At 41.6% G+C, this 144,179-nt stretch overlaps 5 protein-coding genes across 20 annotated transcripts in view; 2 read left to right on the forward strand and 3 right to left on the reverse strand.

Moving 5' to 3' along the window:
- Window positions 1-1,611: 1,611 nt before the first annotated feature.
- Window positions 1,612-74,518, reverse strand: tjp1b (tight junction protein 1b). Of its 15 annotated transcripts, none has more exons than XM_078167816.1 (29): window positions 74,229-74,518; window positions 62,519-62,660; window positions 27,973-28,029; window positions 27,301-27,425; window positions 27,077-27,179; window positions 26,584-26,899; window positions 26,113-26,219; window positions 25,044-25,212; window positions 24,796-24,940; window positions 19,847-19,980; window positions 18,474-18,579; window positions 18,013-18,163; window positions 16,775-16,883; window positions 16,463-16,682; window positions 16,020-16,204; window positions 15,830-15,925; window positions 15,636-15,718; window positions 15,326-15,536; window positions 15,126-15,226; window positions 14,675-15,025; window positions 14,106-14,336; window positions 12,174-13,022; window positions 10,325-10,416; window positions 8,261-8,476; window positions 8,020-8,156; window positions 5,725-6,196; window positions 5,318-5,535; window positions 4,647-4,730; window positions 1,612-2,208 (listed from the first exon to the last, which is right to left on the reverse strand). In XM_078167816.1, exons 1-29 carry the CDS (start codon window positions 74,378-74,380, stop codon window positions 2,114-2,116), a joined length of 5,457 nt encoding a protein of 1,818 aa, XP_078023942.1. In that variant the 5' UTR covers window positions 74,381-74,518; the 3' UTR covers window positions 1,612-2,113. The 15 variants fall into 15 exon arrangements, with proteins under 15 accessions (XP_078023942.1, XP_078023941.1, XP_033491740.2 ...); XM_078167815.1 differs by having other exon boundaries at window positions 4,626-4,730; XM_033635849.2 differs by having other exon boundaries at window positions 4,587-4,730.
- A 27,491-nt stretch (window positions 74,519-102,009) lies between these two features.
- duox (dual oxidase) lies at window positions 102,010-119,176 on the reverse strand. The gene is made up of 33 exons (XM_078168365.1): window positions 119,110-119,176; window positions 118,924-119,007; window positions 118,673-118,837; window positions 118,149-118,336; window positions 117,803-118,004; window positions 116,574-116,740; window positions 115,868-115,928; window positions 115,401-115,497; window positions 115,172-115,262; window positions 113,989-114,091; window positions 113,663-113,835; window positions 113,401-113,576; window positions 113,174-113,292; window positions 112,927-113,064; window positions 112,698-112,811; window positions 111,617-111,819; window positions 111,219-111,404; window positions 110,746-110,971; window positions 109,313-109,406; window positions 109,047-109,222; window positions 108,891-108,960; window positions 108,696-108,740; window positions 106,136-106,314; window positions 105,819-106,049; window positions 105,627-105,726; window positions 105,497-105,546; window positions 105,267-105,394; window positions 105,005-105,158; window positions 104,399-104,631; window positions 104,148-104,306; window positions 103,903-104,058; window positions 102,590-102,718; window positions 102,010-102,503 (listed from the first exon to the last, which is right to left on the reverse strand). Exons 1-33 carry the CDS (start codon window positions 119,174-119,176, stop codon window positions 102,381-102,383), a joined length of 4,587 nt encoding a protein of 1,528 aa, XP_078024491.1. The 3' UTR covers window positions 102,010-102,380.
- A 531-nt stretch (window positions 119,177-119,707) lies between these two features.
- duoxa (dual oxidase maturation factor) lies at window positions 119,708-122,210 on the forward strand. Its single transcript, XM_033636096.2, has 8 exons — window positions 119,708-119,820; window positions 120,201-120,366; window positions 120,477-120,534; window positions 120,628-120,762; window positions 120,935-121,142; window positions 121,235-121,449; window positions 121,540-121,730; window positions 122,054-122,210. Exons 1-8 carry the CDS (start codon window positions 119,750-119,752, stop codon window positions 122,063-122,065), a joined length of 1,056 nt encoding a protein of 351 aa, XP_033491987.1. The 5' UTR covers window positions 119,708-119,749; the 3' UTR covers window positions 122,066-122,210.
- An 889-nt stretch (window positions 122,211-123,099) lies between these two features.
- apba2a (amyloid beta (A4) precursor protein-binding, family A, member 2a) lies at window positions 123,100-136,011 on the reverse strand. 2 transcript variants are annotated; one of them, XM_033633969.2, is made up of 12 exons: window positions 135,848-136,011; window positions 130,980-132,234; window positions 130,648-130,752; window positions 130,458-130,497; window positions 130,223-130,368; window positions 129,576-129,662; window positions 129,309-129,491; window positions 128,952-129,131; window positions 128,578-128,790; window positions 126,923-127,042; window positions 126,622-126,762; window positions 123,100-123,888 (listed from the first exon to the last, which is right to left on the reverse strand). In XM_033633969.2, exons 2-12 carry the CDS (start codon window positions 132,201-132,203, stop codon window positions 123,817-123,819), a joined length of 2,511 nt encoding a protein of 836 aa, XP_033489860.2. In that variant the 5' UTR covers window positions 132,204-132,234; window positions 135,848-136,011; the 3' UTR covers window positions 123,100-123,816. The 2 variants fall into 2 exon arrangements, with proteins under 2 accessions (XP_033489860.2, XP_078023954.1); XM_078167828.1 differs by lacking the exon at window positions 135,848-136,011 and adding an exon at window positions 135,625-135,714.
- Window positions 136,012-136,348: 337 nt separating this feature from the next.
- Window positions 136,349-144,179, forward strand: part of fan1 (FANCD2 and FANCI associated nuclease 1) — a 9,144-nt gene continuing 1,313 nt past the window's right edge. The window contains exons 1-12 of the mRNA XM_033633991.2: window positions 136,349-137,845; window positions 137,927-138,067; window positions 138,707-138,908; window positions 138,986-139,219; window positions 139,303-139,434; window positions 139,528-139,636; window positions 142,055-142,174; window positions 142,303-142,467; window positions 143,070-143,232; window positions 143,316-143,419; window positions 143,512-143,706; window positions 144,160-144,179. The exon at window positions 144,160-144,179 is cut by the window's right edge and continues 109 nt beyond it. Of these exons, the coding sequence (XP_033489882.2) occupies window positions 136,660-137,845; window positions 137,927-138,067; window positions 138,707-138,908; window positions 138,986-139,219; window positions 139,303-139,434; window positions 139,528-139,636; window positions 142,055-142,174; window positions 142,303-142,467; window positions 143,070-143,232; window positions 143,316-143,419; window positions 143,512-143,706; window positions 144,160-144,179 (2,771 nt within the window). The 5' untranslated portion in view covers window positions 136,349-136,659. The remainder of the gene's footprint in view (window positions 137,846-137,926; window positions 138,068-138,706; window positions 138,909-138,985; window positions 139,220-139,302; window positions 139,435-139,527; window positions 139,637-142,054; window positions 142,175-142,302; window positions 142,468-143,069; window positions 143,233-143,315; window positions 143,420-143,511; window positions 143,707-144,159) is intronic.

The raw sequence follows: 144,179 nt of genomic DNA on the forward strand, positions 1-144,179 counted from the left end.
TTGGCCACTGAGTGTTCTGTCATTAAACATGTCTGTTTAGAGAAAAGGGAACTTATTTCTGATTTAAAAACAGACGGTGAACCAGAAACAACAGCAGGAAATTCATTTTTAAGGAACATAAATGCTGTTGTGGTTACAAACTAACGGGATGCACGCCACTGACTCCATTAATCTTTAAACGATGACTGTCAGCGCTGGATTTATATCAGCATACGCAGAAAAGTCCACCTGATGACTCGGTTCACTGAGTTTACATGTGGAATAAATTGGGAAGCAGCGTCGCACACTGCTAATACAATCGCCAACTTCACAAACCACAAAGGACTCCTCTGAGCCGTTTGGCGGAGAAACAGCCTGGGTGTGGCAATGTGTAAAACATCTGGAAGTTTAGATCAACACAACACACTGATACGAGCAGCAGTTACTTTAAAAATGAATTTATTTATTAATACAGTGGTATACTTAGAAATGTGTCGCAAAGGAAAAAAAAAAGAAGTTGAACCGAAGAGAAATCAAAATAAATAAAAATAATGTCAGCCACACGGGAAAATAAACTAGTGTTGGGTTGAAGCAGTGTTATCATATCAAAAGAAAATAGTACTGATGTGCCATAATAAATTGTCTATTAGTACAAAAATACATTTCAGGGCACACAATACAGCATCCAGTATCACAAATAAAGGAAGGGACCACTCTTCACAGCAGACCCCCTCAAGTACATCTTTTAAAATCATTTAAACCAAGCACTTCTCTAGTTTGTAAATAAGAATAAAAAGTTTTTCTGACTGTTAAAAATGCCTTAAGTAGAGTGTGTGTGTATATGTTGGTAGAAAAGTCAGACTTATTACTGCTTATGTCAGTTCCAAGGCTCAGGGGTATAACCAGAATACAAACATAACCAATGTAACCGCTTTCTCTTTTTTAACAAATGTTTTCTCTTTTATACAAAATAACAAAGATGTACAAAAGTTAATTTACAGAGAACCAAGGCCATATACTAGCAATATGTACAGCCACAATTTAAACATCTTCTAGCTTTTTGTATTTCCTCAGACTTCATATGCATAGCAGTAAAAGAAAGCATACCTTTTCATCAGCCTCGATTATTCTCGTGTGCTAAAATCCAAGTTCACTGTTTATGAGAAAATGCAGAGACAACTTTTTCTTTCCGTCGTGATCGCTATAACTGAAGGATCCGATGTTTTTAAAGTTTCACTGAAAAGTTAATATGCAGATAAGGCATCACTGCTTGCAGTGTACGATGGGATTTTCATGTGTTGAACTTAGTAGTAGCAGGCTTCTGGACCTGAGTCATAGCACATGCATAGATCTCTAGACAGCAGGAGTTGTAAAATCAAGTCAGTATATTTATCTACGGTAAAACATTGCTACAAAACATCAGTTTTAAACAGAGTGAGCCCCGTCGCAACAGACGGGCGTCTGATACTAATACTTAACCTTCATTCTTATTATTATTTTTTCATCTCTCTTCCTTCGTGAGTCAGGCTCGGCATTTCTCAAGTCCTCAGAGATCCTTCATGAGTGAAACGCATGACCACAGGACTCACAAACAAAAGTTTTGCATATACCAACTTTGCTGTTTGTGAGTGTTTTATTTTTTTTTATATTATTTTGTTTTTTTTACAGTACGCAAAAATCCCATTGCAATATTAAATGAGTTTCCAAAATTCTCCTTTTTTTTTATGTTTCTCTCGCACCGCTCTGACCTTTTACAAAATTAGCTAAAAATGTCAAAATGAGATTATTCAGTCTGTGGCACTGGTCATGCATTCCAACTTCAGTTCCTTTTGTTTAAATAACTTGTTTTAATCTTTATTTTTTGCAAGCCTTGAAAGCACCGAAAAAAAATGAAAGAAAAGAACAAGAGTACAGCGTGTGGGGATGCTGGACTCCTCCAACTCTCCTTGTGTGTGTGGGGTTTTTTTTTTTTTGTTGTTGTTTTTTTTATTTTTGGGCACAGTAAACAACGTGAGAGTGTCAGGTTCATACTTCATCGAGCAGTGTGCGCCCCGTCGCGGCGGTGGGAGTGCGGCAGGGGAAACTGAGGTCCCCTGATTTATCACATTCAGTAACAGGCCAGCTGTTGCCCTCTTCAGAAGTGGTCAATGAGCACAGACACACAGTTTGCACCCACCAGGTAGTTTGGGTCTCCAGGGAGAGATTTGTTCTGCCAGGTTTTGGGATCACCTGCAGGAAATAGAGACATGATGTCAGCTGCTGCAGCGTCTCCCTTCTTCTTAAGAAAAATCACAGCAGATACTTAAACCAAAAGAGATTATTCTGACATATCATCATAAATAAAACAAGTCTTAATAAGATCATGTATGACTGATGATGAGTTAATGCATAAATAAAGCAGGAAATGAATTCCCGTTGCTCAGCGTGAGTGTGTGATTAGTTCATGTATCATTTAAATCTAATGAATATAAACTCAGTTACTTCATCCATGAATTTATGTGCCACCAAATTAACTGCAATCCAGAAACAGAAAAGAGCATTTCAGACACAGGCATGTGATCGGCCTATGAAAGCACAACGCAGCTGTGTTTGGTGGTCGGAGTGGTCGGAGTCAAATAAAGGTATTCTGATTCTGATTCTGATTCTGAACATCTACATGACACAACGGTCTTTGTTTACATTTATGAGGCTGGTGGCTTGACATTGTGGCTAGATGGTTACTCTGGATTTGCGAAGGTCTGGTGAGCCACAAGCTTTTATCTTGCTGTTTTATGGTGTGACAATGCTGTGGTTGAGGTCTGGTTAGGTTTTGGCACAAAAAGCACTTTGTTAGAGAAACATCACGAAACACGGAACATGAAATCTTGTGGGAGTTTTTACAAATCTGGGGTTACCATCTAGACACAACTGTGGCTTGAGGCTGCCTAAACTGCTACTAGCTTAAGGTTACTTGAGTTGCATTCTGGGTAATGTAGGCACCAGGTATTGACAAGAAACAAGAATGTGTGGAAGAGACAGAAAATGTTATCTCTGGTTCTGCTGCATCAGAGTGCAGTGCTAAATCTGTGGAGTCTTCTTATTGCATCACACGAGATCACCTTTAAGGGCTCTTTTATTTTAAGCGTTAGCTACAGAGATGGACGGAGCCTTCTGTCTGTACTTTGCGTTCCTTTTGTCCGTATTTCTGCATGTTATCTGAAAGCTTACGGATACATACAAAACGGAGCAGTACCACCGCAGATCACGGAGGCAGAGTAGTTTAGTCTAAGTAAGATACGACCATGGAGACAACGAAGAAATTTAAATATCAAATCATGCACCTGACATGGCCTTTTTTACGTGACTACTTCCAGCTTATCTTCTGAGTAACTCTGAGTTAACATTTATTGACTGATGATTTACTAATCACGTAAACTGTAAACAGCGACCTGATCATCTTACTGTATGTCATGTGTTACTTAAGCAGATGTCCTGTGACCTTACTATAAACTGCCATCTTGACTCAGTAAATTAAAATTGCAGTCGCAGTACAGACCACATTATAAACAGGTATAAGTGAAGCTCTTTTTTTTAAATACAAAAACAGAATCATTTTCTAAAAATTCGAAGACATTGCATGCTTTCTGTAACATCATGGAACATAAGAGACCACGACAGATTTAATTCCTGGACTTAATCATGTCATCCCTGACAATGTCATGTACAGCTTTATTTTTTTACTGCTGTATTTGCATTCTTGTCAACTAAACTAAATTAAACATGATGTTGCTGTTTAAAATACTTGACTGTCATATTACACAACAGTGATGTAAAAGAGATTTAAGGTGGCAACTATCAATTGTTTTCATTACTGACTGATTAATTGTGATTAACACATTAATTGTTTATAAAAAGGTCAGAAAATAGCGAGTCACGAGTAGAGCTGCAACAACTTGTCAATGAGCTGATCGACAGAAAATTAATTACCAGCTATTCTGATCATTAAATAATTCTTTTAGTCATTTTCTATGCAAAAAAGTCAAACATTTGTGTTTTTTGTTTGATAAAACAAACCATTTGGGGGCTCTGGAAATCTGGCCATGTTTCACTATTTTTTTTTAACATTTTATTGATAAAACAATTAATTGAGAAAATAACAGGCAGATTAATCAATAAGAAGAATAATAGTTAGTGTCAGCTGTGGTCACAAGTCACTTAAAATTGCCTGTTTTTTCCAATCAGCAGTAAAAAAACTGAAGGACTTTAAGTTTACTGTCATAGAAGACTAAGAAAAGTATTAACAATGCATTTTTACTTGAAAAGGGTCTTAATTAGTTCTTCAAATAGGTGACATTGTTCTATGAACTGCCTCAAACCACTGCACTGTAGTGTTTTTCCACTGTAACTGTATGGAAGCACATGATTTGAATAAACAAGGCTCCTCAGTTCAAATTAAGCATGACAATAAGGAAACAACTAAAATCTCCAAACAGCACATGCATGAAGAGGAAGTGAGGAGAATATGGAGACCAGATGAAATGATTAAAATGAGTCAGACACCAAAGAAACTCTCCTCTCTAATCACTAAAGCCAGCCCAAAGACCCCAGAAGGACAGAGGACAGCGTACCCGACGAGGAGTCGGAGGATTTTAGAGCAAAAGACCAACCATCAGGGGTCATAGACGCACAGTGAGGTAAGCGCAGCTCCACGGGCTTCTGGAACTTGAGTCCATGCGGGCCACACATCACCAGCGGACTTAGCAGCGTTTCTCCTGTGCGGACACAACAACAACATTTAAATTCCACAATTTAAACATGCAGGAGTTAATCAGCATGAGGGGTTATTTATTACCCAATCAGGAGGCAGAGCAGAGTCTGTTGCCAGGCCTTCATGGTGAATGAGAATTAACTGTTAACTGACTCGCCAGGTTAATTAAATTACCGCACTCCCCTGGTGCTTAATGTAAATTAAGAAATATTCTAATTATAACTGCTGGCATGGATGTTACTTCATTTAAGAGCATATTTCTAACTACATAACTGTTTCCCTGAAATCAGCTGTTTATTTAGTCCCATCTCTTTAGGGCTTTTGTTTTCTCATAAAGTAGCGACGTTATTTGCTTTTGTCTTATAGTACAACAGCATCAGTTGGAAGTGTAAATTGTAGTTAGTCACAAATGCAAAAAAATATTACAAAATGTAGGCATCAAAAATTCAACTATCCAAAAAAGAGACTGGTAAAACATCCTGATGGAGCAGTTCATTAAAAAAACTCAAGTACTTGACTATTTTTCCTCTCAGACGCAGTACCTGTTTGTTCCTTGACACATTCAGGATATAAAGAATCTCAAGGACTGACCTTTCTCCTTGTCGAGGGGGGGCAGGATACTGTTGTCCCGGCACACCTTGAAGTAAATCTCCTGCTCCACGCTCTCGGGGATGGCACCCTGTGGGATGATGATGCTGACGCCCGTCTCAATGGAGCTCAGGACTCCTCCGTTACAGTTGAAGATCCCCCGAGCAGTTGCCACCACCGTGTGTCCTTCGTCTTCGTCATCATCGTCCAGCGTGCTGGGGCTGAGGGACGGAGGCGCAGAAGTCAGCATCATCAGTCAAAACATCGCAGGCAGAGAGTAATGCTCAGCAGAGGACACGAGAACAAATCCCTGTGAACAAACACGTCTCTTTCTGTCTTTCAGCAGCACAGTGGTTACCCTCAGAGAACTTCCTGTCGCTACTGGATGTAATAATTTATGAGTTTCTCACCTTACAGGGATGGCCTTGGGGATGGCGTTGATGTTATTGTGCTGGTATTTGGGCCTGTTGTCCATAGTGCGCGTGAAGGTGTCCAGGCCACTGTCGTGGTCCAGGGGCTGTGGCGACAGCTGAGGCTTCCCACCGCTGTTGCTCACCACACTGGGCTTGCCGAGCAGGTCCGTCTTCACCTGTGTGTCGTTGGGCAGCAGATTGTGGTTGAACTTGGGGCTCTCAAACTTGCGCTCAAAGGGCCGGGCTGAGCTGGTGTACGGCTTGGGGACGTAGCGGTTATAGCTAGTTGGAGCGGGAACGCCCAGCGTCTTTGGGGGTGCTGTTTCAGTGCCGTTGACGGGGGATTTGTCGGGAACGCCCCTCGGGGGCAGGTAGCCAACTGGTGTGGGTTCGTCTCTGCTGGCCGGCCTGAGAGCTGGCAGCTCGGGTTTAGGATTGGGTGAACTCAACGGCTCGGGTATGGAGTTCCCTGGAAACGTATGAGGGAAGATACAATCAGTTAAATACAGTCTTTGTCAAACTATTTTATCCTCACACTTTATTTGGGTAAGGCTTTCATTGCATTTACATTCAGCACAATAAAACTGTATTTTTAGATTGACACTATGTAAACTAGGGTTGCAACTGATAATTATTTGATGATTATTTTATGATCATTATTTTTTATGAATCCAACAGTTATTTTCCCAGTTAATCAAGTAATTATTTGGTTTATAAAATGTCATAAAATAGTGAAACATGTCCATCACAATTTCCTAAAGCCCAAGATGACGGTCTAACAGTACAAAACTCTGTGCTATTCACTTTACAGTGATATGACACAGACAAAAGCAGCAAATCCTCACACTGAAGAGGCTGGGACCATAGAGTGTTTGACCATTAAAAAAATTTAAAGATTCGTTTTTTTGCCTTTATTTCACAGGACAGCTTCAGAGAGAAGGGAGGAGATAGAGAGAGGGGACGACGTGCTGCAGGTTAGAACTGAACCCTTGGCCGCTGCAGCAAGGACACAGCCTTAGTACATGAGGCACCTGCTTGACAAGGTCAGCAAGTGGGCACCCTTTGTTTGACAATTTAGCTGACGAAATGTAGTGATCCCTTAATTATCAGAACAGCTGCAGACCAATTATCTATCAACTGAATTATCGATTGACTAGATGTTTCAGCTCTAATATACGTAACAACAGAGCTGAAACAACTAGTTGATGAACTTGTTAACTGATAGAATATCAATCTTCAATTATTTTGATCGGCGATTAATCGTAAAGTTATTTTTCAAGCAAAAATGGCAACATTTCTTAGTTCTGCTGCATTTATTCATCTTATGTGACGGTAAACTGAATATCTTTGGGTTTGTATAGATGCTCAGTCGTATGAAGCAATTTAAAGGTGTCACCAAGCTTTAGAAATCTTTTTTTGAAGAACACTGTGTTGACTCAGGAACTTGACTAAGAATTTATGAAGTCAAATTTGATTTGTCAAGTCTTGTCTACTGTCGAATGTGAGCTGAATCTTTTTTTCTCTCCCTCAACTCATATTTTCATCTGCAACATTATTTTTTTTGGACATGGTATAAGAGTTTATTTTATAATAAGATGTGTTCCATCCAGGGCTGTTTATTGTGTTTCCCAAGTGGGTGTGTAGGTTTGTGTATGTACATGTATGCGTGAATGTGCAACAGTGGCGCTGTCCTCAGTACTGAAAGGCAGTGGACGATATCACAAGGTAGACAGAAAGACAGACAGAACACGTCACTTAGTTCTGTCCCTTCTTGCTTTCTGTGGTTGTAAGTGAAACTTTTGACTTTCTCTTAGAGAGAGAAATGCAAGCCGCACACAGCAGTTCATACGTGCCTCTCCCTGCTAAATTGTTACAGCGCTTACTAGTGCTATGTTCTTTTGTGTGTACACCAAAATAGACTATATATCATGATTTTTTGAGGAAAAACAAGCAATTCTATGTAAAATCATACATTCAGCACTCCCACACAGCCTGAATGGAATAATGCTTTGTTTCATAACCACATTGTCAGACACAACTCTGATTCGACTTGAGATTGGCAGTCCAGCCAGGCTCCTTAGATCGAATCATCAACTATTCCGGGTCATTTCTAGTATAAACCCAAAAATAAATCAATCAGTTGACAAATAAATGAGTAGAATTGATAATAAAAATACTCCTTAGTTGCAGCCCTGAACAATGGAAGTGATTCATCTCTGTACCTCTACAATTTTTTATGTTCAGTAGATAAGTTAATTTTGAGAATCGTGTAAGAGAAGTTTTATAGCTTACCGTCACCAGGGCTGAGCTTGGGCAGTGTGTTGGGTGGGATGGCGGACGTGGGGGGGCCGTACTGTGATGACGGGCTGATTTGGGGCAGGGGTTCATATCTTTTCTCCACTGGACTCACCTTCTCCACAGACTCAACTCTGCAGCAGGTAGACAGAAACAAAAACAACAGCTATGATTCTGCACTGACTGAAGGAGTGTTGTACGTCAGCCAACAGCACTGGCGTGAGGCGTGTTGCTCTACCTGTTGTATGGGTAGGACAGTTGAGCTGGTTTGGGCAGATCGTGGAAGCGGTTGATGCCAGGACTGGGTTGGCCCATGGCCTTGCTGTCAAAGCTACGGCGATCAAAGTAGGACAACTGCTTCCTGTAGTACTCCTCATCCTCGTCTTGGTCATAGTGGTTGGAACGCACTACATCCTCCAGGGGTTTAGTGTGAGGCTTCTGTGGCTCGGGGGCCCTGCACAGGAAGCAGAGAGAAACAAGTGAAACAGCTGCAGAGGGTTACACAGCAGGATTGGCCTGAAGCCCACTGAACAACGTTTAGATAGAATACATCAAATATGTCCTGACTGTCATTTTAGTCTTGATTTTAGAAACAGTGCAGTTATTTCAAAATGAATCAATGACACATGAAAACAATCTGGACATCCTGAACAAGGTGAGGAGTGAAGGACAGCAACGAGGCTCAAAGGGAAGTGAGGTTCCTCATGAGCCTGCTAACATGCAGAACTAGCAGTGTTGAAGTTTAGTACCGGGGTCTACTTTTGAAGGAACTACAAGGTTATCTGTGTTTCCACCGCGGTCTTAAGACCCGTGACGATAACCCAAATTAGTCCGCCAATGTATAAGAGGCAACATGAGTTGGAAGGCCGACAGCAAAGCCTAACTTTACTTATAATGTTATCAAACAAGAGAAATGTCTTTGCCTTGTCCTGAAATGGTCCTAATTTGATACTAGTAGGGCTGCACAATTTATCAGATATTAATCCGGATCATGCTTTTGACCTTCCAGTAAATGAACATGATCAAATGCGATATTCACATTTAAAATTTGTGCTCTGCTCATGGAAAACTCTGCTACATATCAAATCAAGCGCTTCCTAACCTAACAACCAGCCTCCACTTTTGCAGAGCTGTCATGATGCTATGTGCACTGTGAAAAAGTTTCCTGAATTATGCGGCTCTAGACGGACAAAACAAAAATCATTCGTTCATCAACCATTATCAGTTGTTTTCAGATTTAGGGGAGAGCAAATTATATGCAAAGGTTGCATGAGACTTGTGTCTGCACCGCAAAGCAACACAACTAACCACACAAAAAAAACACCACAATCAGCAGAATGATGAACGCATGAAGGCCAAGAAGAATAACGTCGCTAATATCATCCCACTGAATCCGTCTTTGTCCAACGTCAACTCACACATCCATTAACAGTGTCTGTACATCATGTCACTGTGAGAGCTGCAAAAATAAATATTAAAAAATACAATGGTGGATATATATCCATCCAACCAACTTTTAAAGACAGACTGAAATAACCAATGTAACTGCAACATTTGGCCAAAGATAGGTGCCCAAAAAACACCTTTATTTTATTATTATTTTTGAGCACAATTTTATCTATAGCACTGAATTCAGGTGAAGATGAGCCTTATTGTTCGTTTTATTTTGTGCAAAGCTTTGTTAATAAGCATGGATGTAGCACAACATCAAAGTGAAAACAGTGCTCTGTTGATTTAAATGTGAAAGTAGAATAAAAATCTGTCTACCTACTATCAGTGATTAACCGTGATAAATAATAGTGATCTTACTATTGATCAAAATAGCAGTGATTATCATTTTGGCCAAAATCATGCAGCCCTAAATACTAGTGTACTTTTTATGAATGAAGAGCTGCATGAGTTGAAGCATCAGTGCTGTGTATTTGGCCAATCTGCAAACCAAGTTCCTGTACTTTCAGAAAATACTATTCCACCGATCAGGGACTTTATGGGGGTGAAATAATGTCCCAGGAGCTTAATTCAGACTCTGGCCCCTGTGCCCAAAACACAGTGAGCTCCTCAAAAAGATTTCTAATTCTTGGGGAAGGTTCCTGCACACAAAAAGGGCTCTGTTAGACACATCACCTTTGCCTTCTGTGTCTCTGCACACCACACCAGTCGTGTTTGCTGCACAGTGACTTTTGTCCACTAGGTGGAGCTCAAGCAACAATAAATGAACTCTAAGACGCCTTAGCAAGGATCTCAGAGTTGTCCTTCACCCACCTTCTCCGCAGCCTGGGGTGCTGTAACGAGGACTACATACCTATAGGTGGATTTCTCCTGCTCCAGGTTGCTCAGGGAATTGGCTTTGAGGACTGGGCCAGGTGCACTCACAGGTTTAGGAACATCTGCAGGCTGAAAAGCAAAGGGAGGGTGTCTCTTCAGCGCTTCTTGCATCTGATCCAGATTTTTGTTCACATGAATGGATTGCATGCACATGGATATGTAGCACTGTGCCTGGCATCTCACGGGCCAGACGATTACAAAATAGACTATCGTTTCACAAAAACAAGCTTGCACTTTCAAGTCTTGCTGTTCTGCAGTTTTCTGACTGATGCATCTGAGGTTTGGGGAAAAGATAATCAGGCCTCCGTGGAGCTTTTTTGGTTATCTCGTGCTGCTTTGAAATAATTGCATATCCAAGTACTAATTGTTAAACCTCTAATAGCTAACAAAGGCTCCCATCTGACATTCAACCTAACATGATCCCCTTTGTACCAGACACTACTATTGTATATATTTAAAGTACACATATTTAGTTTTAGTTGAGTTTCTCTTTAAGATTTTAGAACTCCTTTACTTGTGAAACAAACTTATGCTGGATGAACTGTAAAACAAGCTGGTGATCTTTTTGGGACCGTCCAAAATTAAAGTCATACTGGGAAGGGATTTATACAGAAATACCTGCCATCTTAAATATCGATTTACCACTAGACCCATTTTTTTATGTTACAGGAGCAACCCCTGATGAAACAGAGAAAGGCTTACTCGCTGCACATCCTTTATTGGTGGCAAAATAATACTAATTTTATCGTAGCTCAAACCACTGCACCCATCCTACATGAATGGCAAGATGGGTTAATGAAAGCGTAGCCTGATTAATGGAAAAATAACGGCAAAACTCCACATAAAGACAGAAAAGTTATTAAACCAACTGGCTCTTGTAATTACTTTTTAAGATGACCAATGTGATAGCGTGCTGTACCGAGTTAACTGTGACTTTTACCCAAACTAACATCTCATATTTTTGGAGACTAGTCTCTTTGTGGATGTACATGATGCCACGATTCATATTTTTTATGTTTGTTTGCCGACCGCTGAACAGTTCTTCTCTTTTTAATTTTCTGACAAAGCAGATTTTAGTTATTTATGTTTTTGTTACTTTAGTTTCCTATCTACCTCTTTGAGTGTGTGACTTGGCCCTGGAGAGAAAGAAAGTTCACATTGCCAGTCCAAATCTTTTTTGGCATATACAGATTGTATCCAGATTGACTTTTGGAAGTGTGGACAGCAAAAAATAAATACAAATCTAATCCAAACTATATCTGGAGGTGGTTTGAAATATTTTCCAATCTGAGTTCTACAGATGTGTCATAGTACGGCCCCTCTGGATGCTCAAATCGGGTTTCAAATTGTCTTTGAACACAACACAAAATGATGACGTCGAATCCAAAGTGACAGACGTGCTGAGCAGGTTCATGGTGCTTCGAGCGTAGCATTAAAAAACAACATGAGGAACAACAGACGGTGGACAGATACCAAAATACACTGAGTGGAGGGTGAAAAGATGGACCTCTATTTCTCAATGAAAAGCCTCATCTCCAGCATTGCCTACATTGTTACCACAGCAACCCATGCAGATAGGATGGTGATGTCTGGACACACAAATCTGTTCTGATGACTTGTAAATAACAGTCTGTCTTAACGATCTGATTTAAGAAACAAATCTGATTTGCCTTCAGTCTGAACGTAGCCTCATTACGGTATCTTTCTGTGTTAGCCATGTTTAGAACTGTGATGAAATTACTTTAGAGCTCAAGATGTAGAGTTGTCAGCACACTCACACCCATAGAATACATGGCCTATGTTTAACACCTCTCTGAGGAACTTACCCTGACTGCTGATTCTCCTCCTTCTTTCGCCCTGTCCATAGAAACAGACCGTTTATTCTCAAACATCTTGACTCTGTTCAGCACCGACTGTGGTTTCATGGCCGGGTCCTCATCCAGGTCTTCCCGTGGCGGAGGAGGGAGGGGTTTGGAGCCTGGAGTGATCGCTGGCTCACCTGGAGAGGGCAGGGTCTCTGGTTTGGGAGGGGGAATTGTGGGTTCGGAGTTCATCATAGGGTCATGCATCCCAGGCTTAAAGCCCCGGTTTGGAGGCCCAGGAATGAAGGTGGGCCTCAGACCAGAGTCACTGTAATACTGCTTTGGGGGCTCCGGCGATCGAGGTGAATTAATGGGGAAGCCGTGAGGTTCTGCCTCATATGGGGAGCGGGCATCATAGCCAGCTGGGGGCGGGGGTGGGGGCTCATCATAGCGAACGGGCCCAGGTTTACTGAGGCGTCGTCTGCCATCGTAGGGGGCCTCATCGTAGCGTGGCTGAGGGGGGCTGTAGTCCCTCCCTGGTCCGTCGTCGTAGGGGGACCGGGGGTTGTAGCCCATGGGTTGCTGGTGGCCCGGCTGGTACCCTGCGGGCTGGGAGGACGAGGTCTGCTGGTCATAGGGGGGCCACTGTTCGTTGTAATGAGGCACACGGTTGTCGTAGTGCAGGTGAGAGTCAGTGTTGTGAGGCTTTGGTTCTGTGTAGCCGCCTCCATCGTATCCGTAAGGCGGGTGGTCGTATTCGCGGTATGGCTGTTTGTCCTGGTACGGCGGCTGGTGACTGTAGCTCAAAGACTGCTTCAGGCCATGGTTGATTCGCACAGGGTCCTCCATATTGTACAGATCTTTCTTGTACATCTGTAAAGAAACAACACTAAATGAATACATCCATTACATCATCATCAGTTTGAGTTTAAAACACTCACCATGTTGGAGGACAGAGAGCAGTCAGGGGAAAATGCTTTCCCAACACCAGATTTATAATAATGTCAAGATTAAATTCAATACTGGGATATGAACTGAAACCTTGAGGAACTAAACATGTGTAACATTAACCAAATCATTATAAAATAAATCCATCTGCTATTTAATTAAACAAACATCAATTCAAAGTGCATTTAAACAAGCAAACCTTTGTCTATTATTCAAGAACAGTTCTGAATGCCTGTTTGACAAGATGCCTCTCAAGAATGATAATAATCCATATGGACACGACTGGGATTTACACATTAACGCATTTCATAAATAATGAACTAACAAGCAATTTGCACATTTCTGAAAGGCCTCATTTCAAACATATGATGTGTAGCCTGTAGACAGCAAATATAGTTACAGTACTTCCTATGGAAGAAGGTTGATTTGTTGGCATCTACTCAGAACAAAACTACTCAACAGAAGACACAATGCAGTGTGCTGATGTCAGTTTGGTTTTCCATAGGGAGAATTGCTTGATGGGAATCATTACCAAAGAGTACTGTCTGCAGGTTAGCTTTCATCATGCAACCAACATTCAGTTTGCATCTAATGCAACGTCAAACTACTGGCACTACAACAGACGACACATCTACCACTACGATGCCACTGTAAGTGCTACTATCGTTCATCTACAGAAGAGAGTTAAAGCTGAAAGGAACCCAAAAACATTAGGAGCCATGCAAAGGAAGTAAGAGGCAACAGTTAGGGCTGGTTGTGGATGTCTTCACCCTGGTCAAAGACTCAGATGTACCAGTCCTTCTGGTCTCCCAGCCCACTGTGGTGCATGTGGACTTGTCTGTCGCACATTTTCTCTGGGAGCCAGAGGCACACAGTGGGCTCAGTGAGTCACACAGTGTGGGCATGTCATGCAGAGAGCGAGTGGAAAGCATGTGCGAGAAGACAGGCAGTTAAAACAGCAGGCTGGGGCCCAGGCCCGGTCCGAGTGGCTGGTGAAACAGCGGGTACCTTTGGTTCTGGACCAGGCGGTCCAGACGGGTGGGGTTCATGTGGTGGTGGTGGGGGCTGAATAAGCTCAGGGGCAGGGCTGGGGCTGCTAAGTGAGTCAGCCTGAGGAGCTGCGGCTGCAGCAGGCGGCTCCTCTAGGTGCATACCCTCAAGCTGTACAGGCTGCTCAACAGCAGGGGGCGCTACCACCGGCGGAGGCAACGAGGGCATGGGCAGTGCAGCCTCATCTTGCTGTGAAGTATTGTTAAGAGACATTTATAACACAGCCTGCCAAGGGCACACAAAGTACAGCTCACCCCAACACCATGATCTTCTTCCTTACACTGAATAACTTTTACACCAGCCACAGAATGCACTTGCAAAAAATGTGGTTAGAATAGATAACGTACCAGTAGCTTCTAAGACATGTTTATTACTTAGCAAAGGGCATTTAACCTTAACACACGTCAAGACACAACACTGAAGACAAAGGCGCTATTCCTCAGCTCTGCAGTACTTTTAGTCATACATCCATCTCTAACGGGTGCAGCCTGCAGCGGCCTGCCTGCAGAGCTACATGTGAACTTTACCTGTTGCGGAGCGGCCATCTTGAACCCAGCAGGGTCTATGCGACTGGCTGGGTCCGGCTGCACAGGGTGCTGGTATCCAGGGTAACCAGGGGTGTCCTGAATTACAGGTGGGTCTTCTCGCACAGGCTCGGAGGAGCGGGTGATGGCGGGCTCCGTGGGCAGACCCACCTCGTCGTTCAACGTCTCGTCCAGTTCCTGGTCTGTGTACGCTCCACCCTCCGTGTCTGTGTCCTCGTAGTCAGAAGTGTGGCGGCTGTCCGTGCTGTACATGGAGTATTCGCTACCTGGCGCAGACAGGTAGGACAGACGGTCGTCGTGGATGTCCAAGTCATCCTCAGTAGTGCCATCCGCCTGAGCAGAGCAGAAAAATGATCATCTCATGTGTCGCTCAGTCAGACAGGAATCAAAAAACTAATGTTCGGTGAAATGAAATAACAAAGCTGTCTCTCACCTTGCCCTCTGACACCCACACCAACTGGTTCTGCTGCTGCTGGATTGTTTCTTTCAGAGCTCCGTACCAGCCGTCATTCATGTTGTTCAGGTTAATGGTGGCTAAAAGACATTATTATTGGTTCACAATCACTTCATCAAGACTAAAACATGTAAGAGATGATATACATTTTAAATTAACTACACTCTCTGCACACTCACTGGTGAACAGGTGGTGATTATTCTTCCTCAGTTTGATGGCTCTCTCATAGAGCTTCCTGGCGCTCTTCCTGGACTCTGGACACAGTCTGGTCCTCATGTTCTTCACACCCTGCTTATTATCGGGATTTAGGAAGACTACAATCGGGTACCACTGAGCATAGTTCAGCCTGTCCACAGCGTTCGGGGTGATGTCCAGGACAGCATGTTTGTCCTTCATGAGATAAAGACAGGAAAGAGGAGGGATGAAAAATATATCAACGATAAAATAAACCTTCACTGCTGTTTATGTGATGCAAGGAGGCGTGCTCACTCTGTCAATGATCTGCTTGATGGTGTGAAGACGAATGATTCCTGAACTTCGCTGGTCTGTTCCTGCATCTCTCGGTTCACTCTCTGGAAACAAGGTTAGAGGGATTCATAAAGAAAGCAATTTTGAGTACTAAAATGTTTATTGCCAGTTGTTTTATATGATATATTAGAGCAGTATAATGCATACAAACATACTTGCAAGCTCAAAAAGATCCGGCTCTTCTCTGGCGAGTTTTTCTCGAGCAACATCAGCGATCGGCCCAAATATCACCACAGGTCTCAGGAAACCAGCTGCACAATAAAAAATATAAATATTAACATATTTAGAAAGCAGCTTCAGTCTCATTTCGACATACAGGCTCGCAGACACGGTCAGACTCCTTACCCTCTCTCAGCACAACTCTTTCATAAGCTGGGAACTTTGTTTGCACCGGCTGGGAGGAGAGGTCCTCTCTGCTCTTCCTTAGGTTCCTCTTTGAGCTGCGAAGACCACGAAACCTCCAGAAGTCAGCCCTGTCGCCCCCTGCTGTTTTGGGGAGAGTGTATTGCACGCTGGACAGCTGCTCCGCTCTGTTGACAAATGGCAGAAAGGCAGAGACGGTTCTTAATTTAAAACAAGTTAATGGATGTGTCATAAATTTGGCGCTGCTAACCACAACACTGGCAATACCTAAGGACACTACATGGCAATGATATTCATAACAAATTTGATATAAAAGGACAAATGACTGTCCACTGTTGTGGCAAACATTTATCCAACATGTCTGTCTTTGAGATTACGTAAGATTCAAGCCAAGCAAACACACACGTCTGTCTGGATGCCGTCACCTGTTTTTGTTGGGGATGATGCCCCTCTCCACCTCTTGGTGGTTCTTGCCGATGCGAATAGCCAGCCAGGAGCCCAGCTTCCCGTTGTAGAGGGTGTCCACCACACGGAACACCTCGCCCTTGTTAAAGCTTAACCCGTACGGAGATTCCTTCTCATACTCAAAGTGTGTCCGGATGTAGAATGAGTCACCGACATCCGACTCCACGATCCTCCGATACACTGAACAGCGAAGAGAGTGAGTCAGAAACATCGAGCATATGCGACCAACAGAAAGTAATCTCTTGTCTCCTCTCCTTACTCACTTCACTTACCATCTTTCTTCTTCTGGGCCAGAATGGTGACCTCTTCACCCTTAGGAAGGTCAAGGAGGAACAGCACCGCCTCCTCTCGGATTATGTTTGCAAAATCTACATTATTTACCTGGAAGTGGGGATTTGGGAACACAAAGGTTACTGTTTTACGCTCTCCACAGAATAACATCACTGTTGTCAAGTACTTTTAAGTTTAAGTTAAAGGTATACTATGCAGGGTTTTCCTAAAAAAAAAAAAAAACAATGTATAGACTCATACAAACGTAATCCCTCTCAATCATCATGACCCACTAGGAGTGTGTGGTGGTGTATTTATCTGCAGAGACTCTGTCTTCTGTCTGTATTTTCTTATTATCTTGCTGTAATCGGGATGGTCCTGGTCACATTACACTGGTGAGGTGGAGGACTTTATAAAAAGTTGGGGATCATGTAGTACAGTAGCAGCATCTGAATGGAAGCTACAAAAATTGTGGACACAGTGCCGCACTGAAGGAGGATAAAGAGTAATGCAAAGTTGGCCTGTTTGCTGTTGGACAGGTAGGTAGGTGCTGGCAGTTAGCTTGCCAAAGTATCGGCTTTCACATTACAAAAAAATGGAATATTCCTACAATGGTGCAGTAGCTTGCAGTGTAAGGATGAGGTGTTTACAAACAGTGAGTGACAATTCCTGCATGTTGTACTTCTAGGATCAGGTTTCATTGTTCATAGAGAGTGTGACAGAAAGTGTGAATCTCTATTTAGATAAAGGTTTACAAAGCTCTTCCTGCATTGCCCGGGTAACGGCAGGTTTTACTGCACTGCAAGAACTCAAGCCATTCCTCTTTAGATTTGAAGAAAGGAGGAGGAGGAGGTACAAACAGCGAGATATATGGCTTTGAGGAAATGGGACAAACACAGCAAGAGGAAACACAGTTTTTTTGTATGTGCTCCCTCGGGGCCATTGCTAAGAGACCAGCCTGGAGGTACAGGAATTTTGGAGCAGCCAGTGTGTAAAACCATGAATAAAAAAAAGGGGAAAAGCTTGAGGACGCATACCCCATAAAACATGTCTGTTTACAGACACTATCAGGTCCCATTGTTAAAACGAGGAGAAGATAAAAAGCGATCCTTTGTGACACAGAATAACAGCAAGTTTTGGGGATGTTGCAAACTCATTTTTACAACTTAAAGTCAAAAACAACTACTTGATTTCAGCTGTCAGTTTACACTCTTGCTTTGTTTAAAATTAAGTGTCGCACCCTGAGAATTTGGTCGCCCTCCTCCAGGCCCTCCTTAGCAGCTGGGCTATCCTCCAGCACTCCGGCTACGAAGATGCCCACGTCATTCCCCCCAGCCAGCCGCAGCCCCACACTCTCCCCCTTCTTGAACTTCACCAGCTTCATGCTTGGCCTGGGGATGAGAAATAAAAACAATAGTTGCACTGATTTTCTTTGACACGACACCATTTGATGCCATTTCCCTCTTTCCAATGCAAACATCAATTTATGAATAGCTGAGTGACTCTTGGATGCCAGCCAGGTTTCTCTTTTGTTCAGACTGTTATGTGAGCTTACAAAAGCAAAGATGTAAAATTGTTCGGTAGAAAGAGAGAGAAACAGTCCTACAGAACATCTGAATGCATTTCAATCGTTTTTTAAAAGACAAAAACAACCAGAGTAAACTTATTTAATGGTATGACATATTATGTTGTTGATATTACCGTAGGATGCTATCGTCATGGGCAGCACTTGGCACAGGGGCATCAGAGGGACTGACTGGCAGGTCTACATCTGGCTGTCCAGGCTGAGCATACACCGGCTTGGGCTCTGCACAAAAACACAAACTCACCTTAATAATGAAGAAAGCTGAACATGTAAAACAGCACTTGACATGTTAAAAACACAAAGGACTGCTCCCTCAAACAAAGTCACAACTTAACAGCACCAGATACATGTGTTAAACTGAGAACAATTACAATAATGAAACAACACAACTGTTCAAATCTGCACATAGACAAAGTGCTATCACACTAACACACACACTCAAGGCACAGAGTGTCCTGAGCAGGGAGGTCAAACAGAAAGGCATCATCAGAGCACTGCAGGCTGGGGAGGAACGTCAGACTCGATCAACTCATATGGTTTATTTTCACTTGGCTCCGGGCAAACTCAGCCAGGCTCAGCAGGCGTCTGGAGCTAACTTTTTGCGTAGTGTTGTTTTTAAAAAGGGCAAAAATGACTGGTTCAGACAAGATTTCATTTTACTGTCATGAAATTATTCAATGCCTGAGATGGACTGGGAAACCCACGCTAACATGATGTACTCGCTCACAGGTACAGGACACAAATTATGGGTTTACCAACACGTCTATGTGTTCACTACTGATTTACATATGTTAAGTCTTACATGTACACACAATGATCTGGTTTAATAAACTGGGTATGAATGGAAAGCTGGGACTCCTGTGGATTCAATGAGCCCAATTTTATTCACATGTGATGTTAGCGCCCATAGTAGCCATTTCATTGTAGCAAGACTGTTTTTTTAAACGGACAACACTGTATAAAATGACCTATTGTGACTTCTTGACTAAATCACAGCCGAATGAAACTTTACAAAGACAAACTACAGAACTGAACTATTCAGAGGATGTATGGCTTTTATAGGCATATTTATAATAAAGGGGTTTCTCAGTAGTTTCTAGAACACAAGTGCTTGCCATTCTTAAAGAAATCTCTCAATGTCATGTGTTTCTGATATCAAACCATGGCATGGATTTTTCTGTGATAGTCCTCAAGGTCTTGGTGACTTAATGTGGTATTTTGGAGGGATTTTTGACGATTTTAATCAGTTCTCAAAGTTTGAATAGGCACCTAAACAAAACACACTGTTTATTGCACATTTATGACTAGAACAAAATGACACACAATGCTGAGCTCCATCAAATTAATCTCCAGACTCCCAGCTTTCAGATGATGTATACCACTTCTATGTGGCAAATACTGTTGACCTGCTATCTCCCCCTAAAGGTCCCCTGTGCCCCCTAAAAAAAGACCAAAAAAACCCCCTATTATAGTAACTATTATCACTGACCTGGGAGTGGTGGGAGCTGTTTCTCTTCTCTAGCAATAGCTGCCTCCTTCGGTTTGGGCAGAGGAACCTCCTCTGGTAGCTTCGCCGGTGTTGAAGCCGGCTTCGAGATCCGTTCGTCATCACGACTTCTGTGACTGCAGACAAAAATAGATGTTTTTGTATGATTCATCTTTATAAAGGAAAACATGAGATTATAAATAGTGTATTGAGGAGATGTAGAGCTCGGAGGCAAATGAGCTTTAAGGCTACATCTTGACTACAGGCAACAACACCACTACACAACTCAACACAAACCCTGGACTGTGTGAAATGTTCTCCTGACTGCAGTGGACACGCACTGGCTCTGAGAGGAGAAACAGAGGGAAAGAACGACCCGAGTCGGAGGCATCTTAGTCTTGAAGGTCACCACTTTGTCTTTCCAGTCTTTTGTGCTCTATTTTTAGAGCAACTTATCTAAAGTGTCAGAGTGGATTCTGTCCTCCAGGTGAATTTCACTGCGTGACTCTGGCTGTGGACCAGCAAAGGTTTGACTTCCATGCCAGTTTTAAAACAGTTGGGCTGCGTAAACTGATACATGGTGACCCTGGCCAATTGCAAGTCAGTAAACGATGACAGAATTTCCCTGTGTTTTGATAAATGCTGACATTTCCGATGTGTTTGAAATCAGAGGGGAGCAGGAGTAAGCAAATGGCTCTGACTCCAGCTTCCCGGTCACATGGCTGCTCACTGGCACCACTTAACTGGAAAAATACTGTTTTATTCACAGGCGGAGTGACAAAGTAACCATGCAGGACCCTGTTTGAACTGGCTGCAGAGAAACAAACTTCTTTTTTGAGCATCCAGAGGGAGGCCCTACTTTTAACTGCCAACTTCCTGAAGTGAGAGAAAAAGGGTACAGGTTCAGATAAACAATAACATCCTGTCCCAGCATCTCCTTCCTCTTAATAAAACACCTCAATGAATTAAGTGCTCCAGTAGCCTAGATGTGTCGTAAATAAATTATTACAATACATTGTTGGTTTTGGCATCTCAACTTAAAGTGATAGTTTGGACGTTTGGAAGTGGGGTTGTAAGAGGTGTTTATCCATAGTCAGTGTATTACATGCAGTAGATGGCAGTCAGTGCAAGCCCAGTTTGGAGCTGCAAGCAGGAGGACGGGGACGGGGGCAGCAGTAAAACATTTTTAGCCACCTTAAAAAATCCGTAACAGTTCAAGTGTACACTACATTGATAATATTTTCACTGCTTTAACAGAGGCTGTTAACTATGCGCTCTTCAATGCCAGACTGTTCACAGGAGCTGTTGATCTACCACTGCCTCAATCAGTTACTTAATTAGTGTGAGTGTGTGACTTCAGTTAATCCGAACTGACCATTTTACATGCCAAAGTTTCACAATAACACAAACAAACTAACTGATCGAGGCAGCGTTAGACCAGCAACTCCTGTGTTTGGTGATGTGTGGCTTCAAGAGAGCATGGATAACTGCTTCTTCCTTATCTGCTGTGAAGATCCAGGGACAGAGGGACCTCTGAGGCAAATTGTGATTTATGATATTGTACTTTTTAGATAAAAGGGAAACTGTAATTGAATTGAAATTATCATCGGTACAGCCCTTTGAGGCATGCTTTGTGATTGGGCTATAAGGAACCTTGACTTGATGTGACAAATCTTTGGGTTGCCTTTGGGTATGAAATGTGCTGTGTACGTCAATAAAATATGTTTTGCTGCTGCCCCTGTCCACAGCTGCACATTGCCTAGCTTCCATGGCAGTGCTCCTGTCTGTTTCTCCAAACTCAGGGCATGCCGACTGACATCTACTGTAGGTAATTCACTGACTATGAATATATAACTCAAACAGCCTCACTTCAAAAGATCCAAACTATCCCTTTAATACACATAGAGCTGTGAATATTGTCCCAAAAATACCATCTATTCAACTATAACAGAGCAAAACCAAGACAGACATCCACAGATTTAAAGAAGGATCTCACAAAAGCTCAGCCACATGTAAAAGAGGAGGCAGCTGACACTGATAGTTGGTGACGGCCTTTTGTTCCTCCATTGTTGAGAGCCATATTGTCCTTGTGCCAAATTTGTGGTTTGCCCACCCAAACATTCAGGAGGCACAAGGATCCTGTGACACTTTCACTGGACTCTGTCATCTCAAGTCAAAACAAGACGTGCTGCTGAATAATTGATGCTGTATACCATCCCTTCAGCAATATTCCATCTGCTAAAAACACTGATTTTTCTGACACAATTTCTTCAAAGATGACTGCGACTTCAGTGCTGTTTGTAAACTACGACCTACTTCTCTGTTAATCTACATTAAATCTACACAGGATTTACTACCACTACTATTAGTCACTACTCATATGGTGACAAACTTACGGTATTCTCCAGCTGTTGGCGTATAAAGGGAATAAAAAGGGCAGACAAATGTCATTAAGTGAGTGTTGGAGAGACTGTACTCGCAAGTATGGTGCTTTTGCTAATGCAGTCTTCCTGTATTTGGCATATGGCATCATCTTTAAGACTTTTTCTGTTGCCACATTACATAAATTAGCAGTTTTTGAAACTGGTGTATAAACAAATGTTTTGTTCCACACACAGTAATACAGGTTGAGCACCGAGTTTTTCCACTAAGCAGAGCAGAGTTTTGACCCCAATTTTGACCACGACTGTCTCTTTTGCTTAACTGGTGACTTTTATTTTCCACGGGTCAATAAGCAGTGTGAAAGGGGAACAACTCTGGTGCTCTATTGAGTTGAAATGAAGAATTAATGAGGTACTTCCAAACAAGGTTACAGTCACAGAAGTGCTGAATGGGCTGACGGCTGGTATTAACCCAAACATAAAATCGAAAGTCCTTCACAACCAAAAACAAAGCAGGTCTGTCTTAATAAACACTGACAGAGAGGCGCACATTATGACAAAATCAGTTACAAAACAGCTTTTTTTAATATAAATACAGGGCTGAAACTAATCATTTGTGACCACTAATTAATCTGCTGATTATTTGCTTAATTAATCATCTTGTTTCAAAAAGATCACAGGATAGTAAACACCATTTCTAAAAGTCTACAGTGATGTCATCAAATTACTAACTAAAAACCCCCCAAAACAATCAAATTACTGTTGAATAAAAGAACGTACTGAGAAGTTGGAATAAGAGAATGTGCAGCATTTATGCTTAAAATGTACTTAAACTAAGGATGCACCGAAACGAAAATTTGTAGCCGAAGCCGAAGCCGAATAAAATTAAACGCTTGGCCGAATACCGATGTTTAGTTTTTCATTAGTTTTTGCAGACGAACCCCCTTTAGATTAGTGTTGTCACGGTACCAAAATTGGGACCCACGGTACGATACCAGTGAAAATATCATGGTTCTGAGTAGTATCACGATACCACAGCAAAAATGAGGCAGATGTGTCTTTTGTCATTGATAAAATGATAAATCAATTTTCTATAATACATCAATGATATTTCAATGGAATAAATTACTTATTGACTTATTCATACTTGAAAAACAGCATCAATAAGTGATGAACATAGGGGGGATCAAAATAAAATAAATAAATAAAATAAAAATCAACCAGCCAAATCGCCACACTGCCGACATTTCACTCCGTCCGTCACTGCAAGCTGTTTGATTACGTTATCAAAACACCCCGTTATTATTTGGCCTTGCTTTTCACTTATTCCACCGAATACCGAATGTGTGTGTTTTTTTGCAATATTCGGCCGAATATTCGGTGCATCCCTAACTTAAACAATTAGACTATAATCAAAACAGATGCAGATTTTTGTGTGTGTTGAATGAGTAATTGTTTTAGCTCGAAAATGGTTCCCTTTTAATAACAACAATATCACGATAAAGGAATTCTGCAATAATTCATATATTGCAAGACGATACAGAAATAACACCGTCTATAACAGTGGTTTACAAACTTTTTGTGTCCAAGGCAGATCTCAAGGTACACCTGTACTTATATCCGTAATAAATATAAAAAATATTTAGCTAGCGTTTGCCTCTTGATTGGGAAATGGGTGCACACAACATACTGATACAGTTACAAAATTAATTCATGACCTTTTGTATAGATCCAGTTCAATCTTGCCGTAATAATGTGTGGTTATCATCAGAGAACCACTGCTCTAAGATACATTACGACGTCTGTGTAACTGCAGAAGAAAAAAATAGTCCTGAACAGGCAAATTGTATGACTGCACCGTTGTCAGTTTCACAGAATTTGACAACAGAGATTAAGTGTACAAAATAAAATGCAGAGTCTTAGCTTAGTGCCTTTAACACATTCACACTGTATTCCTTGTCGGCTGACTTAGAGTTGTGGTAGCATTTTCTCCATGACGAGATAAGGATGACAAATAAGGTGGCTTTGCATGTTCATTGCGTTTCCTGTGTACTTTACTTTCACGAGACAGCTTTTGCATATTGTGTGGTCTTTATCAATTTTTGTTTGTCCCATCTGTGTTGTAAAAGCCATGGCAGTCCACACTGTCTGCCATTTTCACCCTGCGAATTTCTTCTACACCATAAGTTGGTACACTTCCATTCACTTCACAATCATTCAGGAGTCATGAAGTAGTAGTCAAACTGGCAGGGGAATATGTTTGCGTGTTTTGCTAAAAATATCAATATTTGGCGCCTGTGTATCAATATCATGTCGCAAGAGGAAGTAAAATGATATATTCCCTTTTGATATTTTGTCCAACCCCTCAAAAAAGTCCCTGCTGTGGTGTTTCTGATCCGTTTGCAGTCAAATAAAGTGGAAATAATTTGAAATCTTGAGAGAGAGAGAGAAAGAAGCAGAAATAAAGCAGCAAAACTGAGTCTATATAAAATGATTATAACTTCAGACTGTTGCATTTCTTTCATGATAGCTGAAGCCCACAGTATAATTTTATGGATGAATGGTCTTTACCTGCCATTGCTGATTTGTGGGGGCGAGTGTCTGGAGTGGTCTGAGGGTTCAGATCTTCTGTCTGGAGAGCGTGAGCGGCTGCTACGATGTCTGTCATGCGATCGATTGGAATGGTCGGATGCCAGAGAATGGATATCTGAAATGTCTGATCAAACAAGAGCCACTGTTCAACGACTGCCATCTGAAACACACACTGACAAGTCTGGCTTTCCATTTCAGCCAAATCCAACACTTAACACTGCTCTCACCATCTCTGTCGGAGGCGTTGGCTGAAGGAATGCTGTCATCGAGGTCAGGGATGTTCAGCAGGGTCGCCCTGTCATCCCGCTGAACAACCATTTTTAGCTTGCCCTTTGACCTTTCTATCAGCTTCTTGGCGTCTATCAAGGAGAGGTTCTCTGTCACTGTGCCATTGATCTGGGAGAAACCGAGAGAGAAGATATTAGCCATGACATCAATGAGAACAGACAATTAATTTCAATAAAACAGAAGTGAAATCGAATAAAGAAGTCTTTGTTTCACATTAAGTGCAATAAAATGTTGATTTGAGAGGCTAACGTCAGGGTACAAATAGGGCTGTCACGGTGAGGGAGTTTCCTCTGAAGTGATTAAGGCGTGACGGTTGGTCTTTGTGGTAGCTATTTGGCCCGTCCCTCAATTGCTTTGATTGTATGGCTGGGTAAAAAGTGTCAGTGACCAGCGCTGCAGCATTTTACCCAAAGTTGAGTATTTCTCAAACATACAGCACTCAGCGCAGAATAGATGCTCAGCGCTTCGTCACAATACTGGTGTTTGTAGCATCGTGTAAATACATGAAACTTGCTTGCCACCCCCTGCGGTTGGCTTGTCAATAGTGCGGTACTTCAACACTGCAATCATTGTGACAGCCCTAGCTACAAGTGCATGTTTTAAGGGCATGAGATCAGACTCAAATTAACTGCAACACTGATTATGTTCTTCAGGGTCAAATCAATTTTCAAGTTCTTAAGTGCTGGCATTCAAAGAAAGTAACATGACGTGTCTGAGTAGGCCGGATGTGGGAAATTGATTCAGAACAGTTGCAGTTCAAAAAGCTCCTGTTGTGCACAAAAAGCTACTTTTATCTTCTCCGAAATGTGACAGAGAGCTACATCAAGCAAATCAAGCTGAAACTGTGAGTGCTGTTATGCAACATGAGTAGAATAAAAAGTACGACTACTTCTTCTCTCCGTCTCCATCAAAAAAAAGAAAGACAGAAAATAATGTAACATCTTCATTAGTGTCTTTCATGTTGATGTATACATATCAAATGTTGACCAGGTTTCTTGTCTTGCTCACCTTCAGTACAACATCCCCTTCCTGGATGTTGCCGTCCCTGGCTGCCAGGCTCTCAGGGGAAATGTCCTTGACAAAGATGTGGCTGGCCAGGCGCAGGCCATATTCTGCTTACAAAGTGAACGACAGCAACAAAGACCATGTTAGCACAGAGTTCACGTGACCATCCCGCACTGACCGCGCTCTGCTGTCAAGCTGCTGCTCCCACTGGGATTAACAGTACTGATTAAAGAAGATTAATTGCTCTTTTACTTAGATTTACTTGAGTTAACTTGGATTCTGCTGCGGCTGGCAACTTTTGTTTACTCTGGCAGTTGACCAATGCTGATTTGGAGGTCTTATTCTCTCCTTAAAGTCTGGCTGTCTGGTAATAGTTGGGGAAATAAAATGGCAGGTGATTTCCCTGGATTATCACTTTCTTTGTGCCCTTCCTTCTTTTCTTTAATTTTTTATCCCCGACTTTGTGAGCCTCACCTTCATTTTTGCGGGATTTGACAAGTGTGACCTTTGCAGGACGTGGGGGCAGGTTGTGTGAGCGGCGGTCTGAGCGTGGGGAGAGACTCCTCTCCCGCGAGCCGCTGCGTTCACGTTCCCTGTCCCTTCGCCCGCTGCTCCGGCCACTGCGCCTGCCCATGGCCCCGCCCACACCGCTGTAAGCGCCGCTGCGTCCGCTCCGCGTCTCATATATCTCTTCATCATAGCTGTCCTCTTCTTCGTCATGCTCGGACATAGTTTCCCTCTCCCCTAGGCGGCCCATGGGGACATGCACCTTCCTCTTTCGTCTGATTGTCTGGCCAAAGGAAATGACATGAAATCAGTTACAGTAACATGAATCAATCACCCTTTTGCTCATATATCCTCCAACTAGTCAGTTGGGAAATACATAACACATGTCTAAATGTCATACTTGACTTATTTTTACTTTCAACAACTGTAAAGTAATTCATAATGTGACGGTGACACTCACAATTTTGGCAATTTTCCCACTTTTACGAAGCTGTTGGACTGCGTACGCGTGCTCCACATTGTCCATGGAGACAGCATTGACCATAACGACTCTGTCATTTTCCCTAGAGAGAGGGGGGACACAGAGATATGCGACATGCTGGAGTCTTTCTGTAGCAGGAAGGGTAATTTAATACTAATAACTAGCCATCTGACTGCACCGCCAATAATAGAACAAAATCTTACTGCAGCAGGCCTTCTGCCGGGCCTCCCTTCAGCACGTCCGAGATGACAATGGAGGTCTCGCCACTCTGAAAATGAGGGTTATCCCGACCTCCTGATATGGCTATCCCGAAGCCAAACCCTGGTGCCTGCATAAAGAGAAACACAGATTAGGATGTTGATTTAGACGTCTGTGTAGATACTGAATGTATAAAGGTCTGACAGACAGAGCTGACTGATAAAAAGTCTTGAACCATTTTTAGACTGTTAACCAAATCTACGTCAGATAGTAGACATACATTGTTGTTTATGCTAAAATAACTATGTTCTCACTGCCAGCATGCACATAGACTAAAAGCTGTAGTGAATTAGCTTCTTCTGTATAATTTGCATGCAAAAAACCCACAAAATGCAGTTTTTCTGTAGTGTATTTAGGCTCCACAGCCAAGAACATGGGAGAGAATCATGCATGAGAAATGTTCCGTGATGACTCCTCTAGTTTTGTCTGTTCCACCTGCAACTGTGTACACAGTGAGCACACTTCCTACATGATGTGATCCAGAAAATAGGAGGGAGGGAAAATGCAGGGATGGGGGTTGGAAACAAAGATAGCAAAACAGACCGGATACTGGGACCAGGATAAGCTTGAACAGATAGGTATACAGAGGCATCTGAGGAAGGATAACAGATACTTACCCTGTGTAGTGTTACTGTGTGCTGTTCCCAAATGACAGTCTCCTCCATTGCTGCGCTCTGGAAGACAGAGATACAGTACAGTGTGGTTAACACAAGAAGTCCAACAGAGTTCTGATACAAAGAGTGAAAATAGGGCAACTGGAAAGGTCTAATGACAAAAGGGACACACACAGATTCAGTCATGTGTTCTGCTAAAGTCTCCGTGAGTAAAACACCAAACGCCCTTGTTCAAAGTCACTCTAAGTCTTTGCTACAGCTGGTAAATATATAAATTCAACACTTATCCTGGGGCCATTATTGTTTTCTGTCAAGAAATGAGTTGATGGACGGAAGTTTAATTATACACTATTTTGATAACTGATTAATCATTAGCTGTAAATTATGTTTTGAGCAAAAAAATGGCAGAAACTCATTAGCTCAAGCTTCTCAGATGTCTGGTTTTCTGAATGTTCTATGACGGTAAACTGAATATCTTTGTGTATTATTTCAGCTTATCAGTTTATTTTACAGTGGCCATGGACAACACAACTACTGAGCCAGAGCTAGCTACAAAGCTAATTTACATCTGTGGCCCCTGGGCAGAGAAATATTAAAAAGCGATAACATGCAAAGCAAACAACACAACACAAACAATTAAAAGCAAAACAGTTTGCAAAATCTACAATTTTGTTGGTTCCACAAAACACTGCATTTTAAACAGATCAACAACTACCAATTAATCTAGAGACCTTTTTGTTTCTCTAACAAGAAATCAATAAGTCACAGGCGATGAAAAAATAATTATTCAAACTGACAAATTATAAACATTTTAGTGTTCAAGCTCAGTTTGCCCCTGAAATGGATTTATGCACAGCAGCTTTTCACCAGAACTGTGAATTCAACCTTTATCTGACTCTGCAGGATCTTCATCATCTTTTTCAAGGGAATAATGTGGATGTATGTGGATCAGCACAATCTGGCTAACCGCCTCTATAATGTGTACACTTGTGCTCCCAGGCACAGATGTACAGTCGGTGCTTCTGCAGTAGACTTCAGTTAAGATAATTAATAGCCACCTGAGGAATTCTGGTTTTAATTTATGATTTGCTAACTCCTGCAGCAGGGATAATACTAAAGCCTGCAGTGTGTGTGAGTTTTTAAGACAATAATAGTATTTGACTGGAGCTCATTGCCACTTCATTCCCTCCACTAAGTTAAGAGTTTCTATTAAAAGAGGGAAGCAGCCTCTTCACATGGGAAATCTAATAAGGATGCAAACTGCCACAGCCGCTGCACACATGCAGCGTTGCACCCAGCAGGTTATTGAGTTTGTTTCAAGTTTTACACTCTTACTGTGATACAGATAGCACTGTGTTGTGCTTGGCTTTATCTGCAGTGCGCTCACACAGACCACACAGTATCAACATACTCTCCTTTATAGTAGATCCACAGTGTGACAGGCCATGTTTACAGTGCACTGAATACAACAATACAATGATAAAGACACTGCTAGATACAGTGAGGTCACACTGACAGTAAGTCTTTGAAATTAAAGGTGCCATATTAGGCTCGTTTTCAGGTTCACACTTGTATTTTGGGTTTCTACTACAACACGTTTACACGTCTTAATGTTTAAAAAAAAACAGCATTTTTCTCGTACCATCTGCCTGAATATACCTATATTCACCCTCTGTCTAAAGTGCTCTGTCTTAACGCCTGTCTCTTTAAGCCCCCTCCTGAAAAAGAACAGTCTGCTATGATTGGTCAGTATTTCGGAATCTTCCACATCTGCGCACTCAGCGTCTCTGCACTGTCACTGCAGTCAGGGAATGACTGTAACAGCACGCGGCACTAAAACAGCAGTTTTATATGGTATAGTTGTGACATCACAACGTCACAGAAGTCCTAACGGCTCATTTAAAGACAAAGGTGTCTTAATAAGGGCTGTATGCATTTCACTGTAGATTGAGTGTGTTGATACCTCTATCTGCTTTATAATAAAATAGACATGGAAATCTGACTTTCTACAATATGGGACCTTTAAAGCACACCCTCCGTCACATTAACAACGTGAGAGGATAAGATGAAGGTCAACTCCTTCAGCTGTTAGGGCAGCACTGTCCTCTGCGCCCCGCAGCTTAGTTCTTATCTTATCTTCTCTTCTATATCGTCTCACCTCCACCACAATCTCACGACACATTAGACATTCAATGACTGCGTATAAAATACTATCAGGTCTATCCCTGTGGGGCAAATTATAACCCTCATCACAGCACCTAATGCAATAACCCCCTTATTTGTCATGTAAATTGATCCTGGGAGTGTGACCATAATAGGTGAGACGATCACACATTTCCCTCCCGCTTTGCTGTTAATTTCTTTGACACCTCGAACACTTACAGTATGGCCACCTACTGGAGGCAGAGGACTCATTGGGAGGAGTGATCTCATGTTGCGGCACATTAAAGTGTGATGACAGATGAGTTAAGGGAGATGAATCTTACATTAAAAGCAGCATCATGTTCAGTGCTTGGACTAGGGCTGACCCGTATGCTTTGAAGCCAAGTGGCTAATTGTCACGTCCCCATCTCTCATTTACAGCCCCCCAACTTCCCGTCAAAGATTCAAATAATTGCGACTATTTCTCACTGAAGCTTCAATGTTCAGATCTGTTATTCGAGACAGCCCTTGCTTGGACCCTTAGCTTACATCATTGCCACTTTGACAGCATCTTCAAACCCAATACATCCAGCAACGTTGAAGATAAATCTGCACCACATCAGGATGACAACCTGCTAATAGTGTGGCTATCAAGTTCCCAAAAGTGATAATAAACCACAGGCAAAATATCAAACAATTACAGTTGGGAAAAAAACATGTGTCTCTTTTATCTTAATCTTTTTTGTGATAGAAGGTCTGAGGAGGTAATTTAGTCTTTGCTGCCATCTTGTTTATTGTTTTACCACCCAGGCTTCCTTCAACACATCGTCCTGATATCTGTCGCGACCTGCTGTCCAAGTGCCAAATGTTAGCCAGCGTCTGAGAACACAGGCAGCTGAATAAATCGCCACAAGTGGCCCCAGACGTTCTTGGCCTGGCAGCAACAGTCACAAACTCCTCAAGCAGCTTATGGTGGGACTCGCACAAGCAGGGGGGAACAAAAGTTTGAACAGGGGAACTCCCCCTGGCCTTTTACATTGAATACACTGCACTTGAGAGAGGAAAAAAAAGAAGACATCTGAATATTAACAAGACTGCTGAAAACAGGCATGAATTCTCACTGGAAAGTTTGCTCTTTGGGGAGAAGGATTTATGCCTGTGTCTTCTTGATCAGCACTGTGGAAACGCTGATGCAAAGAACCTTGAGCATTTCGGATAAATTTATAGATGGCTTGCCACTAAACTGCAAAGTTATGGGAGGTACTTGTTTCCAGTTGACATTCCCACTTTGAGAAATTCTTTATAGGCATTTATGCTGCATAGCACAAACATGCACACACACAAACGTATGTGTGTTGTGAGAAATGTGATTTTGTTGTCTGGAAAATATGATTAGAGAATGCTTACTGTGTCTGGTCCAACACAAATAAATCACCATAAAATTAATGAGATGTAAAATCCCAAATTGAGCAAAACAGGAGGAATCTAAAATGGAGTAAAAGCTAAACAACTTAGGAGGGGGAGGAAAAAAACAAAAACAGATTAAGCAGGGTCCTACAGCGTATCTCTCCCTCTCCCACCCTCCGTCACACACACACACACACACACACACACACACACACACACACACACCTTTCACTTTGAAGGGATGTAATTTTGCTTTCTCCTCCTGCAGAGCTTGTTGCTCTGGTAACAGAGGGGGAACAGTGTGGTGTTGTTCAAGTGGTCTGACATTTTCAGGCCGTGTCTGAAGGTTCCTCTCAACTGTGGGAGGTTTAAAAAAGACACGGCTGAATTAATTTAGAAACAAAAGCTTTTTTTTTTTGCATTTCAGATGAGCACTCTTTATTTGTTGCTGCGTGCACATCTAAACACAGACGGCACTAATGGCTTGACGTTTGTCCAACAGCAAACGTGTTAGCTCAAAAGTGTCGTTCTCCGCAGGAACTGAGAAAGATAAATAACACATGCTTTGCAGAACAATAAAAGAACAACATACTGTATGCAAATAGCATTTTGTATTCAGTCTCACAACCAAACTAACATCTTTGTGGCCTATTCAGAGCCACAGACACTAATCTCAGAAGTCAAGTAAACATAAAAGAAATCAAGGGAAAAGTCTGAGTAGACTCTGCACTGCTCCTGTGTACAGTTTGTACTAAAGTCGTGTCAGCATCCAGTGACTGATGAGTTTCTGTGGCACCGTTGTGTACACCCTTTATGGCCACAAACAACTGGTGCCAACAGAAGCTTCATGCCACAAGCCAGAGCCAGGGCTGGCAGCCGCTCCGCAGCGGAGACACACCATGTCGGATGGGTCATGCTTGGGGGATTACAACCAGGCAACTTGGGAGCCAGCACTACAACACAGATGGACTAAAAACACAGATGGATCACACAGCTGAGTGGAGAAAGGACAGGAAAGCTGCGGTCAAAATGGACTGTGTGGAGTCGATGCACAATGGTATAAGGCACAATTACTCCACAAACCCACTGTGGATTTAGTCCTCAGCGGATCACTAACTATTAAAGCATGTCTGTCAAAGAAGTACTCTAAAATACTAATTTCCACATGTGAATCAATTAAGGGCTGCGACTAATGATTTCTTTCCATTATCGTAGAGTAGAAACGTTTAGTTGATTCATCAATTAGACGACTGACTGAAATTTAATCAAACTATTTCGATAATCAATTAATCATCAACTGTAATTGTTTTTAAGCAAAATGGCAAAAACTCATAGGTTCAATCTTTTCAAAAGTAAATCTTTTATAGATAGTCTTTTATGATGATAAACAGCATATTGTGGCACTGCTGGTTGGACAAAACACTGCATTTAAGTAGGGCTGCAACTAACTGTTAGTTTTATTCTCAATTAATCTGCAGACCATTTTCTCAATTAAGGGTTTGGTCTATAAAATCAGAAAATAGTGAAAAAGGCAGATCACATTTTCCAAAAGTCCTCGCTGAAGCCATTTAATGTATTATTTTGCCTGACCAACGACCGAAACCCCCAAGATATTCAGTTTGTAATTACATACAGAGATACTCACATAGCAGAGGCTGCGACCAATTTTTTTTGGCATTCCTGCACATAAAATGGTGTCAAGGATAAATCCATTATTAAATAGTTTGACTCAATAGATTCATTTTCTGTTAATCGACTAAGCTAAAAAAAATCGGCAAATTGTCACAGCGCTAATTTTAAGACATCTCCACTAGCTTTGAGAACATGTATTTGGTAGTTTTTGCTATTTGTTTACATTCAAGAACAGAAGTGGTCAATTAATCAACAATGAAATCAATCTGTACATCTGTAAAATGCGATAAAATAGTACAAAACATCCATCACATTTTCCTGGAGCCCAAGTTGACATACTTAAAGCTCTAGTGTTTAGGATTTAGTGGCCTCTAGCTGTGAGGCTGCAGATTCTAAACAACTGAAATTTTAACCGTATACCAAGTGTGTCGGAGAACTACAGTGGCCGACGTGAAAATGTGAATGGCTCTTTTAGAGCTAGTGTCTGATTGTGCGTTCTGGGTTAATGTAAACATGTCTGACACTGTGGGAGAGGACCTGCTCTATGTGTACATATAAATGGCTCACACTGAGGTAATGAAAACACATTGATTTATACACTAATGAAAAAATAGTTATCAACATTATATCCAGTTTCTGCCAACCCATCATCCTAAATCCTTCACACTGGATCTTTAAATGTCTTGTCCAACCAACGGTTAAAACACTCGAATACTACTTGTATCTGTAGCAGACATTTGTAGCCAATAGAAAGTAATCTGGACCTGCTGTTGAGCCACTACATTCAAATGGAGCAACGACAAAAACAAGTGCTCATGTGACCTGGCAGCACCATCTGAATCAAGCACAAAGGAATATTAGCAGATTTTGGCGACTGTTGGCGAGACTACCAGCCACTTTGGCAGCGTACTTGTCTTTTGACAGTTCTTTTCAATTCCAAATGTAATTTTGGCTGCTAAAATAGTAAAACAAGCTGATCTTTGGTGTCGCATTGCAAGCCATGCCTCACATCTCTTTCCAGATTCTCTAGTGTGGCAACAGAAAAGACAGGAAACGGTCAAACGTGACAACCTGAAACGTGAATTTCCTTAGTGATGTAGCCAAGTGCTTTGCTATTTTACAAGCAGCAATTCAGATTCTATTAAAGCAAAAAATCTGAACCAAATAATGAAGAAGAATATCTCTACTCAGAGACAAAAAATCCTTAATATACAATGAGTCATCACAATACTATCCCAACACGACCCATGAAGAGGGAAGCTAAGATGGTGTTTCATTTTGTATTCACTTTGGAGTATCATTAAAATTAAAGAGTGCTGGCTCCCCAACTCTCTATTCAGCAGAAAAACAAAATCATATTTCTTCTGAGGAGGGAACTGAGGCAGTATGGTGGGGTGTTCAATTCTCTGACTAAGAGAATAGATTTTGTGCTGTAGTATGGTTTGGGGGTGAGGCAGAACCTTATTCAATTGTGACCACTCTGGGACAAGAGTGGCTAAAAATAGCTCTCATTAATTCTGCCGTTGTGATGCTGCAACAGAGTGATTTAAGGGAAACTTGCAGCATGAACACTGGAGAACGTTTAATAACCTCGTGTTATATTAAATGCTGCGGACTGACTGGAACAAATGATGTGGTACGGCGTAGAAAATACATTCACTTCCTCTCTAGTGCCTATTTGTTGGATTTGTCTGTACGACCTGAGGAAAACAAAGAGAGGTAGATCATTTTCTCGGAGCCTGCACAGCACCAGTGCAGAGAAAATACGGCTATCCAAACAAGTATAACAATAGAGGATGCTTAACGTTGATGCTGAGATAAACAGAGTGGATCTAAATGGCATTTTTAGCATTGGATTTTGCAGAAGCAAAACCAACCTAGGAAAATTACTCTTAAATCATTTACAAGACATGATAATGGTATGATACATATCTTCCATTAAAGGATGCAGAAAGCCATGTCATCTTACATTTCTATTTCTAGTGCATCTGAGATAAGACTTCTTTTCCAGATCCCTATTTGGGACTCAAATGAGCCTCCACAGTCCAACTACAGATGGGTCCCCACATAATAAGAGCAGCAATAAATGAGGCTCAGTCTCCAGCGGGGGAAAGGAACATCTCTCATTTGTTCAAAAGTTCAGAGCAGCCAGAGCCGTACGAGCATTAAATCAAACCTGGAATGACACTGACAGTCCGGCGATGAACAAATTGCTAAGTCAAAACAAGGATACTTCTGGGACACTGTGCAAGTTGCAGTGCGGCCAAAGACTGAAAACAACAACAGGATCACACTCCACTGTGGCTGCTGGCAGTGAAGCAGCAAACAAGTAGAATCAGATGATTGATCACTTCAGAAATTGAAAACGATGTGCTGGGGAGTGCTGACAACTGCTAAAACTCCCCTGCCTCGGAGATCATATTCAAATGCTAATGAGGGGCCATGCCTTAGCACCAGTCAGAGGGTCCCCTGAGAGATAAGTGACACTCTGCACATACAACATGGTTCGACACTGTGCTGTGCATCGCTAATGGAGGGGAGATAGCGGGAGAGATGCAGCACTGGCACAAGATAAGAAGGTCAACAGATGAAACCTATTAACTCTGACATAAAACTTAATTACCAACCATTAGAGCCACAAAAAGACACACACTTGCATTATTTAACAGCTACAGTAAAACAGACGTGCACCTCATTCTCTTCATCCTTTTGATTTGCTGCTTAACGCAGGATGCATAGAAAATCAGAAGTACTTACATCAGTGCATCCTGGTGACTACAGAGGACACAAACAAAAGCGTCTCCAACCTCCAGCTACTCCTCAGTAAATCCAGCAGGAGATTCCTGCAGACGCACATCAGCAGCCTCAGTGCACAACCGCACCAATCAGTGCTAGGAGGAACTTACCCCCACCTTCCTTTCCTCTTCCCTTTTCTTGGCTCCGGAACAACTGAAATTACGACCACAGGTGAGGGGTTAAGAAACACACCCCGCAGCTGCAACCTAACGCTTCCTCTGCCCCACAAAGGTCTGTGTCCTCTCCCAGCATCTTTCTTCAAAATGTATCCCTCCCTCCAACTCTTTTCCTTAACACGCTCATGGGATCGAAGCAAATCCCCTCTGGCTTGGCAGCGATCTGTGTGGGATCTGCAGTTCCGCTACAGCATGGGACTCCTCTGTACTAGCGAACATCCATCCGCAGTGTAAACTGCTGTATCGGACTTAACCCCTGAGGTACCGCGTTGAGCCAGAGCAGAATTCATCAATCCTCTTTGCTTGTGGAATGTTATTACACCCCTCCTCCTCCTCAGGTGTGCTGCATTGCATGCATACATTATGCTCAGCATGTTCATTGATATGCCACAGAGGATCACTGACCATCAGCTAATAACAAACAACACATAAGGATGCTTTTCTTGGTTTGTTTTTTTAATACTGCAGCTGAAGACAGTGCAATCACTGTTTAATTTCTCCCTGTACACAAACTTTTGCTGAAATTAACAGGTTGCTAACAAAGCAGATTAAACCAAACTTTAAAAAAGGGGGAATCTGAGAGGTGGAGACAGAATGAGGGGAAAACAAAGAGGCACATGCAACATGTACGAGGAAGAAAATTCTGAAATCTGTAGGGCAACACGATATATTCAACAGATTTCTTGATTCAATTTTCATTAAAATGTTACTAGCCTAACTGCTGTTAGTTATTTTGTCTGCACATCTTCCAAAGTAGTTCAATAAGTTCAACTGTTTAATGGTAAAATTAACTCAGCAGCCTGCTCTTAATATCCCCCCCAGGAAATGCTCATAATTATACAGACTACAGCCCAAGCTGTAATGATTATTTCTCCGTTACAGACAAAATAGCTTACTGCAGTGCAGTTTGCAACACAATGCAAACTAAACTACGAGCATTGTTCTGTCCTTTGCAGAACATCTAAACAGTCTGTATCCAATCAAGCAACATTTAGAGCACACGGTTAGACAACTTGTCCGAAGAGTTTATGTTTACTTTAGCAGTTACATCATTTTACCCCATTACTGCTAAGACTTCTGTGTTTTCTATATTGTGACATCCTGCATGGTCGCACTGAGATGGGAATTCATCCTCAGGCAACTTCAAGCATGTGCAGTATGTGCCAGCTTTACACAGACTGAGACATTCCTTGTTGTCTATGAAGGACTTCATTTTCCTTCAACAGAAAATACATAGTATACAGAGCTGTTATGAAAGGCTGGGGTTCTCTTTACAATGCAACTTTTGTTCCAGGTCATGCTGAGAAGACAGGTGAGAGCACAATGACAGAAACTACTGTACCTCTAGATCAGACAGATGTCGCAACATTTCACTGTGCGCTTCATCCTAATGCATGACACAATCAGAGGGTTACCTGAGGCAGCCCAGGGTGCCTTATTTTAAAATTAAACTATAAACCATCTACTCAGCCTCATGCACTTACACATCCCTTACGGCCTGTAACCGGCCGGTTGTTCCTCGTCAAATTCCTGACATTTATAAGACAGTAATTACCGATATTTCTTTATGTAAGGGTGTGATTTGCATACTTGTCAATGTCCTGTTGTCTGTGAGCGGGAGGTAAATCAGCAGTGACCACTGGCATGGACGCACTGTGCATCCAGATAAAGGGGTGACTCAGCTGGGAGTGTATTTACATATTGTTGTTACAGATCTTTGTTTGTTTGTGAGATACGAAATGCATCGAAAATATGCAACAAACATAACAAAATGCAATGACAAGAAGGCAATTCAGCAGAAAAATGCTAAACCACGCATAAACCACTAAGGTATGCCAACCTGTGATACAGTAAAATCACAAAGCATCTGATTTCACACACAAAAACAGTTACACATTTTCACAAATATTTAGCCCAGATTCATCATCAAGGTAGCGGAGGGATCCAACACCAAACCAAGGCCATGTGGGTCGTGACATCCTCGTAATCAGTCAGGATAATGATGGAGCTGGACAAGCCTGACAGACACCCAGTCACTGCTGGCATAGGAAACGAGTTAAATTTACATCCCTCAGAGCAGAGCCGGAGAGTGGTGACAGATTCCACTCATAGTTAGCTCTCTGCACCACCTTCTGCTGACCAGCCTCCAAATTAATTATTTCTACATCAACCAAAAGAGGCATGTAGAGAGCCCAAGCTGCTAATCGCTATAAGTCAGCAGTTCAGCCACTACTACGTCTTCTTCCATAATACCACTACACATTCATGACAACAGAAGGTGTGATTACACTGTGAAATAAACAGTCAGTGCTCCTTAGCTCAAGGTATCTTTCTTTTCCAAGCCGTTTCTTACTAAACCACTGCAAATATCAAGAAAATCACAAGAGTCATGGCTCTGACAACTAGACTTAATATTCAAGCTTTAAAGCTCATCTACTGTAGCACTCATTTTAGTGTTTATCATGGAAAGGTTTCATGTTTGGACGCACTTAACTGAGAAATGGCACCACAAAAACACATTTGCTCATATAAATGAACAATACTATGTCCGACAACTTAAAATCTTAAGGGGCAGCACATAGCAGCTGTTTTTTGTTGCAGTATTCTGTTAAATTTTGTGTTTCAGTTGCAGATACTTGAGCCTTGAGGTCATTTTAAATAATGGTATTGTTTTTAATGAGTCATAGCATATTTTAAAACATAAACAATTCAGTGACTATAGATATTTTCTGCATTTTGCTTGTTTTTCAATGTGTGCAACACATTAAAAATGGTCATGTCTGGGGAAAAGAATGACCTGACATAAAGCTACTGAACTGGCAAACATTTCTATGCAGGATGAGTCTCATAGGCACTCGGATTCCATGTCACATATGGACATAAAACATTGAATAAAATGTCTCTGTGATGGCTTTAACACACAGATTTTATATGAAACCTGTCAAAGCTGCTTTTCTAAGATTGCCAGTGCTACAGTGCTTTTAACCACCAATGACTGGGTTTCAGTCTCTAAAGTAAAGGAAGCCAGCAGGCAAACATTATTTGATGTGCTAAACACGGAGGATGACTGTCAACACTGTAATTAACAAGTGTTCCTATTAGTTTTGTGTTTAGACAGAATGATAATTGGTTGTTATTAGCCGTCATAATATTGATGCTGACATGAGTTGTGTACTTTCTGTCCAGCAGTGTGGAGTTAGTGCACGATACAAGACACATCCTACTTTGTTCAGGGCACATATTATATTGTCTGTTATGAGTCATGTTATGTGGAAAACAGCAAAAATGACTTTGTGTCTAGTAAGTGGTCAAGCTGAGTTGCATTACTATAGGTGGTTTTATTCATATTTCATCCCTCTAATTAGCACATTCTGAATATCAAACCTGGAATAAATGACTTTTTGGCTACTCTGGGGTAGCCGAAATGGAAACACAACTTGATATATCATTAACATTTAAGCTGATATGGATAATTATTAGCTCTGTCTTTGGGCTCCACCAACTCCTGAGGTAAGTACTGACCCCTTGGCTGCTGCTAAATGCCCCATTATGTTCACACGCTATTCGCCAACTGCTGTTTGGTGTTGAGCAAGTAGTGTACAGTGGGTTATTAGAGCTTTTTAATTAAAAAACAGCTGCCTGTTGCAACTGAAAATGACGCTCTGAGAGTGTAAGAGTGAAGCAACACGGTAAAGTTGTAAGCCGTACAGAAAAAAGATTTGCTTTTTTTTTTTTTTTTACAGTCTACTTATTTATCATATCTTGCTGATGTTTCTCGTTTTGCACTATCCCCTTTGCTGCTGTAACAATGCAAATTTCCCCACTGTGGGACTAATGGAGGACTATCTTATCTTATCTCAGCCGAAACTCGCTGTAAAGCAGTCCCTTGCACACAGTCGCATTGTTTCACCTTGTCATTTGATACATTATAAAAATACTGATTATAGATGTTCGGTTTTCTTTTCTTTTTTTTTTTTTAAATAAATTAACAACTTATAACAATAAAATGTAAAACAAAACAACTAAATTGTCTCAGATTTCAATTTTGGATTTCTACAGATCATTTTCCATAACGCACATAATAAAAATAAATAAAATTTTGATACTTGCTCTCAGTATAGTGGCTCTGTGTGAGCAGAGTCTATTTCCAGGCTCCACAGCTGGAGTCAGTGATCATAACCAGAGCCTGAGTGTGTCCCGAACACATGGACCAGGAAATCAGCCCCTGAACTCAATCAGCCCTGTGGAAGTTATCAGTGCCCCACACAGAGCACATAAGAGGGCAGGAATGTGCTGATAAGCTGAGCCACTGACCTGCACCCCGCCTCCCCTCCGTCACAGTGATTGAAATGAGGACGGCGGAGCCAATGAAAAACAGTAATGATAAGAGATGTTTCCACACTGTAAGAAAAAGGAGGTTCGCGTTGAAATGTGATTGATGCCAGTTTTTGCAAGCCTCTTCATCCTGATAAATCCACACCCCTTTCAAAAAGGGATTTACGATTGACTTGATTTATATAAGCAAGCTTCTGTATAACTGGAGCTATAAACATAACGTAAACGTGCCATTTGTTAACACCAAGACTTACTGTTCGATGGGGACATGGGCTTTAATGTCATATTTTTTAAGAGGTGTTTGCTGGGAAGTCTTAGCTTGGCCATGTATCAGAGCAATGACCTTTCAATGTTCACAGCACACATCAATCAACTTTCCAACACCTCACACCATTTTCAAAAAGTAGCCAAAAAATGAGGTAATATAAAATATGTAAGGAGCCAAAGAAGATAGACAGATACCAACTATTTAAAGTGTGATCCACAAAATGTCATCGACGAGGCGTAAGAGTATTTGTAGTACAATCTATCTGAAGTTATATTTTGTCCTTGGATACAGGTTGTGAAGGTTCACAAAAACAGACAACACAAAGAACATAATAACAGTATGTGATCTCTGCACGCTGAGATGTGTGAATTTTTAGCATTTAAAAAAAAAACCCTCCTCTCGTGCCAGTTGCATTATAATTCATCCTGTGCCAATATGCCAACAGAGCATGCAGAGTAACATTTAAGTGGACATAACGAAGCGGGGTGGATTAAACTGGGCTGCAAAACAGAAAATCCTCCTAAATTGAAAAAAAAAGAGAAGGATTAGATTTATTAGCTAAGAAGGGTGAAACAAGCAGTGTCAAAAGTCCATCTCAGTCTGAAGTCACACCTCTCAGTGGATGAAAATATCACAATGATACTAATTATGCAAAATAATCCATGGTGTAAGCAGAGATGTAGTACTTCAGGACAGCACGGGCTAACTCATTAAATCGTTTTCCTTTTTATTCTAGTGGCACCTCCAGGCTATCACTAACACTAACACGTGCTATCTTCACAGTCTCCCACCATTTTTTGGCATTGTTTTCCAGCAGCCTCTCTCTACACAGTTAGGCCATTAATCTCTTCAAAGAGGGACCTGAGGACATCTACTTTGATCTCTTTTATATTAATAAAATAAGCCATTTGATTTGGCATTAACACTTAAGCATACCTAAGGTTTTAAAGTGTCAACACGTGCTAATAATACAGTCATGCAGACTCATTTGTGTGTCCCTTGCCACGTAGGTATGTTATAACCAGCAAGGGATAAACCCCATATTCCACACAGTTTCCACAAATACACAGGACAACCAAACTGCAGTCAAATTTAACTCAAGTAGGCAAAATATCAAATACACGTGTCCTTCCAAAACCACGATGACTCAGATGACTGCTGTTCCCATGACAGCTTAGGTCAACATGATTTACAGGGCAACATGTATGGCTGCCCTTGAGCTGCTGGATATTCTCTTCATCTCAGGCGTCATGGTTGCCAGAAAACACTCTGCACGACAGTGCCATCTGAATTATTCAAAAAAACTATTTAATCATGCAATGAAAGATCTAATGGCTGCCGCTATATCATCTGTATTGTGCCTCCCCCACTTCATTTGACAAATCTGTTGCCCTGCCCAGCTGCCATTTCGTATACCCATTACCATCATGAGGCCAGTGATGACATATTTAAGTCATGGACACAAGCTCTTACATAGTCCAATATGGAGGGGTGCAGTGATGAATCATCATACTTCTATTGAAAGATATACCAAGTGCACATTGTATTCTACGTATGTTATGGTTAAAAGATTTACTGTGTGCTTTAAATAGCCTTTTAGGAGCTTCAATTACATTAAAGCCTGTTATCCACGATAGAAACTAAACAAATCAAAGACAAACTGGTGACAAATCAAAGATAAATTCTATAAATATAAATAGATAAAACCTATTATACCTCATACCATTCCTACAATATATAAATACAAACAGAATGTAGAGCTGGGTGATAATAACAACATTAACAACATATACAATATCTGATATTTTAGCCATTATTTCTGGTGCTTGCACACAATATTTAATGTAAAACCAGGGTTGTGAACAGAACAGAGGGCCTCAATGTTTATTTGCCACAGCAGGCACATTATTGTTTATCTCTTGAGAAGCTATGGGGTAAAAAAAAATCAAACCTAATCACAATAATAACATAATAAATATATAAGTAAACAATAATAATGTCTGACATGATGATTTCTTTATCCCCAGGCTAAACATATTGCAATTCTGCACACCAGATAAACATGAATGGGCAGTGTGCAGTGTTATCTGTTTATATACTAGCTGTACTAGTTTACAGCAAATGCAAACTAACAAAACAAATGATAACAATCTACAAATCGACACTGTCCAGTGTTTTTAATATTCAACAGGTGATGACTGATGCTTTTTGTATTCGTTAGCAGCAGTCCATCCCTTGGTATGGCAATGTAAATAGTGAGGTAGTTAGCTTGGATGAACTAAGCTAAACCAAACACCGCCTGCAGCCCACAGGAAACCCCCCAAGCACAGCTGATATGGCACTATTATGACAGCTGGTGCAGACACCAGGACAGGCGAGCAGGTATTTCAGTATCACCAAACTAAAGCCAGCTAGCGAGCTAACTTTAGCCAACTGCTACCTAGCTTCACCAAAGACCCACTTTGGGTTTCCAAACGGACCATCAAAACAAGGTGAGCCACCGCCGTGACCTTCCCTTTAATTTATAAACCCCGGTGTCATATTTGTAGCAGCTGACCTCACTATACCACCCCCTCCTTCTCTCTCGCTGTCTGACACTTTATTAATCTTGTGCCCCCTTTATACCCTCTTGGTCAAATCAACCCCTAGCTGGCCGACATTTTGTTCCAGCAGCTAGGCTAGCTCATCCCAGCTAACGTTACCTGGACGCTCCGCGCACTTGACGTGGAAGCGACCGGTCCGCCCGATGACAGCTCGACCGCGAGGCATTTTGTGACTTGATATTATCGCGTATGCAAGCTCCGCAGAAATCAGGGCATTGTTATTCATGCTTTCAACCAGATGATAACGTTAGCATGTTGGGGCAACTAGCTAACCACTTAGCATACCGCGTAGATGCAGTTTGCTAGCAGTGAGGTAGCTAAGTTACCTCGGCTTGCACCGTTATCGCTCGCTCGTACCCGCAGAGGGACACACACATCCAGTCAGCTCCTGCGGCTACAGCGAAACACAGCCTCCCGAATAACGTACTCACGGACAGATGGAGAAACCCATTCACCTTTCGATAAAGCAATGGTCCTCACGGCGTGCTTGTGGTAAATCTTACAGAAAAGGAATGGAAAGGTTTTCCTGGTGTGGCTCCAGAGCAGCAGCCGCCGCACTGCAATGGCAGGCAGTGGATGAAGCCTTCCTTCTCCCCCCTCTGCTCTCACACTTCGGCTGCCGTCACCGCCGCGGTGACAGTGACAGGTTCGCCTGGAAGAAACCATTCCGATTTGTCCGCGGGGGGGGAGGAGCAGGGATGCAGAGAGGCTGTCCACAGCAGCCGCAGCAGCAGCAGTAACAGCAGCAGCTATCCAGCAGCATCAAGCGCCATTCCAGCGTGAGAACAAGCGGTCGTCGATGAGGGTGAAAACAGAACGATGGAGATTTATCAGCTCTTTGTGAACACAGCGGTGCCCACTATATCTGTAGTAATGGATGCGGCTGTTATCATTCCGTCATCTATTTCAAATGCATCAATTACTAAGGAAAACACGATGACTAAAAAAATACTGATCCTAAAAATGTCCAGAAGTCTACTGCATTGCTATCACAGAAATCATCCACAATGATGGCACTGCGGGCTATCACAATTTACAACAACAGATAATAATAATGTTATAAGAATATTACAACGCTTTTAGCCTGTTTACAGACAATTATTAGGCCTGACCAAATGATTGGACTATTTTTGATGTTTGGATTGATGAGAGTAATTACATAAGTTTGACTAACTATAGGCCTTTTGCAAGCAAGAAATAGAAGTGCATGATGCATTTAGCTACTACAAAAAAGGTGTTTTTCATTAGTCTGTTTTAGCCTCTATAAAAACACTGTTGGTGTTAACTGGCTGATCAGAAATGACTTAGATTTATAGACAGCTGAGGTCTAAAATTATATAGACATTTGTGTCCATAAAAAATAACTGAATGTAACAGAGTAAAACTATTTGAGATCTGAGACCCTGGTACTGCAGCGAGGCAGCTTAAAGATAGCTAATATCCTTGTTTGAACTTTGTATCAGCTACCAAAATAACTTCCTCTTCCAGGTGATATGATTTCCCTATTGCACCAGTGATGCAGTGGACTTCTACAGGTAGACTGCAGAAGGCCTAATAGACCTTTGTGCAAACAAAGCATTGTAAGCTGTGCACTTGCTGCATGTGACATAAGGGGTTATATTTTATCTTTAAGGAGCTTTTAACAAGCATCCTGATCAAACAGAGAGCTAATAAATCGGTGTGAGGATGAGAGCGAGAGAGAGCTTTGTTTGCAGTTAGAGTAAAGCTACCATGCCCTCATGCACCCTAAGAGAGATGTGTTAAAAATCATTCTTTATATTTTAATTTTAGCCTCATTTAATGATGTGAATAGACTTTTTGCACAATACATTTCAACCAGATGCTGAGCTGCACTTGGTTTTTAGAAACCAAGAATGTTTTAACACCTATTATGTAAACATTTAAAAGCAAGACACAGTAGATATCCTGTTAATGTATCACCTATACACACAGAACTTCACATTCACATTCACATGCACATTATCTGCCAGTGTGAAAGGAAAAATATGCGACAATAACTTTCTGATGTTAAGCAGGCCTTAATATTGATTTGACAGATCGACTTTCAAAAAAAGAGTGGCTTGATTGATTGAGCATCCTTTGAAACAAAGGACGTGACAAGGACAAGATGGTTTATCCTTTGTGTGGGTTTTGTGTGTGTATGTGTGTGCATAATCAGGAAAAGCAGCTATGTATTTCAAAGTGATAGCTTTGCTGCAGACACTGAAGATTCGAGCCCCTTAACCAGCAAGACATTCCGCTAGTTTAATGTTACATTGTCTAGAATGCAAAAGGCGGTACGAGAAAATCTATTTGTATATCACTTTTAACTACCGCAAACATAAACTCTTTATTGGGAAAGCTGAGGTAGACTACTTAAGTAGTAATGACATGCTGCATAAAGCCATTTAAAATGCAGAGGATAGAACTAAAATCCACCCTACAGTCACGATGCTCAATACTCCTTCCCATGGGGTATACAGATTTAATCAATATACAGTAGAATGTAAATTGTGCACTGCACCAAACTCCACTCTTAAGACTCCATCGCATGCACTTTAGTTTTTGTGCTGGCTTTTCCAGAAGTACCTAATTCTCTGCAGCACCTTCTGTTGTGCATTTTATCACTTTGAGATTGTGTGACCGTTCTTGTCACCTCTACCTCTGGCACTAATGAGCGCAGGAGAAGATAGGGGCTGAATGTAATGCCGGAGGAGCACAGAGGTCCTGCAATGTTGCTGACGTAGGGAGACTTGCCGCAGATTCCATTGGAGGATCTGAAGGAGAAGGGGGGGGGGGGGGGGGCATCTTGAATGGAAGAACGCGAGTTGGACAAGGTCATAAGAATTAGATAAACAAGGGCAGTCATATATATCCTGTGGAAAAACAAAATATGATGAATAGCGGTCGAAGACACTACTTAAAAAACAGTGAATATGTCTGTGACCTGCACCTCTACAGCTCTTTTGAGTGTCCATTGGTAGCGATAACATGCAAACCTTTGGCAATATGTCAGGATAGAATATGTCACTGAGCATGAATGACAGTAAGATGACGGCACTAGTCATCGTCATGTATTATGGTATTCAAACTAGCTCAAGTATTGAAGCAGAAAAATGGAATCAAGCTATCAAACCCCTCTGGTAATGCATGAATGTAAACTTTTTTTACAGTCTGCGTGTGATTGAATTGGCTCTGATGTGAGCTTATGCCGCTTAATGTATCTCTGTTGAAGCCCTTGAAATACCCTCTGTTAATGCTACGACAGTGTTTGCATCACTGGCTCCAACAGCACAGAGGGAGTTTCACATGCCGTGCAAAAGAATTATGCAGCCTCCACCCCCCCCCCTCCATCAGCACATTTAGACACACTGACAGGATCCAAACCAGAGTATAACTGCAGGAACAAATCACACGAGTGGAAAAGCAAATTACAAATTCACAGCAGGTTGGCTTTTAGAGTGCACCGCCTCTGACGGTGAGTGAGTCACCTCTCAGCTGCACAGGTCAGGAAAAAACAGCCTACTAAGCAAAGGTTGGCGTGGCTATCTATGAGCTTTAATGACTGCAGCTATCAAATGACATGACAGACGTTAAACATAGCTCTGCAGCAGAGGAAAAATAAGTGCATTTGTCCAATAGCTGTGTGAGAGAGAACAGGCTGGATGATATTATGTGACACTGTGTTGCCAAAGCTGCAAGACGATACTCAAAACTTTGTGCTTCTTATCTTGTTATCCAGTCTTTGGTTTTACAAATTGGAGTACATCAATGTAATCTCATAAGGGAGTGAGCTGGCTACTGTACAGAGGCTTGTATTTCTGTGATTTCTGTGTTGTCCTCTGTCAGTATCACTGACCTCTAGCATGAAAAAGCAGCACACTGGCTTGACAGCGAGCCCATTTGTTCAGGACAGAAATTCCTCACACACGGTGTCATAATGCCTCACGATTACGTGGTGCAGCACACTCAGAGCTGAGGAAAGAGACAAGGGTCCATGATCTGGCAAGCATGAGATATCTTGTAAAGTCAGCAGTTATCAAAAGGTGCTTTATAGAGGAGTGAAGCGTGACCTCGGTGAGGCAGAGTTGAGGATGTACGGCAGTAAAATGCAGCTGAAGCATGCAGGAGACAGAGTTTGGCTGCAGCCTCCTGATCTCTGTCCAGCATATTAGCAGTTGGTTTTACACTATGTGATTGTAACACCTGTCCCACAGAAGAAGAAATATCACATCTTTTATCCGGAGTGTAACATTTACATTCTGCATTAGGATACACATAATAATGCAGCTGGCTTTGCTCTTTGGGCTTTTGTGTACTCAGCTTTTATGTAAGGGCCAACAAAGCAATTACATAGCCTATTTTGCAGGAGACTAATTTCGTCTTTGTGGTTTGGTTCCTTGTAATTCATACTGAATACATAGTTTCTATATTTTAATAATAACAATTACATTTTTAAGTGCTGATGCATGCTTGATTTTTTTGGGTTGCACTGTCTGCAGTGAAATGCTGCAATGAAATTACTAAAATAAGTGTACATTTTTAAAATGAATAAATATCAGTCCGCCAAAAGGTATTTAGAGTCTGGGTCTTCAACTGGGGTCCATGATCCCTAGGGGGTCCTTAGAAATACTGTTATGTAATTTAATTTGTTTCAATTAAATTTTTTTTGTTGAAATGTGTCTAAAAATTCAACATATTATAAGCAAAGATAAATTGGCCTATTTAGAATTTACAGTACATTACATACAGTATGATTGTATATAAAGATGAACAAGCTAAAATATCCTGGATACAGCTGCCGCCATCTTTAACTGGTTACATCATTTGGAGCCGGAGTCTGCGCAGTGGCAATCTCCACACTATCAAGTTCCCTCCCATACACTCATAATCGCGAGCAGCACCACTGATTGCGAGCACACCTATTGACACACACACAGCTGTCCATCATGACATCAACCCCTTTTTATAGCCTCAAATAACTGTAAGAAAAACAAACATTTGAACAAACATCAGCATGATCTACCTGAAATGTCTTTTTACAGCTCACACAGTTGTCATTTTATAGTTTTAAATAACTAATCAAAACCAATCTTATAACAAAAACAAACAAATGAACATACAGTAGTGTGCTAAACACTACCTTAGGGGCTGTGCACATGCTGCATTTTTGCAACCTTAAATTCATTGTTTTCAATACAGACGCGCAACAGATGCGCTCAAACACACACGTTCCAAGCGCCCATTTTTCAGGGCGTGATGGCTGCGCTCTGAGATAAACTAACTTGAACTTTTGGAACGCAGCAGCGCACACCGCATGTCATGTGACAAGGAACAACCAATCACAACCAACAGATACCTTTCCCTTCATTCGTATGTCAGTCTGTGGTAAATACGGAAAAGTTGATCATGTTTTTCATCTGTCCCATGGCGATATGCCTACACACTTATAAACAGCACCTGGAAGAAGATCAGCTCTGCACTCAGGATTTCAGGTAAATAGGCTTTCTTAGCAGCCTCAGATGCAAGCTGCCGCCGTGCTCTTGAAAGCTGGTTAAAAAAAGGCACAAAAGTCACACCCAATGCTTGACCTTGCGGTTTCCAGGCGGTTGAAGACACAGCATGTGTACGGCCCCTTAAATGACAGAAACCATCTTTGGGAAAAAATTCGTTAACATAGAGGGGTCGGGGTTTATGACCTATACTGCAGCCAGCCATCAGGGGGCGATCGACATGCTTTGGCTTCACCTTTAGGAAGCTATCCTATCGTCCATCTTTATTTTACAGTCTACGTACATTGATGATTGGTCAACTGTTACTTATTAATTCTTGTGCAATCATATTAGGTAGCTAATGCTAAATCACTGTTTGGCACCTGTCTGTAACAGCAAGGTGAACTAGTTAGCTAACAGCTACATACTCCTGAAACATATTGGTCAGTTACCTGTATAATTCTTGAAAGTGTACGGCCATTCTTGTGAGCCATAATGGATCATTTTTTAACTTTTCTGAGAAAAAGGTGATAACTCAGAGAAAAACATGGTGTATGAATATATGAAACTGCCAATAATTATTGTTTTAATAGCTTAGTATGGTATGCACATGCTAAGACATGGCACTTCAGGCTGCTGCACACGTCATTACAGGCCCAGTTTTAAATGCAACCCTGCTTCTTCTCTCTTTCAGCTAAGGGGTCCTTGGCCTGAAAAACTTTCAAGACCCCTGATTTACGACAAAATCATCAAAATCACTCCCACTTCAAAGGCAGATATTTCATGTAATGGTAAGAAATGTGAAACACAGTCATGGTGTTGAGCTACAGGCAGTAACAAAGGACAAACACCATGTGACACTGAACATACAGGATGTGATTGAGAAAGCACAAATCGGGATTTACTGATGCATAAAAATCATAAAATAAAATCAAAACCCATGTACAGGGAGAAAATACATATTTTTTAAGATTCCCCAAATGAACCTATAATCTCCATCTCATTTTTTCCCACCAACAGCTGAGAGCTCAGACATATCAGGTGACATGAAATAACCTCACTTTCCCGGCCCACGGGATCATGTGACAACAGGCCACCAGCAGCCAAATCCTCTCTGGATCAAACTACCGCATCATGTACAGTTGCAAAGAAGCAATCGCCTAAGTATGTTTATCCCAGGAGGGGAGTGCTAATGCTAATAAAGATGAACAATTCCAATCAGTTAATGTGGATGACAGAGAGGTCTTTAACAGCAAAACGGTGAGTTAGGAATTATTCTGCTTTTGAAGATCGGATCATAGATCACAGTGCTGAATGTGGAGCTGGATTCCTTGAGGGGAATAGAAGCTTTTAAAGCAGCAGGATCCTTAAAATCTGACAGCTGGAAATGATGACGGCAGATTAATTATCTGTTAATTAAGCAGATATACTCCACAGCTCTTCTCACATAAGCCCAGGGAGACTCACTTGTCTTAAACCCAGTGGTGAATCTTCCTATAGGCAACATGCAGCCGGCCGCTGAGGGTGCCACCGAAAGTGGGGGTGGAACGTAACGGAAAAGGTGGAGTGGATTGTATGTTGGGAAGGTAAGAGAAAATGAGCCAAAAGCCATCTGGGAAAAATTTGCACAATCTAAAGTCTCTTATTTTTTTTATTTTTTTTTACTGTAGAACTTCAAATAGTAGCCCGGGCTACAACTCTGCAGGCTTATATTTGGGACAGGCCTTTAATTCCTTATACACAAAACTGTTGTGTATAAGGAATGAACACATACTCTGACTTTATGACAGCTTCAGAAGAAGGGAGTCACCCCTGTTTTTTCATCATGCCGGAAAATCTGAATGAATTACGATCCTCTCTGGTGGTTTTAGTAAAATGATGATAACAATGTGTAGCATCTCCATATTGACAAAAGTTTAAATATCTATATTTTTATGTGCAATCTAAATGGCTAACTAACATTAGCTCAAGTGGGTCAACAATCTGGTTTTATACATCAAAAGAATTTCTATAAAAATGAACTGCTTGGCACCCAGACCAGGCTTCTAATAGAGACAGGCCTTTATTTGCAACATGTGTAGCTACACCAGGCTAGTAAAAGAGACTAAGCGTTTAATTGGGATCAGGCTTCTAATTGAAATTTTATGGTAGTTTATTATGATGTGTTTGTCGGCTAAGTTGTGTATTTGTGTTGATTCTTCATTAGATCTTATTATTGTGGGTAATAAAGATGATAAATATAAAAGCCCACAATAATAATTTTCCCTTGGGGGGGGGGGGGCAGGGAAAGCTTGCCCAGGGCACTGAATGTACTATGTCTGGCACTGCTTTAATCTATAATATTTTTACAAAACACAATACATAAAATGCTTTTACGATCATAGTGACGTCCCCTCACCTATACTGTGACCCCTGATGTGACCCACCAGTTAAATCACTAATGAAGTGGCTGTATTCTTTTCATTTTTCATCAACCGGACCCTTTAAATTAGTTTGGATTCATGCAAGGTTGTCTATTCATGGCTTTTTCCCAAGAGAGCAACCACGCTCAGGATGAGAGTAAAGCAATTAGAGGCCTTGGTGGTATGGGATCAGGTGCTCCCTTCGGACTAGACCTAAGGGGTATTGTGGAGGGCAGGTGATGGGGGTAACGGAGACAGGAAAGAAAAAGGGAGAAAAATCACCCAGGGGTAATTTACCGCACTGCGGGAAGAAGCCAAACAATGCTATAAATCTCCTCTGCTCCTCAATTCAAGTAGAAATTAATTTTAGCACAACTACAGGTGGACTCATTGATAAATCCAATAAGGAGAAAATCAAACCACAACTTTCCTTTAACAGAGGGAGCCGTGCAAGTTTGCCCCCTGTACAATACATCAGGTGAGTGGAAGGTATTTCACCAACCACATGAGCACCAAGAGTCCTCATACTAACAGCTCTTGCCGTTCTAGCGGCTGCACTGCCCACTGTTTTTAATCATCTGTGTCTTAGCAACTGCAACAACATGTCTATCACCACCTCTGAAAGCTACACATTCATTCAAACCCTACAACACATCCAACTCCTCCTTTCTCCATTGTGTCAGTTATGCAAACATGGATGTTTCACTCTGTTCATGAACATATAGGTAGTAAAATTCTGCCCTCTGCAGGGCTTCAGCTGAACACTGTTCCTCCGTGTCAAGCATGACTGTCTCCAGCCTTGCGAGAGGAAATCTATATGGAGAATTATTCATGGTGGCGTGAAAACAAGCGTGAGGAAAGTGGATCTGCATGATTTCAACCCCTGCTGGCTGATGATGCACGCGTGAACTGATGGAGGGAGACACAAGGAGGAGCAGGGAGTTGTTCACCCACGGGTCTGCCGTGATGGGATGCTCCTGAGTCTAAACAGCATATGGTGCCTCCCTGGGCATCAACACACATCCTACATGTCCAGCAACACAGCAGGCTGCGTGACACACACACACGCCACTGATACAGCAGATACACACACTTCTAGATACACAAAATGTACACACTCTTCTTCCTTTCATTCATTCTCAAACACAGAAAGAATACACATAATGGCTTTATGTAGGAAATAACAATACAAACACTTTTTATTTAATATGTTTGTGTGTTTATTTCTGTAATCATAAATAGAGCTTGGTGCGTTGTGACATGATAAATCTCACAGGATGTGAACCACTGATTTGAAACTAATAACTGTCTTTCATACATCACAGTGCCTGGTGCTGTATTTCAACTATCCATGAACTGTCGCTTCATTATGGTATTGTTATTATTACTATTATTGCTGATAAAAACAATAAGAGATTTGAAACAATAAGTCAATTGATACATCAGCAATCTACAGAGAATCTATCAGCAACTATTTTGACATAAATTTATCGTTAGAGTCACTTTTCCAGCAGAGAACATGAAACACTTGCTGCTACCGGCTTCTTAATGTAAATGTGAGTATTTCCTGCTTTTCTCAGTTTTATATTATTGTAAACTGATTAAATTGGTTAGACAATAGTGGGCATTTTCTCTTACTATTTTCTATTATTTATAGATATAAAGGTTCAGTGTGTAGGATTTAGGGGGATGTATTTGCTGAAATGGAATACAATATAATAAGCATAATTATTGTGCTTTTGTAACCTCAGAATGAGCCGTTCATATCTGCATAAGGAGCGGATTTTTGTCTACAGAGATCACCATGTTGCACGGCCATGTTTCTACAGAAGCCGAGAATGGAGAAACCACACACTGGCTCTAGAAAGGACCATTAGTGTTTTCGTGTCTGCTACTGTAGTGAGCAGCCCCTCCAGGACGAGTAATGTCAGAAAACACACTTTTTTTCAACGTGAGATTGCTTTTTTTCTGTGTTTTAACCAGTTTAAAAAATTGGGTCCATTTTTTTTTTTGGAGAGTAGGAGACTTCTGGAATAATTTGGCTGCTGCTAAAAAAAACCTTGAACATCTGGATCTTCAGTTATCAGAAAAAAGGGTGTCACATATTTGCAGGTGCTGGGCTAGAGGCCTGTTTCTGATGAGCCAGTGTTGGAGAAACACTGACTTGTAATGTGACACTGCTTTATTCAGTGTTTTTACAAGTTTAAATCACCTGATCTGTTTGTTTTGAAGAGGAAGATACCTCTGCAGATAATTTGGCTCCCAGTAAAAACCTCCTGAACGTCTGGATTATAAAAAAGGTGAGCACACATTTGCAGGTGCTAGTGGACCATCTGCAATGTGCCAAACAGCATAGGCGAAACACTAATTTGTAACACGATACTGCTTTATTCAGTGCTTTTACCAAATTTAATCATCAGGTCTGTTTGTTTTGGAGAGGAAGGGACCTCTGTGGATAATTCGGCTCATACTAAAAACCTCTGGAACAATGAATACCGAAGGAATTCTAACTGGGAGAAGTTTCAGCTGGTTACCATCTGCAGTCCTCCCTGCAAGATGCCACTAAATCACCCTGAATCTTACACACTTCTCCTTTAACAATTAATCAGTTAACTGAGAAAGTCATCAATATATTTGAAAATAACTGTTTTTGTAGCCCTAATAAATGATATATTCATTAATATGCAGGACATTAACAAGCATGTGTCCATTATCAGTGTTATATAAAAATGTAGACACAAAGTGTTAGACAGCAGCAGATAAACACAAGTAAATCCAGAGTGTATTTGCTGCCTGTAAAATATTTAGTTGCATTAGATGACTGCAAAATATCACCTTCAGGGTAACAGTATCCGTTCATCTCATGATAATCAATCAACAGACAATGTAATCTACAGAGCGGCCACAGCTGCGATTGATTAACTTGTCTTGGGACAACCTTCCCAGTCTTTCATTCTTCATGCTTGACTTCCCCGCCATGGCCACCATCTTGAGTCCTACAAACATTACATCATCCTGCTGGTTGTCCTTCACTTGACCCCACACTGGAGTGCTCAGAAGGCGGGGGGGTAATAACATGAACATCAAGCCCTCTTTGAAAATAAACCAAAATTATAATGAGAGCTTGTTAGTGCGGTATTAATAGACTGTATTTTTGGAATGGAAAATATCCTATGTGATGTTGGTTTAGCGCTACATTCCCACTAATCCTCGGCTGCTGATGGTACTTACTGTCCAGGTCTCCTCTGCTGACATAAATCATGCGGGAAAGTCAATAGAGTTGTTGGGATTTATGTGGCTTTGAGTCTTCTCTCTTCAAAATGATTTGTTGTAGATGAGGGACACGAGCGCAACCATAAAAACAATTCAGAAGCACGCGTCATTTTCTTCAAATCTTCCACTGACAACCAAGGTCCCGGCTGTTTATAATCCCAGCATCCTTTAAGAAATGAACAAGAGGGTATTCAGGTCCAGCTGTGTCACTGAGAGCTACATAAAAATCTATTTAAGGCATCCTGGCTTGTGGGTATATTATAAAACTGAACAGTTACCATGAAACACACCTAATAATTATACATTATGTATTAACATAGCAGTCATCCAGTGTATTTTTTTTCGTAGCTGCTGCAGAGGCCATTAAGTCAACATAATGGTAGACACGGTGCAGAGTGCTCACAGTGACCTGCCATATGTCCCATCAGAGGACACATAGGCAGGCCTTGCTCCTGAGTCACAGCCTCCAGAAAACATACCCAACATCTGCCATCCTCTTCACGCAGCCTGTGGGAGCACACACGCAACCTTCACATGCACCACACAGGGCCACCTCAGTGTCACACACAACCCCCCCTCCATCACCTCCAACCATCCCCCAGTGCTTAACACCTACAAGAAAAAAAACCATCATCCATTCGACTCTGTTCTTACATAACAGACCTGTCTTACCTAAAAGAAAATCAGCTGCTGCCCCAATCACAGTACCGCCCCCCCCCCCTCCACTTCTCCTCCTTCCAATAACACCTCCTGCAGCCTTGGTTGTGATAAATCTCCCGCACCCACCCCCCACACTCTGCTCCTCCCTCCCTCTGTCTCTTTCCACAGCTCTCGTGGTGTGTCTCACTCAGGTCCGGCCCTCTGCTCCCATCCTCATGCACCTCCACGCCTTCAACACACGGGAACAATCTCCCTCTAACAGGCCCTGAATATGCAGATTGGTTAATTCAGCTGCAGTTGCTCTCTCCGTAAATGCATCTGCAGCACTTTCCGAAGACTGAGCAGCGAATAAATGCTTACGCCCAGGCTTTTTTTTTTTTTTGGTGGTGGTTAGGGGGGGAGTGCCTCTGCTCTGTCCACGGCAGACTGCAGCCAAGGATGGGATTTTAGAAGTGGAATGGGACGAGTAGAACTAATAGGAGATTAAGACTTTGACCAAGGCGAAGCTCAAGGCCCTGTTGGTGACTGATCCTGATCTGTTAAGGAGTAATTAATTTAATTGCGCTTTTCATCTTGGCTTAGTTGCATCTGCTCCCGCTGATACACTCGTAGTTTCCCCCTCAACTCACCTGGTTATAGCCTCTGCAGCAAACATTCCTTTAACATTTTCCAAAACAGCTGAGAGGGCAGGAAAAATACTGCATTAAAAACAGATCTTTCCTCAAATCAAGACACATGAAACAAAAACAGCAACCTCAGTTTAGCATCCACACTGCACCAGGCATACAATGTAGATTTTCTGAATGTAGATGTAGAATGTAAAGTATAGATTTTTTTTCCCAATGTCATGATGAAATATAATGCACATATAAATAAGCTGTAGATTCAGAATCATCTCAACATTGATCCGTAAAAATCACACATAGCAAAGACAGTGTTGTTCCCCTAAAGGTGTACTGCTTCTTATCATTAATTCCGGAGGTTTTCTGTTTTTAGAACGACAAAGAAAAGTTACAAACTGGTTGGAAAAACAAAATCAGGGATGTAAATAAAAAAACAGAATAAGATGTTGTGTTATAGTTGAACAGATGGGCTAATGCATCTCCCCAAAGCATTAAAAAATGCTGTAAACGCTGCTGCTTTGAAATGGGACAAGGTGTTGTTGATGAACAGAGAAAAATAACTCCTGCTATCCACAAAGGCATCGGGTGCATTAAAAGACTGTAGTTTCCCCCCCCCTCCATCTCTGTTGTGCTTTCTGCAGCCTTAGCACTAAAATCTGATTCAAGCTTTCTGTGAACAAGTGCGATGCTTGCCAACACAAATGACAGCGGGAGTGGGCCAAGTGCCAAAGTCCTCCCCTGACTATCAAGAGAGAAAAGCAATCAAAAGAAGCAATCGATATAAACAAAGTCTTAACTACTATTGATTATTTAGCTCTACGCTGATGGGCAATGATAGTTATGGACCTAAATTCATACACTCAGTTGATTAATATCCTCAGTTTTGTGTTGAAACGGCCAATCAGGGGAGATTTTCTGTTGGAAAACGACTGCGGATCGCCCAACGGCTCAGAGGCAGTGTTGTGTCTGTTGTGACATTTTAGTAGGATGCAATGGAAACTGCTCCTCAGCTCAGCATCCTGCAGTCTCATCACTCACTGTAAGGCGGACCGTTACTTCCATCAGCTGCATTTGAGTTTGGGCAAGTCAGCAAGTTTTCCTCTAGTGCACACACAGCCTGTACAAAAGAAATATACCGAGGAAAGGCCAGGAGCCCTTAGCTGGGCTCTCAGTCTCTGGTGAGATAGTGGCCACTCCAGCCGTTTGAAGCATCCTCTGAGTGGCATGCCATAAAGACAAATGACATCGATGTGGTAAGTCGTTCTCTATGACTTACAGAGCAGGAGAGAATATGAGACTACAGTGACACTACACTGCCTTTTTCCATTCAGATGAAGGCTTATGATTGCTGTGTATGGCATAAAATCAAGGCCGCCACTAATCTGTCAATTACAGCCTAAAAGCATCCACTGTCTGGTTTACTAGACGGGAACTGAACGGTGATTTTGTAATTACTTTGGAAATATAGGTCTTTGTTCAATCAATCATGACTGTTCAGTTTTTGAGTGACGCAGTGCAAATTATCTGCATTAGTTGCATGGCTTTAAAGATGGATATGTCAGTTGGTTCACCACTTTGCATCAGACTGAAATATTTCAACAACTGTATGGATTGCCATGACGTTTTGTACAGATTTAAAGGAGCTTTATACGATATTCAGAACATTAATACAGCAGAAAACAGCTATTTCCTACGTAAAGATTTAGTGGAGGCGTCCTGAGCAGAGAATAATCACGCTCCCTCTCTGTGTGTTTCAATTTGAGCCTGACATTTGCATCCCTGTGTGTGTCCCACTGGCTTGCTAACTGCCACGCGTTGCACTGTACAACCCATGGTTGTGGAACTGCATCATCTTGGAGGCCTGGTGCCCATCCTCCGGTTCCCCCCTTGTTAACACTACTAGTTCTGTCAGCACTATTGTTAGCACTGTTCATGCTGTAGCACTGGTAGCTGCTAGCCACCAGGTTCAGCCACCACCATGTTGAGAGCTACGTGCAGACAATTCAGCCCAAGATTCTGAATCATAGATATGCTCTGATCAGGGATGCCAATTTAGATATTTTTTGTGACCAATAAAGCTAACCAGGCAGACGTTGAACTGACCGCGCTGTGTCATGGCAGAATAGGAACTTTGCTGATGCTTTCCACCAGTAAGGAGGATTACTATCCAATGATGGTGACTGTCTCTGATATCCACCTCTGCCTATGGGTCATTAGCTTGTTGAGAAGTGCTTCAGTCTACCATGAGCGACATCATGCCATTGTCCTGGTGGCGTCACACAACTCCAGCCTGGGCAGCAGCAGACCCCACTGTCTCATGAGCTCCCCATGAAGTCCTTGTATATTAGATCTAATATATATTTTTACCAGTTTAACTTATATTGGTGGTGGTGACGGCATGGTGGGGCTGTGATTAGCATTGTCACCCCAAAGCAAGAGTGTTTCTGGTTCGAACTTCGAAAGCCTGCATGCTCTCCGCCTGTCAACTTGGATTTTCTACAGGTACTCGGGCTTCCTCCTACATAATTCAAATACATGCAGGTTCACTGCTGACTATAAATTGCCCTCAGTTGTGAATGTGAGCGTGAATGGTTTTCTGTTGTCTGGTGACCTGTCCTAGGGTGTACCCTGCCTCTTGCCCATTGTCAGCTGGGATAGGCTACCTTTCTGTTAGTGCCACCAGCAGGTTCAAGTTTTCTCTTACCTTGTGAAATGTCTCAACAAAACCAAAAAACAAAGGATATCCATGGTGCCCAGAGGATGGGATTCCCTGTGTGCCATCATGCGGTTAACATTTATGGTTTTGAGTAAAGTGTCTCAACAACTATTGTCATGACATTATATTCAGACTTTGATGTCACCCTCAGAATGAACTGTAAAAACTGGCGATCCTTTGGCCTTTCATCAAGCACCATCGTCAAATCAAAACATTAATGTGTCCAATTCTTCGGTTTATGACCAAAGATCTGTGTCAAGAAATGAAATGGAGATGCTAATACGTGCTTTTATCTCATCACATTTGGACTACTGTAATTCTCTTTATTCCTACCTTAGTAAATCCTCTTACAAAAGGTCCAAATTGCTGCTGCTAGGCTCTTAACGCAATCCGACAGCCGGTCATATACTACAACTATTTTAAACTCTCTGCACTGGCTTCCTGTTAATTTTAGAATTAATTTTGATGCTCACTTATAGATCCCTACATCACCAGGCTCCACACTACATCCTCTGCAACCTGATATCATGATCGTAGCTCTTAGGTCTTCTATTTAGGATTTTTAAAATGTACCTTGGATACATTTTAAGGCTCAGGGTGCTTTCCAATCAGCAACTCTGAACTTTTGAGTAGTCTACCAATAAGCTTGAGGTCTTTGGACTGTGGACTCTTTTAAAACGTAGGTAAAATCCATCTTTTCAGACAGGCATTTAGGTAGCATGTGGTATTTTTTGCATTAAATTGTGTCTCATGCCTGTTTATCTTGTATATTTCATCTGGTGTTTGAATGAATTTGAATAAATGGCTGTGAATAAGTGACTGGTGTTTGTGAAAGGTGCTGTATAAAGAAACTTTGCTTCCTTGCTTACGATCAGATACAGCTGCACCTGCAAAACTCATCTAATTTCCATCAACTTCAGCTGTACTTAGTGTTCTTACTGTTTGTCCTATATGTGATAAGCACTGGCAGATGGAGGTGTTGGAGGGGGGTTCCTTATCCAAAGCGAGGGTCTAAGGCAGTGATGCTCAACTTATGGCCCAGGGGCCAAATCTGGTGCAAAAAAAAGTGCCAGGGAAGGATCCCCGGAAACCCCCGAGTCAGAGCTCTGAGCTAAGCCCTGAATTTCCTCAGTTCTGAGAAACTGGCCCCTGGACTCTTGACATTTTGTAAAAGTGGCCTCCGGGCAAAGGAAGTTGAGTATCCCTAGTCTAAGGACAGAGGATGCTAGATTATAAAGCCACTTGAGACACTATAAAAATAAAATTGACTTGTCTCGACTAGAAAATATAAGCATGCAAATGTGCTAAATTAAGCAGATGAACATGATAAATATTACAACTCCCTAATATCGGCATGTTAGCATTGCCATTGGGAGCTTGTTGCATGCAATTCACAGAGCTACAAGCATGTCTGTGAACTCTTAGCTCATTAATAAATCAACATGTCAGAGAGTGGCTTAAAGCTCTGTGCCTGTGACACAGCAACACTCAACTGAAAATCATTAGGAGTTTAAGATAAACCCTCGAGGTACACTAAATGATATTTCAAACATCATTTAACATAACATTAAAGACATGAAATAATAGTTCGACATGGTTTTAAGCAAAAGCAGCTGTGATAAAATATAATATATGTCTCAGAGGCATTCAAAACTAATTTGTTCTCAGCAGAATTACCATTCCTGACCAGTACTTGTATCAGTGACTCAACCAGCTCAATGGTTTTGCGATATCCTTTAATGAGATGGAACGTTTGAGCTCAATTCACAGTCAGGTCGTATCCGAGCTGTCAACACGATATAATTCCCCGGAGGCCGAGGCCCTCCAGCAGTCTACTGCTCTGTCTGGAAACAACAAAGTCCACATGTGTATTTCAGTTGTGACTGCTTTGATTTATGCACATCAGATCTCTGGATTTCAAAGCTGCTTTGTGCATTAATATGCCTTTTATATATCTAATAACACTCGGCACAGGGTGTTTCATGATCATTAAGTGTGATGATAAAACAAGAAAGAGTTTCACCTCCGGCATTTGGGAACATTCTGAGCCGTTTAGACACCTGTTTTCTGAATGTGAACACGGATGAAAGATGAGTTTTTGCCTTTGAATAAAATAATAAGCTTGATGCTCAAACCAAATTTCGTCGTAGAACCCAGTAAAGTGAATCTTTAATTTGCTATCAATTTAATAAATTTCACATAAAACGTCAGCATCTTTTATGTTTCTAATTCAAGAACTGATTATAAATTGCCAAGTAGTCAAAATTAAAAGAGATTTAAAAGGATTTCCTTCTTGAGTTAAACGTGAGAGTAAACACACTTGTGTCCCACAATAAAGGAATGGTTGAACATTCTAGGAAATACACCTTTTCACTTTGTTGCAAAGAGTTTTATGAGTCGAGCTGCAATGATAAGTCAATTAATCGATGGAAAGAAAATTATTTGCAGACTATTTTGATTATCAACTAATTGTTTCAGTCATTTTTCAAGCCAAAATGTCAAACATTTGCTGGTTCTAGCTTCTTAAATGTGAGACTCTGCTCCTCTTTGGGGTTTGGACTGCTGATTGGACAAAAGAAGCAATGAAGACGTCACTTTGGGCTCTGAGAAATCATGATTTTATAGACTAAATCGGTGATTCCCAGCTGATCCAGGCATGGGGTCCAGATTTCTCCTTAGTCATTAATTCAAGACAGTTAAATATATTTGGCGTCATACTTGCATTTGGCCATGTTGTCGAGCTAGGTAGCTGTCTCTGTTCACTAGCTGTCCCTTAGTCACTCACTCTACAGCAGGAAACGGCACTCCAAAATAAAAGCTCTCTAACTGAAATTCACTGTAATTCAAAATAAATTGTGTTTTTTTTTTACAAACTTGACACATTTGTGAGTCACTTGGGGTCCATTCAGAATGGACCCACGGCCCCCTTTTGAACTACACCCGACCATTTGGGAACCACTAGATTAAATCACTTATCAATGACTCGTGAAACTAATCTGTAGATTAATGAAAAGAATCGTTAGTTGCAGCCGTTTTTATGAGAAGGCCAGTACCACTCTCATGTTTGTGTGGTCAATATGAAGCTACAGCCACCAGCTGGTTATCCAAACTTAGAATAAAGACTGGAAGCAGGGGAAAACTGCTAACGTTGCTTTAACCAAAGGTACCAAAATCCGCCTTCCAGTACCGCTCATCAATTAACATGTTAAACCTTGTTTGTTTGATCTGTACAAAAAGTGTAAAATGGCCACAAATGTTTTAATTAAGGAAACATACTGACACAACACAAGAAAGACTAGCAAGGCACATACTGACACGCTCCTATAATCCAAACACAGATCATATTTATGTAGTGTGGTGCAACAAAACCATTCAGGACTGCTTCAAACACAGCAGGAAGATGAACCATCATCATTATCTCTGAGATGTAAATGTGACTCACCAAATTTGCAACATGCATGCTGCAATTTGCAACACTATTTTCCTGTTCCTTTAATTTTCCACAGATTTCACTCCATACTTGCGACCCATGCACGAGATTGCAGAAGCCCTGCAGGACTTGCTAAATGATCTACAATTTGCAAGAGACCATTGTTTGTGAAATGTGCCACCATTTGCGATCTGTGTGTGTAAGCAGCATTGTGTGGGGTTTAATCTCACCACTTTTGTGTGACAAAATAGACAAGACAAATAGCTCATACTGTCCTTTGTGCAACCTTCTTTGGTGCATGGTTGGATTGATTTAAACAATACAATGTCTGTGATTTCTTTCGGTCACACATCAATCAAATACAGAGAGTAAAAATCATTATCCTGCACAACACCTGAAGTAGTCCTTCAAGAGTCCTTCACAGCTGAAACATATTCCTGAGGGACTTTTTTGTATTTGTCAATACTGTAACTAAATCTCACTAATGTCAAGTTGGTGATTTGTTCTGTACATTTCAGTCATACATTATAGCATCTGTGGTTTGGTGATACAGCTCATTATTGCATTGCGTTTGCCTTTGAATCTTTTACTTACATTGGAGTCAAGGAGATCAATGCTGTCCAGACTCTTGCTCCTGTGAATGCGGCCCTTGATGCGGCGGAGTGATGGTTTGCCCTGATTGGTGCTCGATGAGGATGCTGCTGTGACAGAGCCAGCGGTCGGGCTGGGGTGTATCCTGAGGTCAGCACCGAGGGAGCGGGAGGAAGGAGGAGGACAAAGAAAAAACAACAGCGCTACATCAGGGCGGGTAAGTACACATCCAGCATGGTTGTATCACAGCAGGACAAAGTGCCACGGGCAAGACTGAAGAAGAGGAGGAAGAACACAGTGGTCACGTTTTCTGCTTTTCAAAAGGCCACAGTCCCCCGCTGGATAAAATGGCATTTAAAGAAATCTATAATTGGATTTAATGTCACGGAGGCCCTGTAGGGGACCTGGTTGGAGCTCAGGAAACACTGCAGCTTCAAACACAGAGGGCCTGCTCAGCTCTGTGGGCCACACCAGCCAGGCTGTAGCTGGGTCATGGTGAGATGTGGGGAGGAGGCACACTTGGCTGACCTATCACCGATACTCTCAGGAAATGTTTTACCCTTCACAAATGACACACTTAAGCAGCACTGTTGGAACCCTGCTGACCACATTAATAGCCTCCGCCTCTCATTTCCTTTGTGTTTCTCATGTTCGCTGCTTAATTGCTGTGTAATGTGCTGTGTTTGCCACAAAATAAATTGTCCCCGTAGGCATGAATAAAACTGAACTGAGAGTTTAGTTGATCAATCAATCTGCAGCAGGGAAACTTTTTCAGACCAGCCACATCTGTCTCCTATATATTAGGGATATACATTACATTGGCACCACTTCTAGTAATGGGTTGGGTATAGGCTAAAACTAACAGCTTTTGGGGCGTCGGTGGCTTAGTGGTAGAGCAGGCGCCCCATGTACAACGCTGTTGCCGCAGCGGCCCGGGTTCGAGTCCAGCCTGTGGCCCTTTGCTGCATGTTATCCCCTCTCTCTCTCCCCCTTTCACACTTAACTGTCCTGTCCATTAAAGGCAAAAATGCCCAAAAAAATATCTTAAAAAAAAACAACAGCTAACAGCTTTATTAGTGATTAATAAATGAATTACCAATGTTTTATAGATCAGTTTTAAGACCTTCAGAAGGCCAGGTTGTGAAAAATCTCTTTGGTTGGTGTTTATCTTTTTTTATTTGTAAATAATGCAGCTATGAATATTCATTCATCCATTTTCCGTAACTACTTATCCTGTAAGGGGTTGCAAGGGGGGTTGGAGCCTATCCCAGCTGACACTTGGCGAGAGGCGAGGTACACCCTGGACAAGTCGTCAGACTATGACAGGGCCACCATTCATGCTCACATTCACACCTACGGGCAGTTTAGAGTCACTTATTAACCTGCATATGTTTGGACTGTGGGAGGAAGCCGGAGAAAACCCATGCTGACATGGGGAGAACATCCTGTCCCTGGGTTCGAACCAGCAACCCTCTTGCTGTGAGGCGACAATGACCACTGCACCACTGTGCCACCCATAAATATATTGTCACTTTAAATATTAGTAATGTGTTAACAAATGCAGATTTCACAGTTTCTAATGAGTCATCAAGTCTAGAGTTATAAATGTTAACATGCTGTTAATAACTTGATTTTGATCCAACTATTTGCAGGTTTTTCCAGAAGGTAAGTGGTCCATTAGCAAGACACACAACCTGGCAACCCAGAAGTTATTTTCATTAGTGACTTATAACAGATGTATAAAGTGTTAATAAATTAGTTATTAACCATGGATAAAACTATCAGTTACAATACTACTATTAGTTAGTAGAGCTGACACAATGAATCAACTGGGCAGCAAATTAGTTATCAGCTATTTTGAAAAGTCATACATCGTATATCGACGATTCTCAACCAGTGAGTCGCAGATTACTGGTGAGCCTCAGCGTGCCATCTAGTGGGCTGTGGTTACATTAAATTAAAAGTGTAATTTGTTTGTAATTTACAAAGCTTGTTTTTTATGTCTTAATGTGCTCAACACTTCACATGAACAAAAACTGTGAAATTAAAGTCATAATTTCAAAGACCAGTTACATTTGAATATCACTACGTCACATGTGTTTGCCAACGTTAGCTAGCTAATGTTGCCTCGGACGCAGTGATGCCAAATGGATCAGTTTTTGAAACTAAAAAGTGTGAGACAACCCTGCACCAAAAACAACGCTCCAAAGCATTTGGTGAGGAATATGACCCTGAAAACATAAAATCTGGACTCATGATGACAGGCAGTGATGCTGAGACAAAAGCACAATGTGTTGAATGTGGGGGAACTCTGTCAAATATGGTTCTGAAACCATCAAAGCTCCAGAGACACTTATACACAAAGCATCCCGGATGTGTTGGGACCGAGTGGCAACCTCCAGGGCTGAAAAATGAAGCCAAATGCCAAAAACTGCAGTTCCTTGAATGTCCACTTGAGGCTGGCTCCAGAAGCAAGTCATTGACCCCCATGTTAAAGTGCCCATCTTTACAGCAGAAACATGTTTACAGCCTGGTACAAAAACAGTTTGTTCTCTGTAGCTAATTTCAACATTAATGACAACTCTACAGGGGTGAATTGTTATATAACTCACCTGCTTACATTTTATTAAGGCTTAAAGTTCAGCATAATTAAGAGCAGGGAGCCTTGAGTGACAGGCTGTCTGCTGAAAGTATCCTCAGCTTTTCAGTTAGATCCTCTCCTCGCTCCTCCACGGCTCTAGCACTAAAATATGGTCACCTCTGGCTCCAAAAATCCAAGACGGTAACTGTCAAAATGCTGAACTTGAGGCTTCAAAACGGAAGTATAGTCGGTAAAGCAGTGGGTGATTGTAGTTATATGTGCATTATTTTTACAGTCTATGGTTGGGAAGCCAAAAGAATATTTCCTTCGAAAAAGATCTGCTTTGCTGAATCTTATATCACTGAAAACGGAATATCTTTGGGTTATGGACTGTTGGTCAGACAAAACCAACATTATAAAGATGACACCTTGGACTTTAGGAGATTGTGACAAACATTTTTCATTACTTTCTGAGATTTCTTAGAGCAAATACTTCATTTAGGACAGAACAATCTGTTCCCTGTGAGTGTGCCGTGCTCATGCAGCACAGTGCAGCTTAAATTGGTACTGCCTCCTTCTCTTCAGTCCTTCCTTTCAGTGTCATGAAGGACATTCACTCTTAATGAGGATTTATCTAACACAATATTCAATGAGGAAAAATCCTGTCTACACAGTGCGGCTCAGGGACAGTAGATATCCATTAGCGTGCTCAGCAGCAGGCCCAGAGGAGCTCCCGAGGTTTTGAGACTCAGCAAGGGGAAATTAGGAAAGAAAGGAATGAACAAAGATAGGAGGAAAGAGAACATCACCTTCCACTTTCTCTCTGCATTAAGTCAATAGTTGCCTGAAGCGGTGTAAGGTGCTTACTGGCTGGAAATACGAGGTAAAAAGCATTTGGCAATACGTGCAGTCGATTACAAGCGACCTCAGATTGTTCTCATAAACAATACAGCAAACATGACTAATGAGAAAAGCTGTATGGACTGTATCGCAGGCCCCAGTGCAGTCCTGCGCATTCGGAGGCTCATTTCTTGGATGTTGATTCTGAAATGGATTTCAGCCAAAACACTTCAGGCCACAAAGGCAGAATGTAACATAGTGCCAGCAACTGTGCCGACTCAGATATAATGTGCAGTGAACGATTTCATATCGCTTTAGTGATGAATTCTCCTTCTCTATCAAATATGCAGGTATAATGTGTTTCTCTTGAGGTTAAGAGAATACATAAAACTGTGAGACTGAATGTTAACATCTCCTTTTCACTTTATCATGGTTCAAGGTATATTTTAAACTACACATGGATGAATGCCATTTGGCATGTGACCCCCCCAAAATATTGCCAGAGTTTAAGAAAGTCGACTGTTTACCTTCTAAATTGAGGAACTTTTAATGACACAATTTAATAAAATAAGACATAATTTTTAAGGGACAGTTGACATTTTGGTAAATATCTGTATTTCTTGGCGAGGCTTAGATGACCACTTTCATTCTGTACATTAAATATGAAGCTATAGCAGTAGCTTTATATGAAGCAAAGACAAAGACTGGAAACCTGAGGAAGCAGGTGGGTAACGAAGATAACAAAATCCACCTACCAGCACCTCTACAGCTCACTAATTCACACATTATAACTTGTTTAATTTGTACAAAGACCAAAATGTAAAGATGACAGGTTTCAGACTTCTGTGAGTCTTGTCATCGCAGTTGTCACTGCTCCAGGGCAAGACATATTCCCAGCAGTCACTCCCTGTAAAACTTTCAACTTTGATTTATGTACGAATGATACCAACAACATATCATGTTATCGTGTGTTATCATGTGTAAGCAGACTTTGTTACTTTTGAACACGCCCAGACTAACTGTGTATCCTGTTTCTAGTATTTATTCAACAGACAGATGTAAAGCTGTTTTCATGCATGAATATTATCTTCCATTTCAACCAATATATGCCCCAAATCCTACACACTGGATCTTTAAGACAACCGTAAAGCAAACAACAAAATCTAAAATGCAAAATACTATTATTATATGTATAGTAATATTTATCACAGGTGTGGACTCAAGAAATATGACTTTGACTTGAGTCACTAATTTCATGACTTTAGGCTTGACAAAATCATAATAGCTCACAACTTCTCTTGGATTTAACACTAATGACTCATTACTTCACTTGGACTTGTAACACATTCTCACTCTGACCTCGTCACATATTGGCATTTGGTCATGGACTTTCCACGTCCACATACGACATGCAAAGTACCCTGGGTGTGTTGGTTGTTACGTTCTGGGACACCGTGTCAGGTTCTGTCTGTTACATGCATTGTCTTCTTTCAAAATACACTTCCGTTTTCACAGGAAATGTAACGTTTACATACAGTCTCTTTCAAAATAAAGGCACTACATCAGTACAACACCGCAAAAGGCCTTTTTTTTCCCTCAACAACAAACACACATGGTTGGGTTTAGGCAACAAAAACATGTGGTTAGGTTTAGGAAAAAAGAACAGGCTTTGGCTTTATAATCTTACAGGACGTGAACACTGCTCTCTCTGGTGAAAGTCGGTGTCTGTTGGACACATCCACCACCCCTCCCGCCTGCACCAGTTGGACTTTCACCGCCTTAACTTTCGTCCCTGTCCCGCCATGTTTCCCCCTGATGCCCCTGGGTGCCGTTAAACTTTAACAGCAATGTTAAAGGACGCCTTTTTTTGTTGGTTTCTGATGCCGCAAGTCAACGCCCATCCGCTGTATTTTGACGACTTCGGATCATTTTCTGAATCAGCTTATGTTAACGCTATTCATTCCAAGCAAGTTGACACTTAATTCCCCAGATCTACTGTGTCCTTTACTCGCTGTTTTGTTTAAGCAAACAGGTCAGGTGCTTGATGTGCGAACACAATAAGTGTCTGCTTGACCCTGATATGATGACTGTATTGGAGTCTTGGACTTCTTGCTGTCTCTGTAAACAAAGAAAAATCCACTTCAAAAGCAAATGAAATGAGATCAATGCCAGGACCCCCGATGACCCGCACCGTCCACTACAGAGGGTGATAATGTAGTTCAAAGATAAGGTAAGGTCAAGCAGATGCCTGATGCTATTACAAAGAAAGGACGAGGGACACACACACACATTAATCAGTTGCAGGACTTTATGCCGTCCTTCTGCTCCCTGTCTGCCTGGAGGAGCCATCAGGTACGATTAGTTCAAGCAATAACGGCCACTGCTTAATCAGCAAGTCAATAGGCAATGTTACGCTCCATTCCTCCCATCCTACCCACTGCTAATATAACACTTAACAAGGAGAGCAATCCTCACCAGTGTCTGGTACACACACACAGACACAATAAAACACATAAAGACACACACATACACTGTAAAAGAAACACAATCTAATTTAACATTAGCCCTGAATGAGTTATCCCTGTGCTGTAACCACAGTATCTGTCTGCTTTTGTTTTCCTTTTTGGAGAAAAGGTGCAGGTTAAAAATAAGACGAAACATTACATAAACACAATGGACTTGTTGTAATATCCCTGCAGGCTTGCAACAGAGTGTAAAGTTCATTAAGCCAGGTTAATGCTAATCTTTGGCTGTGTACAGAGGGGAATGGGTTTTTAAGACTGCAGGCAAGAGGAACATCTGTTTGCAAAGACTAATCCTAATTTAGAGAGATGCCGCTGCTATTCAGTCTTTATCAAAGGCAAGCGGAGCTGCGCCTCCTCTAATTTTGGGAGGATGCGATGCACATGGCACACACTGTCTCTGCACGGTGGATGGTGTAAGTGTTCAGGCAGAGCGGTGTGTAATCTCACCGCCACACGCTGTGAGATCAGCAGAACAGGAAGTAGCTCTGACCGTTTGACCAGAAATGGGACAGAGTTAATGCTGCAATTATGTAAAGAGCAACCTTAAAAAACAGTCACTTAAATTAAAATGCAATGAACCGTTTTCCTCTGTTTAAATCTGTCTGTCTGTCGGTGATGTCACATCCTGTCTGTGTGCTCAATGTATCTGTGAATGACGGGAATATGATCCACTTGCAAATACATACAGGGTAGTAATATCTATCTATATCTTTAGCTTCTATCTTTTTTGTAATTAAATTATTTGTTTATTCTAGAATGTAAAAAAATAATGATAAATGATGATCACAAGTTACCAGAGCCCAATAAGATTTCTTCAAATTTAACACAGTTTACATTATAAAAGATGAAAGCTCTAATTTTAGAAGCTTTAACCAGTAAATATTTGCCATTTCAAGTTGATAAGAATAGATAGATTCATTTTCAAATAACAGCTTCAGCCCCAGGTGTGAGTATCTTTTTACATTTCTGAGTATGGACAAACAGTGTTAGTGAGTAAAGAGCAAAATTGATCTAAAAGGTCACTTTAATCAAGTTATCAATATCATTTGTGGAAAAAGGTTAAACCGATAGAGTGTCTTTCTCCAGAATCCTGGCAGAGAGAAGACGAGGGACATTTGTTCTCATAGCAAAGCCAGGTGTTATGTAAGAATGTGAATTACAACTAAAATATGAAGAACTACAGTATACAAGCTGAAGCTCTCAGGTACACCATGCATTTATTATTAGAAACGTCTTTTTTTTATGCTTCATGTCTTGAGCAACCCAGTCGCCAGGAAAAAATGTTGCCATTGTATGTTTCTGCAAACCAAAGAACACACTTGTACGTTATTAGGTGATGGATACGTTAAAACTTTAGGTAACACTGTGGTTAATGTGTGGTTAAATTTAGGCACAAAACCCACATGCTCATGGTTTGGAAAAGATCATGTTTTGGCTTAAAATAATTGGTTTTGGGGGCATAATTGTGTCCAAATAATAATTTTTCACAGCATAATCCCAGCAGGAAACTCAGCGATTCCTCAATTAAAACAATTGCTTTTCATGGCACTTTCCCGGCAGGAAATGCAGCGATGGATTGTTACAAAACCCCCACATTTGATGGCTAACAAAAACACTGCAAACACAGCAAATGATTCACTAAATTGGTCTCAAACAGTGGTATACAGTGGTCTGCTTGGCAGGTGTCTCGTCTAAATACACGCCATCCACCATCCCCTCCATCTCCTGATGACAAAGTCTGCTCATGTATGACACCACTTAAGAAATGCTGTTATGATACATATGAAACGTGCAAATGTAATGTATTCATGATTTGCAGAAATGTATAATTGCAACATTTTCTTCAGGCCCCACGGCTGACTTGATGTGTGCTTTCAAGTGGCTCTGAAAAAATACAATGCAGGATTCACTGAGTGCTTATGATTCATGAGGTGTCAAAACCTTCTGCTGCACTTCACCTGAAACTCTCAAATATTAGGTATAAAATTAAATTATTCAGTTGAAAATGTCGTGATGCTGCATTTCATTCAGCTGAACAGACACTGCATGTTTTACAAGGTTTCTGTACAAACAGAAATCTCAAAAATGAGGATACTGTACACTACCTAGTATTGTATTACATCACATTCATTAGGTGACAAAACACACTTCTTGTGTGTTTTGTCAAATTGTCGTGTATTATTTAGTGTGGAGAAGGATGGGGGGGGGGGTGGAAAATAACTGTGACTTGAATTTACACACATTCTGTAAATGGTGTATGGCAGCTTGAGCCATAAGGAAGGCAGTTTAACAGCACTACCACTAATGCTTTAACAGTTACAATTAAAAATACAACTATTATTTTTACTCTAAATTTTCAGAATATTAATCCCACATACTGTATTTATGTATTTTTAGGTATCACCATGTTGGTAATATCAGGTTAATAGGATGTAAAACTAACTGCAGCTGTTGGTGTCTCATTGTAGCCAACAAGCCTTTATGTCACGTTTTAATATTGGTTCTTATTCTTTCATATTATTAGGGGCTTTTACTGTTCTACTAACATTTATAGAAGGGAAATAATAAGTTTAAAGGACCGTAGTCTTGCTCACAGGATGTAGACTGTTCGTATAATCCTGCCATTGGCTTCCCATTTCTGTGTGTTACGATTTGCAGGAGCACTGTCGTGGCACCTTAGTCTTAGCGCTACCTAAAATGATTTTGACTGGTTTAAAGAAACACAAACGACCCAGAGCGTTTTTCCCTTAGTACTCAATTATGATAGGTTCAGCCAGATCTTTCTCCAGCGCTGGCATAGTGCAACATCAGTCTGGTTATGCAAGACTAAAAGGACCATACCACTGGTTTTGCCAAGCGCTAACCTCCAGGGCTGAAAAATGAAGCCAACACAGAAGTGCCAAAAACTGCAGTTCTTTGAACGGCCACTTGTAAGCAAGTCTGTAAGCAAGTCAATCCTTGTAGACAGGGGCTTTACAGCACAAATAAACATGTCTACAGCCTGGTACAAAAATGGCATTGGTCTCCATAGCTAATTTCAACATTTTTATGTAGCTCACTAATTTAAATGTTACTAAGGCTTCAATTTATGCATAATTAAGGGCGGGCTGCTTTGAGTGACAGGCTGTCTGCCGAAAGCTTCTCAATCAGATCCTCTCCTCCCTCCTCCACAGCTACACCCTCTTTCCCAAATATAGTCACTTATGGCTCCAAAAACCAAGATGGCGATGGCCAAAGTGTGGTCAATGAGTGACGTCATGGTAGCTACGACCATTATTTTTGCAGTCTAAGTTTTTTGTCAGTTTTATCTTCTTAACTACAAATAATGTACTGTATACTTTACCGTCGACAATTTTCAAATAGCTTAAATGATTTTGACATTGCAGCTAAACATTCTGCAAATCATTACAATAATCGTTTCTGTATGATATTACAGAATTAGTGAATTAGCACAAATACTAATTAGCAGACCCTTAAAAATTTGCCACAGACAGTTAAAAAGGTCTGCTTTTCTTTCAGAGATCAATTACAGTTAAGTGGTAATAACCATTAAACACAGATTGGTTTGAAAAGTCTGCACAGCATCATCACCCTGAACACATTAAAATAAGCACTGTACCCTGAGCTGTTAACACTGTTCTTGTCAACTACTACACGTCTTTAAATGTGTTTTAAATGTGTGTTGTTTGTGTGAAGTTCAAGCCTTGTCAAAGGTGGTTGCTTTTGTCAGACAAGTTTATCTTATCTTATGCATTGTCTCATAATGATACTTTGACTCGCAGACATGATATTCAGTGTGATGAATATGAGAAACACAAATTCAAGTGGTAAAATTACAGTATGGGAATCATGGAAAACAACACCTGCTGGAGAGGTAGAAAGCGGTTGGTTGTACTGAAACACTTTAAATGACACATGATAAAAAGTTTACAAGCAAAAATGCCAATTATGAATCAGTGTCCCTATCGGGTTACTGGAGGCGCATGAAGAGCTCAGCATTTTCACTCCATCTCACAAAAAGCTGGGACTGCTGCTTTTCACTCTAGCTGTAAAAAAAAATATTCAATGTAACAAGGTCAGAGCTTGTTCTAAGAGTTACATAACTAGGTTAGCCTTTTGTATCAGTGCACTGCTGTAGATGAGACGGGAAGAGCTCCCTACAAAAACTACGTGAACATAGAGATGTAAGTATCAAGACGGCAATAACAGAAGACACATGAATGAAGTCCTCTGTCTCTGTGAAACCCCTCATCTTCTCCTTGGGGGGCAATTAGGCTAATAAGAGAATGACTAAGGAATATGATCAGCCAAAGAGACTAAGTGATAAAAAAGCTGCATGTGATAAGCATCTGACCCTGGATGAGGTTACAGCAGGACTTTGCTCCTCTTTGAGTTAAATAAAACAGATGGTGGTCATGTTTTTGTGCATGTTCGAATTAAGATAAAACATCTTATTCCACCACTAACAAACTGTAAACACATGCATGCTTTTTGCATAATAAACTTGTCAGACTGCATGATGTAAAATCAGATTGTAACTGTGTGAGTGTGAGTCTTCTTTGAGCATGTTATTCTTCCTCACAACAATATGATGCTCAGAGATTTTCAGCCTCAGTGTTTTATCCTCGCCTCACACACACAGAGATAGCAGGAAATGGTTCAGGTTGGCTTTACAGAGGTGATGATAATAGTTAAGCTCCTCACACACTGGAGCCACGCCAGTTTAACTGCATTGTGTGGTTGAATGATCCATGCCGCGTGATACATTTTGAGTTTGTGTGAGACACTTGCTATCAGAGTGCCATTGAGCCTATTGACTCCTAATTAACCGTCTTTGCATTCAAACACGATGGTAATCCGGCTGTAATTAGGGATACTATGTCACACACGTTGCAGCCTTGGCAGCAATCTGCTTACAGAGAGGAAAAGGAATGAAAGGAGGACTGTCTTTAAAGTAAACAAATGAACCAAGGCTGCAGGAGGAGAGACAATGAGAGGTGGTCACTGCAATATACTGTAGCGTACAGGCACACAGAGTAATGAGGACACTGGAGAGGTGGCTAGACAACACACAAACACACATGCTGAGAGTATGGGTGGAAAATGTTTAATAGACATGGAGGCCTGGCTGCAGCACAGGAAATAAAAACAGGAGAGGATTTCATGCTTTACATTTTATTCATTAGTTACAACACAGCAGCAGTGAGGAGGAGGTTTGAGGAGGACGGGGTGATGGTTTACCACATGGTTAGCTTGATGATGACATCTCCAGTGACAGCAGCAGTGCAGTGGAGGCCGTACAGTACATTAAAGCACATGAAGTTGGAGGCAAAGAAACAGTGATGAGGCTATGACATCATCCCTACGCATTCAACTTTACAAACTGATGGAGAGGAAGGACACAAAGCTACAGCCACTGGACTGGGTGTCACACGCGCGCACGCACGCACGCAAGGCAGGCACGCACGCACGCAAACTCCCAGCATGCGGAGTAGTTGCCGTACCTATACTGTGTATCGACCACAGTATGTTTGTGATGCTTGCAACATGGTGCAGACTGGCTGCAGTGGCTGAAGGGAATATTATGTCATTTTGGAGAGTGAGCGGGCTCACCGTGGCTCCATGACCCGCTCATCGCTTGACGAGATGTGGGAGGCGACAGCTTTGGAGCTCATCGCAGCCCCCCCTTTTTTTTCCTCCTCTCCCAACCTGCATCATCATCATCATCATTATCATCATCATCATCCGCACCAAGATTCATACTCACCACATACGCTTCCTGGGTGGAAGACAATGTTCTTTGTTGGAGGCGGTCACCCCCAGAGCCAGCTGCATAACAGTAATGTATTTCTGGTAATTCACCATGGTACTGTCCACCGCTACTAAAAATCCAACCCAAAGAAAAGCACAGGTGATCATATATTTCTTTATTCCCTGGCATCCGCCTCCGCTGCGTCTTCCATGCTCAGCATCACAACGCCATTTCCAGCGCTGAAGGACTGACAGTGAAAACACTCCCCAAGGAGCTGAGCGAAAGGTGCCGTACCGCTGCGACCCATGTCTGCAATGACACTCTGACCGTGTTTTAGCGCTCGCAAACACACCGCCGATCCATCCGATGTGTTGTTTCTTTGTGTTTCTTTTCTTTTCTTTTCTTTTTAATACGGTCAGGATTTGGACATTATCTCCTTCCTCCTGCCTCCTCCCTCCTGTCCAGGGATGGAAACACTCTCTTAAAAACGCTGCAGCGTCCAGGCGTCCGTGTGTGTGAGGTAGGGGAGAGAGTGTGTGTACAGTGTAGTCAGAGGGGAGCGACTGGGAGGGAGGGGAGGAGGGAGAGGAGGAGGAGGAGGAGGAAGAGGAGGAGGGATGGAGGGAGGGAGGCGAGGGACTGATTCATTCGGAGGGGCTCAGTTGTAGCATCTGTTTAGGAAGTCTACAGTTTGTCTTTAATTACTTGTTAACGGGAGCTTTTTTTAAGAAAGTGGAGGATCTTTGTGTTACACAATACTTCCTGGGACAAGTGATGACTAACAGGGGCGGAACTAGACAGTCGGAGACCCTCTCCCCTTTGTCTTTTTTCATTATTTTTTTATTTTATTTTTTTGGAGGTAAGGGTTATTTTTGTGAGCTTCTTCAATAGTCATTTTTAACTGAGGACAGCATTTTGCCATGCCACTAAAATTTATTATAGATGAATTTAGCTGCTTCGGTTTATAGTGCAAATTTACCTGCAACATATTCACACTCCAACCTCATCACATATCAACATTTGGTTTAGCACAGTCTCACTCCGCAGTTGTCTGAATCCAGGGCTTTGGCAGTGACTTGCAGCGTCAGAAACCAATGAAAAATGGCATCCTTTAACGTCGGCACAATACACAGCAGGTTGCCATTATAGTTTAACAGCACCTGGCAGCGTCAGGGGGAAATGCGGGGGGACAAGGATGAAAATTAAGGCGACAAAAGGCCAAGTGGGGCAGGTGAGAGGGGTGGTATATGGGTCCAACAAACACTGACTTTCACCCGGGAGAGTGGTGTTCATGTCCCATAAAGGCCTCTACACATGATCAGCTGTAAAACCGCTTTGCGCTGGCTGTCACATTGTTTGTCTTTGGAGAGGGCGGCAATGCCTGACAAAGCGGCACCGCTACCCTTGGCATCGTGCACCGCTCGGATTTTCCGCCCGTGCGCTGCGCTCAGAGTTGAAATTATTTGAACTTTGACCGAGTTTACCTCTGACATCTGCGCTGCACCTGGCGGTGAGCGAAGCACGTTGTTCTTATCATATGAAGGCCGCTTTAGATTCTAAAGCCAAACCATGTTCTTTTTTTCCCAAACCCAACCATGTGTGCTTGTTGTTGAAGGAAAAAAACGTCAATTTGCCGTGTTGTACCGATGTAGTGCATTTATTTTGAAAGAGACCGTATGTTAATGTTAAATTTCATCTGAAAACGGAAGTGTATTTTGAAAGAAGTCAATGCACGTAACAGGCAGAAGTTGATACGGTGTCCCAGAACATCAACCAATGAAATTTAGTGTTTACAGTCTCTTTCAGAATAAACGCATTACGTCAGACGTACGGACCAATCCACAACTGACCTCCAACCATCCTACTCTGACTTTCGCCACCTTAACTTTCGTTCTTGTCCTGCTGCGTTTCCCTCTGATGCCACCGAGCACTGTCAAACTATGACAGCAACCAGCTGCGTACCATGCTGACATTAAAGGACGGCTTATTTTGTCAGTGTCTGACATCACAAGCCACTGCCCAAGCGCCAAATTTCAATGACTTTGGTGTGAGACCGGGCTGTTCGCAGAATTTCCAGAAAATGTCCAGAAAGGGAATGTAAAATACTTATTGTTTCCATGATAGACCATATAAAATAATGGACATAGCCACAGTGACATGACCCAAGCCTCGAGTTTGGCATCTTGTCTGTTGCCATCTTGGATTTTTTTAAGCCAGAAGTGACCATATTTGGATGAGCTGCTAGCTTGGTTAGCATGGTGCATTCACAGCTAACTGTGATGTTGCAAATGCAAATTTATGCTAAGAAAAGACAGGCTTAAAACCAATAAAACAAAATGTATTTAACAGAAAAACAGAATATCTAACTCCTTAGAAGGTCTTTTGGTACAACCCGGTCTCACTCCAAAGTCGTCAAAATGCAACGCTTGGGCAGTGACCTGCGGCGTCAAACACTGTCCTTTAACTTCTGCATGATACGCGGCCGATCGCCATTATAGTTTAAAGGCACGCGGTGGTGTCCGGGGAAATGTGACGGGACAAGAATGAAAGTGAAGACACCAAAAGTCTAAGTAGGGTGGTATTAATTCTCCAGTTCAATGCAATTATGTAATTAAAGGAGCACCAGTCAAATCTCAAAAAATGAAAAGCAATGTGGAAAACATAATAGCTAGAAATATGGCATTATGTTTGTTGCATGTCTTATTTAATTAGAGGAAGGTTACAATCTCCTCATTGCTGCACAGATCTGATTTTATTGTCTGCCACCACTTTTTTGTCTCTGAAGTGTAACTGGGATCAGACCTCCCTGGGATTTTGAGCTGGCTTTGAGTTGCTACAATCAGAGTTTGTGATCTTTCACCCACTCTCCTCTTGACAAAGTAAGGCCAAAATACACCGCCACCAAACAGCCACCTCTATTAATTCAGGTTGTCCCTCCCATCCTACAAACCAGCCTTTGATCAATCATAAAAAAAATGGTTTGTGCCATACTTAGAATTTTTCTTCCTCAAATTTTTGGCATTTCCACTCAGATGTTTTTGAGCACAAACTGAAAATGCACCTAAAAATGGGTGGATAGAAACGTACCTACTGTCATGGCTTACTGAACCACTGTTAAGCACAAGTTCCATTTACTGTTTTTTTTTTCAGGAGCTTTAATGAATGGAGCAAACTCAGAATATCAGTCTCAGATGTTTTATGTCTTTGGAGTAAACCCATCTGCTGTCGACGGCCATAAGATGTGATCTCATGGTCTTCATCGGCACATTTCCAGTACGAGAACAGTGTGCTGCAAATTTTTTGTCCAGCTGATACATCCAAGGTCAATAATGAACCCTCAGAGAGCTTCTCTGCTCTGTCATACCCCGAACAATGTGAACGTAAAGTGAAAGCACTGAGTGTAATGGCTAAGTGAGGTTATTAATATAACAGCCCTCTGTGATTATTCTTCATCTTAAAAGTCTGACTCACTCAGCTTTCTGGTAAATGAGCAAGGCAACTAAATATCAGATTTCTGCTGCTCGTGATGTACGTCTGACTGATATCAGATCAAAGCAGTCAGCACACCTACACTCACAGACAGGACACGTTTCTGGCATTGTTGTTGACAGTAACAAGAAACAGTGGGTGGTTAATTGAATTTAAATGCCATGTGTAATGAAATTGGGGAGCAGGGACTGTTCTTCAGCTGATCTTTTGGTTCAAGCAACAGACGTCACATTTTACATTCAGTGCAACTGACTGGTGTGGTCCTATCACTGCTCACAGTGAACAACACACTGACAGTCACCGTCACACATACAGGCAGTTATCCGACTGTGTCAGGGAACTGGAGCTACACACCAAAAGAAACTGTCTGCTCTGTCCTATATCTTCCATAAAAGACCAATTTCTTGACTCGAGAGATCTTAGAGTGTCCTTTTCATCTTTTGCATGGGGAGTTTCCTTTTTTCTCAGGCCACCACACAGTTATAGCAGCTGTGCGGAAATTTTTGCCATTTATAAAACTGTCCGTAGTTCGTATCACCCCCCCCCCCACAAGAGGATCCGCATATTTATTTGAACCCAACAGCGACAAAAAAGCCTTTCTCTATATGGCTATTTAGCGTAGCCTCGGTGGGGTCGGACACAGCGGAAGTCAGCAAACCAGAATACGGCACCTGGAGGCGGAAGTAAGTCTGCAGCCCACAGCCATTAAACCACAGAAGAAGAAGGAGCTGTGTTTACAAGTAGGATTTGAGAAACAGGCTAAATGACATGTAGTGGGGAGTAGTCTCTTGTACAGTAGGTGGTGGTATGCACCTGGAAGTTGTTTGCGATCTGCCAATAAATTGAGAGAAGAAGAAGAGCAGCGTTTACAGAGTGTTCTTCGAGTAAGCGGTACGCAATGGGCATTGCTGAACACATAACAGTTTTACCAGATGTATCAATCCACCTTATTTTCAAACATGGAAGTAAATAGTGATCAACTTCCGTTTTTTTGTGCGTGACTTCCGGTCAGCCGCTTTCCCTCATGCTTTCCCTTACCGGAGCTAACGGTGCAAGCTAATTTTTTTTCAATTTTCAGTTGTTTATGTTAGTCAATCAGTTAGTTAGTTAGTTAGTTAGTCTGTGTATTTTGTATGACGTTAGATAACTGTGCCCATGTTTCCGTTATAACGGAAATTTATTCCCTCTAAACGTGAATAAATCGCACGTCAATCATAAACTATGAACTAAAAAAGCACAATCTATCCTGAGTGAGACAAACTGCTTGATCCCTGTCTCCAGTGTACCAGCAGAGAACCTGCAGAACCGAATCAGCGAAAAAACACACCGGGCTACACAGCCTCTCTACCTGAGCAACTGAACCTGCAGCTCGCACCCTCGACACACAGACGGTGCTTCTGCATGCCAGCCACACGTGTGCGCAACTGTGAGAAATAAATATGTGAGGTGTACGCTGCTTTTCTGTCTTTTTTTCCCTTTTCTTTCTTTCTTTCTTTCTTTCTGTCAGCGACATACACTCCTAACACAGGACGGGTTGTTTTAATTGACTGAGTTGATCGTTAAGCCATAGTGATGCGTGGATCGGCTCTGACAGCACCCGAATCAGTATGTACGCATCAACCATCCAGCCGTTACAACATGATTGAGCTAGCAAAGCAGTTTTGTGTTGCTATGTGTGGTATTTATTCAGTTTTGGGAAATCACGATGTCTAGAAAGCATCAGTGGCTGCAGCTGACAGGGACAGCTAACGTTAACACTAGCAGCAAAGCTAACATCAGGATCGTCATCCGTTAAAAGCCTCCCGTTGTTGGATACGACATGAAACTACTCCAGTTAGCTCAATCATGTTGTAACTAAGACATCCGCTGGAGAATATTTTTTTCACGGGCCACTTTGTGAGTTTAGTGAGTTATTACAGACACGGCTAACGGCTAACAGCTAACGGTTAGCCCAGCTAATCTATGATAACCATGTTATTAATTACACACAGAGAAAATACTAATGTTTGTTCAGTCATTGTGTTTATAGACTTTACAAACATCAGATTAGTCTAAATGGTGATATAGTGACGTGAAAAATGTGATATATACATATATATAGCTAAACTCAGCAAGGTAAACAACAAGGGGATTCCCATTTACACAGTGGAAAGAGTGCTGGACCGGAAGTGTCGCACAAAAAAAAAACGGAAGCTGGCTGCGTTCTGTTTTGCCTCTGTGTTTCTGTGAAATATAAGGTGGATAAGGACTTGGTTGTACTTTTGATGTCTTGGCGGATAAAGAAGGAGCACCATCTAAAAGAACAGAAGAACAGAAGAAGGCTAAACAGGACAGTGATAGGGCTCGAGCCCAAACGCATGTAAACCATGGTCGGGCATTCACCAAGTGGAGAGAGCTGCAAGATTTGAAAGGTTTTAAAACTGATCCCGAGTTGGCCCTTTTCCTAATCGACAGGTATGTAATTTTTGTTTATATTTAGCGAATATACCGCAACTTGTTAGACGTTGTTTCACTTCAATATATGACGACATGGAAGTTATAAGCAAGCTAAATGTAACGTTAGCTGATGTGAACCGCTTTTGTCTAGTAACGTTACAACAAACACCACAAAATTATCTGTGACTGTGACCATGAACACAAATATACAGCAGGCAGTTGTCCTCAGTTTATAAGAAATTCAGAGCTACACCAGAACATTTATGATTTTCCTCTTGCTCTCCAAAACAAACGCATGCGGTAATTGCCGGTTGCAGTCAAGATTTTACGACACCAGGCTGTGGGTCGACCAAAGGGGGGCACTATAATCAACGAAAACGTAAAGTTCCTCACAGCTGCTTTAAATGCTCATGATGGCTCAAATGATGATCCCATTTAAATACTGGGGGCTGAAGATGATGGTTTCATCCATGGCACAGGCCTACTTTAGGTTTTCAGTTGTCACGTGAATGTACTCATGTATTTTATTATGTTTTCACTCTAGAGTCCATGTGCCTAAGTCTCCTGTTCTGTTTCACACCTGGCTGCAGATAAAAATCCCCCTGAGGACAATAGTGTTGAAGTTTAAGACAGCTCTTTTTATAAATATATTTATTGGTCTGAGCAGGGCACCACAGGGTTTATGTGTCACATGCAACATCCTGGACACCCCTGCCACATTTTGACACTTTTGTTACACAAACATTTATTACACTCAGTGAATTTTGTGTAAGTTGCATCGTCAAATATATGTTCAAACATTGCCAGATGATTACAATACATGAAACTGTCACAGGCATGATCAGAGCAGACATCGTTGACATCCTATATTACTGTACAATGATCTTTTATACTGTTAGGAAAAGAAAGACACTCTGTGGCATTGCTCTTGAAACTGGATGGGTGAGCAAGGACAATAAAAAAGACGTGAACACCATAGTAATGGACTTATTCTACTGAACTAATTTTATTGAACTTTTTCACTGGAGACTCCTCTTGTACGTATTTTTATTGAACTTGTTTTATCCTAATCGATTACATTAACATTTATTACATTAACATTTGACTTATAATTCTATCACTGGATTATAAACCCCCAATGCTTAAACCTCTCTTACGTGTAACAACAATATCAGTTATTGTATCTGTCGTCCCCAGCTGTAGTGTTCCACACATTTACACCTCCCAAGGTTTTCTTTCTTCTTAGAGAGCTCGGGCTGTGTTGGGAACTCTCCATGTTTTGGGCCTAAAATGTAAGAATTCAGAACATATTTCTCCCTGTATCAGAAATAACATAATAATAGCTCAGTATGTCTGTAAGTAATTTAAAGTTAAAGGAACAATGTGTAAGATTTAGGGGGGTTTAGTGGCATCTAGTGGTGATGATTGCATACTGCAACCAGCTGAAACTTCTCCCGGTTAGAATTCCTTAAGTGTTCTTTGTTCAGGAGGTTTTTACCCAGAGGTGAATTATCCGCAGAGGTCTCTTCCTCTCCAAAACCAGTGGATCAGGTTATTTAAACCAGCAAAAACACAAAAGCAGTTATACGTTTCAAGTCAGTGTTTCTCTGATGCTGCTCACACTGCTAGCGCAGCATCTGTTAATGCGTGCTCACCTTTTTTCCCAAATAACTTTAGATTCAGAAGTTTAGGAAATTTTTACAAGTAGCTTAATTATCCGCAGAGGTCTCTTCCTCTCTAAAACAAACAGACCTGGTGATTTAAACCTGTATAAAGCAGAGTCATAACAAATAATCAGTGTCTTGTCGAAACTTTTGTTACTGAGGGGCTGCTAACTACAGTGTCCGACCCAAAAATGCAAAATGGCAAATGGCCCTATCTAGAGCCAGTGTTTGGTTTGTCTATTCTGGGTTATTGCAGAAATATGGCGATGCAACATGGCAGACTCCATGGACGAGAACCCGCTCCCTGTACAGATGCAAACAGCTCATTCTAAGGTAACAAACAGATGACAGTTCTTTTTTCAAGTGGATTATACACTAACAAAAACATATTTATCGTATTATATTCCATTCTGCCAATGTATCCCCCTAAATCCTGCACACTGGACCTTTAAAGTGACATGTTTTGATGTTTGGCACAGAAAATATGTTTGACTGCATATTATACAGTGACTTTGTTATATTCATGCAGGCGCAGTACACAGCAGCTCTGTCTCAGTGGACTGTGCCCACACCACCTGTCATTAGCAACAAACAGAGGCTGGCGTGGGTTGTTTTTCAGTCAATAGACTGACACACTGGTGCCGTTCTAAGCTTCAGAGTAAGTCGATTAGTCTAGACTTTGAAGTCTTAGAGGAGTAGAGAAGTGCTCACCTGAGCAGAGAAGTGCACTTCTCACTCTCACAAGACAAGACAGACACACACGCAGCAAAAGAGATCTGAGGAGGCCAGATAAATGGAGACTGAGGATCTTATATTTATCTGCCACGAGCAACACAATACTACAATAGCTGTTATAAGCATGATGTGATAAAGGGATTATCTGGTTTGTTAATTAGGAAAAATCGGACTGAAGCTGAAAATGAACTTGAGCAACTGTCGTGTCCTACAGGATATTTCCACCATACAGCTAAACAGGCAGAGCACGGCACTGACACCACAGGCATCAGGGGAGTGAATTCCTCCGTGGCCCACGTTGCTAAAAATGTATGCACCCATGACACTGTAGTGCTCTACGGATGAAAGTATCCTCCACATAGTGTGAGCTAACCTACAGCACAGGCAGTGCAAACCGAGGGTACACATACAAGACTGCATGTTTAAATTCACTACAGTGTGCAGTTATGTAAAATGAAATTAATGGTAAAAGTCCCTATTTCTAATTTAAACATCTGAGTTCATATAGCTGTAGGTATTTTATAAATTACATCTACAACAAAGCCTAATATAATAGGCAGAGAGTGAACATCAGGCCTTTTCTGTTATTTAAAACAGCTCTTTTTGTGGTTGCCAGTTAGTTACTTCTGGGTGACTGGAAGCAGAAAACCCTTCAGGGCATTAAAGGAACCTAAATTCATCTAGTGCTCATATGTCCAAAAATTCTCCCATGCAGTTCCTGCTGGTGAGAGGGCTTCTAACCATATCTGTGTACTGACATTAGAATATGTAGGAAATAAACAATAATACACTAATTTTCACACTTGAAAGAAGCATGGATTTCACACAGATCTTTTGATTTCTCACAGAATATGTATTAAGGAATAAGCACATTTCAAAAAATCATATAATTTCATGTCATGCAACCATTAAGGACACATTTTTCCTGTGAATTTGGCGGGTTTAGCAAAAATTAAGTTTATACACTGCAGTTAAAAACACACTTATTTGCATATTTTTCAGACTGATTTCAACATTTTCATTTGACTCTGTACATTTCAGCTGATTCCTTTGGGCCAACAGAATGTACAAAAAGATTGAGTGTTACGTTGGGAAATCAAATGGTAACGCTTTACTTTAAAGGTGCATAATGTCCTAATAATCACCTGAAAGGAACTGTGTGTTTTGGTACTAATTAAAGGGAAAATAGACACAGTACTCTGAGACTTCAGTTAGATTAGTTTACTTTGTTGAGCTTGTGATTTTTGGAGGATTTCCTTTGAAAGAACTGCTCAATTTAAACCTAAAATCATTGATGTTTTTGGTCACTGGGGGCAGCAGAAACCAGCTGTGAACACAACAATTACATATCGTCAGTTTTGAAATTGAGGTGAGAATTAACATGATTATTATTTTTGTTATGTCAGAAAAACTGAGTTGAACTTTTTTCCATTAAAACTTTCTGAGATAATAATCTTGTTAATTCGGAAATACAAGGGTTTTTTTTTCTCAAGTAAATGCATTACACATCCATACAGAGCAACATTACTATTCATTTGGAGTGGCGTTTGTGTCGACCTGGTGAATGTAGGTCTAATATTCACCCTCTTTTTATTCCGTTTTGGTCTCTACCAACTCTTGTGGGAAACATCTGGCTCTTTTTCTTTCTTTATTGCCATTGAAACACATTAACGGGCAATTTACAATTACGAAACAAAATCACCTTGAGTTTGGGCTTCACTTGACAAACATGCACGTAAAAATAAAATCACACCACACAGGAACTGAACTGTCGTGGGAGGATTAGTTATATAACACTGGTCTGTGGTAAACAGGTGCTCAGATGATGCTTCCAGTAAGAACAATAACGAGTCCAGGGGTATCGCTGTTTCCAAAATTCTTTAATATCTGTCCCTTTAGCTGTTAAATGCTCCTCTATGTTCACCTGCTAGTCTCTGACTGTGTCTGCCTGCTGTTTGGTGCACACACTACATTTAGGGCTCATTTTTCTGAACTTTACAATTGTGCATGATGCCCTGAGATCAATAGGGGATCAAATGTTGTAGTAGGCACAACGATAGGATCAAATAAGGTGGTAACATAAAGTGCAATTACATCAACATGAAATAATACGCTAAAAGAAAATAACAATAACCAGAACAAGATGACTGTTGTCCCCTAAGTGGCAGGGCTACACTCCCATACTCACACCACTTCTCCACTCCTCCCACCTCCCTCCACCCACAGAGACCTATCACTCTTCAGTCATTTCAGTTATAGTACAGTGTGTGCTGGGGTTGGACTGTTGTGCTAGATTTGTGGTTGCAAGATATGATATGAGGGGTTTCCAGATTCTATTAAATGTTAAGCTTATCTTTCAGGGCACATCTTATCCTTTCCAAATGAAGTGTGTTAGTTAAATCCTCCAGCCACATCTTAAAGGTAGGGACAGTTGTGCTCTTCCATAGAATGAGAATTAATTTCTTTGCTATTATGAGACAATAAGAGAGAAAACGTTGCTGCGTTGTGTTTAGCTTTCTGAAGTTCTCAGATATGATGTCAGTATTTTTATCAACTGTTGGAGCTCAGTAAAACTTAAATTTATTTTGAACATTTTGTACTCAATTGTGTGTATTAACAAAAGAGCTGGTAGAAAACATTTTAGGGAGCGTCATGGTGCTTTACTGTAGATTTAGATTGTGTAGGATGATCTAGTTTCTCCATACAGTAAATGTCTACACTGATTCTCGGCTGTGCGCCGGCGCTGACGTCGCTGCTTCCTGTTAGTAGCCTCTTGTATCCAGTCAACACTCAACTAATACACCGTTAATGGAATCATCAGAGCGGCAACGAACCTACCAGCAACGCACTCTGTCACCTCCCATTGACCAGGACGCCATTCAGATAACACTCCTGATTTATCAGACGCTACGGAGCATCATTATCAGGCATGTAAGACACAGCAGTCATTAGTGGATGGCGAAACTGCTATGGACACACACATACACACACATACACACATATACACCAAGCCTGCTCTCTCACACACACACACACATTACAGAGAGCGAGTATGGGAACCAGTAGTAGTGTGTCAGTGGGGAAGCATTGAGACAGCAGTGGGTCAGTGGTTGTGCTGCAGTCTGAAGCCGCTGCATATCCATGCACACTCCACTGCAGCACTTTGATTTCACATTGGCATCCCCCCTCTGCATCTCCACAGTAATGGCTCAGAGCAGCCTGCCCCATTATTACCCTTCTCACATGAGAACCCACTGCTGACATCTTTTATTGTACGGCGCACGCTCTCACACACCGACACGAGCATGCTCACACAGAGATGCAAAGGCACACGTGTGCGCTAATAACACACTAAAGTACTTTTTCCCCCAGCAAGTAAATAGGACAGACGGGGCTGCCCTTCTTTCTTGTGTCCTTAGACTCTCTTGTCCACTTTATTCCATACAGCAAAAATCAAAGCTGGTTTGTAGGACTCAGAGGCTCCTGCTCCCAGAGGAGACAAACCTGGACGAAAGCCCTAAGAACCACTACCGCTGTAACACCGTGATTTATTACTTTTGCACCAAACAAAGAGGAGAAGTTCACAGAGAAAGTCCTCTTCACATGAATGCACTGCACCAAGAAGAACAAGAGTAATGAAACACACACACACACACACACACACACACACACACACACACACACAGTCACACCTCAGTGCTGTCGCAGTGCTTTCTCTCTATGTGCTGTGAGGTGAGTCATCAGCACAGAGAAGCATAACCTCACAGCTCCAGCTAATCTCTCCTCTCCTCCTCCTCCTCCTCCTCCTCCTCCTCCTCAACCTGCCAGCATCTCATTTTCTCCACTTATGGATGAAGGCACGGTGACTTACATCATCGCTGCAGCCTCACATATACATATAAGGCCACAGATCCACGACACATGGCCGACACATCCTGGTGAATCACACACACACACACACACACACACATACACATTGTCTGTGGTGATATATCCTGCAGCTACAAAAAAGGCCGGCTATCCAATCAATATTTCTGCGTAATTGTGCAGTTAATGCACTTAAATCAGCACTGTTCAGACTGAGATGATTACTCTTTATATGCTGGTTTAAACAGCAGTCCCATGAAGACAATATGGCAGTCAGTGGCCCTTAAACTGGATTCAGTCAGCTTCACATCACTTCCCGCACCGCTCTTACAGTGATACACAGGTCCTCTGTGCCCTTTAAGACAGAAGCCCAGAGATGTGATTAAATGCTGCATGTTCTCTCGCAGTCAGCAGGATACTGACCAGAGGCGGACACGAAAAGCCAAACTAATAAACACAGTGTCTCTCTGAACCCGCACAGCTGACAATCAATCTGCTCTTCTCCTGTGGATCAGAGAAAGTGTGCACATCAGAAAGGTGGAAAAAAAAACAGCACATACACCTATTCGTGCAGAGATGCAGTTCACCGTGAGGAACATATTCCCAGGTTGTTGCCACATTTATAACAAGCTGCAGACATGCTTCACTCTGTCACACGGGGACACATGCTGGCACACAAATTCTGAAGCCGAGCATCCATGACTTGAGGCAGTTTCTGTCCTACTTCTCCTAAGAGTGAACAAACAAAAGATTATGGCGTTTTTATCGGGATATACATGCAGTCAACCTTGCCCGACACTGTGTCTGAATCAGCCTGATTTAACAGGTAACACACAAGCAGGGATACATAAAACTCTGAAATGAAATTTTAAGAGGACTTACGTTGCCTTGTTAGCGTACTGCATCTCCTGTGGAGGCTCTGTGACTATTCTGGCTTTGTGTGCTGCTATGCTGTGTTGTGTGTGTTAGTCTGTTTTAGTCTGTCAGCCTGTCTGTGTGTGTATGTGTGTGTCAGTGCCCAGGGCCAGACCACTGGGATAGCTGTCTCCATGCTGACTTAGCTGTCATACATTAAAGAGGCCTTCTTAACGGTCTAGGGAGCATATCAGCTTGTCTGTCCCGTCACTTCAGGCATCACATCCAAGCAAGCACTCTACCTCACAAACACACACACACACACACACACAGACACACACACAGTACATATATACACGCTGTCAACCATTCCCCGTCTCTTCCCTTCCCCCTGCTGTGTTAGCTGGGCCAAGGGTACTCTCCAGGGGTCCACACACACTCAGAAAGACACCAACGCTCAGTCATGATGCATTCACAGGGTCTGACATGCAGTGACAAAAGCAGCCTCGCAGGATTCTGCACCAGAGTACTGGACTGCTCCGGCCGCTCTCTCATACACAAAAGAATAGGTGAGCAGATGTCATTTTATGCTCTTCTCTTCGGTCATTTCATTTATCTACACAATTAAGTATCACCATTTTAAGACACGGATATAGCACTGCCAAATTAGTCAGAATACAGATGGGTGAGAAATTAAATGAAAAGCTATATAATGTGTGTTAAGGTGTTGGGGCTCTACAAGCTGCTTTGGCATAGATTGTACAAGACTTAGTTTTCTTCTAAAACATCGAACTCATCTTTTCATGTCTTCATTTTTTATGTATTTATAAGAAAAACACACAATAATCATGTCTGTAAATGTGCCAGTGCCACCAACCCATTGCTGTGTTTTAACCACGGAGAAAGTTATAGGGCAGCAATGGAGGTCTTACACACACGGAAAGAAAGAGTTTCAGACTGGAGTGAGGATTTTTTTATGCTTCTGTTTAAATTTCTTTCTTGGGGCTGTACAGACAAAAGTGCAAACGTTTCAGGCCATGTTGGAGTTTCCGCAGTGCAAAATGAGGCATGCATGATGACACCCTGTATGTGGGTTACTCTACAGGTGCACCCAGTCAGTCATCATGGCTTGACTGAACACACATGAAGCCAATTGCCAGCAAATCAAGTCATCACAAACATACCCAAACACCCCAGCAGCCTAAATGAAGAACTAGATATGACCTGTTTTCTGTGACTCTCTTGCTGACTCCTGTACCAGTCAGTCCCATTTCCAGTGTGCAAGCTAACATTTGTATGTATACATACAGTATATCAATATATGTATTAGAGTGTGTCAGTGCTGGAGTTGCATTGTTTTGATATGTCTGTGATGACAAGACCTGCTGGCAATTGGCTTCATATGTGTTCAATCAAGCCCTGATGATCTGACTGGGTGCACCTGAGGAGTAATCCACCTATCGGGTGACTCATCATGCATGCCAAATTTTGCACAGAGGAAAGTCTAACATGGAGTGAAACATTTGCACTTTTGCCCCATTTTATTTACTCTGCACAGCTCAAGGATGCAAATAATGAAGTTAATTTGTTAACTTAGGTTTGGGAACAGGGCCACGCCCCAACCACACCCTAACTACCTGCCAAGCCTACTGAGAGGCCGTTTACAAGTACACGATGATTTTGATAAACGGAGACATCTTCCTTCGTTTGTGCCCTTCGTTTACACGCCAACAGAGATTTCTCCTCTCGCCTGTGTAAAAAGTGCGACCTATGTTGCTATGGTGACAATGGATACATGGAAGGCTTGAGCTTCTCGTTACACTGCCACCTACAGGTTTGGCATGCTCTTGTATATATACACGGGTAAGTGTAAACGAAGATCTTTTTGAAAACGGAGACGGTGAAATGTCCGTTTATGAAAATAGCCGGCAACGTGTAAACGGCCTCTTACACCTGTCTCGATTTCTTGACCTGCTCTCCCTTTCCCTTCCCTTCATACATCATCCTCCCTACCTCATCCCTACCAACATTCCTTCATCTTCTCGTCCCTCTTCCCCTTATATCTTCTTATTCAATGGTGCAAACCTCTCCCATGTCTCATTCTAGGTACCTTTTGGGGGTCCCTGTAATCAGCTCAGGTGGAAAAACACCTGAGACAGAACCCACACACTGAGTCTCCCTCTGCCTGATCTCTAGTACATCCTCCCAGATCAACCCAACAGAAGACATCCCTCCTCTACCTTCACCCCCACTTACATCCATTCAGCAGTCCTCAACACCTTCTGAACTAAAATTAAACATTTAAACAACATATTGCTGGTGAAGAAGCATTTAAAAATCCAGTCTCCAGTCTGGATCTCTCTTGTTCTTTGTGTGCGAGTCCTTTAGTGCACTATACTTGCTCCCTGCCTACCACACCAGAGAAGAAGACTACCAAAGGACAGTTTAAGGTGCACCTCAACCCTTGTGAACCACCATCCACCAAGAATAGTGCTTCAAAAAGTGGTTGTGTTTGTTTTTATCAAGACATTGCTGCATTTTCAGTCACAATTCTATCTCCAAATCAGGGCATTTTAAGCCAAAACATGATCTTTTCCTAACCATAACCAAGTGGGTTTTGTTCCTAAACCTAACCACAAGATAACCACAGCATTGTTGAAATGTCAAGTTTCAGTATCTGCTATATAACAACAGACAAAAGTAACATATGTGTAGTTTGCAAACATGTTTTTCAGCCGCAGTCCCAAAATGTCATAAAACCAATGCAGTGACAGACAGGTAAAGAAATATAAAGCAAAAAGACCTGGTATGATACCACAACATCAGCATGCACAAGGTAGTGCAGGAATCATGCAGCGAAACATCAGTGCAATGATACAACAAAACAGCATCCATCATCCAGGACATGCAGCAATACACAGCAGCATAAAGCAACTGAACACAAATGAGCAACACAGTGTAAAGCAATATACATCGATCCAAAATCTCTGAAAGGAGCTCAGATGGGCCGAGATCCTGTGACGGTAAAGGCCATAACAATCATTTTCATACACCTCAAACCATTCAGTGAGCCTGTGAGTGAATGCATGGAATATCTGTGTTATCGTTCTCCACACATTTACATGATCTTCCTTTTAATTGGGCATTAATAAGAAATAAGGGAGCGTAACAGTGGTTTGGAAGCTGCAAGGCAGACAAAGATGCCTAAATACTGTAGTTCCATTCATAAGAAGAAGAAAACACTGGATACGTGTGAGTGTGAGATGAGGTGATAAGAAGACATTTGTCTGTTTTGTAACTGAGATTGTCATCATAAGCACTCAAAACATTTTAAAGACTCTTTAAAAACACTAAGGAGCCGTTTTAAAATTCAAATAAAAGCAACACTGAGATTTAATTTATCTAATGTGGTTTGGAAACAAGTTAGGGGTGATTTTATCAACTCACGGAACATTAATAATGCAGCAGAAAGGAAAGCGCTCTAGCTGTGAGGCTTTTACGCAACATCAGTGAAATGTAAAGCAGCTCTCACCTGGAGTCAAACACAGGGTCGGTGTACATGGGAGGGGAGCACAGAGGTTGCTCTCCTGGACTGTTTGGGGGCACAGGGAGGCCCCCTTTCCTGCTCTGTCCTGGGACACCATCTGTAGTAACAGATTAATATGTTAGCCACTGTTTTTATGGCTCTGTTAATTTACATCTCATCCTCGGACTGAGTGAGTAAGCAGGAGGATTCACAGGTTTGTCATTATGGTGATATTAGCCACAGATAACATTCACTGAGCTGTAAGTGTGGGTCATTTTCCTGAGAATACTTGAGTTTTATGTTAATGTAAGTGAGGCATATTGATTAGGAGTAGTGTAGCACAGACAGGGTCGTGCAGACTACAGCCACGGTGAGGCCATATGTTGTCAGAGGCCAGTTAGGAACACTGGCGGCTCACTAATCCCCTCAGCCATCCAGATTTAAGAAGCTATTTTTGCTGGCTCTTAGTCTGTGGCGCTGGCTTACTGCAAAGTAGTTTTCTTCTTTTTATATTGTTTTTCAATTTCTCGCAGAAAATCAAACGCAACACGAGATAAGTGGAAATATTGCAGAAATAAGTGGAAAGCTGCGGCCGATCGATGAGCTGTAACTCTGTTCTGTTCTGATGCTCACTGAGATGTTTCCCAGTCAGAGCAGGAACACACAGCCCTCTATGACCTTTATATTTTGTGTTAATGTATTTAGTGGTTTATCAATGCATGCACCTTTTTCATCCAGCAGGAAGCAGGTTAACAAGTGGGGACACACTTCCTCCAAAACAGAGCAGAATGAACAGAATGCAGCAGGTCCCTTCGAGGACAGATGGTCCAAGAATATCTCCGTCCGTTTCTTGCCGGACTCGTGTCCCAATATTTCCTTGTACTCCCCCAGTGAGAAAACCTTATCGTACACCAAGTAAGGAAGCACAGTGCCGACATCCAGCTCGCTCAGGATCTTCTGTCGGTGCTGTTTGAGGATCTTAGCCGCCCATCTCTTCTTCTTCCTGGCGCACGCCCTCCTTCCAGGCCTCTGCGGATGCCTCTTCTGCTTCCTCACAAACCACCTCTTGGTGCCACTGCCGAACATCTTCAAGTTGAGGAGACCCACCAAAACTTCTTCCACGGCTCTGTCAACACAGTTCCCGAAGGAGGGGAGGTGCATATTTCATGCCAGGGGAACAACCATGCCACATATTTCCTCGAGGCTCGCTTTGTTGTTGTCTGAGTCGTTTATCTGGGGCAGGAAGAGACAATCTGGACAGCAGCTGATTTCTAGCTGGGTACTTACCGACACTAAGAAGATTAGCAGACTCTTAAGCACACCAATGCAAACTGCTCACCACCGCGCAGACAACATATTTTACATTATTTTTTCCCTGTCTTGTTGGGAGATCAAACATTTGAGCTACTTAAATTGTCATTTAATCACCTAATGCCCCCTTTAATTAAAAATCTGTCCAGCTAGTTTCTCTTTTCCGTTAGTTCCTTAAAGATTATTTAGAACAACCTTGTCACACACCCCACAGTTATTTTGGGTAATGCTGACTATCCTAAAAATCATCAGGGAGTTACAGAAGAAGTCTTTTGAGGTTAAAATCCACTCCCCATCTTGGAAACTCTGCGCAGTGTGAATGAAACAGCGTTTTAAGTTGCCTCTGAGCAAGGCATTCAAACTCTAGCTGCTCCACTGTCTACTCCCCAACAGCTCACCTTCCTGCTTATTGCTGTGAATGTGACACCTGATTAAAGCGAGATTAAACCATTTTGTCACAGGCACTGACCCGTTACATTGAGATGTCAGGCTTGCATTGAGGAGAAGCATTAATATATAATAGAATGGAACAAGGGCATTTAAAGGGGAGCTTAATGCATTGTACTGAAAATCTATTTAGAAAAAAAAGAGTAATGCAGCAGAAACTGGCGTGACCTTGAATCACATTTTATCCAGCTGCTGTGTGAAAGGATAGGAGACAGGCTGCTCTTTACCAGAAGAGGGTGCTATTTGATCAGTCAGCGTCAGTAAATCATGAGGTGACATATGTGTTTAAAAAATGACCTTAAAGAAGAGTACTGTGAACAACAGAGAGAAGAAAATCAATCAGACAAAAAAATTAGCTACTACTAATTCGTCAACAGAGAAATTCACCTTTCAGAACATCTGAAAATTAAAGAAAATGTGAACAAGAGCAAAATCTGAGTGAGTTACTGTGAGCTGGAGGTCAAAGGAGGTCACTGTCTGAAATCATGGAGGCAACAGAGGAACATACCTGCAATAAAAGACAAATAGCACACAGATAGCAAATTTTTTTTTTTCAATTTTAAGTATTATTTATATATATATAGCCCAATATCATAAATCACAATTTGCCTCAGAGGGCTTTTAAACATAGGACATCTTCTGTCTTTGGACCCGCATAAAGGATAAGGGGAAAAAAATCCCAAAAAACTTTACAGGAAAAAATGGATGAAACCTCAAGAAGAGTAACTGAGGAAAGATCCCTCTCTGAGGATAGACAGACTGTTACGCAACAATCTTGTTGCATAAATGCTGTTTGCCATGCAAATGCAAATAATCTGTACTTATCTGCACCTTAGAAGTAGCCCCCACAATTTCGTTGTAGTCATAGCATCCTTTTGTTCCTGTGCAATGACAATAAAGGCTTTCTTCTGTTCTCTATTCTAAACAGATGTACAATATAGCTATGTACAGAACAACGGTCAAATGTTTTAATGACACACACGTATGTACAAAGTATGACAGTAACAGTAACATCTGTGTATGTACAAGAGGACTGGATGGACATCTTACAAACACAACACATGAAGATATAGTCTATAGGATATACTGTAGAATGACTGTCTTTAATGTTCACTGTTCATAATCATTTTCTTCTATAACAAGTGTGTATAGTAATTGTTACTGCTTTATTTTTCTTTATCCACCATTACAAAATTTGCCATGTAACATGCCATACCAATAAAGCAAATTTAAATTGAAAATTAATGGTTGAATACTGAAAATGTTGGTTCAGACTGTACAGATCAAGATGTACAGATCACTACTGGGTGACTTTGTTCTGGAGATTCAAATAGAAACATTTCAATGCATTTAAGGAAAAAAGAAAATGAAAAATGTATCATGGAAGGTCATACAGTCATATTTTTGTCATATACAACTGAATAATTTCTGCTCATGTCCACTATGTCTCTCCTTCAGTCTACTGCACAATGACACAAGGTGTGCATGTGATTTAAACCATATTATTTTTTTTTTCCAAAGCTAAATTCCCTCTTTATGTTTCTCAGACAACTGAGCTGCAGCATAGAGAGTAACACAAAGAAGAAATTTTGCATTAAAAATACTGTATCTTTTGAAACACCTACTTGATTTGACCAACTGAGCTTGCTGAAGCTTAATATTAGCTTTGAGTGCTGAATTTTAAAAATTCATTTTTGCATATAACGAGGATTGTGAACCCCATTTGTAGTTGCTTTATAAAGGGATCAGTTCAGTGCCAGCGTGGACATGAGCAGGGGTGTAGTGGTAGCTGATGAGGTGGGTGTACTCCAAGGTAGATGGGTAGGTTACCAAGGAGGAGATGGGTTGGGTATACTGTAAACGACCAGAAGAGGAGGTGAGTATAACACATATACCTTCACTACACCCCTGGACATGAGGAATGATGACAGGAAACTGTTTGAGAAGTGTGAGTATTGTTTTGAACCTATTCTTTTTAACTTTTTAATTCTACAGAAGTTGATTAAAGAATGTATATTAATAATCTGTATTTATTCATATTATTCAGGGTATAAATGCTAAATAATTTGTAACAGTGAGTCAGGGAAAAAGTTTACAGCATTGATCATGTACATTGCATCAGGTGAATTTCCAAAGAACAGCTGAGTCACAGAAGTTGAGCTTTATCTTTGACACATTCTTGTGGTGGCCTAAAATTCCCTGATCTCTCAATTGCGGTCACCTCCTTTCTATCAGTGTGCCGCTATTATCTAAAAAGAGAAAGTGTTTGTCCTCTGTGTTACTTTAAACTGAAGCTCCTTATCTAATTGCCCAAGCGTTCCTAATATTACATTGATAAGTGCATTATGAAGGTGTGATTAAAAGCTACATATAGCTGCAGGATTACACAACAGCTGTTTAATGTAAAAGATATGAGGCTTCTGTGTGCATGCCTGTCTGGTTCATTGTGTCAAATATCAGCGGAGATAATGTGACATAAGACTGGAAGCTGTTGCACGGACATGGCTAGTTATTTGCTAAGAGCTTGTTTAATTAATCTATTACTAAATTATTATTTCTATAGCAGCAATTATAATATACACATAAAAAGAAATGTGTTAATCCTCACTGATCCAAGAACAAGGTGTTCCTTCTGCTATGAAACAGTACTTCTACCTGACTGTCGACAACGTGATGAATACAACATCAAAAAGGACTCTCAGCTTTAAATCATATTTTCTCTGAGATGATTTTCTCTCTTCTTCCTCGGCTGAGAGCACGAGCTGTGTCGATGTGACCTGGGAGAGAAAAATGTTTCAAACCACTGCAGAACTTGAAAGCAGAATTTCCATTTTCTAAATAATTGACTTCACTTCAAAGCATCTTGTACTAGGATGGTGCCAACCATTCGGGACACAGAAGTCTGAATTGAATGGAGTATGTTCAGTGACAGTCAGGTGACATTAACAACATTTTTTGTTTGTTTTTGCAGCAATTTAGTGTCGCACCTCCACAAAGCTGGGAGACTTTTAAAAACCGATGGTCAAAATCGAAGCAGCAGAGGTTATAGGTTGAGTGTGTAGCATTAAATGGCATCTAGCAGTGAGGTTGCAGAACTGAAACTTCCTCTGTGTGCCAAGCTTGTAGGAGAACTACAGTGGCTGATGCGATAATGCAATAATGTGAAAATGTGTATGGCACTTTCTATAGATAGTGTTCGATACAATACAATGCGACGTGATGCCATGCGATGCCATGCGATGTGATGGGATGCGATGGGATGAGATGCGATGCGATGCAATACAATGCAATACTGTACAACACAATATGATACGATATGGGTGCGATGTACTGTGATGCATTGCGTTATGATGCAATGCGATACGATATAATAGGCCTACAATACGATACGATATGATATGATATGATACGATATGATACGATACTGATTCTTAGCTTCAGATGATTATAAACTCATGAAAACATAATATGAATATTATACACCATTTCTGCCAATAGATCAACCTAAGTCATCCACACTGGACCTTTAAGATATCCTGACATTCCATCCCTAGATGGAATGAGCTCTTAAATCCTGCATCCAACTCTCCTTGAGTAGCTGTGGCTCAGAGGAAGAGTGGGTCATCCACTAATCAGAAGATTGCTGGTTTGATCCCCTGCTTCTCCAGTCCACATGTCAGCGTATCTTTGGGCAAGATACTGAACCCCCAATGTCTATTTCATCGGTGTGTGACAGTGTGTGAATGGTTGCTGAGTAGCAAGTGGCACCATGTGTGGTAGCCTCTGCCACAAATGTATGAATGGGTGATTGTGACATGTAGTGTGAAAGCGCTTTGAGCAGTCTTATTTCAGATAATAAACTGGTCATCTTTTTTAACTAAGATTTGTCTTAAAGAAATGGACAGACACCACATCACAGATAAACGTGTGCTCCTAAAAGGCTTTAGCCTGTGGCTCAGCAGAGCAGCACTGACAGCAGCTCTGCAGTCTGACTGTAGTGAAGTTCAGGTGATTTCATGTGGTTAACCTACTTTAAATCACATATTTAAATGTATTTCATTAAAGATTAATTTATTCAACTACCTAATTTGTTCAAATGGACAAGAAGTGAAGAAGAAACCACATTTTGTTAATAGATACTTGTCCCTGTACCTACAGTATTTATACTGTCCAAACATAGAGTGCAATATCTATTAAGGTTTTATGCAAAGTAAAAGTGCATAAAATTACATCTTACATATCTGTTGCACAGTTTGGCTTTAAAGATTCTTTAATCTTCAAAGCCTTTTTGTTCTCAGCCTTACACTGCTCTATGCCCTTTGTATGGAAGTATAGATATCACAATTAAGTTGATATTAGCAAAAATGCAGCATGTAGTACAGTTTGGATCAGTTTAAAACAGTTTATGCACATCTGAGTTGTAACAATTCACAGCAGACACTTTCTCGTGGTGGAAAATGTCTTGGCCCTCACTGAATAATGTCATAAATCCTTAAAATAAATGACCTGCTGCAGAGCACGTACAGTAACTGGAACACAGTGTGAATAATCTAATCCCTTTGTTGTCTGTTTAAAGATTTCCAAATCAAAGTTTAACAAGAAATTTCCTTTTGTGATAAAGTTAAGAAAAGGCTTATCAGTTATCAGTAATAGGTTCTAATATTACATTAATGATCACGAGTCCATGGTCAAGGCTCGATACTTAGTGTTTAAATAAGGCTGTCCTATTGTTCTCACGTCTCACAGCTTACAGGGAAATTCGTGATCTCTCTCTGATTCCACGCTTATCAGTTTTCTCATCGCTGGCACATGGTCATCGGCTGTAGTTTCAATTTAGTTTTATTCCTTGGAAGTTGAGTCATACAGTAATGTCAACAACTTGACTGACTTACTGACTCAACTTCTGTTTGACTTGGTGTAAGCGCTATGCCAGAACATTTGTATGGCAGTTGTACAAGTGCAAGTTTTGGCAAACAAGTGGACGTGACACAGAAAGGTAGTGTAGAAGCAGTGTCACGTTAGAAGTGCCTGCTTCTCTAATATGTCCAACACCTTTTATATTTTACCAGCTGCAACAATGTTGATGCTTTCACCATCTGTGTGTGCGATCATGGAGAAATGTGGTCCTGGCGGCACCAGCTGTAGTGTTGAATATTGACTATTTTGCCAAGTTTTTAGATGTCAATCTGTCTTCGAAAAGATTTTGTCAACACGATAACATTGAAACCGTGCGAGAAGCAGTCACAAAACATTAGGGCGTGCATTCGAGATCAAAATGAGGCCAAGTCTGAAGAAAGGTGCAGTCCGAGGTTGGAGCTAGCAGTGAGGTGGGGGTTGGACGTAGGGAAGCAGCCATTGAAACCCCCTGTTTTACGCTCCTGACCAACACTCGATTTAATCCGCGGATCGCTGTATCACAACTGCAGTGATCCCAATTATGAAATGGTCTCCAGTTCTTTTCTTTTTTTAATTATGTAAAATCTGGACCCAAGTCCAGAACAAAAGAACAAAAATGGATATTAGATGAGATTAGATTAGATTAAATGAGATTATAATGATGGAGAAATTTTAGTCATTGCATGAGAGAATTGCAAACTGATAAGAACAAAAAGATTCCGAGCATGCTGAAGATAAAAGAAGCAATAATTACCACATGTCAGATAAAGATTTAGTGGTTTGTTCTGCAATAATTGTGATTGCTTGATAGATTTTACAGTTGTTACAGTAAATGTCATTTACGGTAAGTGTGGTAGCAAGTTTTTACTGGAGGATTATTATCACAACGTTATACAAACATACAAATGATCCTTTGTGAGTCTAACAATGTTGCAGCACTCTTTTAAAAATGCTAAATTGCGCTGATGTGGTTTATGCAGTGAGACTCATGCTTTGTAGTGTCACAGAGTGGGAAAGTACATCATCTAATTTATTCGGCTTGTGACGAGACAGTCACCATTTCAATCCCAAAAGTGGCAAAATAATTTCAGGTGGGGAAAACGATAAAGTCCCTTCATCATCTTACAACTGCTGAGCTGCTCTTGATCATGACCCATAACCCCCAACTGCTCCTGTGTGCAGCTGCTCTGTGGCCAGTACATCAAACTGTGGTTAAACTGGGCAGCTGCCAGTGCCAGGTGTGATTGTGTATGTGTGAATAGAGCAGGGCGTTTCTGAGAAAGCTTCCCATTGCTTCCAGTGAAACTCCCCTGAGCAAATACAGGTGAAGAAAAAACGGCAGGCTGGTTTTTTGTGGTTGCAACTGGCATGATTATAACTGCAGTCATAGAAGTTGTGGCACCTTTTTTTCAGAAGTGGGGAAACTTCCTGGCACCTCTGGGGTCACTAACGTCTTATTCAAAGACACTTAAATATATGTCCTTAGGCTGAAGTGCAGCCTCCTTTCTTGTGCCACTCAAAAATTAATATACCCTTTGGCAGGGTAAATTTGTCACTTATCCTGCTCAGGAAGTTTTCACTACTAGGGCTGCAACGAATGATGAATTTCTTTGTTGATTAATCTGTTAACAATTTTTATAATTTATTGATTTGTTTTTTGGCTATAAAATGTCCAGAAATGGTGACGAATGGTGACCAGTGTTCTCCAAAGCCCAAAATATCATCCTAAAATGTCTTGTCCTGTGCACGACTCAAAGATATTCAGTCAACTGTCACAGGAGGAGGAGTAAAAAATAGAAACAGCACTAGTTAAAATTACAAATGACCTTCTGATTGCTTCAGACAAAGGACTTGTCTCTGTACTTGTTTTATTAGATCTTAGTGCGGCGTTTGACACAATTGACCATCAAATTCTACTGCAGAGACTGGATCACTTAATTGGCCTAAAAGGTTCTGCACTAAGCTGGTTTAAATCTTATTTATCTGATCGTTTTCAGTTTGTTGATGTTCATAATGAATCATCCTTACGTACCAAAGATTGTTTTGGAGTTCCGCAAGGTTCTGTGCTCGGACCAATCCTATTTACTCTATATATGCTTCCTTTAGGTAACATCATTAGAAATCACTCTATAAATTTTCATTGTTATGCGGATGATACTCAGTTGTATTTATCGATGAAGCCAGAAGAAAGTAATCAATTAACTAAACTCCATAACTGCCTTAAAGACATAAAAACTTGGATGAGCACCAATTTCCTGATGTTAAATTCAGACAAAACTGAAGTTATTGTTCTTGGCCCCAAACAACTCAGAGACTCTTTATCTGATGACATAGTTTCTCTAGATGGCATTGCTCTGGCCTCTAGCACTACCGTAAGAAACCTCGGAGTAATATTTGATCAAGATTTGTCTTTTAATTCTCATTTAAAACAAACCTCACGGACTGCATTTTTTCATCTGCGTAATATTGCGAAAATTAGGCCTATCCTGACCCGAAAAGATGCAGAAAAATTGGTCCACGCTTTTGTTACCTCTAGGCTGGATTACTGTAACTCTCTATTATCAGGTAGCTCTAGTAAGTCCTTAAAAACTCTCCAGCTAATTCAGAATGCAGCAGCACGTGTACTAACAGGAACTAAGAAACGTGATCATATTTCTCCTGTTTTAGCTTCTCTGCACTGACTCCCTGTAAAATCCAGAATTGAATTTAAAATCCTACTGTTAACTTATAAAGCTCTAAATGGTCAAGCTCCATCATATCTTAGTGAGCTCATAGTGCCATATTATCCCACCAGAACACTGCGCTCTGAGAACGCAGGGTTACTCGTGGTCCCTAAAGTCTCCAAAAGTAGATCAGGAGCCAGAGCCTTCAGCTATCAGGCTCCTCTCCTGTGGAATCATCTTCCTGTTACGGTCCGGGAGGCAGACACCGTCTCCACATTTAAGACTAGACTTAAGACTTTCCTCTTTGATAAAACTTATAGTTAGGGCTGGCTCAGGCTTGCCCTGTACCAGCCCCTAGTTAAGCTGACTTAGGCCTAGTCTGCTGGAGGACCCCCCCATAATACACCGGGCACCTTCTCTCCTTCTCTCTCTCTCTCGTATTCTATTACTGCATCTTGCTAACTCGGCCATTCTGGATGTCACTAACTCGGCTTCTTCTCCGGAGCCTTTGTGCTCCACTGTCTCTCAGATTAACTCATATCGCAGCGGTGCCTGGACAGCGTGACGTATGTGGTTGTGCTGCTGCCGTGGTCCTGCCAGATGCCTCCTGCTGCTGCTGCCATCATTAGTCATTAGTCATACTTCTACTGTTATTATACACATATGACTATTGTCACACATGTATACTGCCAGATATTAATACATACTTTCAACATATTGTACCACAGTAGCCAGAACTATAACTATAATATTATTACTTTCAATAATGTTGTTGTAAGCTACTGTCATTACCTGCATCTCTCTCTCTCTCTCTCTCTCTCTCTGTCTCATTGTGTCATGCGGATTACTGTTAATTTATTATGCTGATCTGTTCTGTACGACATCTATTGCACGTCTGTCCGTCCTGGAAGAGGGATCCCTCCTCAGTTGCTCTTCCTGAGGTTTCTACCGTTTTTTTTCCCCGTTAAAGGGGTTTTTTTGGGGAGTTTTTCCTTATCCGCTGCGAGGGTCATAAGGACAGAGGGATGTCGTATCCTGTAAAGCCCTGTGAGGCAAATTGTGATTTGTGATATTGGGCTTTATAAATAAAATTGATTGATTGATTGATTGATTGAAAATATTCACAGCTGGAATCAAAGAGTTTTGACTTTTTTTCCTTAAAAAATGATCCAAACAGGTTCATCGATTATAAAATTAACTGGCAATTAAATTCATAGATGATGACTGATAAGTTTATTGATTAACTGTTGCAGCTCTTTTCACTAGGCCTCTGTGATATTGACTCAGTCTATTAAATCTCAGCACACACCCTTCGTTCATTATCTTGAGTATATTTAATAGGCAAACAAATGTGTGCTGCCTATTGTTTGGGGACTGTGCAGCAGCAGCAGCACTCACTCTATTGTATGACAAACACATAAATGTGAAAATGCAGTTTATGACACAATTTTAGCCAAGAGCATTAAATTATGAGTAATCCTAATTCCTGTGGCACCAAGGAAAATTTCATCTCCGTGTGGAAAATTGACATTTTTACTTTCTTCTTCTTCTTCTTCTTCTGGGCGGAGGAGCTTTTCCGGCTCATCACTCAACCAACAAATCAAATTTAGGAGTTTGCGTTAATTCAAGTGTAACTCTAGTCCAAAAGCTAGAAGCAGCAGAAGGAGCCGACAGCAGAATTAAGAGAACTTCCGCTGCACAAAACCCCACAGGTCCTTACATAATCTGACGTCCCACAACAAAGACGTATTGTTTTGAGCTACTGTTGTATCTGTGAGTCTGAGTGTGGCACCGACACAGTGTTTTTGGGTCCCTCTGACATGACAGTGACACAAATGTATTGTAAAATGTTAATTTATTTGTTTTAGGTATATCAAACAAAAGCATAAGAAATAAGTAGCATAAAATCAATCAGGCATTATGATTTAAAAAACACGACATAACAGTTAATTCCAGTTACATCAAATCAAAACTCACATGATGATTAAAACTTGTGAATAAAATCCTCTAATTTTGTTTTATTATATGAAATAAAACATCTCATCCTTGACTGATGGAATAAATTTAACAATAATATTCATGATTAGAGAATAAAGATGGAAATAGGCACATAGAATAAGCAGGTAACAAGTGTCTTTCACTCTAAGACACTAAATTAAATCAAAGCTCCCTACACTGGCTCTGTGATTATATGATTGTCATTAGCTGCTGCAGTAACTCATATTCTCCAGCGTATAATGGCTCATCTCTTCTTCTGTGGTTCACTGCTGAGGACCCGTTAGAAGTTCTCATAGTGATGTATAAAATGGGCCTGATCCCTCTTGTTCATCTGCTGGCACGCTTTCTCCACATTCTTGGTCATTCCAGGTGGCCCGCAGCTGAACACGCCAATTTTACCCACCTGCAGAAAATAGTATAGACGGTAAAAGTAAGCTGATGTATGTTTCAGGTAGTCATGAGGTAGACGAAGATGGATGAAGGACTGACCTCAGGGTGAACTTCCTGCAGTGAGCTGAAGAAGGACACCAGGGGCGGTCGGCCAAAGTGGGTGACAGACCGCAGGCCGGTAAAGAGACTGCGGTTCCACACTTTCTGAAAGTGGCGCTCACACACGTACTGTCCACACATCACAAAGACAAGGGTGAGAGATTATTAGTGTTTATTTAATATTGAAGGAACTGTTTGATGAAATATGGTATTGCTTTCTTCCACAGAGTTAAAGCTGGAGTAGGAAGTTCTCTGGAAAAAGCAAGAAACAAAAGCCATAATCCTAAACCCATTAACCTCTTTTAGCCCCTCCCACCAGATAAGCTTGGGCACATGCAGATGCTTCATACAGTAACCTGTGCAAGTATTAGTCATGCAGTTCCCGATCATGATTGTGATTTGTAAAATGTGGGCCAGTAAAGACCTTTGAGATGATACACTGTGATTCGAGGCTCTTGATAACGTTAGCTAACGTGACCATGAAGCCGTAGCCATCAGCCTTATGCTCTGGTTAGCATAAGGCTAAACTGTTAGCAATGTTTTGTCTCCATCTCTGAAACGTTTCGCTGATATTGCCATGTGTTTCATTTCGTTCACTGTTAGACTCTCTTCAAAACTCTTGTTTTTGTCAATGCTGGAATAACAACTTTCTCAGCAGGATTCTACGGCATTGAATCAGACTTTCGCCACCTAAATGGACGTGCACGCTCATCAACATTTGTAGAACAGACAATAGGAAAACCCTCTCTCTGAAATGACCTGTGATTGGCCAAAGTCCTGTGACGGCCAAGATTTTCGAAAACCCGAAAGCAGAGCCAAGATGAGGTGCAGAACTCTCTTTCTCTCACACCGCTTGAGTTACAATATGCAATATTTGCCCAATGTTGCCAAAATAAAACTGCCTACCCCAGCTTTAAATGGGAAGCTCAATGACTCTCTCAGTGCTAACATGAAGCTACAGCCAGCAGCCAGTTATTATAGCTTAGTACAAAGACTAGACAAAGTGGCACTGGCAGATGGATTTGTTGTCTCTAGAGAAAGCCAGGCGAGCTGTTTACCTCTGTTTCCAGTCTTTATGCTAAGCTAAGCTAACCAGCTGCTGGCTGTAGCTTCATATTTACCACACAGACATCAGAGTGCTATGGATCCTCTCATCTAACTCCCAGCAAGAAAGCGAAGCAGCATATTTCCCACATGTCAAACTTTCCTTGTAATATACAAGGCACGTATTTCACTGTCAACATTAATATGAATGCTTGTTAAATATTTAGCAGTGTTTCAGTTGACTGAAATGCAGCGGCTGCAGATCTCACCAGCATGGTGGTGCGAAGGTCGAACTTTTCGGCCACTTGAGTGATATAAGTGTGGACTGAGACCAGCTCCTGGGTGTCCATCTCCTCCACCTCCCTGATGATGTCCGCCACCCACTCAAACTGACGCTGTGTCCGTGTCACCCAAATGAAGTACACCTGCAAATAATCAGTAAAGAGAGAAAGATAATGTTTATAGAGCGAGCTTCTTGCACAAATATACTATGTTGTTTGATTCCATGCAGCACCTTTTTACACTGAATCTTGGACTTGATGGAGGACTTGAACACCAGGTCTTTTAGGATGGAGGCAAATGGTGTAACTCCAATTCCTCCTCCCACCAGAACAGACACCTCAAAGTCAATCCACTCCTGATGGCCCTCACCAAACGGGCCATCCAAGTACAGCTACGGATGAAACAAAACATGAATATCGGTGTCATCAAGCAGATGAAACTATTTACACACACACACACACACAAAATAACACTGTAACCTGCCTTTGGATAGGCTCCGAGCTCCAGCAGACTCTCCTCAGTGTAGAGCTCTCGGAGCTGGCTGGTCCAGGGCCCCACGGCTCGGATGTGCAGGCTCAGGGTCTCTTCGTGTGGGGCTGATGTCAGCGTGAATGGGTGGTACTCATCTGTGCCCAACATCAGGCATGCAATACGAACCCACTGGCCTGAACGGTACATGAAGCCCTGTGGCCGCTTGAACTCCAGATGCGTCACACCTGCAGGTAGGAGAGCCCAGAGAAGTGTGAACTCAATGCACGGTGCACACAAACATGATGTGATTTTAGTGAAGAGTGCAGTTTAGACAGGGAAGACTGAAGGGGAGACACTACAGGTGAATAAGGTAAAGCCTTATTATAGCCTGGTAAATCAGACTGCATACATTTTCAGAACAGAAATCTAAACTACTACTGACTTTCTTCCACCAGTCTGAAAGACGACACATTATGGAAGCAATATAGTCGAAAAACCTCAAAATTGACCAGTGCATGAAAAAAAGGTTCTCATCTGTAGTGTCTCTCCTAAAAATCAAGGAGCGAGAGGAAATACTTGTGACATTTTAAAGATTTTACAGAAGATGCAAAGCGTCACCTGAAGGCAGCAGCTCCACTCTGACCACCGGGATCTCCACCTTCTTCCTGCTCAAGCTGATCAGTTTGTCCAGCAGGAAGAGCAGCGCAGGTGGAATTAAGTAGATGTAGAAGCGGGGCTCTTGGAGCAGGGCGAAGCTGCCATGAACAACTGTCTGTTGACAAATCCAGCATCACACTTTTCATAAAACTGCCTCTCATCATAAAAGCCACCTGACCTCAGAGTGTATTAGGGGTGTTTTAAAGTCAGAAAAGTACTTTACCAGAATGTAGATGACAACGTAGAGGTAATGCGTGATCCAAAATGCACGAAAGCTGATGCGACGGAAAAAGTGTGAGGCAAAAACGTACATGAATGCAAAAGTAAAAAGAAGCAAGACACCAGTCATTCCTGGGGAAAGGACAAAGCAGAGCAAAAAAGAACAGAATTATGGTGTCATCTAACAAGCAGTTCATCTATCACTGAAGGTCTAAAGTCAGGTTTCAGTGATACCTGGAACAGTTTGAAAGAACCACCACGACCACTTCAGAGGGAGTTCAGACCTAAAATGAAAACACAGTAAATCAGCAAATATAACTTTCCACACAAAGTGCAAATATCAGGCAGACATTTCAAACATTACCCGTTATTTGAAAAGACTTTGGGGAACAGACAAGCCAGGATGCTGAGGTCGCTGATGGAGAAGATGTAGATGTTGACCACGTGGCCCAAACTATGAACAACTACAGTCAGAACAGAAATAGAAGTGAGCTCCCACAAATAAAATGTAAAAACATCAATCACTCTCTGCTGTCATCTCCTCCGGTCTACTAACTTGCAAGAATTATGGCAGTCATGGCCATGAAGCGATGGAAATCGATGGCGGCGTCGAAGGGGATGTATCGGTTGAGGAAGGTCTCACGGCACAGCGTGATAAGGTTGCGACACACAGTGAGGAGCATGTAGGGAAACAGGAAGGAGATGGCGGCAGCCGAGCCACGGGAGACGATGATGCCCACTATTGAAGTCTCAGGGATACCTGAAGATTCAGACTGCAAACCGTAGTCTGAAAAAGAGTGTTTTTAAATCAGATCAGAGCAGGCTCACACTGACCAGAGAGGTGCGATGAATGACTGAATGATTTCTACTCACAGTAACATCTTTCAAGTGCCACACCGACTGAGATGCCGTACACTACAATGAAACAGACGATATGACGGCGATAATTCTCAATGAATCGTTTGAAATGCTGGATCTTCTGCTGGATTGGGTTCCTTATGTACTGCTCACGTTTGGGCTTCACATAGACATTTGGAGTGTTGACACTCAACCTGAAAATATTCAAATCCATTAGATTTTTATTCAGAGGACATTTAGCTGTGAAGGTTTTAACCCCAAGGTCACAAAAAACTACAGAGGAATTAAGATATGATACTTTAAAGGGACCTATTATGCTTATTTTTGTATTTATACTTGTACTATGGGTTTTCACTACTACATGTTTTCATGCTTTAATGTTCATAAACATTTTCTTATGCAGTCTGCTGGTTGTGTTACTTTTGCAAGTTTGAATGCTAGAATATTATGTGTTAACTTGCTTCATATGCGTGGGTAACTCACGTCATACACATGTGAAATCACTGAATCGATGTATGAACCTCCACTGGTACGTCCTCGGCATCATACGTCTCCGAAGGACCTCAATGATGATTGGCTATTGTGGCGCAAATTGGTCGGTGAAGTTCATATTTTTCCACTCTTGCGAATAAGAGTCTGACGCAAAATTGCACTACTCACTTCATTCGTGCCACTTGATTCACATATTTCGCGTCATTGGGGTTAGGTCCATAGCGCTGCCCAGCGGGAATACATGTCTAATCACATTTAAATTGACTTTACATGAAATTCACTCACGCAAATTGTTTTATTTGTGCCCGGTGTGAACACAACACAAGACCCCCTCTCAAAAAAGTCCAGTCTGCTCTGACTGCTAAGTTTCTCATCATCTCTGCACTGTCATTACAGTATAGTGGCACTTTCTACCATGAAAAATCACCAATAAAAGCTTCTAAACCAAAATCCTCACAACCAGACATGTGCCAGCAGAAGCATGATATGGAAACAGGGTGGAATTAATTACATCGGCAACCAAGATTAATGCTCAGGCTGGCCTAGCCTAGGAGTGCAAGGGCTGTGGATTGGCCAGACTATTTTTATTATTTATATTTACTTGACCCCTGCTGACCCTTATTGGCCCATAAGAAACATTTAAAAAATCAAGCAGCTGATTGGGTTGATAAGGGCCACAGCTACCCATCCAGCTTACCCAATGAGCCTGGCCACATGTAACCAGGTTCACAAGGTCAATTTGGTTTTCAAATAATGTCACTGGTATTAAACAGCATGGTGGTAAAATGTCAGAAAGAAAATACAATAGTGGAGCACCAAAACTAAAGGCACAACAGCTGAAAGAACACCATGACCAAAATCTACTGAAGAAAATCCCTAAATTGAATGGATGTTTAAGAGTGCCAAATCTACATCTGGTTGACAGCTATGAATATCCACAGCAGGAGGACTGTTAGCTAAGGCTAATATTAGCGTGGTGGTGCTACCCGATGTTAGCATGTAGCTACAAGTAGCAGTGTAGGCCAAGTAATGTAAACACTTGCAATAATGTGCCTGAAGCAGATAAGCTTATAAAGAAATCCATCATGACCTGATCTGTCATCTTGTAGGTGAGGTAGAAGAAATGATTTGAAACGGAGTATTGAGACAGGCTGAAGCCTTTACATACATTTACGTCATTATTTGAAACTTTGGCCACAGTCAGTATTAGAGCTTAAATTCTCTGCCCGAGCCCAAGCCCGCCCCGACCCCCCACCTCTCTGACGGGCCCAGGCCGGGCCCGTTGAGAGATAAGTGGGAGGGACAGCGGCTTTCCCTGCCTCCAAAAAATATGCCCTATTCATTCAGTGTTTACCCAACACGCTCAATACATGGACATGCAATGACAAATTGTCATTGACTTATTACGTTATAAAAACAATGAAAATATGGACTTATCCATGTTTGAAATGACCTGTTGAAGTGAAAGAACAAGTACTGACGGGAAAAGACGAGTGGAGTCGATGTTTAACCAGTGCGGAGAGCGCAGGAGAAATGCGCTGCTTGTGTGGACAGTCAAGCGCTTGCGAGTACACACGCAGGACTTCTGTGGCACTAACGCGCTCGGTGTGTCCTTAGCGTTAATTATAACAGCCAACTTATTGAAAAATGTCGGGTTTAAATCGGGCTCGGGCCCATAATTACAGTTAATTGGACGGTCCCGGTCATAACGTGCACGGGCTCGGGCCGGGTCGGGCTGAATTTTTTGGGCCCAATCTAAGCTCTAGTCAATATGAAGATCTGACAATGTGACATAACAAAAAAACAAGAAAAGGCATAACAGGTCCCCTTTAAAGCAGTTGCTTCCTCCTCAATACATAAATACTAGAAAAATAAACTGCAAAAGGAACTTAAAGAGGTATTTTTTTAAACCAGGGGATAGTCTTCAGTAAATACTGTGAAACAGCTATCATATATCAACAATTAATTATGTGTTTATCGTCTCTGAATTGAGTTTTATCAGTTTTGGTTGGATGCCATCTTTTTAGTACACTCCCTTCAGAAAGTCATTTACTGGAGCAGAAAAATCAAACAAGAAACAAACTTTTTCCGTCTGCGTATCTCCGATCCATCTGTCTTGTTGTTGCTGCTGAAAACAAAAAACGAACAAGATTGTAAGCTGGGGCACGATGGTCACTGGGGACATATAAATGAAACAGATCATCGTTTTTATCCATAGTGCAAAGCAACAGTTGTGAAGTGGATGAGTGATTACAGCCTGCGTGTCCTGTTCTCTGACCTGTTTCCTGGACAGATGAAGGACACTCTCTGGTCTCGACTCAGCTGCTTCTTCCCCTGTTTCTCCATCCCTGCACACACACAGTGGACGCATTCATTTCATCAGACAAGGTCGGAGAAAGAGGATTTAAAAGACAAGACAAAACTTTCCTCCAACCTTTGACATTGAGTTGGGCAAACTGCAGCTCGTTCTCGTGGTCCCGCAGGAGGAAATGGAAGTCCTCCCACGTGATCTCCTCCTTGTCATCAAAGCCTGCAGCCTCAATCATGGCCTTGATGCCGTCCTCCGCCTGGCTCTTTGACAGAGCACCGTTGGAGATTTCAATGAAAGACCTGCAGCAACACCAAAAGGGCAAAGATAAATCGTCAGATGAAAAAAAAAAGGCTTGGTGTAGTTGTGAAAAGAAAAGAAGCCGATCAAACCTGAGCATCCTGGCAAATTCTTCTTTTGATAAGAAACCTCTTCCACCAATGTCGTTCATGGAGAACATCAGTTTGGATTTTTCCTCAGGAGACCCTGGTTACATACAAACATCATCTATCATTACCTACATTTACATGCACACTAATATTCTACTATTACTCTGAATGTGTATCCTAAATTTTAAGCATTGTTGAGAAATATTCACGATTAATCCAAGCTTCGAGGGGGGTTGGGTGATAATTACGTGACAATTAGCCACTTTGGTAGCACGCAGGTCACAGTAACATTAGCCACAATAGCTAGAATAAAGAATACTTTACTGCTACTTATAGTTTGTCACAGCTCAAGTTTCTGATTTTTATTTCATACATTCATGTTGTTTCCTGTTTTACTTTGGAACTCAAGTCTCTTATAGTTTCAGATCACTTCACTTCCTGCCCCTGTGTGTTTCCCTTTCTTTTGATGACTTCACCTGTGTCAGATTGTCTGTCCCAGCCTGATTAGCTTCACCTGTGTCTCGATATCCTTCCCTTCACCAGAGTATTTAGTGTGTGTCTTGTTGTCTCTCAGTGCCAGTTTGTCTTAGCTCCGTGTGTGTCTAGTGTTCCTGCCTTTTGTTTTCCCATGTCCTTTTCTTGTTTTTTGATTTAACCTGTTGATTGACTCTGACTCTGCCTCTGCCTCATCCCTATTGAATCTGTTTGCCTCCACTGATTGTCCGTCTGTGTGCTGAACCTACCTTTTGACCTATCTGCCTTAGGTGTTATTTAACCCAAACTGTCTCCAGAGTCGTGCGTTTGAGTTTCGGGTGATTTGCCAAGCTGATGGTAGACTGAAAATTTTGAAACTACCCCTGACACTTGACTTTTTTGACATCTTATTAGCATATCCGTGCACCTGTCACAGGTAGTAAAACTTTCGGAGTCGCAAAACTAGACCTACCACTAAGTTGAAATGTTCTTGTTTGAGAATAACTCGTAGTTAATGTTGAAGCGTAATGACTTATGTTGGATTTTGGGGCAATAAACATAGCATTTGAGTACTGATTTCGACACTGATTGCCATGCCAGTGATCAAAGCTTCGAATCATTAGGGTCAGCCCTAATTATTAGTTTCAGTAGGAAGTTTATACACGATGGTCTAAATGCTGTTTCAGAGGCTTTTCCGCTCTCTCATAAATTCTGGAAAGATCGAGCTGTTGTAATTTTTAATATTAAAAAATGTCTGCATAAACAGTAAGTGAAAATATATGAGCATCAGTTTTGTACTTTTATTTTAGTGCTGAAAAAATGCAACGTTAAAACCAATCAGCCCATCTACCTGGAACTGAAATCCTCCACCTGCAGCATCCTTATATTTGCATGTTAGTGCTTGAATGACAGCACACTTAGATATACAAACAGCTACAGCATTCATTCAGTCATGCATTTACCTTTCATAAAGATAACTATCACATCAAGAAACTCTTGGAAGGAGAGGTAACCGTTTCCATCTTTATCAGCCAGTGTGAACATGGAGTTCACGAACAAGGAGTCGGACTTGAGGCCCAGTGCATCAGCAAACTCAGACGCCGTCAGCTCGCACTGGAGAACCTCTCTGGCTTTCTTGTGGGAAACGCCACTCATATCCCCGGCGTCACACTTCTCTATCTCCAAGACCTGCACACCAGACGGAGAGATCATTACATGTCACCATAGTGTCATTAGTAATATCACCAACGTTAACTGAGGTCAGTGTGTGTCCATCACTGATGAGGTCACCAACGACACCGACAATTAGTTCTTCTGGCTGGAGGTCGGACCTAATTTGACCTCAAACAAGGACTGACGACATTTTGCGGGGGAGCTTAAAGCTGCTGCTATAACAGAGCGCAGGATGAGGTAAACATCCAGAGGCTGACGGTACCTTAGAGAAAGCGTGTCGGATGAAAGTTTCCACAATCTGAGCCCTCTGCTCTTTGGTTAAAGCCTCCTTCAGCAGTTCTTTCTCTCTCATCTCCTTCACTCTAATCTCCTGCCCCATGTCTGTCACCCCTGGGTCCAGATGCTTGACAAATCCTGCACGTTTGCTCTCGTCATCAAAAAACAGCACCTGGATTTGCAGACAGGAAAAGAAGCAAGTCTGGAGTGAGATAAAAAGTGATTGAGATTGGGCAGATCTGCAGAATCATGCTCGCATCAACCACTGGATGAGTAGAAAAATACAAGCTGAAGCAACTTCACTGGAAAAGTGAGAAAGCCGAATGTGCTTAGAAACTGTAAAAGTTTTTGCACTACAGCTTGAATCAGACTGCAGCTCCTCACCAGGTCGTACTCTTTTGACACTTTGAGCAGCAGAGCTTTATGGTGCCGGTCGTTGGAGAGAAGGACATCGAGGTAGTCCTGGTTGCCCAGACTGAGGCAGCGGTGAACGGACCCAGATCTGTCATAGACCTGCAGCCTCCTCTTCTCATCGACCTCCACACTGACGGGATGTAGAGGTTTTTTATGACCCTGCCACTCGTAGGCTGGAGAGCAAAAGCAGAATGAGACGAGCTGCAAGATTCTGGATAATGAAAAAGACCTCCGTAACTTTACGTTAACTACATACCTATGCTAATAAGGTGCTAATTTGTAGGATAACAAGGATTGGTGGATATAAAGATCCAAATACTTCTTGTAATACTAAAATTGGTGCTACATGATCTGTGAAAACTGAGAAAAAGGACTGTGGCATTGCTTCTGCTCAAGAGTTCGGCTGGTAACAAACAATCTGGAATTACCGTTAGCTGATATGCTAATATATGTTTCTCCACACATTTAGGAAAGAAATAGGCAACGCAAATCTGCTTCAGAATGAGTTTTACCACTCATCCTCCATTTTTACAATACAAGAAATAGTGACGCCCACTTCCTGTCTACAAATTCTCATATTACAGCCAAACAGCGCACTAAAATATATTTCTGCAGACATTTTAGGCAACAAATCTGCAATACAGTGACACATTCTTGGTTTATGTTTGATCAGGACTGCTTAGTTTTACAATTTAATATAAAGTACAATCCATAGTTGGGCAAACAGCCCTAGAGCCGGCGAAAATCTGCTGAGAAGAAAGATCTGGGTGCTGGTGAGATGGAGGGAAGCTTACCACAGTTCATTTACTACCCACACAATTATGATACAAATGTGGTTGAAAATCAATTAAATCCATATAATCAGCTCAGTTTTGTAACAGCTGATGCAGGCCAGTGCAGCAGTAAATTATAGCAGCTGATAGTCGGCTGATGTTTACTAATAATTGACATTGAGTCAGTTGTGAAATCTGACTCATGGATATTATGTTTTTCCAACAGTGGACACTATCAGAAGTATTAGATGGATTTTTTTATCCCACAGATGTCGTACCAGTGATTCCCACCGCTGGCTCCTCTGTCCTGTCACCGGCTTTTCTTCTTCTCTGGAACTTCCTGTACCTGTACTTGCGGAGATATGCCACCATGCACGCCACCAGAAAACTAACTGTGAAAGTAAAAACAATCGAAACTGATTATCTGTCTCACGACAAAACTGCTGATGAGTGAAATCAGTGTCATTGCTGTGCAAAAAGAGATGGATTTGTGAGTGAGATACTGACCAACAGGGAAGAGGAACAGAACAATGATAAATATCCCAAAGCCAGCTTTGTACCCATCAAAGTAATTAAGTTTGGTCGCATTAGTGCAGGGATGGAGCATTGATGCAGTCAGCTGTGTGGGCTGAGGACAAGGGTCACCTAAGACAATGGAGAGACTGATTTTTAATACAAGCTTTAAATTTTATATCACTGATTCAAAATAAATCCTTCTTTGTTCATGAATCAAATAGAAGAAACACATTTTTACCATCTTTCCAGAAGAACACATCTTCTTGTATATCAGTGTCTTCTGCACTTTTGACTGCGACAAGGACGTGATGATAGGTGATATTGCGAATCGCATGGATCTCTTCTTCTGTGAACAACCTGGAGACAGATGACTGATTGTCATTTGGGGTAAATCACACAACACTGTAAGATCAAATATAATGCCAGATATTTCTATTTTTATAGTCCTTCAGCTAGGGAGTTTACCCATTCTGTTTGTTCTCGAACCAGAAGCGATCTCCGTTTCTGATGCGTTCAAACTGGTCCAAGATTATAGTGGTGAAAACTCGATCTGGAGCATCGAGAGGCTCCAGCAGTCCTCCAGGGAAGAGCTCCAGTTTTGAGATGTCTCCGTTGTATAGTTCTGCAAGATCACGGAGCAACTGTCGGACATAAGATGTGCTTTAACTCACAGGATTACACAGGATTTTATGCAGTTCTATGCAGCTAAGGAGACTCTAGGTTTTACCTGCGGGTTGGTTCTGTTGAGCTCAGGATTAATGTCTTCAAATGTCTTGACAGGTTGCAGATCCAGAGCTTTTCTCATCTCATTGTAACTACGCAGACCAAAGTCTCGTCCTCTTTGGATGGTCTTGGCCACCAGATCTGTGCGTGTGAATCTTAGGGGTCCATACATGTAGTCTGTCAGGGTGTATATCAGATAAGAGCGGTGAATACTGAAAACATCTCTATTGTAAATTTCAATTTTATAAGTGCTGACTTTTGTGGTACTTTGCACCACCACCATGTGTTTCTGATTCCTGATACATGCAGTGAAAAAGAAGGATTAAACACCTCTCAGGTCCTCCACAACAATATTGTCTTCTCTCTCTGCAATCTGGGAAGCCATGCCCATGATAAGGTCGTCTATGTCCTGGCTCGTCTTCACATTATCTCTCTGAAAACAAAATGACAAAAGCATTAATATATAATACATTGAACAGCCACAACATTAAAACCACTGACAGGTGAAGTGATTAACACTGATCATATTGTGACAGTGCAATGTGAGTGTTTCGAGAAATCATCTGCAAAATAACTGTTTGACAGTTATCCTTTGAGTGCTGTGGGTTGCGTGGTAGGATACTGGCACATTCCTGTTCGATCGTATTGCGATGTTAGAGGTCAGGTTGACGCCTTGAGCTCTTTGTCATGTTCCTTGGACCATTCCTGAGCATTTTTCGCAGTGTGGCATGGCATATTGTTCTGCTAAGGGGGCCACTGCCATCTGGGAGTGCCGGGGCCATGAGATGGTGTACTTGGTCTGTAATGGAGCGTGTTATGTGGCATCCACATAAATGCCAGGACCAAAGGTTTCCCAGAAGAACATTGCATTATAACAAAACCATAAATGTAATTCACTTCACCTGTCAGTAGTTTCACTGTTGGGACTTATGGGTGTAAATCTGCTCCCTCTAACAGGTGGCATTAAAGAGGACATTTAATACACAGGCATATTTTAGTCTTATTTGCTCGCTCTTTCCATGTAAAACCTATCAAAGATCCATATTCAACTAGATATCCTAATATTCATTATGTGAATGTGAACTATAAAATTAAACATAACTGAGAATTTATCAACGAGAAACTACAGAAATACAAGTAAAGTGATTTGTAATTAAAACATTGGCAAAACACTTCTACAAACAGCCCCATTTGTGCTCAGAGACACAAACTGTTTGACTTTCCTGCCTCTGAAGCCACAAAGATCCCGAGTCAAATCCTGCCAGAGCTCTTTTGCTATTCTCCCTCTGTACTTTTCCACTGTCTCCATAAATAAATAATTGTACTAAATGTGACTTCACTGCCTGCTCTCATTTTTCAAGAAGTGATTATACTACTAATTACAAGAAAGTAAGCTGTGTGTCAGTGGTGGAGAAAAGATTTGTGGTGATAAATGCATTCAGTGTTTAAATGAGCACACAAACATTCTTTCAATACACTCTTATGAAAATGCAGAAGTGTGATCGTGATTTACCCGACGCTTCCAAAAGCTGTTACAAAGACGCATTGCTGGTGATAGGCTGCCATCCATGTTGACAACATTGTTAAAATGGCAGGTTCTGTTTCTATAGGACAAAGAAGAGTCAATGCAAAGGGTTTAATTCCTAATAGTTAGTACACACTGTATTTTAGACAGTGTTTGACACAGCAGCACATTTACAGTATCACACTAAACATGGTGAGCTTTGAAGAATGATTAATACCTCATGTAAACACCAGGTGGGGCCATAGTGATGCCAAACCGAATGGCAGCAGCTTGAAACTCAGGAGAGATCCCTGGATCAACAAACTTCTGGTAACCTGTGCACAGATAAATCAGAAATTATCAAAAAACAATAGAAGAAGAACTTAATAACTTACAGGCTGTATTCATGCATGCAAACACCCTTTACCCTCCTCCAAATGGCGGACGTGCGGCAACAAACGCAGCATAAATATGAAAATGAGGAGTGATTAAGGCAATGGGCTCATCTGACCATTGTCCCGTTAACTTTCCTCAGCTGAGGGTGCTTATTCAGCAGGAGAAGGAGACTCAGGGTGATGCTTTGCTGACGGAGCACATACTTGTCAAACACCACCAACGACAGCTCACCTCACCACAGCTTGTGGCCACCAGTGCATTACCTGTTCCCCTCCACTTGTACGCACACGCACTCTGGCTGAGTCTTACCTGGGTACTGAGGAAGGGTTTTGTTTAAATATGCAGGCAGCCATTCGTAGACAGCAATACTCTGGAAAAATAGGAGGAATAAAAGTTACTGCAGCTTATTTGAATACACACTGAAACTCAGTGTGAATGTATGTTTGATGATAGTGTGTCTTTTCCTACTTTTTTGGCATGATTTCTCTTTAAAATACAAATTATAAATTGCAGCTCACCATTTTGGATTTCATATGACCATAGCTGTGGATTTCCAAGGGGCATGTCCCCCTAAATATTTCGAACATGTGCAAAATTAAATATATTTACACTATAAATTGGTGCATAAAAATTCACCAGCATGCTGCTCAGATTTTTCTGGTGGAGGACCCTCAAACCCCCTGTTTCATATGTGTCACCCCCACTGTTGAGGTGAAACCTGTGTCCTTTGATTTGACCAAAAAATATAATTTGGTTGTACTTTGTTAACTTGCCTTTAGCAGAAGAAGAAAACTCCATAAGCATGTGTGTCATGCTTTTCAGGACAGTTTTTGCAGAGGACAGAGTCGACTAATCAAACAACTGAGAGATGATGCACTCAGCCTTAAACTAAAACCATCAATTTCATCCCTAAAATCACGACCACCAGGCGTTGATGCAACCTTGCTCTCTCCAGAGTGCAAATTAAGTCATCACCTGAGCAGCGAGAGGATTACACGTAGACTTTTCCCTCTACCTGGAATGTGGCCACGACGGTCTTCCTGGCGTTTTGAAACAGCTTTTCGTCTGACCACTCTGGGTGTTTCTCATGCAGTCTGGAGGCTATATGATTGTGGTAGCGAAACCAGATAATCCCCTCTGCTGCCGTGAACATGTTCTCATTGGCCCAGGCATTTCCCAACTCTGGACACAGAAGATGGCACAAATTATAGGGAATTCTGCTCTCCCATCACGTGTTTTAACATCACTGTAGCTACAACATCATAAACAGAGAATATGCTGTGTATGTGACATGTTTTCATACAGAATGCTACAGAAAACTCTTCAGCATGGTGTCACACTCCCGTTGCATTAATCGATGAGGATCTCTATCCACCACTGGAATGATAATTTAGCTGTTTGTTTTTAAGAATGTGACAACAGAGCAGTGACAACAGGATTCTTTGCCTCCGCCCAGCGATAATAACTACACACCTTTAACAACACAAGCAACAAAACACTGGTTTCGTGACACCTGCACAGCATCCTCAACGCTATAGAAAGAGGGATTTACTGTGGTGAGTGTGACAAGCCCTTTACACAATAATTAAAGAGTCATGACACACGTCAGGCAGGGCCTCTTTTGACTAAGCCTCACAGGCTGCAACCTGGAAGAAATAATATTTGTAAGAAATTCCTTCTGTTTGTTTTCACCTGCCTGCAGTATCGATTGGGTGGGTATTGCCACACAGAGTGTAAAAACAGTTCAGACACAAGAATATTTAAAGGTATAGCTCAGCCTGAAACACATTCAGTCTCATCCTAAGTGAAATCTATGCATCCAGATAGCTTTAGAGTGATAATGCTGAGATTTGGAGAATGATAATTTGCTGTTTTATTTAACTGAAAATGACTGTTTTAAAGAGGAGATGATTTCACAGGCTGCTGTGGATTATTGTGAACTTGTAAAGAGACATAAATTAAACGTCTCTGAGCTCCAGTGTTTTGGTTTGAGCTCCAGCCAACATTCCTTCAATATAGCACACTTAACTATATGGTTGGATGTACTGCACTCCAGGTAGGAGGAAATTATGGCTGACTGTGCTTTTGAGTGAATCAATGACATACAGTCAGTTTAGGGCACTTTTCTGCAACTAATAGCTCCCTGTCATACTCATGAAATGCCCCCAATGATATTAACCCCACTGTCTGGTACTCAGTGGACAATAAAATGAATTGTCAGATCTGAAGTATAAAACATCTCACCATAAAGGCCATCGGGTCCATGATCTCCTGTAGTGGGGTCGGCGGCGCTCCACATGAGACTGCGGCCTGTTGTCTCTTTTGGCATGTTCCACTCAGAGCCTGAAGTCAAGAGTCCCCTGGAGAAGCTTCTCAGGGAGTCAGACCAGGACGTGGAGGGGCCGTAGATAGAGCTGCCATCGATCCATGCTGTCACCAAGTTCACCTGCAAGTGTTTTGCGAAGAAATGCAGGGTCACATAATATAAAGGAACCTCAGGAAATGCTATAGCTCTCAAGCTACTGTTCACATTTACTGCGGCTGCATTTTGGTGATAACATTAACAAACATCTCATTAACAAACTGACACCTGTGTGCGAGGGTTACTGGGACTCTGGCCAGACTCTTTGTCCCATGGTCCTCTCTGGAAGGGCAGCAGGACTTTTCCAGTGGCAGTGGGGTCAAAGATAGGGTCACCTTTTGGGACTGGGATGTTCATGAACTCAGGTGGACACCCAGGAGTTCTTGAGTCGAAGATTTCAAAAGTAACATGATAACCTGAGAAGTACAAGTCATTAAAAGCAATTAGCCTACTACAACCTGAATCCTGAATGTTTTGTTTGTTTGCCTCACAATCACAAGATGTTCAGATGCACATCTTGGCATATCAGCCACTATCAGTTGGCCACTTAATTCATCTTTAACATAAGCAACAGTGAAAGTATTACCTTACAATCTTAGAGCTAGGTTGCACCTACATTTCTGTAACATGGGTGGAAAATATCACTGCGCCATACTGTTGCATCCTCACAACAAACTTCAGTTTGTATCACAATTTTTCACGCTCATTTTTATCAGTGCACTTGAATGCAACACCATGCATGGTATATTTACCAAAGAACACAGAGAGCACGGTCTGGTTGCGCACTGATGGCAGACCGGAGGGGCCCCTGGTGAGCACGTTGCTCAGTCTGCGCGCGTTTGGCAGCAGCGGCTCCTGGAGAGCTTGGTAGACTCCGTCCCAGTAAAGCGCGGGCACGAGGCGCACAAGGTGAGAACCTGCGCGAGCACAAAGACATTGCGGGTGACCAGGTGTGTTGGCAGGCTGTGAGCCACTGCACACTTTGGCAAGCTCTGTAACTTACCAACAGATCCGCGTCTGGGAGATCCCAAACTGTTGTACCAGCCGTCAAAGCGAGGAACCTCCCAGGTTATTTCACAGCGTGAATCTGTGCAAGACATATGGAGTTTATCAGCCTTCCCCACCGTCACTCTCTAGGTTTCTAGGTCTAGGAGTTGCTGAATATGAAGTACAGCTGTTGTCTACTTACCCTCACTGACTATGAGCAGTAAGCCAACCGCTGCGCAGATACTCCAAACCCTTTTACGCAAATCCATTGATGCGAGAGATGCTCCTCAGCTCAGTCTGCAGCCAAGAGGAATGAAGGACTACTGAAAAGTGAAGCCAAGTTAAAGGTAGGTCACATTTACTATTATAATTCTATTATATTTCCATGTAATATAGGCTACTTTGTTGGTTTAGAAAGACAAACCAGGAAGTCTAACACAGCTGACACCGTTTCTGTGCTTGAGCCAACGCCAAAGCTTTACTAAACTTCGACACTGTTCCTTTTGGTCGTGTCTATAAACTACTGCACACATCCAAATTCCTGTTTGCTGTATTACTTTGTGTTTGATAGGAGATGAAATAGGTGAGTCTTACCTCCTGTAGAGGCTGAAATGTAGTGCAGAAGTGGTTGAGTAGCACAGGTGCAGCTGAGGGATGGTGCAATACTAAAGCCAACATGTGTTGCACAGCTTATCACAAACTGCATGTGACCTGTGTTGCCCAAATGGGAATGGTCATTACCTCTGGATCACACCTCTTTTCTTTTTTCCTCCCACAGCATTCCAGTCAATGCATCCTCCTCCTCGGTGACACAAAGGGGATCGGAGCTATAAAAGAAGTGTATGTTCCCTCTACATTCACACTTCACGCTTCACTCTTCTTCATCGTCGAGTCTTCGTGTCACAACTCTCAGGTAAGAGAGGTCTTTCAGATTTTCCCTGTTTCACTGATTGGTTTTATTTGTAAATTGTCATTTAGGTTCAGACGAATGCATTAAGATTTGGAGCGCCTATTTACATGACACTGAAGTGGTCACGTGGATGTATAGAATTGCATGCCTTTGTGCATTACACAGATGCACTCATGTCTTTGCAGTAAAGATGCACAGTGCCAGGGAACGCTAGATGATGTTACATGAGTCAGACATGGCTGTGCTTAACCATGTGCCATGTTTCACAGCAGTAATAATGTCCCATCCCTTATCTACCGTAAGGAACAAGAGCTGCTATCTCTGCATCTGGAGGAAACTGAGAAGCTCTCCACTAACACTGTCGTCTCTGTTGCACTGTCTAGTCTCAGCGAAGGAGCTAAGATGACTTTCTACGATGACATTTACCCATTCTACCCTCTACAAAGGACCTCCTTCATCTTCAACGGCAGCTTGCTCACCATTATTCTGGTCTTCCTTGTGCTAGCAGCCGGACTTCTTCTCATTCTGCCAGGGATACGCGGGAAGTCGGTGAGTGCAGAGCATCAGATAAACTATTACTCACTGCAAAAAACACTCTAAAACTTTTTTATCCAATGCATGTGAAATAAATTTGATTCTTGTCTTTCCCTTCCTATCAGAGGCTGTTCTGGCTGTTCAGAATTATCATCAGCTTGTTCATAGGCGTGGTGATAGTGGGTAAGTTTTCTTATTGTTATCGTTGCTGTTGAATAAATCTCAGGTTTTCCTTTTACCGCCGACATCACTCATCTCTGTGTGCTTTCTCTGCAGCGCTCAACTTTACCAGCGACTGGGCTGAGGCCAGAATGACCACTAATGCCACCTACAAGTCTTTCAGCAACGCAGTGGTTAACGCTGACATCGGCTTGCATGTGGGGCTGTACGGCATTAATGTGACACTGAAGGGTGAGTCACCGTTGCCGCTGTTATGTGTAGATACACGTATAATACACCAGCAGCTTAATGCTTTGACCAACATTTGCTCAATATTCCTGTCATATAAAGTAAAAACTACAACACCATTTTGTGGGATAAGTGTGTTTTAGGTGCATACATTTGACCCTCTTTTCTCTCGTAGGGAATCCTGTTGTGCAATTCAATGAGACTATTGACTACAATGAGATGTTCAGCTGGCGCGACACTATTGAAGACGAGTATGAGGAAGCTCTGGAGAAAGGTCTACCCAACCCCATCCTGTACATCGCTGAGAAATTCACCCTGCACAGCCCGTGTGGACTCATCTTTCAGTACAGATACTCTGGAAGATACGCCTCTGCAACCCTCTGGTAAGCTTAAACAACTGCACACAGTTTAAAGTTGTATTTAAACACTGTTTGTTAAAAGCAACAGAAATTAAAATGACTGCACACTTTCACAGGACTGCGTTTTGCTGCTGGATGGTCGCCAATATCCTCTTCTCCATGCCGGTCATTCTGTACGCCGGCTACATGATGATGGCCACTGCTGCCTTCATCTTCTTCTCCATGGCCTCCTTCTCCACCATCATGAACGTGCCACAGTGTGTTTTCTCCATCGGGACCGACTCCTTTGAAACAGGCTACAGCCATTCATTCTGGCTGGCTCTGGCTACAGGTAAAGATACTGCACATTTAATATGTTTTACACTGTAAACTTGACTACAGAGCCTAATGAGTGATTTCTACTCACTGATGTGATTTCCAGGTGTGCTGTGCACCATCATCGGGATTCTGGTGGTGATGTTGAACTACTTTATACCAGAGAAGATGAAGGAGGCTTTCAGTGTCGGCGTTGACAGTTATGAAGACGAGGATGTTTCTTACGGGAAGGGATACCTGAACTCAGTTTTTCTTGATGGAGTGACAATTTCACCACTGACATCAAAAGTCACGACGGTAAGTTGGCAGCACTGAGGACAGTATTTCCTTTTGACACATCTAGTGATGTATTACACATTCATTTACATCATATCATATTATTCATTGTGCTTTTATGAATTTGCTGGAAAACTTGACTTTGATTTACATTTATTGCTGTAAAATACATATTCAGTTCTGTGACTAATGCAGTATTAATAAGGGATGCAAGGCACTGCTATTAAGGCCACCAGCATATCCTGAATCCTGAGTGCTGCACTTTGATGTCCGTTTAACATTTGAGGAAATTATTTTCACCTTTGCTGCTCATTGACGGAGATCAATCTGTTTCTGTGTTTTAGGAGCATGTATGAAGCCGTCCTGGTTTCCCTCAGGGAGCTTTTCCAGTCAATACTTGAAGATATTTTTGGTGAATGTGTTACAGATGGAGTGTCTAATATCACACCTGTTTTAATTATCTATGTGAGCCTGTTAAGTAGGGGTGGGGGAAAAAATTGATTCAGCATATGATCACGATATTTTGGATGCAGATATTGTATCGATAGATGGACACCAAGTCCTGATTTTTTATTATATAAATTATTAATATTGCTAATACAAATTAAACTTTTGGTAGAGTACTAGAATAATAAAATGAGTTGCTTTTTCAGTCCACTAGATACATTTTGTTGCACTAGAAATGATTAAAATGAAATGAACTGACTGAAAACTTTATCTCATCAGATAAAAATTGACAAAGTTTGAATTTGGGGACGAAATTTGCTGTTGGAAAAAAAAAAGGTTATTGCATGGCAGTGTATTGCAATAAATGTTGTTGCATAACTCAGCATATTGCAAAATAATATTGTATCGTGAATTAAATATCGTGATAATATCATATCGTGGACCCTCTGGTGATCCCCACCCCTACTGTTAAGTGTTATAAATGATTTCACTGTAAATAGTTGTATTTCTAAAGTTCATTGTCACGTTGCAGTAGCTGTTGAGTGCAATATATATAAAGTTGTATGGGATCCATACACTGTGTATATACACTGATCAATAAAGATTATAGATCTGTTATTGTTTAACTCTAATTTCATTGTAAATGAAAGATGAGACTAATTGTTAGTTTGATATTGATTACTGTTTGAAAGCCTCTGCAGGATTTCTTGCAATGCATGCATGTTGCATGGTTTCTGAGCAACATCATTGGTTGAAGCATCCTTCGTTCACAGCTTCTGAGATCCGATTAAATGTGAAAACACGAGAGGAGGAATGAATACCAAACTGCTTGGATACATACAGTTAATAATCTCTAATTCAGGCAAATGTACTTTATGTCTTGTGTGTTTGTATGCACTTGTTTTGCAGTTACACCTTGATAAAATAAAAACAACAACAAGCATTCATTGGTGAGATTGTATTCTTAGTGTGTTATAACATTACATTCATTCAGTAATGTATATTTTGATACATTCTTGTACTGTACGCTCCGGTAAAGGTAATGATCACCCATACTGTATGTCTTTGAAAAGGAGTAGTGTGTCTTTGGCCTTCAGCATCACCATAATACACGTAGTTCAGTGCCTTTGTACAGCATATTATTATCTTTTTAATACTTACTGTAATAGATTATCATGTCAGATTGAGAATGAATCCCTGGTCAGTAATTCTTCATAATAACATGCATATACTGTAGGAGTAATATGGCCTTTCCAACCAAGTCCTTGAGTAATCCAAAGTATTTACAGTAGAAGTACATTTTTGAAACTCCATACACATTATAAAAATGACTAAATAAAAAATAAATGTACTAATTTATCTCTTCATAAGAAAATAATCATGACCTTAAAGCTACTTCTCTTCAACACCAGAAACTCACGTACAGTACTACAGACAGAGTATTCACATTGTAAGGCCATTATGACAATGTAATTCAAGATAAAACCTGAAAAATGAGAACTGGATGTTCTTTACAGCATTGCAACGAGAGGCCGAGAAAATAAAATGATAGAAAAATAAATTCTCCTCGTCCCACTGAGCCACCTGTCCATCATCTTGTGCCCTCGCCTCCACGCAGCCAGACATGCAGAGCGACAGTGGGCTGAACCATGCAGGGTCTCTATATGTAGATAGGCGTCTCCTGTCCTGTCAGCAGTCTGAACATCACGGCGGGCATCGTCTTCATGTTGATCTGGCAGAGAGACAGAGAGGAGAGGGGACAATTATCCTGTCAACTTAAGAGCTCGTTTATAGAGGCACAGTCCTAATCACATCACTTGAATCCAGGCCTAATTTACTTCCTTCTGTGCCATCAGAGACTCAGAAGAGACCTTGAATCCATTACTGAGAAAGAATACGCTTTGATGGCTTTAATGGAGATAAATACTGGGAGAAACTGGGGAAAAACACGCAAAACAAACAGTTGGTGAAAGGTGTAAGTAATGGAGCAGACCAAAAATGTTTGATAAAGAAACTCACCTGATCATAAATTCATAATAAACTGTCAACATTAAGAAACAGATTTATGTTCTTGGGCTTTAATCTACAAGACCCAGTGACCAAAATCAGTGAGACAGGGAAGCGGATATGTGGCCAGACCACACAACAACAACGGCTGATATTAGCTTAGTTAGCTTAGCTTAAAACTCAGTGAACACTAAAATTGTAATTCAGCAATGCTCAACAAACACAACTACCACTTCTAACAGCTATAGCCTACTACTAAAGAGTGCCCTAGGAATGAGTCCTGGGCCATGAAAATAAGTTAGCATTTTACCACTCACAGTTCCTTCGTCTCAAAATCAATGGTTTTTTTTTTCTTTAAATGGGTTTTTAGTTGGATGCCTAACTTGACTTTTTAATATTCATTCGAACTGCATTGTAATAGCTGGTTAAGTAAATTTACCTTCACACATTTTTCTGTCAAATAAATCACTTTTTTCCTCAGTTAGAACACAAACAATTGTACAGTGAGATGAGCTGTAGCCAGGAGATATAAATGCCCTTTTTGGCTTGTACACACAATAATAGTTTGTAAACTTTGCTAAATTGCATGTGCACAAAATTGACTGCATTTGTCATTTGTCGCTCTCCCCTGCTGTGAAAAGCCCTGCCCCTGGTTCCTGAGTATTCTGACTGTAGCTTCCTGCAGCTTCTCCCAACCTGAGCAAAAGCTGCTGTCCTTTAAAACACAACTCTGTATCCTCACTGAAAAACAACTGTGACAGTGAAAGGGCTGACAGAATCAGACCAAGGCGCTACAGGAACTTCTGTTCCAGCACCAGCTGACCTGCAGCTGCTATATTTAATTCATATTCCTATTTGCTTCGTGCCTTAGGGTGATGAAAAATAAATAACAAAAAGTGTGTTGCTGTTTGATTGTATTTATTCACATTTGTGGCTGTATATATATTTTAAATGTAAGCAGCTGTAAATTTTGCTATTTGTCTCCAAACCTTCAAACTTCAATTTTTCAAGTTAAGGTACCACAGTGTAAAAATACTCCACTAAAAAGTACTCATCTATGCAAAATGGCCTTTTTAAAGTATGAAACCATGATATAAGATAAAAGTGAATTAATATTGCAGATGAATTAACATGTAAGCAGCATTTTATTGTTGCAGCACATTATAAATATTTTGTATGCTGTTGGGTGATTCAGTCTAAAACAATGCATCGCATTTAAGTAGTAACTAAAGCTGTAGTGGCCAAGTGTCCTAACATAAAAAGTATGAGGTAAAATAACTCAAAATTGTACGACTCTAGCCCTTGTGTTATCTTCGCGTCTATGTCATGACTTTCCTCCTGGGTCAAAGTGACCCGGTTTTGTTTGGCTGTTTATAAAGCTTAAAGTATAAATTATCATCCAATGATGCATTTCATTTTTTGCATGTGTGCGTGTGTGTGTGTGTGTGTGTATGTGTGTGTGTGTGAGGGCAGATGGATGGGTGGGTGGGTGGGGTGTGTGTGTGTGTGTGTGTGTGTGTGTGTGTGTTGTCAGGAAGCTATGTTTATCATGGATGCAAAACTTGTTTTGAAATGTAGTTTACAGACCTGTAGTTTGAAGTTGTGCTTTGCAGTGTGTGTGTGTGTGTGTGTGTGTGTGTGTGTGTGTTCTCTGGGAGCTTTGATTCATTATGTAGGCAAAAGTTATTTTTGAAAGTTTACTCACCTGTAGTTTGAATTTGTGCTTTGAATTGTGTATGCATGTGCATGCTAGCATGTGTGTGTGTGTGTGTGTGTGTGTGTGTGTGTGTGTTGACAAATTGACCCGGGAAAGGCACAAGGGGTTGCTCACTTGAGTAGAACACTGACAATTCAATCAAAAGTTGTGATAATAAATTTTATTTGCAAAGGGCATGATAGGGTACCACCCAGTGGTGTACTGGACGGTATACGCAGGTATACGGGGTATGCCCACTTCTTTTTCTGGCCATTTACAGTATACCCACCTATCAGCCAAGAAGCCATTGCAATATATAGGAGAGTATACCCACTTCCTCCACGCTAACCTGCCTATCCACTTAGTAGTACACCCACCTCATCAACTACCACTACACCACTGGTACCACCCATGTAATTTTGGTGCATGTAGATGAAAAAACACCATTTTTATGATAAAGTGACTGTAGAACTCGGGTTAAGTAGACCCAAGGATAACAGAAGGGCTAGAGAAGACTGCAAAGACAATTAAGACAAAACAGATCCTGCTAGTTGTGAATCCATCCACCATCATTTTCTGTATTTGACTTCAAATTACTGAGTATAAATCTATTCATTTGCTCATCGTAAAGTAAAAACTTGAACTAAACTAAAACTGATTTGATCTGTGTGTGTATATCTTTAAAAGTCCTGCATGGTACGGTGACTTGTGTGGTGCAGTAATCAGTGAAAATTGCCATCTTGTGGCATGAGGACTTCTTACCTCACCCACTGAGACAGACAGGGTTTGAACAATCTTCTCATGTGCCATGGCAACAACACTCTGACCATTTATTTCAATGATTCTGTGTCCAACACGAACGCCACCTCGCTCAGCTATGCCCCCTCTCATTAGGCTGCAGATCTGAGGAAGTGAAAAAAAAAACCACATTGTATTTTAATGCGTAGTACACAGCACAACCCTCACACTTTAAAGACAGCCATGCTCTGCAGAAGCTGGTGTTCATTTTGAGTCTCAACCTAAAGCATAGTATCATGCTTCATAATAATAAGGGTTTACTCACGATGCCATTCTGCACACTGAAACCAAGCTGGAACTTAAGATCGGGTCTCTTGATGAGGACGGTGGTGACAGGAGGGCAGCTCACAATACTCAGCTTTACCCTCACCTGGTTCTTCAGACCCTGGACCGAAAACCATAAAAACACATTACAGTTATTTTAAAGAATAAGTCTGTCATTTTACCTGTAGCCAAAGCCTGATACATCTTATTCTTCCATTACTTTTCAAAAAAATATTAAAGACATGGGAGCTGCAGTTTCTTTAATTCAATCCCACATACATTGTCCTGCTAAATAATTAAAGGTCCAGTGTGCAGGATTTAGGAGGATATATTGGCAGAACATGAATATAACTTTCATAACTATGTTTTCTTTAATGTATAGTCACTTGAAAATAAGAATCGTTGTGGGATAGGGCCATTCACATTTTTGTGTGAATGGGCCCTTATGAGTGATTGCCACCTTGAAAATACACCTGTTTTCAAAGGAGAACTAATCTGTCATGTTTTTTTTTTCTTTTTTTTTCTTTTGTAAAATAGTCAATAGCATCTATAACTCATTGTGGTTCATTTCCTGGGAGTTGATGATGTCACTGTATTGTTCCTGGCTCAGGTCAGTCAGGTTGATGCCACTGGCTCACAGGAATTCTCTGTAGGCCACGCTAAAAGCCTCATTAAATTAAAAACAGTGACATTTGCTATATATGCCCTTGAAAAAGGCAAACCCATCTCTGTCAAGTTTATTTATTTATTTTTTTTAAATAGTCAGTAGCATATATAACAAAAATGGCATGCTTATTCTATAACTCAAATATTCTATAACTTTAAATCAACTATCAAATTTTTAAAAGTAAATAATAATTTTTCATTTTCTTTAGTAATTGTTGTTATATACAGATATGCAATGGTGATTGTTGAGTAATATGTATGTTGATGATATCCAGTGTCAAGTCTCTGATCGGAGAGACGATTCGTGCACAGTAGGGTTCACTAAAACACACAGTAGACAATAGAAGTAGCAAATAAGTTCTGATTATAAAATGTGGTTTATCAAACTTACATTTACATGTTTTATTGAGCTTATTGTATAATTATTTCAGGAATTACGCATTACGACTGATATTTTTTGGATTCTCTTGTCAAAACAAAAAACAACTCACATACCCCTTGCAGTACTCAAATGTACCCCTAGAGGTACCCATATCCCCCACTGTGTCATTCCCTGATTCAAATATTTCCTCTGTGAGTGAAGACTGACTGAATAATTAAAGGTATATGATGCAGGATTGCCGTTTACCGTTTGTAAACATGTTCACCAGTGAAAGTGAAAGTAAAATCCAACCCCAGATTCACTCTCCTTTGGCTTTTGGCCCCTGGATGCCTGCTGCTTACCATCTGGCACCTGGTGGCTACCTTTTTATAAAACCCAAACCTCACCTGAGCGCTGGGGGGGGAACACACGCCCATAAATGTCCCAAACTTAGAAAATAAGAAAAAAATGCAGGCAGAGGCTGGAGTCTAGGCAGAAGAATGCACTGCCACATATTTTAAGTGGGTCATAAGTGAAGATTGAGGAGATTTTATACATTATTTTTTAGGGAAATCCTGCATAGTGTATCTTTAATATGTGAAACTGGAGGTACCTGATGTGCTCCGTACCTTGATGATGCCCTGACAGGTGGCAAGTGGCAGCCCCACCAGGCTGGTGTCATTGATGGACATAATCTGATCCCCAACACTGAGTTTTCCAGAGCGAGCCGCGGGGCCGCTGTTCAGCATACTGGCCATGATGACTGTGGGCAGAATGGAGCCCCAGCCGGACTCCACAATCACCACACCGAGGCTCTCCCCTTTCTGCTTCTCCACATACAGCTGGAACAAAGAAAACGCATTTCTTAATCATCTCCAAGCACATTTTGAATGTCACATGCCGGCGTTTGGAAGATTTGTGAGACGGTGCAGCCATTTATGTTGAAGGAAATCCATCTGTCACCATCCACAATTCACCTGCAGCCAAATAAAAAATGTCACACCTCTTTACAGTTGTCTGAGTTTGAGAAATGGACGAGGTCATCGTGGTACATTTCCTGGGAGTTGATGATGTCACTGTATTGTTTCTGGCTCAGATCGGTCGGGTTGATGCCATTGGCTCGCAGGAATTCTCTGTAGGCCACGCTAAAAGCCTGACCGATGGACTGTGCAATGAGCTGTGCCTGTGGGAAGGGGAGAGTTTGGGGAAAACTACTCAGCAGAAAGGCTATTCCAGTTGACAACAGCAGGGAGGTGAGAAAGATTGCAATGTTTTAGTAACCACAGAAGAAATCAAAAACAGAACAAAAAAAAGTAAACCCAAAACTAAAAATGTGTGCAGTTAAGCAGCAAACACTCACATCCTCTGACTCAAAGACGTAGCAGATCATCCTGTACTGACTCTTCCCTTCGCTGGAGTCAGGAGATTCCGAGAAATCCTCCGATGAAGCCTGAGACATGCGCCTACGTGCCATCAGAACCACAATGCTGCCAATGTCTGCGATGTAGGAGATGGTCCGCAAGGCACTGTCCATCATTGTCTCCTATATGGAGCAAAATTATGACAATCATTATATCTGAAAATAGATTCAACACAGAAAAGAATCAACACACAAAGAATTACTAACCTGTGTGTCAGCATTAAGCACTTTGACAGCTTTAGTGGAGATAAACAGGTCCACCTCTGTCATCATTTGAGAGTCTTCATCTTGGCTCTTTAAAATAAATAGCATATGTTTTAATCAGACATTAAATATTTATGTACTTTCATCTCACAGTGCAAACTCAAACGCAAGCTCATTATCAAAACCCTAACATGGGCAGGTGAGTAAAAAAGGTGTGCAACAGCTCCACCGTGTGGTAAGATATGACTCTGCTGCATGGCTCACCCCTCACAAATAATTCAGCTGGCAATTCAGGTACATATACACTTAAAAATTCCATTAAAAGCCAAAGTAAAAGGCACTTTAGGAGAACAGGCCTCTGCCAGTGCTGAACAAGTAGCTTGCTGTTTTACCCAGAGACATCGACCTGGAAACACACCCTCAGGACCTGGAGTTAAGTGTCCCTCTTAGTTTAAATCTTAAATGGCAACTTGTCTAATGCCAAAAGGCCCAAATACATTTCACCATAAATTTCTTCTGACCATAGGGCCAATCCATATTTCTTTAAAATGTATTGCTACAATTCTGAGACACAGAAACAGCAAAGACTTTAATATTTATAAACCAAATCAATGGATGTTAACGACTGTCTCCCTAAAGAGGCAGATTACCTTGATGCGGCTGACAGCTTCATGGGCCTGGGACATGCGGACAGACTTGGATGGATTTTTATCAGACAGCACCTGAGTGCAGCCAAGGTAGTTAGCAGCAAAGATGATCCCATCAATAAGATCCTCTGGCTCACAGGGACCCGGGACTGTGCAGCAAAACGAAAGGATGTCATTGTGAAACATTGTAATGTGCTGCAAGGAATTATGAAATGTAAGAGTATGGAGAGACAATTACCGTCCTCAAAGCTGGGGAAAGACGCAGCTTCCTGTGAGTTCTTTAAAATAAGTTAACAAGTTAGACATCAGTGGAACATATTTTATGGTAACAATGGTTGAAAACCCCTAAAATGAAATAATGAAGATGTAAAAAGACAGATTAGTCAGCAAAAGATGCTTATGAATTAAAAACAGTGATAAGTCTTCACCTTGGGCATGTTGCTCTCCTCTGCAGACACGAGCTCTGGACCCTGAGGCCTCCTCGGCTGCTCTGGCACATCTTCAGATATCACAGCTGTGCTTGGCTTCTCCACCTGTCGTATACAAGCATCTGCTTTAACTTCAGCAAGCCTAAATGTTTCTTATTGAGCTGTGTGGATGATGGCTTCATGTGGCAAGGACAAGAAAGACTATTTGTGTCAAAGCATGTAATTAAAATCTTCCCTCACTCTGGGACATGGAGAAGGTAGATTGTGCAGCAACAAACACAAACCACAGGGGACGAGATCTGACAAAGACTTGGCCTATTTGCACTAGTTACCTGCTGGGGTTTCTCTGTCCGTCTCTGCCTCTCCTCCAGAGGCTCCCTCTGTTGTTCCGCTGTGTGATGAGGAGCCAGGGATGGCTTGATAACCCTGGGTTCGCTCTCCTGGCTATTTGCAGAGGAGGGGGGACTGGGTCTGGGAACAGGAGGAGTGTCTCTACGAGGCGGGGCCTTCTGGGTGTCTGGGGGTGGCTGAGCATGGGAGTGACGAGGTGGTGGAGGAGGATGTTGTTTACTGGAACCGGACCTGGCTTTGGTCCGCACAGCGGCTTTTTTGCAGTCCTTCGACAAAGTCTTTGGACGCTGCTCAGTACTGTTGGTGGTGCATCCTTTGATCCCAGAAACAATATGCTCCACGTCCTCTCCTGCTCCCCTCCTCCCTCGTCCTTTACCCTGCCTCTCCTTCTCCTTTGAGCCCATGTGAGACGACTCACACTTCTTACTGGCTCCTGGGATATTATGGTTTCTTGCAACTCGAGTGTCATCTTCTCTTTCCCTTTCATCGCCTCCCTTTCTAATTCTTTCGTTCTCGTTGTCCTGATAAAGGCTCGTCTGCCTTTGAACACTGTTCTCTGTCTCCTCTAAATCCTCTATGAATTTGGCCCCATCCAGCACCTCCTCAATCTCATCTCCTTCACTGAAGAAGAACCTGTTCTCCTGGCCCTTTTCCACCTCCCTCTCTGCTTCATCTGCAGCAGCCAGAGCACAATGCGACCTAAAGCGATGGCCCGTCTTGTGAGGCTTAGTGCCTGATTGTGATCCCTCACATATTTCTGTGCCATGACGAGGCCTTGGAGGGAACTGGTCAACAACACTGCTGTTCTCATTAATATCATCACCTACTGTATGCTTTATATAGCCAGCATCCTCAGGAGAGTACTGTTTGTAGTACCTCGTGTCCACAACGCCCTCTCTGTTCAAATGCAGCACCTCATCATAGTCCTGCTCCACATCAGAGCCCACGTTGTCATACTCAGAGCAGGTGTCCTCCATGTCCTCAGGACTAGGATCACAACTCATGTAAAAGTGGCTTGCAGGGACAGGAGGAGTCAGCTGGTCGTTGTTGTCATCCTTCAAGGTACACGGTGGTTTCTCGGACGCCTCCGTCACCAAACTTCGCTGCTCCGCTTGGCTCTGTTTGAGGAATCCTGGACCGGGACACGGTGGAGGGCTGGGAGCCAATATTTTGGTAATGTTTCCTGGCCTTTTTCCATGAGCCATAACTGGCCCTGTAAGCCCACTACCCTCAACCCTGCGGACATTAATAGAAAGCCAAAATTAGATTTTACAGATGCATTATTCCCTCTATCCATTTTCACTTCATTCCTTCAACAGCATTTTTTCCCAAACACAAAGTTTTAAAAGAGAATGGACAGAAATTATGTCAAATGTATTCACTTGAACCATGGACGGATTATAAGACAATGGGTCCCTGGGAACAGACATGCAAAAGACCCTACCACCTCTCCTGAACAGGTGCAAGACACACATTTTATAGTTGTTTTGCCTCCTTTTGGTATTACTTTTGCATCTCTTTGCAGTTGTTATGCATCTCTCTGTGGTTTTGTGTCTATTTGTAGTCATTTTGCATCTTTTTGTAGTTGTTTTGTGTCTTTTAATGATCATTTTTCATCTCTTTGTAGTCCTTTTGTGTCCTTTTGTGGTTGTGTTGCCCCTTTTTGTGTGTTTTTGTGTGTTTGTGAGTCTCTTTGGATATATTTTGCATCTGTTGGTAGTCATTTTGAGTCTCTTCCAAGCTGATTTGTGTTTATTCAAGTGACATTTTGCAGGTGAAAGCCAGGGGAGGCCCTGACTCTTTGGGCCCCTGGGCTTGTGCCGGGTAGGCCTGCTCAATAATCCACCCATGACTGGAACCAAAACACTGTAGAAATAAACTGCCAGCAGGTATGCTGTTCTCTTACATTAATACACAAATTATTTAGCCATTAAGATTTTGTTTCAGCTACAAAACAACCTCTTCCATTGTTCACTTTGCAAACTACCACAGTACAACCCAACAACACATTCCCAAAACATCTCTTTTAAACTCATCACTTTAAACGAACACGGTCCCTACTTCAAGGACAAACAGTGGCCACTTATTGAAGTCATAATAATGTACACCCATCTCTACACCATCTACTGTAACACCCACAGGCGCCATCTCAGTCCTTTTGTCTGTGGTTGCTGATGTTGTTTGTTATCTGTCATCTTGCTTTGTTGTATCTGCTCTAATTTTGTCTTGATGTCCTGCAGAACAGGAGACATGATGCAGCAAAACAGTTTTAAGTGAACCAGACCAGCAGCATGTGATGTTTTTCTCATGCAAAACTACTGTTGTGTTTTCTTTTTACAACTAGAAGTATACCGTCATTCAGAAACGTGGTTAGTGTGGATGCCGGATTTATGATCCATGACTTATGTCCTCTGAGGAAAACTGTGTGTGGAGTAGTACATCATTTGTTTGACATCTGAACAACATCTCTGAATGGATGTTTGCCCTGGACTAGAGCACAACACAACATTGTATCTATTGGCAAATGGATAGATACTGTTACAGCTCAATGGGAATTAAAACAAAGCTGGTGGGGAACAAATGTCTTTGCGTTCTTCTCTGTCTCTCGTATGATTTTCTTTAGTTATTTAAGAAGTCTATCAACAACAAAAAAGAAAATATCCTCCTGAGACCCTTACGTGGACATCACATTTTGGGTTTACTTGACCTTATACTTCATTCTACTTAACTTAGACCTGTTGTCCTCGTTCGTGGACACTTTTCCGTGCCACCTAGTGGCAGTAAGATCACAATACACTAATCCATGTAAAAACAAGATGGCTGCCATCTCAGTCTGCAGCTGATCCCGACACAAAAGTGGACAAGGTCCAAAACCTGAACAATTTTATGGTTGAAACTTGTTTATTAATGATAAATAATGTTTGTAGTTTGATGTGGCAACAAACTGACCAATTTTAGCAACAGTAACAAGACACTGTTATCTAGGAAGTATTGAAGACATTGGGACTTGATTGTCGTCTCATTGAGGACATTGGAGCTTAATTATCAATGACAATGTTAATTTTTATTACTGACCGGGCCCTACTGATCCCAAATAGCTGGGAGAGATTAAAAATGCATACCAGACAAACGTTCAGGTCTCAGGAGGATATACTGCTACACTATATCAAAGTCATACACTATACAGCTAAACTGAATAGTTGTTTAATCTATTAGTTGAGAGACAGAGGATTAATCTGCAACAATTTTGACGATCGTATTTCAAAAATGCTAAAATCCACTGGTTCCAGCCTTGTAAATTCTTATTTTTCTATGATAATCATTACAACATCTTTGAGTTTAACTATTTTCTGATATTTAATAAGGGCTGCAGCAAATGATCATTTTCACTGTCTATTATTCTGTTGATTATTTTCTTGATCAGTTGTTTCGGTTGAAAAAATGTCAGAAAATGGTGAAAACTGTTGATCAGTGTTTCCCAAATATAACATCCTCAAATGTTTTGTTTTGTCCATAACCCAAAGCTATTCAGTTTCTGTCATAGAGGAGTAAAGAAAGAAGAAAATATTCACAGCAGAAGCTGGAATCAGACTTTATTTTCTTAAAAAATGACTTAAACCGATCAATCGATTATCAAATTAGTTGGTGATTCATTTATTTATCGATTAATCGTTGCATTCACCAAAGAAAAATAATTGGCAGATTGACTGATAATGAAAAAAATAGTTAGTTGAAGAGCATGTATGACACCAACAAAATGATATTATAAAAATAATCTATCAATCTAAAATAATAAATAAGATATAGGCTACACATACTGAGGATTATTACAGTGATTTAGTCTGCATATTTTCATGCATATAAGACCATATATATTCTCTGGATCTATGATTTTAAAGCCATTTTTTTTTAAAGCCAAACTTCCCTCCTCCATGTGTGATAATGCTGTTCTCAGTCGGGTAATAAAGGCTGTATCGCTTGATTGGTACAGAGTGTAACAGAGCTATCACATTGAACACAGTGGTCTGATACCCGCCCAGTCTCAACATGTCAACACCCTCATCTAAACATGAATCATGTAAGCTTGAGGCTGTGAAGAAAAAAAAAACAGTGCGATTGCGCTGTTTGGGCTCAAGCTTTAGATACACTCACCACAATAAATCCCCACCTCTCACTGTGTTGATCAGATGATAATGCAACTGAGATTATGAGCACAAACCTAATCCCCCCGGCCAGATCACCTCTATTACAGCATAACACGCGGACCTAATCATGACCTCTCCATGGTGCTGAAGCGGCGATTAAAAACAATATGCTTCATTATTGTCTCTAATTGGTGTGTGGGGGTATATGTGAGATTTCACGCATTTCGCCCTGCCCTTGACGTATTTGTGGTGGTATTTTATAAACCCATTACGCTGAACTTTTGCCGCAGCTGCAGGAGTGGTTGTTGTGGTTGCTCCGGTTTCCCCACAAGTGGACGCCGCATTCCCATCTGCTTAAATATCGATAAGATAATCGGATATATCCTGCGCATATAGCACGCAGTGATGGAGCTGACTCGCTGCACAAACAAACACACACTCTCTCACACACACACATGCACACACGGAGCTTTTTTTTTACCATCTGAACGCAAATATTATCCTGCTGCTGCAAATTCACATCGACCTTGATTTGAAGCATCGAGACTGCACCATGCTGACATCCAGCTCATGGGCTGATGTTGTACCAGAGGAGCACATCCAGCATTGTCTCCAGCTCTGCCACCGCAAGCCCAGTAGGCCTATGTGCATCACTGTTACATTCTTCCCCCATCCATCCGCAGATAATCCTGCGTGCCACTTACCAACATCAGTCCTGTCGGCGGCCCTCCTTGCAAAATGCCCGTGTGCTGATCAGATCAGATTGCTCTCCGGAATGGTGATTTTTGAATAAAAGCCGCACAGCAGCCCAGGAACCTGTGTAGGAAATACACCCCCCATCATGTGCTCACTGCTCTGTCCCCCAACAAATAACACAGGGAGAGGCATAATGAGCACACAGTCAAACATATGCATAAATAAATGGCACATATTATCTTTACATTAAAACACTTGGATAATTGTAATTTCTTACATAATTAGCAGAGTATTAAGGTGCCATTTAGTATGAAAAAGGTGTTATTCGTACATATTTTTGCATAATATTACCATTGAATTTAATTTGAAAATACATGTACATATAAATATCCAGGAATAATATATTTTTAAATGATCTAATCTTGTTTTTTTGCATTAAGGCAGTTAAGAGACTATCGATGTAGTTGGGATCGATTAGTACACCTTAATAAGCACTCTGCGCTCTGGTAGTTATGCCTGAGAAGCGGGATTGTTGTTATCCTACCGTGCTGCTCGTCTACCGGTATGCTAGCTTATGTTTTGAATTAACAGTCTTTATATCAGTGGTTTTGGTAATTTTTATAATGTGTTTGAAGCACCAAAAGCTACAAATGTGTGACAATTTAAAAGGAAGTGTTTCTTTCTGAGCCAAGTTAGCATTTAGGCTAGCTAAACATAGCCATAGCATTATCGACTCTCCACAGAGTGACGTTATGCAACAGAGAAAAGCCTCTAAAAAACGTCAAGGTTTTCATCGAGCAGCACCCCTTCCGCCTGCATCATGACCGAGAGAGCCAGCAAAGACAAACCCAGGCGAAGTTTGTCATTGTCGAAGAGCAAGAAGAAAGGCAACGTCAGTGCTGGGACTTCTGCCAGTGCTGCCACCACAACTCCCATCACCTCGTTCTTCAGCAGCCAGCCTCCACCCAAGCTGGCCTGCCCCCTGTGTGGCCAGTTCGTACCAAGATTCAAGATCAATGAGCACATTGATTTTCAATGTCAGAACTTTGAGAGAGGAGACAGCAGTGCCGCCTCAGCAAGTAATAGTGTTGTGCCAAGCAACCAGCTGTCACCCAGGAGGAACCCCCCAAAGTCCCCAGAGCTGGATCCAAAGAAGGAAGACGAGGTTAAAGAGACCGAGACCAGCCCTTATTTTAAAAAGAATAACTCTCAGCAGGCACCACGGGAGATAAAAAATAAAAGTGTGGTCAGGACAATTGACCTGGGAAGTCTCTCCTCCAAGTTATCCAGGAAGTGTCAGAAGGCACCAGAGAGGACACAGAAGGAACATGAACATGCACCATTGTGTCCTGAAAAGGAGGAATATTTCTCTGACACACTCAGCAGCTCACAGAAAGAAAATCATCTGATTCAGAGTTTAGAAGACACAAACAACAGTGTGACAGTCATTGACCTGACAGAAACCAGTGCCGACACTCCAACAGCAGTGAAAGATCTATCAGACAAAGGACTTAAACACAAAGCATCTAAATCAACTCCCCAAAAAGTGGTTACTTCAAACCTGCCCTCCTCTTCCTCCAAACTATCAAAAAGAAAGAAGAGACCAACTTTCACTGGCAGGGGGTCTGATTTCAGAAAAAAAGCCAGATATGAGGGGAGCAGCAGGGAGCCACAGGAGGTGCTGTCTAGTGATAATATAGCAGACACGACTAATACCCACCACCTTGAAACTGAGGTACCCTCTACCACTACTTTTGACCCCCCTCTGAGTTCAGAGGAAACACATGAGAAAAGTGCTGCAGCGATCGATAGTGATTTAGTGGCAGAGTCTGGTGCTGACAACACCACCAGTCACCAGGCTGTCGAGAGCTCTTATCCCCAACGGCTTCCCTACTACCTCCGTAACTTCCGGACCGTACTGCAAGCTGTCCTTGAGAATGAGGACGACAGGTCATTGTTTAATGAGGAGGATATGTCATTCGTCCATGCATTTGAGAAACTCTCAGGTATGCTGATATATCACTCAGTCATTGTTAGTTAATATATAAGTAAGGTCTCATCACTGACATGTGCTTTTCCTCTCAAAGTCATGGGGCAGAAGCTGTATGTGAGACTCTTCCAGAGGAAACTGAAGTGGCTGCAAGTAAATAAGCTGGATTATGAGGAGATATGCAGTGATCTGGGGCCTGTCGCGCAGGAGCTGGTTCAAAGTGGTCTTCTACAGTCAGGTAAATAATCCCTAACAAAATATTGTTGTTGATGAGGATTGCATTTGTTACATCTGTACACTTTTAACTAAAAAAACACAGTAAAATGTTTGAAGTAAAAGCTGGCTCCTCTTCCTAAAAGTTTGTTATCCCTCCTGATTTGTAACTGCTGTTCCTCAAAGGTGGTATAGATCGTAGTGAGAGAGTGAGAAAAGATAGGAAGGATGCATGCTGGGATAGGCTCCTGCCCCCCTGCTGTTCTGCACAAAATCCTCTGCTGTTTAAACAACGAATGGATTGATGCAATTGGTATTTATCTAGCAATACTCGGTTCCCAAGGGGCCCCCAAACTCTGGAACAGAAATTCTATTTTCTACCTCAGTGACCTCCTTCAAATCTCTGCTAAAACTCATACTTATAAACTTGCTTATAAACTTTTCGTCATATAAAATGATTTATGTTTTACCAAGAATGTTTACCATTTACCATAGTCATTTTTGTGAAGCACTGTGTAACATTGTTTTGAAAGAACTATACACATCAAGTATATCTAACAAAGAATATGTGCTTTCCCCTGGAATACCACATCACACCAAACATTTACATTTTCTGTTTTCTGTTTTTAATACCACCTTGTGCTTTTTTTTTTGTATATCAAAGAGAGCGACCTTCAGGATTTGGGGGAGGCTCTGGATCTCCTGCCTGCTCCTGAACTTAAATCTCTGGCAAAGACTTTCCATCTGGGCAACTCTGGGACTCAGAAACAGCAGCTAGTGGATGGACTCCTCCGTCTGAGCAGGCAAAAGTCCCTCTTCTCTCTGACCCCTGCTCAAAACAACATTGGGGCTGTCATCCTCAAAAGGTGAGATGATCAAACACATTGTGTTCATTCACAGTATTGTAGTTATGACCTCAACACTGTCCTCTCAAACCTTAAAGGGCAAAGCAGCTTGCGAGTTCCTGTGTGCGCCTATGTCGCGGTCCTCGGGCAGTCTTCTCTCGCATCCTTCTCCTCTTCTCTCTGACGGACACCATGGATGAGGAGGAGATGGCAGCTGGTGGGCAGAACCAGCTCTTCACCATCCTGCTGGTTAACTCAGGACGCCTGGCCTTCCCAGACTACACAGTGCAGCGTGGAGTCAAGGTGTTCCAGGACAGAGAGGATCTTATCAGGTGAGGGTCTGTCAAAAGAGTTTATGTTTCACCCCCACAGAATAACCAGGAATAAATGCTCATGTTTTCATCCTTCACACCAGATATGAAGCATCCATGCGAGCCCTGCTGGAGGTAGCCTTGGCTATGCAGGGGGGTCAGTGGGAAGAGGCCATGGAGCTTTACACTGCTGCCAAAAGTGCCTGGCAGGAGCTGAGGGAAAACCATGACCTCAGGTGACATAAATCTGTTTATTTGCTTTTGTCTAAATCAGAGATATAGAGTCTCTGGATATTGTTAAATGTTAACCTTATCATTGTGTTGGACAGTCACCACGAGGAGCTGCCTGTCTTCCTGCGCAGCTTCACTGCAGGATGGGCTTACACTCGGATCTTATCCAGAGGGGTGGAGATCTTGCAGAGGCTACGGCGCTATGAGGTTGTCTGACCTTATCCACTCTCACACACATTAATGAAGCAATGTTCAGTGTTCACTGTTAAGAGAAGTGACACAGGGGTTGTTCATTTTTATATACAGTACAGGCCAAAAGTTTGGACACACCTTCTCATTCAATGCGTTTTCTTTATTTTCATGACTATTTACATTGTAGATTCTCACTGAAGGCATCAAAACTATGAATGAACACATGTGGAGTTATGTACTTAACAAAAAAAGGTGAAATAACTGAAAACATGTTTTATATTCTAGTTTCTTCAAAATAGCCACCCTTTGCTCTGATTACTGCTTTGCACACTCTTGGCATTCTCTCCATGAGCTTCAAGAGGTAGTCACCTGAAATGGTTTCCACTTCACAGATGTGCCTTATCAGGGTTAATTAGTGGAATTTCTTGCTTTATCAATGGGGTTGGGACCATCAGTTGTGTTGTGCAGAAGTCACGTTAATACACAGCCGACAGCCCTATTGGACAACTGTTAAAATTCATATTATGGCAAGAACCAATCAGCTAACTAAAGAAAAACGAGTGGCCATCATTACTTTAAGAAATGAAGGTCAGTCAGTCCGGAAAATTGCAAAAACTTTAAATGTGTCCCCAAGTGGAGTCGCAAAAACCATCAAGCGCTACAACGAAACTGGCACACATGAGGACCGACCCAGGAAAGGAAGACCAAGAGTCACCTCTGCTTCTGAGGATAAGTTCATCCGAGTCACCAGCCTCAGAAATCGCAAGTTAACAGCAGCTCAGATCAGAGACCAGATGAATGCCACACAGAGTTCTAGCAGCAGACCCATCTCTAGAACAACTGTTAAGAGGAGACTGCGCCAATCAGGCCTTCATGGTCAAATAGCTGCTAGGAAACCACTGCTAAGGAGAGGCAACAAGCAGAAGAGATTTGTTTGGGCCAAGAAACACAAAAAATGGACATTAGACCAGTGGAAATCTGTGCTTTGGTCTGATGAGTCCAAATTTGAGATCTTTGGTTCCAACCGCCGTGTCTTTGTGAGACGCAGAAAAGGTGAACGGATGGATTCCACATGCCTGGTTCCCACTGTGAAGCATGGAGGAGGAGGTGTGATGGTGTGGGGGTGTTTTGCTGGTGACACTGTTGGGGGTTTATTCAAAATTGAAGGCACACTGAACCAGCATGGCTACCACAGCATCCTGCAGCGACATGCCATCCCATCCGGTTTGCGTTTAGTTGGACGATCATTTATTTTTCAACAGGACAATGACCCCAAACACACCTCCAGGCTGTGTAAGGGCTATTTGACCAAGAAGGAGAGTGATGGAGTGCTGCGGCAGATGACCTGGCCTCCACAGTCACCGGACCTGAACCCAATCGAGATGGCTTGGGGTGAGCTGGACCGCAGAGTGAAGGCAAAGGGGCCAACAAGTGCTAAACACCTCTGGGAACTCCTTCAAGACTGTTGGAAAACCATTTCAGGTGACTACCTCTTGAAGCTCATCGAGAGAATGCCAAGAGTGTGCAAAGCAGTAATCAGAGCAAAGGGTGGCTATTTTGAAGAAACTAGAATATAAAACATGTTTTCAGTTATTTCACCTTTTTTTGTTAAGTACATAACTCCACATGTGTTCATTCATAGTTTTGATGCCTTCAGTGAGAATCTACAATGTAAATAGTCATGAAAATAAAGAAAACGCATTGAATGAGAAGGTGTGTCCAAACTTTTGGCCTGTACTGTATGTTTGGGTATTTTGATTGACAAACCCCTAAAAGCTGATTCTAAAACTGGGTGTTTATTTTCAATATAAGTTGTATTTGTCTTTTGATGTTATAAAGTGACTTGCTGCTGCCGCTTTTTTTTTTTTTTTTTTTTAATTAGTGTTAGTATTTCCTTGGTTGACACAGCATGCTCTGGCTACACGAGGCTCTGTCATTGGTACATTTTTATATATAGGAAAATTCTTGGATTACTTCCATACTACCTATGTGTCTATATCATGCAGAAAACTGTCAGACAATACTCTTTGCGTTCTCAGTGTTCATTGTGCTTTCTATTCTAAATGTCCATTCACAAATTGGAAAAAGGGCAGTTGTGTATTCTGCACCCTAGGCATGGAGCATGTGGCAGAAGGACTTAAACTGAAACTCATGGCATTAATCTTGTTTTAATGCTTTTAAATCCCAAATGAATGAAGTAGTGACAGATTCCTGAAGGTGTCAAAGTTTTTAATTTACCTGGTTAATTCTTTTAAATTTCTTTTGCTTGATTCTTTTTGTCTCTTTCTGTGTTTTCTGTCCGTAACTATGTGTTTTTATTGGCCAGGTCTCCCTTGAAAAAGAGATTCTTAATCTCAATGGGATTCTCCTGGTTAAGTAGAGGTTAGATTTAAAAAAAAATGTCATAGTTAAAAGATGTCATTTGTTTCATAGGAGGCAGTGGAGGAGCTGCGGTCTTTATTGTTGCAGTTTGTTTACTGTCCTGACAGCCGAGGACGATGGTGGGACAGACTGGCACTAAACCTTCACCAGCACCTAAAAAAACCTGAGCAAGTGAGCACCACTATCTGTGGCTTCATTCACCTCTTAAAGACATAATCTATCTCTTTGTGTGACAGCACGCAAAGTAACAGCTGTGTGGTTTCGGTTGTTTGACGGTGGTCTTTTCCCATTGCTCCTAGGCTATTTGTGCGATCAGAGAGGGGCTGTCAGACCCTTTGGTGCGAACTGGACATAAACTCTCTCTTCATCAGAGAGCTGTGAGGATGAAAGAGTCTGCCAGCATGAAAAAGTATCGCCTGCAGCTAAAAGATCTGCCCACTATCCAAGTCCAAGATGTCACACATGTGAGTTTAGTACAGTATGTTAGTATTTGGGTTTCTAGGGGGAAAAAACAAGTGTTAAAGGGAAACCTTGGTATTTTCAACCTGGACACTGCTTTCACATATTCTTGTGTCTCACTGACTGATGGAAAAAACAATTTTTGAAATTAGTCCAGTGTTGAGAGAGACCACTGCAGCCACAGTAGCAAAACAGGCTGCAGTGTAATCCCTACAGGCAATTGTGGACCGTCAATGTATGTCCACTAAAAGTACTGTTTTTGCCACTGACAGGCTCAGATTGTCTTTATAAGTGTCTGACAACATTGCAGAAAAGAACCTACAGAGAAATTGAACATTTTTCCTCACCTCTTGCTCAAGAAGTTTCATTATAAAAATCATTTTAATGGATGTAAAACAGATGGTGCACAATGGTCTGTAAGGATTACAATGCAGCCTGTTTCACCACTGCAGCTGGGGTGCTCTTGCTTAACACTGGGCCAATTTAAAAAATTGTTGTCTCCATTTGTCACTTAGATACAAAAACATGGGAAAACTGGTTCTCTATAAGTGTTGGGTGTATGTAGAATAGTAGATATATATATTAATGTTGGTAGTTTTGTTTCCAGGTGACTATCCGGGGACAGCTGTTTCCTCATGAGGGGGGCATGGGTAAATCCAGGTTTCTTATAACAGTAAATGGAGAAGGGGAAGAGAGTGCCGATGCCACTGTAATATGCTCTGTGGAAGAACTGTCTTTAGCACATTACCGCCAGCAAGGCTTTGATCAAGGTAAGTAGTTTTGTCTCACCTGTTATAAATATTTTAGTATCCTTTTATCACCTTAACATGGTATTATGATTGTTAATTAACAGGGATCCACGGAGAGGGCTCAACATTCTCAACACTGTTTGGTCTCCTGCTATGGGACATCATTTTTATGGAGGGTATTCCAGATGTTTTTAGAAATCCATACCAGGTAAAGCAAGCTCTATCTATGTTTGTAATATTTGCAGGAAATCTGTGCATCCACTGAATAACAATTGAACTCATCTTCCTTTCTGCTCACAGACATGTCCACTGGATTTTTACACTGACTGTTTCTATGAGAACAGAAAAGAGGCGATCGACGCTCGTGTGCAGTTGCTTAGCGAGTCGTCCGTGGAGACTCTGCACGACATGTTGGAAGATGTCTGGACGTCCCAGGAGGGTAAAGTGTGTTCACTGGTCAACTGGGAGCGTTTCTCATCCCTTCAGCAGGCACAGGTATGTACTGTCACTCTAATAAATATACACTGAGTGGCCACTTTATTAGGTTCACCTGTAAAATCTAATACAATTCAATACAACGGCCATTAATTCTACCTTTACAAAGACAGTAATGTTCAGTGTAAGTGAGGTATTCATTTAACTAGACATTTATTATTGAGGTTGTAGTTTAGTGGTGTTGAACTGGACTTCATTATATTGAGAGGTGTTTCTAATGTTTGCCCGTTCCATTTACAAACATGAGGGGGTAATGAATATTATTATACTTATCACACTTTACATAATGTTGCAGATGCACAGCAGTGTTTCCTTACATTATTTCTTCTTACAAGATGATGCAAAGTATGCCTTTATATGTATAAGAAGTAACTTGCATTAGATGGTTTGTCAACATGTGTTACTGTAGGTACTCACGTAACTACTTATACAACTTTTATTCTCTATTTACAGTCTCTTGTGTCATGCCTGGG

This window comes from Epinephelus lanceolatus, chromosome 5 (genome assembly GCF_041903045.1).
Source record: "Epinephelus lanceolatus isolate andai-2023 chromosome 5, ASM4190304v1, whole genome shotgun sequence".
Taxonomy (NCBI): Eukaryota; Metazoa; Chordata; class Actinopteri; order Perciformes; family Serranidae; genus Epinephelus; species Epinephelus lanceolatus.

Excerpts from the sequence above, each read along its gene's own strand:
- duox (XM_078168365.1), bottom strand. The coding sequence starts at position 119,176 with ATGGATTTGCGTAAAAGGGTTTGGAGTATCTGCGCAGCGGTTGGCTTA. Across the intron at positions 119,008-119,109 it reads ACTGCTCATAGTCAGTGAGG|ATTCACGCTGTGAAATAACC; the intron begins GTAAGTAGACAA and ends TGTCTTGCACAG. Across the intron at positions 105,395-105,496 it reads GTTCTTTCAAACTGTTCCAG|GAATGACTGGTGTCTTGCTT; the intron begins GTATCACTGAAA and ends TCCTTTCCCCAG.
- tjp1b (XM_033635849.2), bottom strand. The coding sequence starts at position 74,380 with ATGATCACCTGTGCTTTTCTTTGGGTTGGATTTTTAGTAGCGGTGGAC. Across the intron at positions 26,220-26,583 it reads CAAATCCCGCAAAAATGAAG|CAGAATATGGCCTGCGCCTG; the intron begins GTGAGGCTCACA and ends TCACTTTGTAAG. Across the intron at positions 15,227-15,325 it reads TAATCACCACCTGTTCACCA|CCACCATTAACCTGAACAAC; the intron begins GTGAGTGTGCAG and ends AATGTCTTTTAG.
- apba2a (XM_033633969.2), bottom strand. The coding sequence starts at position 132,203 with ATGGCTCATGGAAAAAGGCCAGGAAACATTACCAAAATATTGGCTCCC. Across the intron at positions 130,753-130,979 it reads GGACAGAGAAACCCCAGCAG|GTGGAGAAGCCAAGCACAGC; the intron begins GTAACTAGTGCA and ends TGTATACGACAG. Across the intron at positions 126,763-126,922 it reads TCAGTGTGCAGAATGGCATC|ATCTGCAGCCTAATGAGAGG; the intron begins GTGAGTAAACCC and ends TCACTTCCTCAG.
- duoxa (XM_033636096.2), top strand. The coding sequence starts at position 119,750 with ATGTTCCCTCTACATTCACACTTCACGCTTCACTCTTCTTCATCGTCG. Across the intron at positions 120,535-120,627 it reads CATAGGCGTGGTGATAGTGG|CGCTCAACTTTACCAGCGAC; the intron begins GTAAGTTTTCTT and ends CTTTCTCTGCAG. Across the intron at positions 121,143-121,234 it reads TACGCCTCTGCAACCCTCTG|GACTGCGTTTTGCTGCTGGA; the intron begins GTAAGCTTAAAC and ends ACACTTTCACAG.